Source organism: Strix uralensis, chromosome 22 (genome assembly GCF_047716275.1).
Source record: "Strix uralensis isolate ZFMK-TIS-50842 chromosome 22, bStrUra1, whole genome shotgun sequence".
Classification (NCBI taxonomy): domain Eukaryota; kingdom Metazoa; phylum Chordata; class Aves; order Strigiformes; family Strigidae; genus Strix; species Strix uralensis.
The window spans coordinates 7,676,605-7,789,607 of NC_133993.1; the positions used below are offsets into that span (position 1 = coordinate 7,676,605).

The following is a 113,003-nucleotide window of genomic DNA, read 5'->3' on the forward strand; positions in this document are numbered from 1 at the left end:
CAAAGAGTCAGGCTTAGCAAAAGAAGTCCTGTGAGTGTTCAGCGTGACGTGAGTCATGTAACCAGCTCCGTAGCTTTCAGTGAAAGACCTTCCATGAGTTACTGGTGCCTTAGGCAGTTCCCTGGGGTCCTTCCCTCTTGGTCCCCAGAGGGAGACATCCTCCTGGGATAGCTTTATCTCCCTGGAAGAAAAATTATTGACTGGGGTAAACAAACAGCATAATTAGTGTGAATTAAAGTAATTTGAAAAATGTCTTATTAATCATCCAAAGGCTTGTAAGCAGCACAGGAAAATATGTTTTTAATTATAAGCATGATTTATTTAAAGTTGATGGACTCCCCTTTAAATTTAAACTCCTGAATGGGAGAAAATGAAGGCTAGTAATTTATTTGTTTCTTCTTTCAAGGCTACGTCCCAGTTGCCTGCCTGGTTTTGACTTGGGCTTCATGCAAAAACTTGCAGCCCTGTGAGCCTGCAGCCATTGAAGTGGATCTTTGCCTTTCTTAATGCTCTCCATTCTGCTGGAGTATTTAAGCAATCACTCAACATGAACCATGCTGGGCAGACATGCTTTTGTTTCCAGTCCTGTTGGTGGTGTTCAGAAAGCAACAAGTTAATGGCCTTGAATTGAGCCAGGCCTCCTACAGACAGATACTGTCTGAGCTTCCTTCATTAATCTCCACCAGCTCCCGTTCCCTCTGAAGCTGCTGCTCTCCTGCAACTCCAGGCCTTGCCTCCCACACAGCTCTGCTCAGGTACCTTGGTCCTGACTTGCAGCAGCTTCTGCCATTCCCACCTTGGGCCTGCTGAGCAGGCTGGGTTGCACAACGGCTTTCTAGCATGTTCAAAGGAAATCTCCAAATTGACTTTTACAATATTGAAAAGCCAGGTTAAGTACCTTTATTTTTTGCTTTTTTTTCTCTTCCTTTTTTAGCACTGTAACATTAGCTTTAAAGCCATTCTGAATGTGTCTGCTCTGGTTTTGTTCCCAGCATTCCAGTCTTGTGGTCTGTGGCTTACAGGCAATGCCAACGTAGCTTGTTGAACCTCCCAAGCAGAAGAGTTGATTTCATAGCTCTTCAGAGGCACTGCCCCTGCAATTCTGGAGCCAGACATTGTTAAACTTCGGGAAGTCTGGTCCCGGCTTTTGCCAGAGGATGGTGGATTTCCTTGGAGGTTCATAGATTGTTTTGGCTGGAAGGGAACTTTATCATCACCTATTCTGACCCTTTCAATAACCCTTTCATGTAGGGATTATGCCATCAAGCCTGTGACTTGGGCTGAGCCAGAACTAATCCTTCAGAAAGGCTTTCAATCCAGCTGTGATGCTGAGGGCTCCAGAGAATGCAAATAACCCTTTGCCTCCCCAGGTACATCGTTTGTCTCGTGGCATCCTGGTTTCACAGACGGCTAGAAACTGGGAGGCAGGAAGGGAACGGGGGAGGGAAAGAGAGCAAGAGGCTGGGGAGTATTTTGAATACCATCACTTCAAAAATAAATAAATTGTAAATTCCACTGAAAATTGGAGCTTCCTCAGGATCTTCCTGACAGCACAGGAAAGTGAGAAACAGCAGTCATGTGTAGTGATTTTTATTGTTCCAACAGTAATCATCAAATGCTTCTGACCGGAAGCGTGTGAGACCAGAGAAATTGTCTTCTCTCCCAAATACTTCAGCTCCACCATTTCTAATTCTGTAGTTAGCTGCAGAGCTCCAGGATAAATGGGACCTGATTATTTTCAATAAAACAGAGGTGTGAGCAGAAGGAACCTCCGTGTATGCATGCCAGCGGCTTTTGGCACTGCATCACAACTAAAGCTGAAAGAGCTTCCTTTTGTTGTTGGCATTGGGATGAGTCCCGGCTGGTCCCCAGTTGGATTCCCTACGGGAATCAGAGACACAAACTGTTTTTCCTGAGCACAAATGTAAGATGCAGAGGTTTCAGTGCTTAGAAGCGAGGGCATGGATGAGGATGAGGCTGCAGGGATCAAGTTATTAAGGGATTTGGGGAGCATCCTTCCATCTCTGTAAAGACAGATGGAGGGAAACCAAGTCACGCAGTCTTCTTTGTTCTCCTGATCAGTCAATTGGATCCGATTTGTCAATCAGAGCTGTGCCACCACTTTTGGTTTGGTGCCGTGTTGGGGAAAATTAGTCCAGAAGAGAAGACACATGATCAGGATCACTTTGCTATTGTAGCTATTCATCTGCCTTGACAGGGGTGTGTGCTTGGCAGACATAATTTTGTACAGTGTCCATAGAATTCTGATTCTAGCAGTGTTGTCTTATATTTTTTCAGGGCAAAATAGAAATTACTAGAAAAGCGAGCAGGAGGGAGAAATTTTTTGGAGGACTCTCCTGCGAAGCAAGGTGCTCTAGAGAGAAAGGAATTGCCAGCTCTGTGCTTAATCAGCAAAGCCCTGGAGTTTGTGCTTAGCTCTTGCTGAAGGCAGTAAGTTCCTGTGCACAAGTGCCTTGCTGAATGGGAGCTTGTATTGCTGAGAAAGTGGGACACAGTGCAGGAAATTACCTGTGTAGGCAACAGTGAGTGCTAATCTGGACTAAATAGGATACAGCTACCTTTGTTACGGAGAGAACAAGCTAGACCTGGCAGCGTGGCTGGAACACAGGCAGGGAGAAGCAAGAGCAACTTAGCTATGTGTGCTTCCGTCCAAAGGCTGTGTGGTATGGCAGGAGGTGTCATGCCAGTGAAGGCTTTTACTCTTGAAAATACTGTCTTTGACCCAGAGTTGGATGAGTGGGAGCTGGCTGTGGTTGGGAAGCATTGATGGCAAAGATCACTAGCAAGTCTAACGTGTCAGCACCTGCCTGGAGCTCCCAGCCTGTTGGTCCATGGCTGTCTCCAGGAAGGAAGAACATCCCGGTGAGGTTTGGGCCCTGCTGCTCTAAACTGTGCTCCCTGGTATTGACTAACCCCAAAGAGCCTTCCCTGCAAGCATCAACGCAGCGTGTGAACAGCAACTTGATTTGGGGGTGGAGTGTGAGTGCGGCTGCTGTATTCAGGTGGTTTTAATGTCCAAAGGACCCATGGAGCTCTTGCATTTTCATGTTATTTGGGGCTTGGGCAGTTCTGGGGGATTGCGGCCGATCCTTTGGCCTATGAAAGTTTCTTTCAGCTCATGTGAAGTGGGAAGTTGCTGTTTGCAGTCCCAGGGGCAGGCTCACACCTCAGTGGTGTGCATGGGGAACACCGGGGGATCTGCTCTACAGCTGTACGGGGAGAGGTACCCTGACACCCTTCTCCAGGGGCACTGGATGTGGCCTCCCTCTTTTAGAGAGAAAATTGGCTGATCTCCCCTCACACTACTTCTTCGTCCATGGGACCCCCATCGTCTGGGGGGCACCGCCTAGGCAGGTACACTGTGCTGCAGCCACACATTTTTTTTCCACATTCACTGCCAAGGGTGGATGTGAAGAGGTCGATCAAGGTTGCATGGAAAACTAAATCTGGCTTTTCCTCAACTTCAAGTGACTTCTTCCCTACTGAGACAAGCCTCGTTATGAAGGTTGGTATGTATTTACAGACATTCACACAGAGGCTGAATATACTTACAGAAATATGCATGCAGTTACTCTAGCTTTACAATAGGATGTTGATTTAATTTTCCTCTTACACAAATCTCAAGCAGTTTGTTTAATTGAGGCTTTCAAAAGCCCTGTAAGGTAGGGTGTTATTATGCCCGGTTTATGCAGGAGGAAGAGAAGCAGGGGGCAAATCCTGCCGAGAATAATACCCTCTCGTATTCCAGGAGGCTGGTAGTGAGTGAGGACAGGGAAGGACTTGCTGGCACAAAAAGGAGAATCACATCGTTTCAGGTGCATGCAGAAGAAAAACCAGTAGATTTTGCTGGTACCGTGTGCTTTGGGGAGAGCGGACGCAGTCGCAGAGATGTTCCTTTCCTGCCCGTGAGTTTTGGTTCCCCTCGGCTGGGCCATGGCGGTTGTGCAGGCCCAGGTGCCCGCGCGCGGCCGGCTGCCTCCTCCAGCGGGGATCGGGGCACTGCGCGCTCCGAGGCTGCGCTTGGCTTTATGCGTGTGTGGAGGTTGAGGAACCTGGATGCTTTCCTACTGGGTTTGGGTATCAAAGCCTCCCTAATGGGATACCTGAAGGTGTAGACAGAGGGAGGGGCAGGAACAACCCCCGAGATAAACTCCATTGTGTGGGAGGGTGGAGGCTCTCCGAATGGCCTCAGGAAGGAGTCAGGCGATGGCATGTTATCTTTGAGTAGCTGAGTTACCAACTTTCTCCCTGTCTAATGGAAATGAGGAAAGACCCTTTTAATGTTCCTAGGGAGGGAAAGGCTGTGCTACGAGCCCTAAACTTACTAGATGCGCAAGAATCCACACAAGGGTGAGACGTTTGAATGCCCCAAGTCTAGAAAAATCTTCATTTGCAACTCCTGCCTCGTTAGGGTGCAGCAGAATCTGCTCTGCAGACCAGGGTTGGCCTCTTCTGGATGTGATGCCTGGAGGTGAGATTATCCCTCAGCGCTAAAACCTTAAGAGACCTGCTGAGTGCTGAACTCTTGTTGGAGGGGGGGTCTCAATGGCTGTAAAATTTTTGGATTTGAGATCACTGATGGCAGCTTTTACGTTTTAAAAGCTCAGGCTGTTTGATGCTTTTCTCAAGTCCCCAGCTCCCAGTGTCGTGCTATCACTGAGGAATCTCAGCTCTCTTCTTTGTGTATGTGTTACGTTATGTCAATACATTTCTAGACCTTGTGGCAGTACAGAAATGCTAGGAAAAATGCAGTCAGAGTATTTCACAAGCCTGGAAAGCAGAGGCAAAGGAAAGTCACCAAAAACACATTAAAAAGATCAGAAGCTTGACTTCTGATATTTTATCTTTTCAAAATTCAAGACAGAAGGAACTTGTTACATGCTATGTTAAAACATCTATAAAATCTTACCAAATTTTGGTCAAATCTAACGTGGGTTAACAGTGTGACGTGAAGGCAGGGGTTTGCCCTGCTTTTGCTAAACATGCTGTGCTGGCTGGAGGGGAGCTCTCGGAGACTGCTCAAGTCGAATTCAGTGACAAAGAAAATGGCTGCGGCAGCTGAGTAGTTCTTCAAAACATGATACAAGCACAACGTGCCAAGGATATTGCTGACATCCAAGGAGACCAATGCACGAAGATGAGAGCTGCCACGGGGGATGTAATAGGAAGCATTAACACTGGCTGATGGCAGACCTGGAGAGCAGGATGCTGTACAGGAGGAATCTGGCAGAGATGATGGTGTAGGAGGGCTGGCTTTGCCCCCATGAATGAGATAATATTTGGTCAGCCATGTATGTACTGCGTCGCTCCTAACCATCCAGGCACCAGCTCTCAAACCAGCTCCTCTAAAAGGACCAGAGCTCAGGGGCTCTTACGAAGTTAATGAGAAAGGGGGAAAACAGAATAGTTTTCATGTGTCACTCAAGTGTGGGCTGGAAGGAGGAGTTTTCCTGCATGAGAATTCTTGGAGATGCAAATATTCTCTTCTCTTGCTGGGCCAGAAAATCAAATACATTGACACTGTTCACAAACTGAAATACTATGGAGAGAATGAAGTTGAGATTGACAGAATTTTGGTTTCCTAACCTTAAGCATTCTTTTAGTTATGATGCTTTATAGGCTTTTAGAAGTAGCATTTTAAAAGTTGGCATTAGAATTTTTAATTGCATTAAAAATTTTCCTGTACAAAATTATTAAATATTTACATATTCCAGCCACTTTGAATTGGAAAACCTTTCCCTGTAAAAACAGAAAGTCACAAACTGACCTTTTCTTGCCAGAAGCACATTCTAATAACTTGGCTTTTCTTGTTCAGAAAACAGAATTAAAAAAAATGAAACAGTCCACCACTTCTCTGCTGAGTCCAAACCTGGGGGATTATTAGCTCCCGCAGGGGATAACGCCATAACAAAGAGTCCACGTGTGCTGTGTTTTATCACTGATAAATCTATTTTTACCTTAGAGCCCATTGCAGTTCCAGGGAACCCAGTCTGGGACGCACTGACACAGCACGGTAAGAAGTGTCGTACCAGACTGGGATGGACGGTGCATCCCTGCTCAAAACAGTGCCCTGATGGAGTGTAGGAGGAAAAACCTCTGAGATGGCTGATTTACAGGCTCTGTCTGCACCGGGAAATCTATCCAGTAACTTAACTTCCTACTGAGACTATCTGACGAACTTTTCTGAAATCCCCTTGTACCTACCTGGCACTCCGCTGGTGGCAAGCGGTACCCTTAAAGGCTGCTCCAAAATTTCTGCTTACGGCCAGAAATACAGTTGCAACTTGTTGATTCCTTCCCCCGCTGCACCAAAGAAAGATAAGCTGCCGTGTCCTTCCTGTGTGAGCTGCTATTTTGGCATCTTGGAAAGGAAACTGCAGCTGAAAGTGTTGCTCTGAGCTGCTCTTTGGATGACGAAGGCGGAGAGGATGGTAGTTGAGTTTGCAGCAGAGGAGTAGGGAAGGATGCGACTGTATGGCTAGCCAAGGCTAAGAGGAAAGGGTTTGTGAGCACTCGCAGCTTGCTGAAAATCCAGGAGCAGACCTGAGCCAGCGGAGCCCTTGGGCAGCAAGCCTTGGGCTGTCTTCCCAAAGCTCCCCCAAAACATACTGAAGGGGGCATGCTTGAAGGGGACGTCCTCCATCCCTGAAATCCCAAGTGAGAAGAGAAACCCCAACCATTTTGCCAAGCGTAGAGGAACGTGGGGCAAGTCAAGAGGAGGATGGTGCAACCTCAGCTTATCAGGTTCGTTATCAGAAGTCACCACCCGCTGCTCCAGCCTGAACCTGGCAGAGCCCAACTGCAGCCCCTGGAGAAGCCCATAACTCAGCGGTGCATCGCGGGATGTCTTTTAGAAAACATCCGTGTCTGCAGTAAATTCTCCAGGAGGCTGATACCTCCCTGGGCATCTGGTCCCGGCAGAGGAAAGAGGAGCAGGGTCGTTGATCTGTCTGACTTCAGTGAAAATGATAGTGAGCAAAATGCCATTAGGCGATGACAGATGACACTGGTCAGAGAGTGGAATAGGCTGCCCAGGGAGGGGGTGGAGTCCCCATCCCTGGGTGTGTTTAAGGGTCGTTTAGATGAGCTGTGGGGGGATGTGGGGTAGGGGAGAACTTTGTAGAGTCGGGCTGAGGGTTGGACTCGATGATCCCAAGGGGCTTTTCCAACCTGGATGATTCTGTGATTCGGTGACACCCCCATGCTCTTTTCTAGTAGCCTACGTGAAAAGGTCGATGGCGATGTGGTCCCTGGCAACGCGTGGAAGAGGAGGAAGGGCTTCAGCAAGCTCCCTCCAAACAGCACGGGAAAAATTAAATCAAAGTGACCCCCATCACACCTAAAACACAAAGGTGGGGGGATGGTGCCATCGATTCAGTGTTACGGCATCTGATTCCTGTTGGGTGATCAGAGAGGGTGAACTGCTCCCTTTAAAGGTGGAGGCGTTTCTGGGGGGGGGTGTCCAGGGGAGCCAAGGGGTACTGGAAGTCGGTCCCTTTATTGGGTGTAACAGCTCCCAGATCTTCTCCTCCCTCCACCCAAAATCAAACAGAAACACAGAAATGAAATTTGTACCTCCTCGAACAATGTTAACTGCAAATGGTCCTAATTAGCGCTCCCCTAAATGGCTGTGATTAGTTTACCAGCTGATGGAATATTTACTCTAGAAGTTTTTTTCCTTTTTAAAAAAAACCCAAACCCAACACAACACATACATGAAAAGCTATTGATTTATTTATTTAACAAATTCCTGTCGCTGGTCGTGCTGAAAATGTGACTCACGGAGCAGGAGCTGAAACTGGAGTGGCTCTTCTACTGAAAAAAAAAAAAAACAAAAAAACAGATTAAAGCACAGGAAACACAGCTTGCGAGAACAGGCAGGCGCTTCGAAAGCCATTTGCAACACCAAGTTAAATAACGCCAGGCTCGAAGTACGACAAATTAACAATTTTAAAAATAATACAACTTCCCCCCATCGCCTTGTGAGAGCGGTTTTTCCGCGATGCTCCGCCAGCTCTTCTCCACAACATCGCTTTTGCCAAACTGGTAGGTTCCAGTTCAGTCATAAATTGCTCGATGTCGGACGTGCAATAAAACGGAGGTGACGGATGTCCCTCGGTTTTCCCTGCCCCGAATCCTTTACAGAGCTCCGGGAACCTCCGCTCCCATCGCTAATCCACGCCTGCCTCCCCTTGGACAGGCCTGGCCACTTCCTTTCCCAACAAACCTCTTTTTTTTTTTTTCCCCCCCTCTCTCCCTTGCTTGTTTGCTTTTCAGAAAGCTGATTCAGCCTTAAAGCCGAGCGGGTTGCAACGCCCGGCAGCGGCGTTTCGCATTCTGCCCCCGCCGCTGGGAGAAAGGCGAATAAACTGCGATGTAATCGCTCATTTGCCAACAGGACGAGCCCTTATTTTTATTATTTTAAATTTGGGGGGGCTTTTTTTGTGTCGCGGCAGCCTGGCCTTGGACAGGCGAGGGCAGACGGTGGTTAACGGGGAGCTGCCGGGGCGCCCGGGGTTCCGTTTCACACGCGATATCCATATTTGATCAGCCCCGAACGAGGGGACGAGCAGGGCTGGGCCCCTTCCTGGGGGGGTCCCCAGGGTGACGGGGTGGGCAGGGGTGGGGTGATGGTGCATCGGGGGGTGCTGGGGTGCCCTCGCCCCCTCCCTTGCCTGGGGGGATGAGGGTGGTTTTGGGAGCGAGGTTGCTCTTGGCTGTGGAAGATGGAGACTGGGAGAGGGGGTGAAGAACCGGGGCGGGGGGGTGTGCTTGGACACCCCCCCCTCTCTGGGGACACCCCGGGGGGGGCAGGTCAGCCTCTGCTCCCCTGAGGGGGAAATGCCCCCAGGCCTGCCCTGACCCCCCCACCTTGTGCTTGCAGCCCCTGACCCCCCAAGGCTGGCCCTGACCCCACCTTGTCCCTGCTGCCCCCTGCGACACCCCCCAGGCCTGCCCTGACCCCCAGGGCCCACTGACCCCCCCTTGTACCTGCTGCCCCCCCCCACCCCGGCCCCTCCCTCCGAGCGGGCCACGCCCCTCCCTAAGCCCCGCCCCCTCTGACCTGCCCCCCCCCCCCCCCCCCTTCTGCCCCCCCCGCGCTGACCTGCCCTCCCCGCCCCTCCCCCGCCCTCTCGCCGCCGTGCAAATCTCGCGAGACGCCGCGCGCTTTCACTAGTGTGTGTGTGCACCAATCGAGCCGGGCCGGGCCGGGCCCAGCGCCGCGGGGAGGGGGCGAGCACCGGCCCCGGCACCTGCCCGCGCCCCGCCGCGCCCCACATCCCCACCCCCCCCACCCCCCCCGGCAAGCGGAGGGGTCCCCGCAGCCCCGTGCCCCCCCCTCCCCGCCCCCCCCCTCCACCTGCCCGGGCGCCGCCGCCCGCCGAACCCTCCCTCGGGCCTTTGTCCCGCCGCGAGGCCTTGCGGTTGCCGCCGGCCTGCGCGCACCCCGGCCGCGCGAGGTTTCTTACGCGAGGCCGGGGATCCGCGGCCTATCCATCCCTTCTCACTCCCCCACACCCGCCCCGTCTCCTTCCCCGCCCCGGAGCCGGCGAGGGGCGAGCCCCCACCTTCCCCCCCCACTCCCCCCCCCCCCCCCCCGCTGCCGCCGCCCCCCTCCCCTCCGCCCTTCTCCCCCGCGTGGAGCCCGGGTGCCCGCAGCGGCGGCGGCGCCTGGCTCACGAGAGGCCGCGGAGCCGCCCCTGGCCTCCCCCTCCCGCCCGTGCCGCCGCTGCCGCCGCCGCAGCAGGTTCCCTCCCTCCCTCCTCCTCCTCCTCCTGCTCCTGCCCCCGGCGGCGGCGGGATCCGAGCGGTGCCCGGGGAGCGCTCGGCCCGGGCAGGAGGGGAGAGGAGCGGCGGGGCGGCGGCAGAGCAGCAGCGGCGGCAGCGCCAGGTGAGAGAGCCCGGGGGCGGCGGGGGAAGCGCGGGGACCCCCCCTCGCCTCCCCTCCCCGGCGCCGGGCTCGAGGCCGCCCTGGGGGCGGTGGGGCCGGGGCGGGGGCGGGCGGGGTTGGGGAGCGGGCGAGGGGAAGAGGGGGGGAGCCGGGCAGCGACCCCGGGCCGCGGTGGAGGCGGGGGGCGGAGGCTGGTGAAGACTCCCCGCCGCTGGCTGCGGCCGGGCCGGGGTCACGGCGGAAGGGCCCGAGGCCTGTGCCCCGAGGCGGCGGGAGCGAGGCCTGGGCCGCGGGTACCCGCCTCGCCGGGGCACGGCGCAGGCCCCGCGGGCGCGCGGCCCGGCCCGGCGGGCGGGGGGTAAGAGCGGAGGGGAGGGGGGTGGGGGGGGTCGGCCCGGCCCGAGGGAGCGCGGAGGCCCCGGGCCGGCGGGGGAGGTGAAGGGGTGGGTACGGCCTGTGAATCCCCGGCCTGGGAGTTGAGGCGGTGCTGCCTGGGGTGCCGGGGAGGAGGAGGAGGAGGCAGGCCGAGGCGGTGCAGCAGTTGGCAGCGGGGCAAGGCTGCTCACTCACCGGCTTATTTTCAAACGCGTGCCTCTGTTTCCCGAGTGGGGAGGGAGGATGGGAGAGAGGTGCTGAAAATCACCCCGCAAAGGAGTCGGGGAGGGCAGGGAGGGAGTGCCATCCCCTGCTGGGAGGGATGGAGGGGGGGGCCGGGGCAGTCCCCAGGCCCCGGCAGGGAGCTCGGCCCTGCGGTGGGGTGGCGGGGGGAGAGGCTCGGGAACTTGTGGCAGTGCCTTCCCCAGGCCAGCATCCCGGCGTGGGGATGCGATTCCCTGCCGGATGGTCGCCCTGTGCCCCGTAATGGGGGAGAGACCTGCGAGGACTTTAACATCTTTGCGTTCATGGCTCCTCTGTCATTTTCCTCGGTGCACAGATTTCCTGTTTTCAAAACTAGGCTGATAGCTTTGTCGGGGTTTTAAAGCCCATGGTAGAAATGGGGTTCTCTAATAACCACATTTAGTATCCCATTAGTTTTCGAGGCTTGTCACTGATTTGGGAGAGCAGTTGTGAATGCCCCCGGATGGATTCACTTTGCCCCCTGTAACTTAGATCTGCAGCGTTTGGAGGAAATGGCAGGGACAAAATGGACAGTTAATAAAAGGAACAATTGTATACTGCCTATTCTAGAGGGCACTTGCTGCCCTTCAAGAACTTTCCTCATCGCATATGCTCTTTATACAGCAAATCTTTATCTTCTGTGTCTCTTTTTTTTTTTTTTTCCCCTACCTTAGTCCAGAAAATGAAACTGGAACAGACATTTCTGGAAATGAACTTGATTGGTGCAGTTGGGAAGATGTGATTCACAGTTATAATGAACATTGAAATTTGTCCCATTTTTTTCACAGTTCGGTATTCAAATTGTGTATTTCCTGATTTTTAACCTGTTTACACAACTATGCTGAGGTTTGGGGGGTTTTTTTAACCCTTCAAATAATGGCATCTGTTGTGTTAGATTGCCAAGAGGTACCCCAGGTACATCCAATTTATTGAAGCAACTGTTACACTAGAGGTATTTGATGCTTTACTTTATGAAGTAAAAGGTTTAAACGAGCGTCATTTTCTTCTTATAGTCCCTTTCTGTGCTTGGAAGAACCAAAGCTGTTGTCAGTGAAATCTGGAGTTCGGGGAGATCTAGTATTTCCAGGATTGGCCAAAAATAAATTATGGGGTAAAGAATGTTGCTTTTTTTTCTAGTAGTCATGCAGCACGGATGAAAAGCTCTGAAGGTTTTAGTCATAACACTCTGGTCCCATGTTTTCCTTTTAATAAAGCATCCAGTGGGAGAATGTGACATAATTGGTTTCTTGGATTTAGAGATCTTGAAATGGCTGGCACAACAGATAGAAGAGGAAACTCTCCAGCAGGGTTGTGGTTTAAATACAGTAATATGGTGGCAAAGTCATGTTATTACTGCATGGTAATCTTGCATTTCTCTTGCAAGAAGATGCTTTCTACATGGTTATGCTGCCAAACAGGCACTTTTGAGTCTCGTCAGTGGCACGGAATATTAAATCTCTCTCCTCTTCTTGCATTGCATAATCTGAGTGTTGTTCTCCCATAGCAGCAGAAATGATGGAAGAATTGCATAGCCTGGACCCACGAAGGCAGGAACTACTGGAGGCCAGGTTCACTGGAGTCGGGGTTGCTAAGGTGAGTACAAGTACCTTTGGTAACAGGCATGACTGCTTATCCATCCTGCACTGCACTGTTTTTTTTTAATTTCTACATTGATAATTTTGCTTTGCTAGCAAAATGTTTTGTATCAGTAGTTGTGTTTTGACCGCTAATTTGCCTGAAGTATGATTAAGAGGAATGAAAATGGGATCTCTATGAGCAGATGTTTTGCTATACAGAAGATTTTGGGTTCTAATTAAGTTCTTAGGAGTTGCTTCATCTTAAGGCAGCTTGTACACCCCAAAAAAACCCATGACAGCTTTGTCTTTGGAAGTGGGAAATCTCATCTGTCTCTTCCTTTTTTTCCAAGAATGCATTTGAGAACTGAATTTGGCCACTTGTTAGATTCAGTTTCAAGTTTAATGTTTTTGATAGCTTGTAACCAGACAATCTATTCAGTAATTTGTTCAGTTCTTTGTGGGTGCAGTGTGCTAAAATTGTGTACTCAGTTGCATAGGACACACAGAAAAAGTATGTGAAGGTAAGCTCTCCTATATCTGTGATCCACAACCTGCTAGTAAAATCCCATCTTTGTCCTCACGTACAACTTCCTAACTGTTCGGTAGCTGCCTTTCTTGAGTAAGGCACTTTAATAATGTTGTGTGGTTGCTTGATATGCTAGCATTAAGCTGTTAGTTCTCTAGATGTTGTTGGTAGTGTTAATTGATAGTCTCTCTGAGCAATGAAATGGTGACAGAACTCATCTTAAACTAGGTCAGTCAGAAGCAGTTTACTTTTGAGGAGAGGATACTGAGTTTTGGACAACACCAAGGTAGATGGTAAAACAACATATCATTGCTAGGTAATTTTCAGAAACCTGGAATTATTTTGAGAAGAAACTTTGTAGATGCTGTATTTCTTAGAAAAATTCAAAGCAAATCAGAACTTGGAAAAAGGATTTTGTTTGAGTTCATACTTTTCTTTCTGATCTGTACTTCAGTCGGGACTCAAACAAGGTTGACTCTAGGAAGGAAGCATGAGCAAGTAAAATGTTCAACTGTCAGGTAGTGTAATAAGGAAGATTAACACTAGAAGTTGTTAGGGGGTAACAATTTTGGTTATTGAAGTAAGAGTGTGGGGTTTTTTTTTGATCTTTTCCTCCACTCTCAAGACTTTTTTTTATTCTTAAGGCTTTTATTAGCATAAAAGTTCAGGGTACATAATGTATTTATGATCTTGAAAGACTTGTTTTATACAATGTTACATTTTTATGTACTTTTTCATCTCTTTCTTACCTCTTCCCCCCATGTATGTCACTTCAACATCTTTAGCTGTACCAGTATAGATAAAGCCAAATAACTTTCTAGAATAGCTAAGACATAGAAGCATAGATGCTGTCGTTGCTTTAAAACAGTGCCAAGATACTCAGTGCTCACAAAGAATGTTAGGAACTATTCCTTTTAAAGGAATAACCTTTAAAAGATACAGGAAAGCAAGTCTTAATTATGTTTTCAATATGTTTGGAGCAGAAAATACATGCCCTTTCTCTGTATGGGTGAATATTGAAAATCGTTTTTGTTTCTAAAGCATATCCAAGTAAAAAAGCCTCATTTCTTGGAGACTTCGCTTTGAGCAAAGCTGTTCTGTTACTGAGTTTTATTTTTACCTGTTGTTATGCAGTGTAGTGTTTTACTTTGTACTAGTCAGTGAACTGTTAAAGTGCATTACACTTATTTCAAACAATATATATTTATTTACTTGCATACTTGCTAATTTGCAATAGATCAGCCAACCATTGATATGAATTAGCATGACTCTACTATGTTGCAGCAAATCTTGGTTGCAATATTAATCTCAGATACTACATTCCCTCCCAGGTTGGTGCTTCAAATTCCCTCCCTACCCCCCCAAGTCTCCGTCCGTCATGCTCCGCACTGGCATTGGTAGGTCATTGTCTTAAAGGGAATATATTGGGAAAGCTGTGATACAATTTGTATGATTCAACTAAGATTTTTAGCTCTCTCCAATTAAATGTTTAAGGAAAGCTACGTAGAGTAAGTTAGTGCCATCTAGTGGGACCGGGACTGGCACATCCTCCTGGGATAGAAGGTATTCTGTTGCTGTTTATTGCATAAAAGGAAGAAATGTCATCTTAGATGCTCTCTGATTGGGTGAAGGCAGCAGGCAGTTGTAACTGAGCTTCCTGCCTTCCCCTGACTGGGTGTATCACTTAGTGTGTTTGGTTAGGTTTCTTTAATGTTTAAAAATACAGGGTATATTTTGGACCTGCATAAAACTAATGCACCAGTTTACAGCCTGAATACAACTGCAGCTTTAAAGCCCACTTTCCCTCCGTGTTTGCAAGTAAAGAACAACTATATGTGTTTCTCAGAAATGAATGAGACTAAGCTGATCTAGAATAAATTTTTCGGCTGGAAACTAGAAAAAGGCTTCTAGCCGTCAGAGTCATGGGATTTTGGAAGAGCTTTCCAGTAACAGTAGTAGAGGACAGAAATCCTAAACTGTTTTGGAAACAGCTGTGTGCTGTCACCTCCTGTGGTAGCTGAAGGCACAACCCAATGACCGAGGTCATTTGCAGTCCCAAATGCCTCAAAATTCTGTTGCAAGTCTGTGATGAATTATCTCACTTAGCTGGAGAATGTATTTCTCTAGAAGCTCAGAGTTAATACATGGAACCAAATCTCTGAGCAAGGAATGTTTCTAGGCAACTGTTATACTCATGTGGTTCATCCAGGTCACTAGATAGTTTCAAAAAGCCAGTGATGCTTTAGATGTCTGTTCTTGCCATATGGTAAAGTGCCATTCTTCCCCAAATTCACAAAGCAAGTCCTTGAATTAACACATGACTATCTGACACCTACCGGTATTCCTGCTTAGTTAGCTCCTGTTTATGTTTACTTACTAGGGGAAATCTAAGCGCATTCACTTGAGGCATCATTCTGACTAGTCATCTCAGACATCTTCCTTGGGTCAGTAGGTACAGAAGACAAAAAGTAGTTTGTGTCTCGAGATAACATTGTTTAATTTTGTCTGTTCTCATCTTCTGCCTCCCTTCCCCCTGTCTGGGTGCTGCCTTTAAGATATCAGGTGGGTTAACTCACTCCAAAGGATCTGTGTAATTTCCACAGACTTTTCCTGGATAAGAATTTGAATAGCTAATTGTGATGGGTGAATCTGTATTTGCACACAGCTTGTCTCAGGCTTAACCGAGGTGGATCATCACAGCAGCACCCGTATCTTCCACAAGTTTGGTCTTTAAAAGATCTTCAAACTAAGCTGTGTGCACCACTTTATTATAGCTAAACTAAAAAGACTGAAGTACTTCCAGAGAGAGTAACCTTCTCTGTTGTGCTGTAGGAATCTTGTAGATCCAGATGACTGTGGTAGAATTGAAGAAGTATTGGTCTTTGTGGCAGCTAGTGCTCCCTTTTCTCCCTCTTTGAGGTATTGTAAAGATGGGAATGAAAATCACCTGAAGAGTGTCACTTATGCTACAGAACATCTGCCTCCAAAAAGAGAATTGCTTCTAAAAACCAGCAGTGTTTACTTGTATTATTTTGGTTTTTACCCTCTAGCAGTCTTGATCAGTTCAGTAACTACCAGTTGTGTGGTCTGCTTAGCAAGATTTTTAGCAGCAAAGTTACCAAGTTGAGAATTCATGTCTGAGAATAATCATGTCTTCCTCGGAGGGAAGTGATGCTGCATAGTGATGGTCCTTAACAGGTGTCACATGCCACTGCAAGAACTAGTTAATATGAGTTTTGAAACTTAGAATTGAATTTATCAGCTACCACAGAATGTGCCAGATACTTGAAAATTGTTTGGATGCTTCCGTGTGCAACGTTGCTTATTTCAAATGTGTTGTCTGGCTACTAGAGCCTAGAAATAGTTGTCGGATCTCAAATCTGTTTCTGCCTCTGAACTGAGGGTTAGGGTGAATTGCGTGACCTTTCTGTCCACTTTGCCATCAGTAAAATAAAAACACTATTTTTTGAACCCGAGAGAACCCTCAAGGAATAATGGAAGCCAAGCAAATCCTGTTGCAAATCTGCTTACCCATCTGATACAGTGGAGGTTACCTGTGAACATCTGATAGTAGATTAACTTCTCATGGCAGAAAAACCTAGGTGATTCGGGGATGTCATTATTGGCTAAAATACCAAGCTTTTCTAAAAGCCCAATTAAGAAGCAGGCTGTAATTCTCATACTTACGTGCTGCTTGAAATAAGAATATGTTAATTAAACCTGTTTTATACAGTAGCACTGGGCCAGAGTAAGTGGTAAACCATTCAACCATTTCACTTTGGTGTAAGCCTGTGTGGAGTCAGCACTAACTTTTAGTGGAACTAAGGATTGACTTTTTCCCTTTGAAATCTCTTGATTTGCTACAGAATTTAGAAGAACTAGGGTTACCTTGCCTTGAGGTAATGAAGCATGTCTCTCCACCATTTAGTTAGCAGGAGAATTTTGCAATGCATGTTGCTGTAAGTCCACTCTGGTTAGGCAGCTCGAATTCCTAGAGCTGTCTTTCAATATGAGGAGTTGGAGAGCACAAAATGGAGACTGCCCAACGTAAGAGTTGTGGACAGGCCTGAGGGATCATTTTGGGGAGCTTGGAGATGCTGAGGAAATGCACAAGTCATGTGACGTGGTAGATAGGCTTGAAGAGGAGATAGGTAAAGGCGCTCTGAGTCAGGCCAGCTTTGTTATGGAAGATCCGGTGGGAGCTATTATCAGGCTAAGTTGCTTCTATTGAAATTTCAGCCATTGTGTCTCATTTGTGGCCTTTGCAGGGCTCTTGCAAAGGGAGAAATGACTAACCAGCTTGTGTGAGTGGACAGATTTTAAATTCTTGCCTCTGAGTAGGAGTTTTGAAAGCGCCTGCTACTGTTGCATCCACTTCTCAACATGGAGGTTTTGTTGTGCATAGGTAGGTCAGGGACTTAGAAGCAGCAGTTGATAGGTGAATCACAAGGGAAAAGAGCATGCCAGCTTATCTCAGAAAGAAATTCCTTGCGGAGGAGGAAGTGTGTGCTGTTCTTGTGCTTGTCATTTGGGTAAACACTATAGAAACTATTAGCTTATTTCAGATGACCCACGTATTTTGATTTTTTGCTGAGCCCCATCATCGATTCTCTTGACAGGGTACAGTGGATGAGTGGGCTGTAAGTGATATCGGAGAGGTGCAGTATTATCCCAAAGTAGTCTGTGCTAGAAAAGCCAGATGCCAGTGCAGATGACTTCTTCAGGAACAAAATTTATAAGCTCTTCCTGTGTAAACTATTGCATGCTTATTATTCCCTACTGCTACTTCCGCAGCAATATTTTGATGTTAGTGTTCTTTGCCATTGCTTGCTTGTTTTTTTCCAAAATTCAGGTTTGTTCCTTTAATTCCTTTTGTGTCATGACCACTTACAATGGTATGCTAAATTAAGTACTGAACACTTATCCAATGTCAGAGTTAAATATAAACAGTCAGGAATGATAAAACATAAATTTGAAGGGGTTTTTTATACACATGCTGGCTGCTGGATGAGGGGGGAGATGCTCAGATGTATAGTTTCTCATACCCATTGTTTAAACCTGTTGCTATAAGCAGTTGATAACATGAGGTCATGTGTGAAACTGGGTATCTAGCTGGATGATCAGGAAAACTTGCTTTTTCTTTCTCTTGCATAACTATGTGAGAAGAGGTGCAGCTGAGGACTAGGCCATGTTCCTTAAACATCCTAGGTATTGCATCTTTATTGCTTGAGTACAGCATGTTCTAATGAACAGTTTGTGTTTCCATGGCCGGAATACCTCAAAACAAGACTTTTTTGCCAACTTTGACATGAACAAGATGCATCAGCTCCTTGCCTGTAGGATAGGCCTTATACTTTAGTGTAAGAGAAGTGTCAGTGGAAGGCCCTCCAGAAGATCATCGAGGGAAAGGAAAGCTCATGCAGTGGAAATGGGTCAAAATTTGCCTGCAAAGAATTAATTCCGCAATTTTTCGCAGTTATCAATACACGACTGTGAACCTGCTGGATACTCATAGACATCTGACAAGCCGTTCTTTTCAGGTTCCATAACTAAGTAGTTAGTTCCTTTCCGCCCTTTCTAGTACTGCATTGAGTTCAATTTTACGATTTTGTCAGTGTAGCTTCTAGAGGAAATTTTAAAGTAAAGGGAAAATAGGGTTTTTCTGCTCTTCAAGAGTCTGTGATCAGAACTGAACTGCTCTTTTGTTGATGCAAAAATGGGTTTGATTCCAACTGCTAGAGCTGTAAATTTCCCACGCAGAATAGTCAGTACAGGTAGTTGTGGTACTAGAAATAAGAAAAACATTGTGGATTTTGTGTTAGATGTTTTTCCAGCTGCTTGCATTCCGGAACGTCACATTCAGTTGCAAACTGAGTGGATTTTTTGTACTGGAGAGGATAAATTTATTTCTAAAAAAAAATATCTTGGGATCATTTCTAACTATGGATGGCCTCATCAGTTTATTTCTCCAGGTGACCCTAGAGTACAGGTCTGCTGCTGAAACACTGGCCCTTCCTAAGCCACTGGCATACCCTTTCAACCACAGTGTTCCTGAAAAGCTCAAATGTGGCATTTTGGGAGCAGCTGTCCCTGTCATTTGCTGTCCATGTGCAAAATGGAGGCATCGAGATTTAAGCAAATGTGGAAACAACTTTCACTTTCATCTTTATTATGAGAGAACTCCAGCCTGTCCATCTGAGATCAGCAAATACTAATTTGTTGAGATGCTCCTGCACCTACTAAAGCTTTCACGCTTGCACAGAAGGCTAATGTTTTGGATGTGCTGATAGAGTTTGAGTCAGGAGAGGAAGTGAAGGATTTTAGAGGACAGCATTGGTGCAGTTTATAAACAAGCTTTTTATACGGATGAAAAGATTAACTTTCTGTTGTCAATTGTTGTAAGATACATTTTTTTTATCAATGAGGCCTTCAGGTGAGTGTAGCTAAGGTTAGTGTTGGCACTTCTGTTAAGTCCTGTTGGCCAGGGAATAAATCACTGAAATAACCAAGAGTTGTACCTGTGAGATATGTGAACCATCACGTTAGGTGGTGGAGCTTCTTTGTTTAAAAAGCAACTAAATTTTAAGCTTTTGTATTGCTGAAGGGATGAGGTAAAATACCTTTCTGGTCTTGAGCTATTTGTGTGATGAGTTGAAGAGGTAATGGTATGGCTTAAAGAGTATAAATGTGCAATTTTTCTTAAAAGTAATTTGCTTTTAAAAGGGAATGCTAAATGTGTAGTTTCCTGAGCTGTTCAAGTGTTTGGCTGGGGTTTTTTTTGTTGAAGCAACTAAGCATGTCCTTTTGGGAGAAACAAAGTTGGTAGTTAATATTCACAGTATAATACAGAAAGTAAACAAAACTTTTACTTTCTGTGGATGTCTGCTTGGAAATGAGGGTTAGTAATAGCCAGTTTGCGTCACAGGTTTAATGTGATGGTCGTGTTTGTCTCATAAATGGGGAAGGGAGAACTGCTCTCCTCAAAAATAATCTACTGTGAGATTTCTGTGTGATGTTAAGGCTTCTCCCCCACCCCTCCCATAAGTCTTCTGCTCAACTGTATAATGAGAAGTGGCTTTGCCTTGAGGAAAGATTGATTGGTGGGAAGTGGTTACTGCAAAAATAAGAATGCTAAAATAGAATGAATCTTTGGGAAAAGATGCTCACAAGTTATTAATGGAGAGGTGGCTTTATCATGTCATTCTTCCTGTTAATACATTCCATCAGTAATTGTGAATCTTGTTTTTATATCTTTGTCAAATTCGTCTAGATTTCTTAAGTTAGATCTGTAGGAGGATACTTTTGTGTCAGAGCACTAGGCTAAAACACAGTGACTTTGCATGATTCACTTTTCCTTTTAAAACCAGTTTTGATAATAGATTTTAAAAAATAATTTTGAAAACTGCTTGGATACCTAAAAATGCAGATGTGTATCCAGTAGACCCTGCAAAGGTGCAGGCAGACTCTTTTAGGTACTTGGATACTATTTCAGTAAATCTATTCCAGCCTCTTGAATTTGTGCATTAGCCTGGTAGGAGCAACTGCTCTGTTGGCAGGTCAGCCATGGGTCCATAAAGTAGCCTGGTGGGAGAGATTGTCTTATGGGTGCCAGTTGTACTGCCATTAGCACAACTTCTACTTGTTCACTTTCTTAGTGTTTAAAAAAAGCATAAAAATTACGCATGTAAAGAAAAATCAGTGGTACTGCCAGCATCTGGTAACAGTAATAGCTGCCTTGCCAGATGGAAGATGCCTCTGAATTCTTAGCCCAGGGTCAAGCAGATGCTTGCCTGAAGAGCTGAGCTTGGAACTACTGCTACTCAAGAAATCAGAAGTTTTGTTTCTCAAACCAGTTGTCTTAGACTTTTATGTATGCTGCCTTGGCTGTTTTGTGGATGTGGTCAAATACAGCAGTTGGGATATAAATTGATGCAGAAATATCATTGCAAAGGCTGGATCAGTATACTGAGAAAAGACTGTCCAACTGGCAGTCCAACTTCCATCTCGCTCCAAACAACTTCTGAAGTTTTTTAATGCCCCATCATACATCCAGGTATTTGACCCGTGTTGCTGCTGTATCCTCGTGACTTAGAGCAGCGTAGTTAGCCCAGAGATGCAATGTTTGATAGGACGTATCTGCCTTGTATGGAAGTTGTTTCTAACAGTCTTTGCTTGTTTTTCACTAGGGTCCATTAAATAGTGAGTCTTCCAACCAGAGCTTGTGCAGCGTGGGTTCTCTGAGTGATAAAGAATTGGAGGTAAGCAGGCACAAATCCTCATGGTAATCGGGTTTAAGGTGGACATGACTAAACTCAAAACACAGAAGGAATTGTGTGAGAGTGAGCAACTGTGTTCTTTGTTCGGGGTGTGAAGGGGACTAGTGGAAGTATTTAGTCTGGATCTTAAGCCTACAATCTTTGGACCATGCTGTGAAACAGTCCTGCTTGAAACTTCCCACCATAGCAGGCAGTTTTTACCCAACCCCAGAAACACAGCATTCGTAAAGCTCAGCTTATGAAATTTTCAGCTGCATTGTGATTTGTTTGCTGGTTTTGGATGCAGTTTTGGCCAAACTGAAAGTCAAAGAGCATTAACAGAAAAGTTTGCCTTACCTGTCAAATATGTGAATTTGCAGAAGTCTGTATGAAGCGGAGCATTTTATGAATCGCTCTGTGGAAGTGTGGAGAGGTGAAAATTGATGCTTTGTCCCTGTTTAATCTCTCTGCTTTAGGATTAACCATTTCAAAACACTTGCTAGAACAGCAAAATGAATTGTAGAGTTACATTTTTACTTTAAAATTTCAGATCAATAAAATAAAATCTCAAATTTAAATGCATTTTCTTATGCGTTTAAAGAACTTTCCATGTGGTTATCAGGTAAGTTTTGGGTCATATTTCCCTGTGTTATATGGCAGTACTGATATGAGGTGTCTGGTGAAGCTAAGTCTTTCAAGAACGCAGTGTCTTAAACGCCATACAAGTAAGTATAGTTAATAGTGGAAAACTGAGTATTCATTCTTATTTTACTTGGGGGTTTTTATGAAGTTCTGTGGAGTGATTTAAATTGACCAAGGTGACATAATCAAATCTAGCATTCCTTGGTAGATTTTCAGTCTGTACCAGATAATGTTGTGTGGTAATTTTTGTTATGTAAGTACTTGAATGGAAAAACAACTTAAACTGCATCTCATTAATATGCTTGCAGTTCCATGGAGGCTGTAATGGAGCCTGTGGTGTTACAGTCACGCCAACGCTGTTCATGAGTTGCGCTTCACTACGCAGTGAGGAGGCTATGTCACTGACTTTTACACATACAGGAGCTGGTACAGCAAGTCTCGAGATAGTTGTGGAGTTTTCAGTCCCCTCATTCTAACAAGTACTTTGCAGACACAATAGCCACCTTTGTCTTAACATCCCCTCCGTCCTCTCACCAAAACAATAACGTGTCGGTGACTGCCCAGCTGGTAACATGGGACTGTAGATGTCCAGCATCCACTGGGGACACAGCCAGGTTTAGATTCTGGCTGTGTCAGCTTTATCCTTTTTATCCTATTAAAGGAGGTAGATTGATTTCTGTGCTTACTGTGTGCAAGTCTTTGGCAGAGATCTTTAAACAGGGTACTTTGGACTTTGGTTTCCAAAGAGCATGCAACTTAGGTTTACCACAAACTTTCTGGCCATGGCTTTCCCTTCCCCAGACTTGTGTTTTGCACGCTGTGGTTTTCTTCCTGCCCCCAGGCTATAGTTTAGTGGTGATTGTAAAGCATATAGCTCGGAAATTATTTGGGACCCTTTGGGATAAGAGATGTTTTTAAAATGACGTGGGTGATGGAAATGACAAGGTATCTTTCATTCCAGCAACCTCAGTAAGCTGCTTCTAGTGTAGCGCTTCCTAATGTTTTCAGCAGGTTTGGCCACAGAGGTGACCCTGGTGACAGGGGAAGCACCATGCCAGGGTCTTCTCCACCCTGTGTGTCTAGGTTCGCCAGCCTTGGACAGACAGATGGGCCTGACACTTCTGGAGGCTTCAAGCCTTCCACTTGTGCTCTGTATTGTGCCTGTGCAGAAATATACTGCTGTCCACTGATGAGCTGCCCCTCAGGTCTCTGGTTGCTCACTGAAATGGCAGATGCAATCAGGCCTTGACTTTACTGAGAGACATGTCCAGATGAATTTCTGCATCTGTGGCAGCTTTCTCCTGGCTGCCATCTTGGGGAGCTCTGCCTTGTTTGGTGTGAGGTTGCAGTTGTGTGCCAGTGGGCAGGATAGTTCTTGTAGCCATCTGCAAAGGGCTTTGGGAAGAAGCATTAGCTGCCGGCAAGGTGAATGGTCCTGGTAGACTGTGAGTGGCCACTGGACTGCAAATTTATATGCCTGTACTCAAACCTCTTGTCGTTGCTCCTCTTGTACCAGTACTGTGATCACTGTGAGATGGTTTACACAGGTTTTTATAAGTGTTTGAACTTGTTCTGCTAACCATGTGAGGTAACTGGGCAGTTGAGGCTGGCTTGCTGCAGCTGAAATAGAAAAAATTAACCTAATTCCTAACCACGTTCTCTCCCTTCTGCAGTACATATATCCGAAGGTAGCAGCTATTTGAGAGCAGTTGTTTCTTTAAGTACCAGCAGTAGAAACAAATGTACCAGAGAAGTGAAATGGCCACTGGGGATACGGAACAGATTATTGTGTTTTGGCATTTTCTTTAAATCTTGGAATAACTGCAGAAATGTTAATTTTGAAGTATTGTTTAACAGACTCCTGAGAAAAAACAGAATGACCAGCGGAATAGAAAAAGGAAAGCAGAAGCATATGAGACCAGTCAAGGTAATTCATTCTCCTGACCCTGCTGCGGGATTTCTGAATGGTTGGTAATTTGTGCACGTTTTGCACAGTCAGTGTCCTAGGAAACTAATGGTTCTTCTCAAGGGTGTGTCAGGCAGCTTGTTATAAACTACTCCATGATGGTGTAGTTCTCTTCTGGGAGCCTAGTTATCCTCATTGGCAGAAAAATACTCATCTTCAGCTTATTCATACAAACTATTGCATTTTTATGGGACAGAATGCCCACAGGCTTAATATGGCTTCTCTAAAGTGTTGTTTTGGTCCCACGTCACTACATATACAGCAGCCAGACTTGAAAATACAGGCTGTACTCTCTTCCTTGCGTTTTTGAGACGTATGCCTGCCTTGTTAGAGTAAGTTCTCACCATAACAAATAGAGAACAAACTGTGCTCAAGTATAAAGCAGGCAGTACTGTCTCAGAGTACTAAGAAAGACCCAGCGTGTTCAAGTCCAAGTTCAGATTTTCTAGCAAATGGGCTTAGGGGCAGGTTTCTATTTCTTTTAGTCTTCAACAAGAAAGTAACGAGGACTGTGTTGACAGAACTGCTTTGATAATATAATAAGAAAAAAGGGCTAAGTTTTTTAATGAGCTGGTATTAAACCACCACTAATTGTGTCTTTAACTCTTATAGGAGTGCTTGAGTGATCTGATATGCAGTCATTTACCTGAAGGCAGAGAAGTAAAAGTACCCTTTGCTCTGTCCTTGAAGGAAATTTTGGAGAATCTATGCAACATTCAATGACATTTAGTGTTTTCTAAGTACTTTAGCAAGTGCAAATGCTGTTTGATTGGATTTGACATGTTTGGAATTGAGAGTTAATTGAATTGTCAACTGTAAACCCTCCCAACACAGCACAAGAGCTGTAACCCTGGGGCAGTCTCTTGTTGCGCAGAAGCTTTTGTTGTGATAGGTGTCGCACCTTTCTACAGGGAAAGGAGTGTCAAAATAGGAGTAGTTTTTCAGAGTGGCGTCATGACTTCTGGACTTAAAAATATCAACTCTTATTTTCATCCTTTGTTTTCCTTTTTAGGAAAAGGCACTCCTAGAGGACATAAAATTAGCGATTATTTTGAGGTAAGCATCTGCAGAGAAATCTGCGTGAATTCACACTTTGCAAAATCTGTAGATGGAAGTCTGTGATGTGACTTCCGTTACAGGATCCATCACGTTAAATAATAGCTCGGGGTCATTGATTGATGATGTTAATCTGATATGCTCAAATCTGATTAGGTAGAGGATATGAGGTTTTTGGAAGTTGTTTTTTAAATTAACATTTCTTTGCACAGTTGATAAAGCAATTTTTGAAGAGAGCAGCCACATAAGTGTACGTTGGAGGGTATCTCCTAGTGTGCAAACCTATTTTGTCACAGGTCCGGTGCTGCAAAGGAACCTACCTGCCAAGTCCTGCTGATTTGAGTAGGAAGTTGTTTACAAGGTTCCCTCTTTAGAAAAGCTTGCCATGGGAGGCTGGCACCACAGGGGAGATGGAGACCCCTCCCCAAAACAATGATGGACATTGTAAAAATCAGTATTCTTTTTACTGCATAGTCTCTGAATTTTTTTCTAGGTCTGCACAGTCCAGAGCTCTAGGTTTTCTCTTAACATTTGTTCTCTATTTTACTGAATTAACTTAGAGTCAGAAATTAAATGCTTATTAGCACTTTTTTCCTGGCTAAAGTTTTTTCTAAGTGTGGTACACTGTGTGGTGCAGGAACATAGGAATCTCTCTACCGATTAGACCAGTTGCCCAGCTGCTTACCTGTCCTGTCTTTAACAGTGACTGACACAGATGCCTCAGTGGAGGTGCACATTTCTTACTGCTTCTGTGGTGCACAGTGAGACACACCTCCTCACAGGGAATAGCCTTTTTAATTCTATCCAGTAAATAACTGATGTGTATCCAAGTGTGCGGGTTTATATCTTTTTGTGTTAAAATGAAAAATGTACTCAGTGCACATGTGAATGTTTGCCTGAAGTACTTCCTTTTGCTGTTGTTTTTGAAAACAGTGCATGAAAATTTAAGGTTTTTGTCTTAGATCATCATCAGTTTGTTTAAATGAGTCCCTTCTTCTGTCTCGGTTAAACTTGTGGAGTTACTGATGATCAGCTCTGTTCCTTTGGCCAGTTTGCTGGGGGAAGTGGCCCAGGAACCAGTCCCGGTAGAAGTGTGCCGCCCGTCGCCAGATCATCACCGCAGCATTCCTTATCCAACCCCTTGCCGGTAAGTGTTCTCCCTGGGACAGAGCTGGTGGGTTGGCATTGATTAGGTTGGTGGCCGTGCTTCAGACAGGTAATAAAACGTTCTGAACAGGAAAGAAGTGTCTCTCGGTGAGTGATTTGGCTTATTCCCTATTCAGTTCTCTAAATCTGAAACTGGGTTCTTACAGCAGAGCCAGGTGTCTAGGACCCTGTAACAGTGGCTCGTCCAGTTGTAACTGATGTGAATATCTGAGCTAAAAGCAAGCAAAATGAATGTTTTTAGCGAGCTGTGTGATTACAGATAGATCATTGTCCTGAAAAGGTAGAACTGACGTATTAGTTATCTTGTATTCCATTGCAGCTCATGAACTTCTCCATCGAGTTGGGAGTATGTTGTATGTTTGTATAGCACTAGTACAGTGATATTCCCATCTTGATTGGACCTTTTGGGTATACTGAAAACCGTGCATACCATAATTATATTGGGAAGGTTTTTCACTTCTCTTTACGTCCATGTAGCTTGTAAGGAGCGTTAGCAGAAGCTTACAAAGAAATGCATATACATGCACATTTGTTGCTATTTTTTTGTTATGTAGTTCCATCTTGCTGTCGCAGCGTTTCTGCAAGATCTGAATGTGAAGAAACAACCAGTATTTTTAAGCCATTTTAGCACAGAGCAGCTAAAGAAATTTCTTTCAACTAGCAAAGCAATATTCGGAGGCTCTGGTGTCTGATCTGTAGTTTTGACCGTTGCCTGAGCCCCTCTTTAAAACTTTTCAGCATTTGTTGAGTGTCACAGAAGTATGGAGCATTGTGGGAAGGGTTAATATTCCCAAAACGAAATGCAGAGTCTTTACCGATTACATTATTCTGCGGAGACCTTTGCAGAGTTCATGAATGTGTACTGAACTCAATCCCAACACTGAATGCTCTGCTCAGAATTCAATATGCGCTGCTAGATTTCGGAAGTTTTGTAATGCTGCTTTAAGGGAGAGCTTCACATACGCCTCTAGATATTTTTATGTTTCTAAAAATTAAAATATATCTTGTTAATTGAATGACTCTTCTTCCTATCTCATATTAATTCATTAATACATCTCTTTAAAGAGAAGTTAATGAAAGAAATACCATCTCTGAATGTTGCAGATGTGTGAGGTATTAGGGACCGTTCTTTATTCCAGCAGATGAGATACCCTGCAGGTGTTTATAATGTGACAAGTGGATTCTTCCTTTGGTTTTCTTCTTCTACACTTGTATGTATCGAGTTGGTAAAAGTTTGAACAGAGTATTTTTCATGTGGTGAGCACTGATGTTACAGTTAGTTCCAGCTAGGCCAGTTTGTGTCTGTCCTTATGCAGGTGCTCTTGGTGTTTCTTCTGTTCTTTATTCCTGCAGCTAAACCTGTAATGTTTGCTTGTTCGCAACAAACTATTATGTGCATTTGCAAGATCTGTCAATATCGATGGTGATGGTTTGAGCTAAGCCCCCAAAAATGGGGGGATGAGTGAAAATTGGAGAAGATTGAGTATCTTGCCCATTACAGATGTCAGTATGGTCTAGGAAGAGAGAAGAGTGTTAAAATGTCTCTCACAATGAGACAAACCTCCTCCAAATCTGTGAGTTAATCTATGCTGTACTGGAAGTTTTCTGCAATCAGAACTTGTGGAGGAATTGTAATGGCTTCAGGATGTTACTTCTTGTCTTCAAATCTCTTGACTGCTTTGAATTGCCTTGCTTCTCCTTTGATCAGAAGAATGAGCTGCAGGTCTTCAGATTCTTGTGAGGTCGCTCTCACATACAAGCATTCTTTTGGGGAAGAAAGCACACTCTTGACATTTGTAATGTTAGCCAGAAAATATGCTTCAGGTTGCCATTTAGGTTTTTAAGAAAAACTGAAGCCTGAGACTGTTTACTGCCTATGTGACATGTGCCTGGCCCAGAGTTACAGCTTGGAAGGACTTAGGTGACTATTACCCAGACTGCCAAGTTTTAGCAGTGATGAGCTGACTTTTAAAGCAAGGGCAATGAGATTCTGAGAGCTGTAATCAATGTAGCTCAGATGATTCTTGTTCTTATTGAACCTGGTTCCTGTATCACAGTTGGAAAATGAGTCTACTGCAGGAGAAAGGAGCTGGCCTTTAAGAGATGTAATGCGTCTTTAAAAGATTTTGGAAATGCATTAGTACTTTGCTTATCTTGCAGGAGATTGGTCCCAGCTGTAATGACAGAAATGAGCTTGCAGTGACATCTGGGTCCTAGACATGGTTAGGTTGCTGACATTTAGCAGTTCTGACTCAATTTACTTCACCAGAATAATGAATGAATTGTGACATTGGCTGTTTTAAAATGATTCCTTAAAAAACGTCAAGTAGTATAATTTTGAATGCACTGACCAAAATTGCAATGCATTAAGATTTTTGGATCTACAACCTATTTTGCAAAGGAAGGGGGTGTGTTAACTGACAAGGAATTCTGTCCTGTGTGTTCATTTGTTACTTTAATTGTTAACTTCATCTACTTTTTGATGTCTGCCATTGGAACAATCACCCCAGGAGTCCTGTTTGAGTTATCAGATCCTCACCACGCTGCCTGCCCATTCCTGAGCTGCTGCTTCGCTGACAACAGTTTTGGCAGAGTCAGAGAATTGCTTTAAAAAAAAAAAAAGTTCATTGTATTTTTTTTGACTGTGTTACAGCGGCGAGTGGAGCAGCCGCTGTATGGGGTAGACGGCAGCACAGCAAAGGAACCGCAGGAGGAACACTCTGCTCTGCCAACGCTGATGTCGGTGATGCTGGCGAAGCAGCGGCTAGAGAATGAGCAGCTGGCACAGAGGGGAGGTGGCCTCTGTTTTACTTTTGTCTCGGTGAGCAGCTCCGAAAAGATTTGAATCCTAAGGGATGTTTCTAGTTAAGGGATGGGGAATTTGAAGCTTTTCTGCTCAAAGACAGTGGTTCAAGTGCAGCCTGGTTTATTGATGACCAAGTCTACCATCTTCTGGTAAGTTCATCTTCCTTGTGAAGAGTTCTAGGTCCCAGGCTCTGCTTGTTTATTCAGATGACGTGAGTTTTAAGTTAACGACTCAAAACCTTATGTAGATCAAAATAATAGCGTCCGAGAGGCTAATCTGATAGATGCGAAAAAGCAAAAGAATGAAGTATAGTCTTGCTGTGAGAAGTGTTTGTTTTGGCCTTGCTTAATCTCAGCTGACATGAATTATATTAAGCTTTTAAAAGCTTTGTCTTTTAGCAGGTTGGGCCAGGCTTCTTGAAAGAAACTGACTCTCTTGTTTTACTGACCTAAATCTCTAGAGCATTCTTAAACCTTAATGTGAAAGTATGGTACCCAGGCCATGCTGCGCCTCCCACGTAAAGATAAGTGTGTCTGCATGGGCATGAGTAATCATGCTGAGGAGTATATAACAATACACTAACTTTCTTTTTACAGGCCCAGCAAGGCAGCCCATCTTCTACCGGATCAGGGAACACTGAGCATTCCTGCACTTCCCAAAAACAGATTTCCATCCAGCACAAACAGTCACAGGTATAGCTCACTAGATGATACATCTCTTGGATGCGAGATTGAAGCTTGATGCAGCTTGTCTTCCACGCCAGAGGGTGCCACTTGTAGTAGACATAATGTTTCCAGTGAAAAGAGCCAGTAGCCCCAACTCAGTCTGTAACCACTGATTGAAGTGAATCACTCTGAACTTTGTTCCTTATCCTGTAAAGGATGCTTTCAGTTGCTGCTCCTGGAGTTTGCTCAGTCTGTTACTGAGGCTTTTCTGTGTCAGCACTGTGGGCAGTTCTTCAGCTCTGTGCGAATGTGCTCGGGAGAGGAACACCTGTTTCAGTTCTGTTGTGTCCTGAATGTTCTTCCTCTCTCTGTAAGTGAAGACGTGACGGAAACCTGAGTGATAGTTGTGAATGCCTCTATTCAAGCGCTGGGTCATGGGTGCATCCACACTGTTACAGTACAAATATCCACAGTCTAGCTGAAAGTTCTTTGACCTCTGCAGAGTACACCCACGGAATAGTTTGTCCTGTCAAGGTGGAACATGATGTGTTCCTGACAGTGCTTCTCAGCAACTTCCCTGGCCTGGAGTCAAGAAGAGGAGTATCTCTTTTGACTGTACTGCTGTGGTTTTGGTGCCTTCTAAATTGTTAAGATTCTTCTTGTGGCTTTATGGCAAGATGTACTTTTAGCTGTGTCATCATCTTCCGTTGCTTATAAGGATGTTCAGCTTTATCTGCAATGCACCTTGCTTCTTTCTTCTCCAAGCCCGCTTTTAATCTTTTGATTTTCATCTCTGATTTCTCTGTGACTGATGCTTCCCTTGAGTGATTTTTAAACAATCAGTTTTGTGTCAATCATTTTTCTCACATCAGTCTGTGTCAGATTATTTTATTGCTGGGGGAAGCTCATTCTCCATTTCCCCAGCAGGTGGTACAAGTTCTTTGTACATGAAGGACAGCAATTCTACCTCTGGAGATACGTACTGGCTTAAATCTCTGAGCTCTTTTGCATCACTAGGGTCACATTTGTTGTCGTATCATTAAAATGCTGATCTGTGAAGATCCCTGTTTCTTGCTAGTGCATGGAGAGTTCTTGTGTGAGAATGATGCCATAACTCAAGAACCTGCCAGAGATAACCTTTCAATCTTTGCTGTCCCAACACCCATGCTTAAAATAGTGGTCCCACCTGGAGTGAGCAAGATGTTTTTATTCTCTCCTGTGCTCAACATACCAACAAGGTCCATCTTCTTTGAAAAGGGTTGTCAGAGCATGCTTTCTGCCATTGCTTAGCTTCATGATGTTCTCCAGAGGTTTAGATGTAGCATACACTTAAGGCAAAGAATCCAGGAAGCTGCTTGGCTGCGTAATGAGGACATGTATACATTCTTGTTTTTGCCTTCCAAACCTGCTTGGAGTTGATAGGGTTAAAAAAAAACCTTCAGTGATTTCAAGTTTGAATCATTTCTGGCAATGACAAAAGCAAGACAGCATGAGCATGATTTTCTTAGCATTTTCAGTCAGTGCTTGGGCCCTCCAAGCGCTCTGAGGCAAGGTGAGTTGTGATGAAGTCGCATGTAAGAGCATGCATCCTGAAACATGACTTCATCTGACACAGCGCGAGCATGTCTGTGCGTCTGGCAAAATGACATAACAGTCACTAAAGAAGCTTTCTGCTGCTTGGCTGAGTGGCTGCAGCCTAGGTTTTCAACAGCCAGCCTTCTCGTTGCCTTCAGTGACAAAAACTTTTGTTGCACGTGCTTCCTGCAGGCTGTCAGGAAGCACAAACCAAGTGGAGGCAGGAGTGAGGTGACCTGCCCAGGCCTCCTCTTTGTCTTTTGGGATTTAGGCTCATCTTGCTTGATGTGCAGTGCTGGCAGGTGTTCTTTTTGATCTTTCCCATACTGAGCATATGTAGAGAAGCAACAGTCAGCCAAGTTTGTCTCTTACTTCATGGTGTTAGCTTCCAGGCAAGCCTGAAATTTGGAGAACAGTTATATAACAACTCCACAGGTAAGTCTTTGCTAACTCTTCTCAGAACCAGGGTAGTTGCTTGCTAGCCATAAATGTGAAATCTGTGTATGCAGTCATGGAGAGAGACTCCCTTGTGTTGACTTGGGTATTTTAGATGTTGTGTTCATGCGCATACTGACTTCCCCTTCCCCATCCATTAATGACAGTGCTGAGATGAAAATATTCCTACTGCTAGAGAATATAGTATATGTCTTTTGCCTTCTGTTCCTGGGTATAACTCTTATTTCACTGGTGAAGGTGTTTGAGATGTGCTGCGCCCCATAAAACTTTTCAAATAGGTTTCACTCAAGAACCAGAAAGCACCTGTTCCTAGTGGGCACTAATACATCAGTTTGTCAGAAACGAAGGCTTGTGCCTAATACTCCTGCTGTCAATCTGTTGTATTATTTTAAAATGAAGACCTGTGTTTTCTGTCAAGACCACCTTAGAACCCACAGGTGTTGTCTTTTGTCTATCAGGTGATTGTCTGTGCCCATGAAAGATCTCATAAATTTGATACTCCAGCTGAGGGTTGAGATTTGGTGGTTTTCTTCTTAAGCCTTTTTCCTGTACAAGCTATGTTTCACTGCAGGAAGGGACAGTGAATGTCAGAGATCACCGAGGAGTGGGCAGAACTCAATTATAAAAACAAAATTTTCAGAACACACAGGGTATTGTAGCCCTCTATGTGTTACCAGCTTGTGTTCTCCAGAGCAGCTTTGTGCTAGCTGACTGAACCTCCTATGCTGGAGGAGCCCACCATGCAATAAGAAAATGAAGAATGGAGAAAGTTCTTCCCCCGGCTGCTAGAATGCAAGGGATCAGTTCCTTCTTAAGCCTAACTTTTCAGATCAGCGGGGGTTACACTGTGATGTTACGTGCTGACTATCTGAAATATCATCTGTTTTTCTTAAATGTGGTTTATGGTGATTTTTCCCTACAGTCTGACCTCACAATGGAAAAAATATCTGCACTAGAAAACAGTAAGAATTCTGACTTGGAGAAGAAGGAGGGGAGGATAGATGACTTATTAAGAGTAAGTATTTAAAGTGGGACAACCCTTGTAAAAGCTATTTAAAGATACCTAGAATGCATGTGCCAGCTAGGCTGCAGAGCAGGATTTTGTATACCGTTTCTAGAACCAACACTCGTAAGGTAAAACAAATCCGGTTATCCCTTACTTGCAAGATAATTGTCTGGCTTGTAGGTACTCTGTTTGGGCCTGCTGGAATCCACAAGCAGTGTAGCAGTGACTGTGGCTCTACAGTGCAGAGCCGTCGTAGCTCAGGTGTTTGTGTCCTCAGCAGTGTTGTTGGCCTTTCTTTGATCTGTTGCACGCTTGTGTATTTTGCTAGCTAACCTAAGATGTTTCTTTGCAGAATTATTCCCCTCTTCTAAGTACTGAGGAGCTGACTCTGCTTTTTGTTTAGCAGCATGTTCAGTAGCCTCTCAGTAGACAGGGCAGTTGTATTCTGAAATGCTCGTTCATGAGAGTCGGTGACACATATAGAGATGAGGAGAACATCTTTTGGTCAAACAAAAAGGATAAAGCTTCTCTTAACTCATTAGTATTCTTCAGTAAAAGATAAATACGTTTAAATCAAGGACCTTGTCTTAATGGAGGAGTTCTAATTGACTTAGCTTTCATCAGCTGGAGAGGCGAGGCATCTCTTGTGAAGTGTTGAAAAGGATTAGAAAACATTAAAGGGAGAAGAGGGAAGGCTCTCTGTGTTTGTGTGTGTTTGGTCTCAGCACCTAAAAATGCTAAGACGGGCTTGTAGAGACATACACAGCGGCACATGTGGGTTTGTGGAAAACAATCCATGAGCAGGAAATAGATTTTCTTTTTTCTTTAACTGTTCACTGTTTAATCGGAAGCCAGGCTATTGGTTGGAAGGGGGATGGTTAAGTTTAACTTTTTATCAATGAAAACGGTCGCACATAAAATACTGCTGTACGCTGTGGTGGTGTTAAAAACAGCAGCTGTTGCTGGGAGCAGTCTGTATGGCAGGGCTGATGGATAGTAACTCGAACAAGAATTTAATTGAAAGTGCAGAGGGAGTTACCCCATCCTTTTCCTCTGCCAGTATTGTGGCTAAAGAGGGAGGATAGTCCAGGGATGACTAAGCTGTTTTGAGACTTGGTAGCTGTGGCAAGGTCTTAAATGTTCAAAAAAAAAAAAAAAAAGCCTTGTGCTTGTGTTTCTTTGTACCTTAGTTCCTTACATGTAAACCAGGATAACAGCACTTCCCTGTTCTAGAGGGGTATTAAGATTTGAGTGGGTTAAGAATTGAAGAGCTTGGCTTAGATGTTTTGCTAAGAGGAACCTGGTCGGGTGTTTTTTCTTTTTTTTTTTTTTTTTTTTATCCTGCTGGTTTGCTTACTTTAATCTGATCCTTAGAGCTACCTGGAGAACCTTCTTCCTAGGCAATGCTTAGTTTGGCTCTTTGAATGGTTTAAAGTTAAAGGCTTTTCTTCTCTGTTCGCTTTTAGGCCAACTGCGATTTGAGACGGCAGATAGATGAACAGCAAAAGATGCTGGAGAAGTACAAGGAGCGGTTGAATAGATGTGTAACGATGAGCAAGAAGCTTCTTATAGAAAAGGTGAGCAGGGAACTTTCCACATCTCTGCAGTCACAGTTCATGTCCTTGAAAACTTCTCTGTCATTTTTTGAGCAGTGAAAACCTGTTCCTGTTGCTTTAGTGGTAAAAGACAACAGGAATTCTGTCTTGAATTATTTCCCTGCAAATAGGAACGTAATCCTAAGACTGAAATGGTTCAGAATGTTTTGGTTTCTTTGGTACTTTTCACAGTCCCAAAGTGTGTGATCTCCCTTGCTTAAGTGGAATAGCCTGGGCTCTAAATGCAGCAGGCATTACTTGATTTGGAAACTCGTACGCCTGAAAAGCAACATTGTCCAGCTATGGCAATGCAAGAGCAGCACCCCATTGTGCCCTGAAATTGCCAGATATGCTCTGTGACATGGGCAAGTGATTCAGACCTTTCCTTCTTTCACGTGGCAAAGTTGGAGGTTGTTGCTTTGTGTAATGCTCAAAACAGCACATTAAAGACACTGGGGAAAGTGCCAGGCTGCTGTTTACCAGCGTCCAACTTGCTTCAGTGTTGACAGATTTCCTGATGGTCAAACAATGTGGGGGTCTGATTGCTCTTTCACCTGTTGGCCAATTCCATCTATTGTTTGTGGGCACTGGATGGGCAAAACTACCAGGGTGCTGGCCAGTACATGCAGTCTGTTTGAGCTGACTTTGTCACAGAGCTGATTGTTCTTGGCTGAATGGGACTCCCCTTTCTGGGAGGATTTGTAACTCTGGGCTAGGCATTAGGCAGACCTGGCATTTGGATAGGTGGTGTGTAGCTCCAGGGAGGAGCTTTGCTGGTTCATCTTTAATCCTAACTGACTGAAACTTTGCTGCTCTCATCTCAGGCCTTGGAAGTTTCCTCTTACTTAACGGAAACACCCTGTGACAGACACCACCACCAGTTTTTATGCATGTTGGTGACCTAACTGAGATTGTGTCACTTCTGGAAGTGGTGCAAGTCTAGAACTGAGCTGGCTGATCACTGTTATCTTAGTCTTAACAGTAATTCAGGGTGCATTTTCTTCCTTTGTCTCCTGTTTGAGTGAATAAGGGCCTGATCAGAGCCATGTCTGGGGTCAAGCTCAGCTACTGATACAAAGGGAAAGTTCTAATCCTACTGCTAGACTGATTTCAACTGATGATAGAATGGGTGACCTGCCCAAGCAGTAATGGGGGAGGAAAGGTGAGGCTGAAATGGCAGAAAGGAGGCAAACAAACGCCCGTCAGACCAGAGTGAAGCACCAGTAATAATGTGATCAGTGGTTTTCAGCTGGGTTTCAGATCGGCAGTACTGAAACAATGGAAAGTGGTAAGAATTGGTAGTGATTTAAAACACAGCACAGCTCGTAGCTGCTAATTTATGGTTTATATTTTTACATGTGTTTTATTTTGCTTTCAGTCAAAACAGGAGAAGATGGCATGCAGAGATAAGAGCATGCAGGATCGATTGAGGCTAGGTCACTTCACTACGGTGCGGCACGGGGCGTCTTTCACCGAGCAGTGGACAGATGGCTACGCCTTCCAGAACCTCATCAAGTGAGGACAGAGTTGTCTTTAAGTTCAGAGGCAGAGACTGAAAAACTGAGCAGTTGTGTGTGATGTCTTGCATGTCAAAATGTGAGAATGGTGCGACTGATGCATGAAAGGATCAGTCAGGAACTCAGCTGCTGACAATGGGGAACGTTTTTGCATTGAAGTGAGAAATATGTTTCCACTTAAACCTCCGGAGACTTGAACTGGAATCAAATCGTTTGAGTTGGCCTCTGGGTTGGAAAGCAGTAGGCTGCCCAGTTGGATATTCTGAGTGCACCTACCTGGCTGCGCAGTGCTCAGAGTGGAGGGCTGGACCAAGTCCTCACGTGTATCATGAGTCAGTCAATTGGATTTGCATACCTGCATATTTTAGTCAAGGAAGGTTAATTAGCTGCTTTTTTTTTTTTTAAAGTAGAAAGTAGAGAAGCTTAAAAGAGAAATCCATACTATTTAACTTTTTTTTGCCTCCTGGTAACAGTGATCAAAGGGGCTGCAGAAACCTGGAAATGAAGATCAGAGACCCTTTTATGCAGCATGTTAATGGAAATATCCAGTCAATTCCCACCTGGCCTAGACCTTTAAGTAGGACTTGGCAAATTAATTGCATTAGAGAGAGCTGTGTGTGATCCTTTAAAATCATATCACTTCTCTGTAGTCTTGATAGGGAGGTGCAGCTCTTGTTAGGCACAGATTAAGAACTTTATAATTCTTCCTTAGTTTGTGCTGTAAGACATGGAAGAAATACTTATGGAATATTTACCTGCAGTCTTAGTCTTATAAGTGAATTAAGTATGTAAATGCTCATTTAGCCTTGAAATTTCAAGAGTGCTTTTTATCACTGTAAAGTGTTTTAAGATAGTCTTTTTATCTCGGAGGAGAGACTGTTTTCTTAGTGACATTGGGAATGGTGTTGGTTATATTTCAGGGAACTAAGGATAGTTTAAGTGTACCATTGAAGTATAAAGATTCTTTCTCAGACAGTGCCAGACTTCAGGAATAGTTTTAACAGGGAAGTCTGATATTTAGAACAGAGCCTTCTAGGAAATAGTGTGTGGAAAGTTAGAGACTTACCATGGATCCCTGAGTTTTCCATGAGGTTAGCAGCTCCTTGGTTTTGGATATCCTCTGCATGAATAAAACCTTTCACTTACTGAAAGGTTTCTGTGGGCCAGGAAAAGAATCCCCTTTTATGTAAAAATACCTTTAAAAATCTGAGTCATAATGTTTGGCACATCCCCCTTTTCTGTACAAAAATATTTTGTTACTAATCTTACAAGTACAACTGATTTGAAATTCATTGCTCCAATCTGTTAAGAACAGATGCTGAAGACAACCACGTACATACCATTAGTTATCTGCTTCATGCTTTTTCTACTCTCTTCTTTCCAGGCAACAGGAAAGGATAAATTCCCAGCGGGAAGAAATAGAAAGACAACGAAAAATGTTAGCAAAACGGAAGCCACCTGCAATGGGACAGACCCCTCCTGCAAGCAATGAGCAGAAGCAGCGCAAGAACAAGACCAATGGAGCAGAAAATGAAACGTAGGTTACGTGGCCTTCTTGGTGCATTGCAAAGCTGCATGCTTTGATTAGAGCACAAAATATCTACTGGGAAATGGAATCTTGCCCTTGCCTCTAGGCTTCACTCCATGCACAAATGAGTATTGTGGAATTAGCCTGGCATTCAGCAACATCTGGCTGCAGTTCTAAATAGTTTTCATTGGAGTAAAACAAGGATCATTGCTGAGTCCAGACTTTGTATGAGCTTAACTCTTTTTGAATGCAGTAACTTTTTCAGTATTCCCGTTGCATCAGGTTTGAAAAGTGGTGTCTTAGTGTTGCAACTTCAGAATGATTTTGGTATCACTTGTGTGATATGTGGTGCTTTTTTTTTAAGGAAAAAAAATTACACACATTTAGAAACCTTTATTTCCATGTACTTTCTGGTGAGGCTTTTCAAACAAATAATTTGGTATACCGAAGAAAAAAGATGCTCTCTATAAAGACAGTGCATTAAGCATTGACCTGTATCTCCAAAGCAGTCCTTCACAGATGGCTGAGTCAGGGAGATGGAAAGGTAGTTGAAGTGATACTCTTTCTTTTTACAGAAGATTTTTTTTTTTTCCTAACTCTTTTGAAGTTACTGATGCTTCAAGAGTCCTGATGCTGTTAGAGAGGAAAGCTGTGTCTCACAAGAAATTTAGAACATTATTTTTTGGGGAGTTTTTGTGAGTTGGAAATACATTAAGTCAGAGACGTTCCCCAACCTTCTACCAGTTTCCTTTACAGGCTTCATTTTATTGCTGTTGGCTAATACCATAACTCTCAGTGACACTTTTCTTTTTGCACTACTACATCTACTGGGCATGGCTTGACCTCAGAGTTCCTGGATCCTTGTGAATTCTTGGTCTTGACCTTTAAAAGTGCATGTGAAGCAAAAGCTCCCACCGCCTTTTGCAGTCACAGCAGAGATGGCACACTCTGGGTGAATTGTGATATTCAGGGTGCTCTCAGCAACCAGGGCTGTGCCCCCAGATAGGATGCTGGTGCCTGCAGATCAGGTGTATTGTATTGGAGGGCACCATGTGCTTTCTGCAAATAAATAGCTTGAATAGAGACATTTGCCCTTGTTCTGGCCAAGTGAGCTTAAGAAGAACTAATGTCTGTGATATCTAGTGAGCTTCTGCCTGTGTTGTGAGCCTGCCTTGAGGTAATCTGGCTTTACCTGGGTTTGCTAGTAAGGCTTTTTGTGCTACCAGGTCTTTTTCTCTGTGTTTCTTGCTGGTTTGTCATTCTTCACTGATATATTTCAGGGTTTTATCTTTGTGGTTTAGAAGAGCTTCTTGTGGCATTCTTGATAAAAACTGCTTGCCAGTGTATGGATGTGGTTCATGTGGAGTGTTTTAGCTTATGAAAACATTGTTTTTGCAAGTCAGCTGAAGCAGGTGTACTGACTGACTGTTTGCTTAATCATTAGTTATCCTGTAAATGCATTTGTTGGATCGCTGTGTGTCAGGTACAGAATTTTATGGTTTTTTTGCAGGGAGGTTTTTTTCCTTGTGGAATTCTTACAGAGGCTGTCTTTAAGCAAGTTGAATATAAATGTTTCTGAAAGTTGAATGAGGAGCAGACAGCCAAATTCCTTCATTTAGTTTTTGGTTCCTCTTTGGTTCATGGCTGTTGCTGTGTCCTAAAAAGGAGAGGAAGGTCCCATGATGCGAACTTAAACATGTGTTCTCCTGAAACTAGTTTCTAGCCTGTGAATGACAGAAAGATTTTCATTCAGGAAGATTAATCTGCTGAGGCTTTTTGAGGTTTGTAAGGGCAGCTTGGGCAGCCTTAGAGTCTTCAGCTGCACTAGAAGTAGTATATTTCAAGCATGCATCTGTGAAACAGAGCAGTGTTTGTGTTAGAGCCCCCTTGATTTTTGTAATGCTTGCTGCTAACAGGCAGCTATTTTGGGCAGCCTTAGCCTGGTGGTACTCATTACATTTCTTGCTTAACGAGTAGACTGTTGGTGTTCAGCCCTGTATTTCATTTGTGCACACGAATATGTAGAAAGCTTGTTGCTGCTTTATTCAATTGTCTTTTTATTCCTTATACAGAAACACCAGCCAAAAACCTAAATTTTAGGGACAGTCTTTTATATTAGCTGAATCTTAATAAAATTCAGGCTGTCAGGGGGAGGGCGGGGGATGTGTGAATTAACATGCTTTTATATGGAATGAGACAACATGTAAACATCTATCGTACTAGCTGTGCTTTGTATGTATCTTTAATTTGTAATAAGCAGTTCCTTATGGTTGAGATTCTTTCAAAGGGAACTTCGCATGTGAGTTTTGCATTAAATTTATCAACTAACAACTGCTTTAGCACTTATTTCAGCTATGTGGACCCTCTGTGTTACCAACAGTGAAGAGGAATTGGGGCATTTCAAGATGAGCACTTAATCAGCTAAATACTACCTCCTCTCAAGTTACTGTACAGTGAGCCAAGGTCCCACAGCCTGGTGCAGACACAGGACTCGCTCCCCTGTTGAAACTAATTGTGGTATTGATGCTGTGGAGACCTCATACACCACCCTTTGTACTAAGTACTGTGCAGAGCATAACTGCTGCGACAGGAATCCTCCTGGGATACGCGTTGAACTCAATTTAGGTTCAAAAAAGATATGTATATGCTGTCACGTGCATATCTTATTTACAAAGTAAACAGATGCAGTTGATAGGGCTTCGCAGCTTTATGTTCACATGTGTGATGCTGTGAGAAAATTAATACAGTGGTTCATTTTTCTAACCTTAAAGATCTCAGCACATCATTACATTTTGCAAGTGATGGGATCTGTCACTATTTTAGTGTTTTGCCTCCATTCTACATGGCACACTTTAGCTATAAAAACATCAAAAACATTATGAAACTTTTTTTTGACCAGCCACCTAGGATGGAAACTCTGTACATCGTTTACCATCAGGAAAATGGGGATTATTCCACTTACCCCATTGCTTCTCCTAACTACACAGGAGGTCAGAGATATGGTCAGGTGAAGTAACTTTCCCAAGGTTTCCCTGGAAGCCACTTCAAAGAGCCTGAAACAGGAAAAAGTTCTGAATCCAGGTCGTTGCTCTGTTTGGTTCTGTGGCCAGGTGTACTGCTAGTCCCGGAGTGAATAGCAGGGTTGAATTATCCAGCTTTTATGACAAAGAAAAATTTGAAAATGAGTCAGTAAAGAAAACTTTAAACTTAAAAATAAGATATAGAATACTTGTGCTTCAGTGTTCTGCATTTAGTTTATAGTTTAGCTTTCTTTGTTAAAAGTCAGTCACTAGCCTAAATAGGTGTTACGAGGGACTTGGATTTGAAATTAATATGTGCTTTATCAAGGCTTAAGCTTTTGGTCTCCTTTAGATTGATTATTTTAAAAAAATAGATTACAGAGTTTACCTACAATATTTTCTGCCAACTGTTGACATACTTTGCGTAGTTGTCACTTCCAGTGGCGATGTGTATTCTGCAGACTGTTCACTTCATCACAGGCACTGAAACCTAACACACTGGATCTGTCTCTTCTCCGCAGGTTAACGTTAGCAGAGTACCATGAACAGGAAGAAATCTTCAAACTCCGACTAGGTCATCTTAAAAAGGTAAGAACTAACTGAAGAAAAGGCTTTTAGGTGGGCTTTTGAGTAGAGATCACTACTGTTTGTTTGATAATTGAGAGGTTTTTTTGTTGCTTGAAAGGGATGGCCAGGATTTTGTAATAATTTTTTTCCAGGGCAGTGGTATTCAGGAAGGATGTTCTTTGCTTCAGTAGATAGATTTCTGTGTCCTTACAGTTATGATTTCATGCAGGGAGCTCCACTGTTTTGATGCATCTTATTCTGTCACTGTGACCTGCCTAGTGCTGGGCTCTGTATGTGTCTGATATGTGGGAACATGAAGGAATGGACCAAGGGAAGAAAATGACAAGAAGAAAAACTGCAGCCATCATTGACTTTCCCATTTCTTTGCAATATTGAGTAACCAGCATTATCAGTAACAGTCCAATAAAATCTCTTGGGCTTTTGGAAACTAGTACTGCTTAGGTAGTTGTAATGCACATGTGTTTCCAAGTACATTGGCTTCAGTAGGAACTGTACCTGCAAGTGAGGTGATATTTAGATAAGCTGTTGGTTACCTTTAAGGTGATTGCAATAACCTATAAATAAGTTTGCTGGGACACTTCAACAGATGAAGTACTGAAAAAAAAAATAGATGTCTTCTGCCATTTCCTGGTTAGCTGTGATCCCTGCTAAGGCCAAAGAGTTTTCTTTCCCCTATGAAACAAAGAGGAAGCGTGCAAACGCGTTGCTGGAGTCCCCCTTCTTTTCTCAGGTGGTGCCTGAGCTCTACACTTAGTTTTTTCCTGTAACCTTGACAGACAAGTTAAATGCAAAGCCTCATTAATGCTCCTGTACTCCTTGTTATTTTCAGTGGCAAGGGAAAGTGAATGCACACATGGAATCCGCTGGCACTCTGCCCATTGTGTTTTATTGACCTGGGAGCAAAGATAAGTGATATGGGCAGGAGTATGCTAAAGGCATGCTTGCCCTACAGGTTCCACATTGCTAGAGTGGATTAATTGCGGGTCCATCTATGCTGGCATGTAGTGTGCCACCCTGGAACAGAGGAATCCATGTGGAAATGGACCTTAATGGAAAATGAAGTAATGTTCTGGGATCGTGGCATTGTCTGAAGCTGTGCTTATCCTTCTCCACTTTTGGAAACTGGCTCATTCTTTATGCCTAAAAATAGAACAAGTTGAGAAGGGAAGGAACAGAGTCACAAGACAAATGGGTAACTATGTCCCTTGAGTCATATATACCAAATAGTACTGCTGAAGGCGCACGTTTTAATTGAGGTTTGCAACGCTGTCCACAGTGATGTGAATTCTGGTGTCGTGGCTGAGGGTACTAGAACTTCCAACTCTACAAACAGTGTATCAGAACTTCCACATGGCACTAAATTACACTTTGACCTGTTTACCACTAATAGGGCCCAATGTTGTCCTTTGACATTCTCCATCCTCTCCAGGTGCTGCCCCATCCCCATGTGGCATCATGGTACCCCTGTTCCTTACTTCTGAGGGCTGTCCTCTTTCTCTTGTCCCAGCAGAGGCTGAGTTCCCACAAAAACAGCTGCATAGCACTTAATCAGGGAAGGAGCAGGATCAGAGCAACAACGCTTCTCAATTACAGAAAATGTTAAAAACAAGAAGGCATAAAGATATGTCTGCTCCTGTCTGTGTGTAGGTGTAAGTGAAACTGCCCAGTCAGTTTTCATTCCTGTCACCTTCCACATGACTCTTAGTTGACTATGACCATCTCTAATCTCCCAAACAAGCTATTTTCCAGCTGTGAAGAAGTTACTGGTATTACATTTGTGTTGCTGCAGATCAGGTGAAAATTCTAACTGCGTTATCTTAAGTGTTGTGTTTTCCTTTTGGTTTTCCCTTGTGCAGGAAGAAGCAGAGATCCAGGCAGAGTTGGAACGGCTAGAGAGGGTTAGAAATCTACATATCAGGGAATTGAAAAGGATACACAATGAAGATAATTCACAGTAAGCACGTGGGATTCAGGGACAAGAATGTATAACAAATTTTCATTTGTCCCCTTCATAATGGGAAATGCTTCATCTTTTTTAAATTGGTGTTACAACTTAAGATGTCACTTGACTGTGGGGATGGCACAGTGGTATAACTTGAAGTTCATGCAAGACAAAGGCTTCCAAGTGCATCGAAGGGTACCATTATATAGTGTTTCATCAGTGCAAAGTGATCAAACAGTATCAAACCTATCAGTCATTAACACAGTTCTAATATTTTTCTGTCTTAATGTAAAAATGTTGTTTCTAAGCTGTGTAGTAGCTGTAATTTATTGTGCAGTAGATTGCATTATTGCTGTCAGTGTTCTTAAACTGTGTCTTTCTTGCCAGATTTAAAGACCATCCAACGCTAAATGATAGGTATTTGTTGCTACATCTTCTGGGTAGAGGCGGCTTCAGTGAAGTATATAAGGTAAATTTGAAGTGGCAGTCTGTGGTGTAATCTGAATCTGCAGTGAAATATTGCAGTAAGCAGAATTTTTACACTTGTTTTCTCAATGGTGTGTGTGGTTCTGGAGGGAAGAAGGGAGGACAAAGCACATGTTGCATCTGGCTTGCATTAGACAGCAGGCTTGAGCTTTTTAGGTTCTGCCCTTGTCCTCAGAGGTCAGGTTTCCTGCAAATGTATGTTTCAAGAAAATGTTGCACCAAGTCTGCAAGTTTTGTCACGATGGAGAAGCAAACGGCTTGTTTCTTCAAGTGCTACACACAAATACCTCAAGTAGCGAAGTTTTGTTGAGCATGGCATAGCAAGTCTGAACCTCACTGTAAATAAGAGAAAATGGCTCCAGTAATAAGAGCAAAGCCTTCATTTCCTGGGGGTAGAAGGCTTTTTTCTTGTGTCTTCATTTTACACTCTGGGCGTATGTGTGTGTAGTCTTGGGACTTCCTTGGAACTGAGGATTACTTGTGTGTCAGCACTCCTGCGTGGCCAAGACCTGTGATACTTTGGTGCTTGCTATTTGGCTATTACGCCTAAAGCCTTTCCAGTTCTAAACACTCCCCATCTGTACCTAGTAGTTCTTAATTCATGTTGAATTTGGCTAGAATGAAAATAACTATGTCAACGCAAATATTGGAAACTTCACAGTGATTTATTATTTTGATGCAGTACAACAATAGATATCTAAACCGGGGGGCTGGACTGCTCAGGTAGTGAAAAAAGAGAGTGATCTGCATGTAAGTACTCTGAATTGCTCTTTGGAGGCTTTCTAAGTAGAAAGCCTTGGCTCCACAGGTGAAAGCAAGAGGGTATGTATGCTTCATACCTGAGTGAGTTTGAGTTGTAACTATGTTATTAAAACAAAGAAATGTGTAGCCCTTCTTCTCCAGGGTCTTGGCCAGTCTGTTAAGCATTAGGAGTTAAGTATACGACTTTAGAGATGGACACAGTTTATCCTTGTCTGCTTACAATAAGATTTTGCCCCTCCTATAAGTTACTAGCTGTTGCTGCTTTCAGACAAGGTAAAAGATTTCTGTGTTTCTCCAAGAGCGCAATTGCAGTCCATTCTTTAAAGACTGCCTAAACAGCAAGAAACTGGAGGGAAAAATACAGCAAAGATTTATGCAGTTCTGCCATTGAATTCTTCAGCTTCTAAATAAGCTGAAACATTATGCTCCAGGACGGAGAGCTGAGCTACCCATGTGAAACAACGTATTGAGAATCCTCTGTTTGTTTTGGGGTTTTTTTAACTGAGTGTAGAAGACGAGTTAGGTGGCTTGGAGGAATAACAACAGGGTCTTTCCCCATGTGATTAACTGTCTATATTTTGGTAATGTGGCCTTTCTGATCCCACTGTAGCTCTGGTGGTAAAATGTCAGAATAAATGCGGCGCTAGTTAGAGCCCATGAGAAGGTCAGATCAAAGCGCAGAATATTCAATTGTTTTCAGAGTTGCTTGGTTTCATTAGTGAAACTAATTACATCAAAATGCGGGTTTGCTCTTCACTCAGTATGTTGTAATGCTTATTTCCTGGGTGGGGATATTGGTTTGTTAGAGCTTGTCTGCTTTTGCAGTATTAACTTGAAGTTGTGATTCCTACTGATTTTCAGCTCTTCTCTCTGCAGGCATTTGATTTAACAGAACAGAGATATGTAGCTGTGAAAATACACCAGTTAAATAAAAACTGGAGAGATGAGAAGAAAGAAAACTATCACAAGTAAGTAAGGCTGTAAAACAGACAGCCGTGTTTCCAAACTCCTCCTGTATTTAGTTATCCAGTGTCTGCGAACAGGCTGCCGTGTTTTTCCTGTGTTTTGCCACATTTCAAAAGCCACTTTCTGTCCCAGTAGCTACTTGTAAAAGTTAAGGTCAGATTAGAAATGTTTTAAACCTGTGCATGCAGCGCACACACACATGGTTTTGTGTAAGCACTAGGGCCCAAGGTTTTGAGGCACCAGTAGTGCTCTGTGAAGAAGACGTTAAAGTGGCTTCTCCTCTCTGAAATGTCTAAACTCTGCTTTTGTGGGAAAAAGTTGGTCATGCCCATCTTCCAGGTACACACCTGCATTTTGCTCCCTGAAAGCCTTCCCCTTCTCTTTGTTTCCTAGAATACTTAATCCTGTCACAGATGATTAGGACTGTAAGTATGTCATGGCCTAGAAGGGAGGTATAGGAAGCTTTCTGGTGTTGGTAACACTTGCTCCCTAATGCCATGGTTTAGATAAACTCTGCAGAATGGCAGCCAAGCCTTCTCGACAGAGCTTCAAAGGTAAAGCTGTGATCTTAATTCCCCAACAGGTCACTGGGACAAACTAAGCTGAATGTGCAGCCTAGAAGTTGGGCTGTTGAGCATCATGGAATTTTTCTAGAACTTGCTGATTTTGGTATTCAGCTATCTTGGATCCCCTAACGATTTATTTTATGAGGTTATTCTGTTTTGGCAAGCAGTACCATTAATCAAGATTAGTTATTTTGTAGTATTGCCAGCATTGGAGATGCACTCAGATTCTGTGGTTCTCAAGAACTGTTCTGCACAGTTCCTCATTTGCTTGCCTTTCCTTAAGCTGTCTGATTAATGTGCATGGGTTTGATTGAAGTTGGACTGCTGTGTGGTATGTCTGGGTTCGCTATCTGCAGAACTTAGAATTAAGTCACTCGTATGACTAATGCTCAGACTTTCCTATTTTCAGACATGCGTGTAGAGAGTACAGAATTCACAAAGAACTGGATCATCCTCGAATAGTTAAGCTATATGACTACTTTTCGCTGGATACTGACTCGTAAGTTATGTTGCTGTGTCCTTTTGACTTGGTTTGACCCATTCACTACAGACCAAGCATTTGTTCTCTTAAAACTTTACAGGAGAGTCCAGAGAATGCCCATACCAATGTTACAGACTGTACTGCAGAGATACCTGAGGCGGTTTCAACATATGTTGGTTTTCTAGAGATGCCACCTCACAAACCAGTATGCTGTATTATGTCAAATGTGGTGTTTTACTAGTAAATCCTACTCTTTGTTGGCCTGGGCAAATGCCCCAGCTGATACAGCTTTCTGCTTCTGGATCTACTTAATGGGGGATCTCTGACCTTTGTACTGTTGAGCGTTGAGGTCTGTGCTCCTGGAAGCTTATTTTTAGAAAGGGATTAATAGGCTGGAGAACTCTTAATTTAATATATTGACCAAATAGGTGAGTCTTACAGACAAGCAATAACAAAGTGTTCTGATTTCTATCAGGTGCCTTAATTACAACAACTACTGTTTTGCCTTCAGGTTTTGTACAGTGTTAGAATACTGTGAGGGAAATGATCTGGACTTCTACCTGAAACAGCACAAGTTAATGTCGGAGAAAGAGGCGCGATCCATTATCATGCAGATTGTGAATGCTTTAAAGTACTTAAATGAAATCAAACCTCCCATCATACACTATGACCTTAAACCAGGTATGCTGTGCTGCTAGCTGACTGCTTAAGGATGCTAACTAAAGGTAATGGGTTGTAAGTAACATGGGGAAGTTTACTTTGGTCAGACAGCGAAAAGGAGACAGGGCTGTCTGGGAAAACTAACTTGCAACAAGAAAAAAACTTAAATGTGTAGAACATGCTGAGAAAAGGGTATTGTCTCTCAGAATTGCAACATAAAACAAGGAAGTGACATTCCAGAAAAAGTAGCCTCCTTGTTCAGAATGAGCCCTTGAACCACCAAGTGTCTGTTTGGTTTCTTAATGTCCTGCTTGTATTCTGCTGTTGAGAGCTTCTGTTATTGCTTCATAAAGGTTCCCATAATTACTGGTGTGTTTCATGTTCCCATTCTTCTGGCTTATTCTTTCTGTAATCATCTGCCTGAAAATTTGATGGCAGAAGCTAACTTGGAAGTGTTTGGTTTTTCACATCATGTGGCAGCTCACAAAGCTGAGGATACACAGTCAAACTGCTCAGGTCTGCCTTTGAATTCAGTAGCATCTGCCATGTAGAAGGTCCTCTCCAAATGTTGTTGCAGATCTCCCTTTACCACTGGGCAGAGTCACGAGGGGAAAAAATGGAAGTGCTTTCTTTTGGGGTGATGCCTCTTGGATACATAGCTTTTTTCTTTTCCTAGTCCAGTAAACTTGAGCCATCTCTTTGGGCAGTTCTCCCTGGCTTGTCTCCCTGTACTGGTGGCACTTCATCAGCATTGTGTAACTGGTATGTGATGTGGTTTATTGCATCAGCACGAGGAATCTGTACGGGAGGTGGTGCTGTTGCACTAGTTCTAGTGACCCTGTTTCTTCCCCCAGCTGCCGACTGTTCTCATGTTGTCTGAGCATGTTGCAGAGCTCTGCCTACAGTTGTCTAAAGCTCTGATTCATCCACTGCCATCACGCACGATTCTGCTGCTTTATTGTAGGCTTTGAGAAAAACAGTGATGATCTGACTTCTTGATCGTTGATGGATTTGTAAAAGATTCTTGCCTAAGCAGTAATTGTCCTTTTTGAGCTTAGAAAGCCACTGGGGAGCACTGCCAGGAAGGAGAGAGTTTCTGGCTTGTTGAGAGGCCAGGGCAAGTCAGGACTTCTGGGCAGAATGAGTCATAACTGTGTATGTGTACTTCCCTGCTTAATCCTCCTTTTTGACCTGCCCTTCCAACGGGACCTTTGGGAGGGGTCAAAACAGCATGGGCATCAAGCTCGTTTGGCTCAGAGGGCTCAGAATCTGGAGGCTCCGAGTAACGTCGGGCCACTGGGTCATTCAAGGAGGGGCAGATCAGTTCTAGCACTTGGTGGGAGCTGAGTTGCCTCTGGAGCTCAGGGTATTGAGTGTTAAAACATCTGCTGCAGCTCATTGTGTAGGTTCCTTGACCTCTCGTGCAGAGTGCCAGAGTTCAGTGCAATTTTATTCTTGTTTTTTCCTGCTAGATATGTATCTTAAGGGACTGTTTCTTTCCTCTGTCTAGGTAACATTCTTCTAGTCAATGGTACTGCATGTGGAGAGATAAAAATCACAGATTTTGGACTTTCCAAAATCATGGATGATGACAGCTACAACTCTGTTGATGGCATGGAACTGACATCGCAGGGGGCTGGTACTTACTGGTAAGCGTTGCCTGGGGCACTTGCAAGTTACAGATCAAGAACAGTTTATAAACAGCTTTGGATTTATGTCAGCTTTGTCTGTGACAGCTTGAGACACTGGAGGTTTGAGACCCCGGAAACTGCTCTTGTTGTCACAGAGCTCCTTTTGAGGCTGGCAGCTTTTTACTTTTCAGTGGGTTAACGTTTATACATTTTAAAACCATCTCTTATCCAAAGGGCCTGGTGAAAAACTGCATATGCTACATGCTGCTGAGATAGCAAGCTCTGGAGTGGAGCTTGGCTGCTATTTCACAGTCCATAATGACACTGTCTAACAGTTTGAGCAAGGAGGAGGAGAATACCATGCCTGTTTGGAAATACAGGTACATCAGGGAGATGGAAAGCATATTCCACTGGAAGGAGGAGGTGAAAATCCAGAGTTAGCTCTTACAAAAGATCTAAATCTCATAGTGCTGTGTATAGCCAGAGCTTCGCTTTCAAGTGTCACGTGAAAGATGTTTTCAGCAATACTTTATCCTGAGTGCCAAGTGGTGTCACTGCATCACCCGTGGCTGAGAGCAAGACCTACAGTGAGCGCCACTGAATGTGGTTCTTAGATATTACCCAAGCTGCAGACTGTCACTATGGGCAACAGTAGTACAGGAACATTTGTTAAGGCGTTCTGTATTGTACAGTTCTGTTCCTAAAAATGAAACTAACTGTAGTTTGAGCAAGGCTGAGTGTCTCTAGCTAGGACGTGGCATCTGGGGTTGTATTTCTAGAAATACATATTTTGGCTGTGTGTTTCTATTGTGGAATTGTTGGCCGAGCCCTTTTAACAACAAATAGCAGTTCTGAAGATAAAAGAAAATGGGGTTATTTTATGTGCTCTGGTGAAAAGAAACTGACTGTGCTGACTGTCTCAGACCACGAGTTTCTGGAGAGCCCTTGGGATCACTGTTCCCAGGAGGGGTTATGCATTGGTGATCTTGGCCCAGAGATGCACAGGAATGAAATTGGGTCCCTCAAGTACCAAGCCAATATCTGATCACAGAAGCTTGTTCCTTCCTTTCTAAAGAAAATTGAAAGTATTTGGAGATGCTGCTCATAACCTGTTGTCACTTCCTTCTAATCAGGTATTTGCCGCCAGAATGTTTTGTGGTTGGGAAAGAACCTCCAAAGATTTCAAATAAAGTTGATGTCTGGTCAGTGGGAGTCATCTTCTATCAGTGTCTCTATGGCAGAAAGGTAAGAAGGCATTTAGCTCCTTCCTTAGTGGCTATTCCCAAACCTTTTGGGAGGCAGCTCTGGCTTCTGCTTCCTCCTCCTCCCCAGGCTTAGAAGGTCCTTCCTCCTTGTCTCCTTGCCATCAGTTCCAAGGCAGAGTCCATGCTAATGAAGTGGGGAGAATTTACTAGGTTGTGTTGTGCTCTACGTGGCACTTCCTTCAGAAGCAATTTTCTGCAGAACATCTCCTTCCACCAGGCACGTTCCCACTGAGGCCATTATGAGCAGGACAGGGGTATCGTTCAGAGCCAGACACCCGAGGTTCTTGGCCTGGTGTTGTTTTGTGCTTTCAGTGCACTAAGTCTTTGTCGATCGAGCCTGATACTGCTTGATGGCTGCAATTGTATTAGAAAAAAAAGTAGGTACAAAGACCCCCTCTAGAAGTTTTTTGGGATGGCTTTTGGAAGGGAGGAGTCTGGATCAGGAAAAGATCATTTGTCCTGAGAGCAGGTAATTTGTTTTATGACAACAGAAGAAATAGGTTGGAGAAGGAAAAAGGATTCCATCAACTCTTGTTTTCACAAGTCCTTGGTAACCAAGTGTTGTGAAAGGCTGGGCTGACAAACACCCTGCGTTGCTTAGTGTTGTCAGTCAGACAACTGGTGGAACCAGCCCAGCGAAGATTGAGGTGGGTGAATCTCCTGTCAGCTTCAATAGATGAAGGCCCTCTTGCACATGCTGAAGCTGACCTATGAGATCTGGAAGCAGGTGGAGATCCCTCCTGTCTGAGCCGGAAACACCCCAGACATGTTCCAGCTTGATCCCTTTTGTTCAGTTTAAGCACAGGAGCAATGTGTCCTGCTCATCTGGCTGGAATGTGCAGCACCTTCACAGCATTTATGGGCTTCTTGCCTGGAAAAAGTGATAATAAACAGTAGTGTTACGGGGGTTTTTTTAAGGCCTGTCGCCAACCTTTAACAACTGTCCCTTTAACAACTGTCTTCTGTTTCTTGGTAGCCCTTCGGTCACAACCAGTCACAACAAGATATTCTGCAAGAGAACACAATTCTGAAAGCTACCGAGGTGCAGTTCCCTCCAAAGCCAGTAGTCACGCCAGAAGCAAAGGTTAGTGTTGCTGCAGCGAGTGGTCGTACTGTGTATGTCAGCCATCAGCATGGGCACTTCCATCCTCTTGGTTTCCCTAAAACCAGCAGTTGTGTGTTTAACACTTGCCTCCTGCAGAGTGGTCAGTGGCTTTGCGTTGTAGTTGTCAGGCTGAGGATTGAACAGTGCAGTGTGTGCCTCTGCCCGTGCTTTCTCCTGACAAAAGATGAGCTTTTTTTTGGGCCCCTCCCTCCAAAAAGGCCATTGAATGACTCGAGCGTGTCCAGAGAAGGGCAGCGGAGCTGGTGCAGGGTCTGGAGCACAGGTCTGACGGGGAACGGCTGAGGGAACTGGGGGGGTTTAGTCTGGAGAAGAGGAGGCTGAGGGGAGACCTCCTGGCCCTCTGCAACTCCCTGAAAGGAGGGTGCAGAGAGGGGGGATGAGTCTCTTGAGCCAAGGAACCAGCACCAGGACAAGAGGGAATGGCCTCAAGCTGCGCCAGGGCAGGGTCAGACTGGCTCTTAGGAAGGATTTCTTTGCAGAAGGGGTTGTTGGGCGTTGGAATGGGCTGCCCAGGGCAGGGGGGGAGTCCCCATCCCTGGAGGGGTTGAAGAGTCGGGTTGACCCAGCGCTGAGGGATCTGGTGGAGTTGGGAACGGTCAGGGTGAGGTTCATGGTGGGGCTGGAGGAGCTTCAAGGGCTTTTCCAACCGAGATGATTCTGTGATTCAGGCTGTCTCTGTGCTCACTGGGGAAGGAATCTCAGCGTTGGGGTTGTCAGATTGGCCCCACTCCCAAAGAGTTATCAGTCAAAGAAAGCTTCCTGTTTCTGTCCGTCTACTAATTCTTGTTTTGCCGTTGGGGTGTCTGCAGGCATTTATCAGACGCTGTTTGGCCTACCGAAAGGAGGATCGGATAGATGTCCAGCAGCTGGCCTGTGACCCATACTTGCTGCCTCACATCCGCAAATCTGTATCCACAAGCAGCCCAGCTGGAGCTGCGATTGCATCAACCTCTGGATCATCCAATAACAGCTCTTCAAACTGAGACAGAGTAATAGGCCAAAAACTGCTTGAGAAACCGGCAAAAAGACTTTCAGAAACAGCTTTGGAATAGAGGAATCCGGAAGGGTCTCAAGAAGCCTGTACCAGGTGCTTTTTTTCTCTTGCTTTTTTCCATCCATAGAGCATGACAACATCAACTCTCATCAAGAAAACCTTCGTCATCTAGGCCAAGCCATGTGGATAGGAGATGGCTTGAGGTTTATCCAGTAAATGACCACAAAAGGGTGGCTGCTCTGAGCAAGGAGGGGAAACTCAAGAAAATACAAAAAGACATGGTTCCATGTACTGTGAACTTCTGAACATGCAGCCTTGGGGAATCCAGGACGCCGTGTGTGCTTCATATGAAGAATGTGGACTTTGGAAAAAGACTGGGCTAGTCCAGTGTTGATATTTAAACATTGTTCTTTTTCTTTTAATAAAGTTTAGGTAACATCTCCTGAAAAGCTCGAAGCACCAAGGTTCAGCTGGGGATGGTATATGACTCTTTGCCCTTTGGAGGGGAAAAAAGTTGATCCTGCCTGTTCATGGCACTAGAGTTAGTGTTTTACCCCTAATTAATTTCAGTTTTTTAAAAATAACAATTTTTTGGAAGAAAACAGTTTTCTGGTCTCAAAGTGAAACCCATATTAGCAGGTTCATGGCAGTGTCCATTCTGCGGATGGTGCAGCTTTTCTGCTCCTTTGGGGTGGCCTCTTAACGAATAATTCACCTTCTCAGGAGGGCGGTGAAGCCCAAAGGAGAACAGGCCTGCGTAGATCTCCTGTGATCAGAGCGGATCACAGCTCAGACTGCCACAAGGTTTTCAGCTGCTGCTTCATAGCTCTCACAACGGTTGCACCTTTTTAATTTATTTGAAGTGCTGTTCTTTTTGAAAACACCCCCTGGCATGTTCACGACATGCTCTCTGCTCTCGTGAGTGTGATACCTGTTGACCATTGAAAAGGCAGGCAGCGAACGGGGAAGAATCAGAGCACAGCTCAGTTGATCCCGGGTGTGATCTGTGCTCGTGCAGTACTGTACATACCTTGTTCACGTTATAAAAATCTGAAGCTGAAGACTTGTCTGCTCTTCTCAGGTGACTTGGCAGCAAAGCTTCCTCTCTCCCTTAACACTTCTCTTTTAAAACTTGCTGACGTTCCTAACTTGTTCCTAACTTGCTGCCATCGCTGCATCTGCCCTCAAATGAGAGGGAATGAGATAGTGTTCTTGAAGGGAGCAAACACCCTGATCATGCTCTTTGTCTCCCTTCTGTAATCTGCCTGGAGGGACCTTACGCCTTCAGCTGGAGTCTGCCTGCTGTGAAACGCAAGCCTCTTGTCCCCACTCTGCCCCCTTGTCCCCCCACATCGAAGGAAAACTGAAAACACACACAAAAAGCACAGCACTTGAACATGTGGCAGCCAGGTTGGAGCGCTCCTAACATGTGGCAGGAGTTCAGAGCCAGAAATATTTAAAGATGCAGTGTTCAAGAGCAAGGTTTGTCTCGGGAGGGAGCCGAGCGGTGCACTACTGCAATTCAGGGTGGTGTTTAAAAAACAAGTTGCCCTGTGCGCACTTCCTAAGCCAATACCAGACCACTGTGGTGTGGACTGTCCTCTCCGTGGCACCTCCAGGATTGTACCCGCCGCGCCGGCAGCGCGGGGGCCCTTTGGGGTGCCCGGCACCCCAATGGCATTCTCGGGGCAAGCGATGTTCTCCGTCACGCACTTTCAGAGACAACTACCACTTGTCTGCCTTACTGTAAGCCATCGTCTGCAAATACGCTTAAACCTGATCAGGAACATTAAGTTAACTGAAAAATGGAGGATTCTGTTGAAATTAAGCAATGGACCTGGAAAGTGGAGAACTCTGCTGCTTTGATTTTTATTACTATTTTTGTAGTGACTCTTGGGCTTTTAATTGGATGTATTCACATGCAGCTGTATTAAGGTGGTCTCTAAACTGCAGTGTTCTAAACAAAGAAAAGAAATACTGCATCTTTAAATCCTCAGCCATAATTTCTTAGCTCTTGCTATCCTTGCTGCTCTATTCCAGAAGTTAACTGTTTAGCAAGCAGCGCTTCACCATGTCCCTTCAGCCTCTTGTCAGGCAAAATCAGGGTTGATGCTTCATCCCGTTTGCTGAAGCTGATGATTTGGTGTCTGTCCACATCAGGGAGAATTCTAAAAGGGTTTTTTCTATCCCAGCCCCGTTGTTTCTTGGACATACAGTGTGTGCTATCTCTGTGGGTGTGATTAGTTTTGTGTCAGATGCATTTATTCCTGCTGTGCGACACCCATCCAGGGGCCTGGGGACAGCGTTGGCCTTTCCTGGGGCTGACAGCAGTGAAGAACCCTGGTAGAATTCTGGCTGCGACCCCTTCCTTGTTAATATGGGTTTCACTTCCAATAACAGACCCTATTGCCACACTGTTCATTTACTTAAAGAAAGTGTATGAAGAATTTGTAACTTAAAACCAGGCCAGACTGTTTTGGCTCTACCCAACAGATGAGACATGGATATTAAAATAAGTTTTAAGAAACTGATTTGCTTGGCTCTTACTGTTTTGCTCTTCATAGCGTTGGCACGAGCTCTCTTGCAGTGGCTGCGCGGAGGTGACACGGGACAAGATGAGGAAGGATAGAGGAAGGCTGCATTCAACAGCTCAGAGCAGTGAGATCCCTGCGTCGGAGGGGGGAATCGCTGAAAATTACCAAGTCTTATTTAATTACTGGCATTGATGTTCTGGAGCATCGAGACAGACATCCAAGGTGGGTTTGTCCCTCGTTTCCAGTAGAGTAGCAACTGCCTTTAGAAGCTATGTATGTTCAGGGCATAAAACCCACCTTTTTTGTGTCTGTTGATGAAAATTTGTGTTGAACTCCCGTGCCCTGGCTGACTGCACCGAGAGGCGGTGGCTGCAACCCGCCGGCCCCTCCCCAGCCCACGGGCACCCGAGGCTCCGGTCGCAGTCACCCAGAATAACCATTCTGAGTAATGAGGAGAAACGCAGCTCCTTTAATTTTTTTATGGCTGTCTTGTCAGCTTTAAAAAAACATACAATAGAAAATGAAAAGGACCTTGGCAGCTGAAGATGTCAAGTCTGCTTATATCTGGACTATTAACGAGAAGGTCAGTTCCTGTGCCCAGCACCTCTGCAGGCATCTCCCAGCCTCTGTGCGGGGCATCCCTGCGCCTCCCCCCTGCGAAGCGGGGCAGTACCTGCCCCCCAGAGCCTGGTTCCTGCGGGGGAAGAGTTGCTGGGGATCAGGATTTTGCCACCAACCTGACGTCACCCTCGCTGCACTTGAAGTTAAAGTCAGCTTTCAGCTGAGCGCGAGTGAAACCGAACACCGAGAGCAGCTCAGCTCCCTCCCCGCTGCTGCAATTGATTATTTTTTGGCACCCCGTGCCAGTTTGGATGATGCGACGCAGATTTGGGCAGGGGGAGACGGCGGCGGGGCTTTGGCGGCCAATGCCCCAGCGTCCTGTGGTGGTGGCCAGGCCTCGGGGCCAGATAGCCACTCCGCCTGCGTGGCGAGCCCGGGAGCGGGGACGGACGCGGGATCCCACGCTCAGCTTGATGCCAGCGGGAACGCGACTGACTGAGGGGCTGCCTCGCTGGATGCTTCGCCTCCTATGTTAGCGGTTAGGAGTCACGCTATGAAATGAGCTGCTTTCTGCCAAATGGGCCAGTCCCAGTTTATTTTGTGACCTGGCAAACCCTCGATGTGAGGTTTGCTACCGCTGCCAGTGTCTCCCTGGGGTTTGCTGCTGGAGGATGTTATTTTCCGGGTGCTATGCGAGCAGCTTTGACTTAAACCTCCCTACTCCCATCGCGGGGGGCAGAGGAGATTTGGAGCACGTGGAAGCAGGACCCAGCACAGACCTGACCCCCACCCTGCACTGAGAAACCTTTTCTACCCACTGCCAATGAATCTGCACCCAGACCCTGAATTTCCACGGTCTCTGCTTCGCCCTCGGGAGCAGCCGGGTGCCCCACGGCCATCGCCCTGGGTGGGGGTGAGAGGCCAAGCAAACGCGGAGCCGCTCGGCCTCCCCTCGCCGCGTTCACACCCAGAAACAGGCGTCTTGGCCACAAGGACGCTATTGTCTGTGCCGGGCGGGGGAGCGGGAGCCGGGACCGGGGCTGAGACACGCTCTCATTTTATGCATTAACTGCACGGGGGCGCGAAGGCCGGGAAAAGCCGCTGGCGCGTGCTGTCTGGTGAGGAGCTGCTCCCGCTGCCAGCGCCACACGCTCCTCCGTGCTCCTCTTCATCTCAGCCCTGCATCTTGCCGTGGGACGGGTTGCTGCAGTCTCTCTTCTCCCCCCATCCTTTGGCTGCAGCTCGGTGTTTCTATTGCCCTGTTGCTCCTTGTTTCCAAACGCCTGCCGGCTGCTGGGTTGGTGCAGGGGAGGTTCAGTGCTTCGAGCTGATCTGGTAAAGCCTGAAACTAGAGGGCAGCCACCATCTGCCCCACCAGTGCGGGCAGGACCTCACCAGCCCCCAGGCAGCCCTGGCCGGGAGCTGCTCTCCTCTCCGCTGTTACTTGGGCTGCAGGGAGGGGGCAGAGGGGTGCAGTGGTCCAGCTGGAGCTAAAAAGGCACTGATGGAGCTCGAAATGTGGGGGTGCTGTGGGGAGCAGCAGCATGAAGAGGGGGAGACTCTGCCTCACGTGCAGGCCAGATCTCCTATCCCCACTCCAGCAACCACAGGGAACGCAGGCAGTGGGTTTATGAGGTGCTTGGCTCTGGTTTGCGTTCACGGGAAGAAAAAAAGCAGAGCTTTGCTCAGCCCTGTCCTCTCTTGACCGAAGCCACCGGCTGTGCGGGAGCCACGAGCACACAGTGTCGGCAACCTCCTTGCTCTTGCCCTGGCTCAGCTCTGCGTCGAGATCAGGGCTCAAAACCTGCTTTGTTCAGCATTGGCTCATCCCAGCTCCTGCTAATCCTGAAAATCCACCCGATTGCACCCAAACCCAGGAGACCGGCTGGGATTGATGCCAAAACCCCTCCAGGCTAAAGGGACTGGTGAGGGACAGAGGTGGAAGGGGACATGCCCGTGGTTGTGAGGTAAGACAGTGGCAGAGGTGGAAACAAAGCACCTGGGGCTGACTGTGTAGCCACTGGACCACACTGCTCCTGCTGGAAAGGGCCGCGGTACAGGGTGGGATCTCTGCTTCCCCATCCCATCCCTGCTTCCAGCAGGAGGAAGATGCCGTTCGGGATGTGCTGTCTTCCGCCGCTCTCCAGCTGCCTTCCCTCCCTGCTCTGCAACCCAGCTCTGCTAATTTGCTCTTGAGTCATGCAGAGAAAGTGTTTTTCTAAAAGGCGAATTTCTTGCAAATGGCTGGAATTCCTCCCTGCCCCTTTCCAGGAGCCCTGGGGAGGCTGGGGAGGAAGGAGAGGCAGCGGGCTCAGAGGGCAGCTCTGCTCCCCAGGCAGCCCCCAGCCTCATCTCGCCCCCGCGGCGGAAGGGCAGGGATCTCGGCGCTGGCCCTCCCAGGGCTGGAGCGCCCTGAAATTCCTCGTGGCAGCTTTGAGTGAGCACATCTGGTTTTAATAAATTATTTGCAGCTTGAACTTGCCTGACTTTTGAGGGCTGCAGAAGAGAGAACAGCAAAGAGCTCAGAGAGCTGCAGCACAGGGCACCCACAAAGGGACCCCCCTTTGCAGTGCTGGGAGTCAGCAGAGTTGGGGAGGGGGTCGAGGGGTGTGTGGGGCTGACCAAGCCCCTGGAGGGACCCCAGCAGCTGGCAAAGCCCCATCTGCTCCTTGCAAGAGCCGTGGGGACAGTCGGTTTAGAGGCAGGGAAACGGCCCTTCTTTTTGGCCAGGATCCTTCTACCCCCAGCTGGGGGTTGAGCAAAGCTGGGGATGATCTTAAAAATTGTGTTTCTGGACTGAGGTGAAGAGCAAGGGCAGCGAACTGCAGTGTGGGCAAGGGTGCCTCCCCGACACCCCCCTGCTCGGTGGACCCCCGGCCATCAGCACTGAGACCCCTCTCTGGGCGCTGAACCCATCAGTGCTTGGGAAAACCAAACCCTCAGCATCGCCCAGTGCTGACCCCCGCACGCTGCCCCCAGGCTCGTCCTGGGAGAGAAGAGTGCAAATGCAAACTGGTGTCAAGCCCCACATCCCAGCAAGGGGGCTGCCAACTGCCCCCCACTACCCACAGCGCTGAGCCTGGCAGCAGCTTCGGGGGGGAAACCCTCTCCATCGCTGGGACGGGGCTGTCCTGGCCATCCCCTGCCTGTCTCCGACGCAGGGAGAGCGACGTGGCCTTCCCCTGCTGCCGGCGCGGGGGAGAGAGGAGCCAGCAGACGCCAAGACGGCCTCTTCCCTAAGCAGTGACCTCAGCACAGCGGCGCCTGCCAGGTGGGTGTTGATCTTGGCCCGGCCAGTCCCGTTCGGGGGCCAGGATGAGGCCGGGGCGGCGCGGACGGAGGGCTGAGCTCGCGGCGGAGCCTGGCAGGTGCTGCCCGTCCCCGGCTGCGTTTGCCACACCGAAGCGAAGCCTGTGGCACTGGCAGCCCCTTGGCAGCCGCTGCCCGCAGGCAGGGCTTTGCTCTCCAGCGCAGCTCTCCTGGAGCTCCCAGTCCTGCAGAGAACCATGGGATGGGGGAAACACCCTTGGAAGAGCACGATCCAGCAGGACATGCAGCTTCCCTGGTCGTATAACATGCCCCCATGTCCTCCCTGAGCTCTAAAATAGAAGCTTTGGACCTGCCAGTCCTCAGAGGTGGCTGATGGGTCGGTACAGATCCTTCCTTCCGAGCATCTGCCCTCAAGCCTGGTGCTACAGACTCTGCTCTCCTGGTCCACAGGTCCCCACATCCCGTCCTCTAATACCTCTGGCACAAGCAAACACCAAATGTGCCCTGTCTCAGCCCCAAACTCAGTAACTCACACAGTGCCTTGCTGCCATCGAGCACCCCAGCTTCCAATCTCAGTTTTTCTTTCCCACCCCGAATGGCTGCAGCCCACGACTCATTGGTGACACTTATTTTCCAACCTGTGGGGAGTTGAGCATCCTGACTCACCCGTTTTCTGCCAGTGCTCCTGACCAGGGCAGACCTCCAGCCAAACGGTGGGGATCCATCTTGGGAAATGTTTTCCAAATCCTTCTGCAGGGTGACTTTCACTCCAGCCAGTGCTGTTTCACCCTGTCCCATCCCAGCCCCCCCACTGTGACCCCTCCCCATATGGTAAGTTGCTTTGGCCAGAAAACAGCATTTATTTTTCCAGCTGGGGGACAGATACAGATGCTCCAACTGCGGGAATCAGCCACAGACACTGAATGTCCCAAGTGCTGGGTGAGCCCGTCGTTCCCATCCGTTGCCCGGTGCCAGGAGCTCTCCCGCGAGCGTGGCCGGCGGCGCAGTCGGCCGTTCCCCTGCACGCGGCTGCGTCCTCTCGTCTGGCAGCAACTCGTTAGGGCCGGAGAGGTCAGACAGCTTGGAAATGTCCCAGGGGAAGGGAAAAATGCATTTCCTCCCGATGCACTCCATGAGTAGCAACTCATCTGGTATTAAACCGGATTAGGGGGAGAGTAGGTGAGGAGCTGTTGGTCCACACTGGAAGAATTAATTATTAGGAAGTGCTAATTACCTTCTTATCACGGTGTAGCGGCCTCCAAGACATGGGATGAACCAGGCCAGGATGTGACGATGCTCTGTAGGATCTGAAGCCTCTCAGCTCTGCTGCGTCCCCTCCTCTGGATGGGATTCGTCTCCCGGGAAAGGGATGTCAGATCTGTTGGGGATGGAGGGCAGGTTCCCCTCGTGGGACCTCGCAGCTCCGTCACGTCCAGCCACTGGCTCCTCAGTCGGTGCCATCCCCCAGGAGCGGTCTCCAAAGTTTAGGGATGGGAGTGAGGATCCGGGCAATTCCCTCCTCCCCTCCGGGCTGTCGCGCTCGCTCCCCGTGGGCAGCCCCCGGCGCGCGTCCAGCCGTGGAGGGCGAGCGCGGCTGTTCTCCCAGAGCTGCCTCAATTAAAAAATAATCCCTGGCTTAAAGAAACCCAACAGCCTAGATGCTGATGTGCTTAATTGGGCCCCCCCCAGAGGGTTTGCATCCCCAAAGCCTGTCCTGGCACTGGTCTGCAGGTCCTTCCTGCCTTGCTGGGAAACAACACATTCATTTATTTTCACAAGAATGGCTAAACAACACGTGGCTGGCTTACACACATCCCCGGTGTCACGCCGTCCCAGGGCCAGATCCTGCTCCCTGCTCGAGGGAGCGCTGCCATGGTCTTGGCCTGATGAAAAGCATCATCTCGCCTGAATTTTGTGTGGCAGAGTCTGCGTGTCGAGGTCTGAGGTGCCTCCCCCTGTGCTGCCCAAATCCCTGGAGAGCTCGAGGAGAAGGAGAGGGCTCCCACGTCCTCAGGGCTGCTCCCAGGAGAATGGCACGACGGGCATCACCCTTTCCACACCGGTGCAACCACATCTTTGCACCGTGCTGCGTTGCCACACCACAGGCAATGCCGAGACAGAAGTTGGACCCTTTCAGCTGTCGGGGAAAGGGTGAGTTTGCTGCTTTTCAGATGTGTCTGAGCACAACCCTCGAGTGCAGGGGGCACATAGTGGGCACCAGCCTGTGCCGGTCCCCCGGGGCTTCCCAGTAAAATCCTGAGCAAAAAAATCTCAATGTACCCAACCTGGGTCCCACCACACTTCCAGATGTTTCCACTTCCCCACTCACAGCTGTCTTGATCACTCCAGAAATGGAGGAGAACCAGCTCTCCAGTGGCTGGGCAGGGCAGTGCCCAGCTGAGCGGTACCTGACTGCCCGATGGGGATTTTCTCCTCCCAGGTTTCAGGGATTTGGGGCTTTTATTTGGTTCAAACATTTGGTGCAATGTTGAATCTTTTCCAGGTGCCTCAGGGTGACCCGTTACTTCCAGCCAGACCTCCAGGAAGGTGTGAGCAGCTGTGCTGGTTTGGTGCTGATGGTTTTTAAGGTGTGAATGGTGTTTAGCACCAAAGAAACCCCCTGAGCAGGAATCTGCGGCGCCCATGCGGCTCCTGTTGCAGCGGGCCTCCTCGCACAGAAACGCACAGCCCGGCAGCTGTACCAAGCCAGAAAAATGCTGATTTCCAACATTTTCCACATACACTGCCTTCTTTGGGTGGCTTTCAGGGGGCTGGATTGAAGGGATAAAACAAAAGTTTAAAATTTATTTAAAAGTGTTTAAAAGCCTTTTATATTCAGCTCTTGGATATGGGATGGGTCTACACTGGACACTGTGGGATGATCTTTGCCCCACGCTCCTCAGCGGAGCACCGGGAAGCTGGAGCACCACACCAGCACCCCCATGGCTGGAGGGACGAGGCTGCTCCCCGAGCGGGGTGTGTGGAGGGTGCAATGAGCTGTGTCCGACCTCAGCATCCCCCATCCTCAGGTGGGACGGGAGCTGCCCCGCTCTGTGCCGCGGGGATGGATGGATGGATGGATGGATGGATGGATGGATGGATGGATGGATGGATGGATGGATGGCGGAGGATCCCCCTGGGTTGGCTCGGCAATGCTGTACTTGGGGTGGAATAAACACCCCCCCAAGCACCCAGAGGTGCAACCAAAAATGCGTGGCAGCAGCCTCTGGCTCCTCTCGCCGCCGAGACGGGCTCCCAGGCCGAGGTCCTGGGCGGGGGCAGGCGCTTGCTTGTGGCACAGCGAGACCCGGCGTGGGGCTGGCGGCACCGGGGGCATCTCCCACGCACCCTCGGCCTCGCCCCGGGGGCACCGCGGTGCAGGGGGACGCTGCGCGGCCCCTGCGCGGGGGGGGAGCGAGCCCTCCCCGGGGTTTGCAGGGGTGCACTGGCCGGGCTGTGTTATCCCGCCAGCCTCCTGCTTCGCCCCCAAACCCCCCCAACGCCCCCCCCCCCCCCGCACCGCCGAGCCCCGGTGCTGTCCCGCAGCAGCCCGGGGAGCCCCCCCGAGCCCGGGGCGCGGCCGCCCCCTCGGCGGAGCCCCCGGCCGGCCCCAGCCCCCGCCTCCCCGCTCCCCCCGCCGCGTTTTTGGGCTGGGCCCACCGGCGCGGGCAGCGCAGCTCCCGCTGACGCAGTGTCTGAGGCCGGCGCACACGCTTCGGTTTTGTTTTTTTTTTTTTTAATTTTATTTTTTTAAAACTTTTTTTTTCTCCCCCCTTCTCCCCTCCCTCTCTCTTTTCGGTGTCCCTCCTCCTCCGCCGTCGTCTCCCTCCCTCCCTCCCCGCCCGCCCCTCCGCCGTCCCCCGGCCCCGGCGAGGGAGCATCGCGGCGCGGAGCGGCGCGGAGCGGGGCAGCGCCGGGCATGGGGCGCAGCTCGGCGGGACCGCGGCCCCTCCGCGCCCCCCTCTGCTGCCTCCTCGGCCTCCAGCTGGTGCTCGGCGCTGCGCACCCAGGTGGGACCGCGGCTCCCTCCTCCTTACCGGACCCCCCCTTCTTCCGACACCCCCCCTCCCTTCCGCGAGTTCATTATTATTGGGGGGAGGGGGGGGGGCGAGGAGCGAAACCAGCGTGGGGAGGGATGGGGGAGCCCCCCCGGACGGGCTCGGCGCCCCCAGCCCGGCTCCGCGGGGCGCTGCCTGGGAAGGGGGTGGGGGGGGCCCGCTTCGCTCCGGCGCGGTTCACATCGCTCCGGTTTATTTTCTCCCGGAATGTTTTATTTGCTTTTATCGTGGTTTGTTTTACTTCATCCTCCTTCGGTCGCGGTTCGTTCCGCCGCGTTTTGTTTTCTCGAGTTTCGCCGTGTCGTGTTTTCTCCCCGTTCCGCTGCGTTTTCGCTCGCTTTTATTATTTTTAGTTTAACTCCCCGCGCCGTGCGGCCACGCAGCGTCTGGCGAGCCCGGCGGAAACGCTTCCGCGGCTGCGGGGGGGGCCCAGGGCGGCTCCGGGGGAGGGCCGGGGGCGGCCGACGGCCCGCAGCGCCCCGTAGCCCCGCTCCGGCCTTTTGTCTCCCCGGGGAGGGCACTTCGCGGAGGGGGAGGTCGGGAAGGGGCCGAAGTGTTTTGTTGGAGGTTTCTTTCCTCTCCCATCCTGACCCCCGCCCCCCTCCCGGCATGTTAATCCTTTAGAAAAGTGCCCCGCGGGATCGGGGCCCGAGCGGGTATTTGCAGATTTCCTTTTTTTTTTTTTTTTAGCTTCTCACAATAAAGGCAACGGGTTGTATTTTTTTCTTTTTTTAAACCGTCTAAAGACACCATGTGCCAGACGCCTGAGGCTCCTCGGGACGGCCCCTGGAATTGCCATTTGAGACACTTTTTACCCCAGGATAGTCTTGCACAGAAGCGAGGAACGGCTTTTGTTGCTTCCTTGGATTAATTTGGCCCTACTGAGAAAACTTTTTTTTTTTTTAAAAAAGAGCAAAACTGGAAATTTTTGCCTGAACAATAACAACCTTAAACCCTTGGCCTATTTTATTAGAGTACGTTCAGCAAATCCAAAGCAGATTTGGAAATGGCAGCTCGGGAGGGCACAGCTCCCCTCCTCCCCCCTTGCCCCCTGCTTTCCCCTCGCCCCCCGGCCCAGCAGCCGCCGGGGGCTGAGCATCGCGTGGGACACACGGGGGGTTGCTGTGGCTTTGTGAGGCGATGCTGTTGGGCCACGATCCCGCGCCACGCGAGGGACCCGGCCCGGGATCAGAGGCGCAGGGCCAGGAGAATCTGTCTGAGAGATGGAGAAAGGAGGAGGCGATGGGGAAGGAGACCCCTGTACCCCGGAGTAGGTCCAGGGGAGCAGGGCCAGGGTTTGCTGCTGGCTGGAGACATCTCAGCTGAACCCCCAACTTTCTGCAGCTGGATTCCTGCTAAACTTCCCCATAATTGACTTGAAGGCCGTGATTTCCTCCTTCTGTGGGTTTTAAGTGGGTTACTTGGTTTCAGCAGAGCTTAGCTACCTATAAGGACCAATTCTGGCTGTTTCGCCCTAAAAAATGTCGGTGGGATCCAGGTCTGGCGAGCCCGAGGACAGAGGCACCTCTGTCCCGGCGGTTCGTGGCGGCGTGGTGGGAGCGCGGTGGCGGCCGACCCCGCGCCGGGGCAGGGCGAGGAACAAGGCGGCTTTCAGCTGCCTCCGGCCTGTGCCGCTGGCGCTGGGCGTCCTGCTGGCGGGTGGGGTGCAAGCACCCTCAATTCTTACCCGCCCCCACCCGCCATCCCCGCTTTTCCGCTGCTCTCCCCAGCACCAGGCCTGGCTCGGACCCGGTGGGTGACGGGCGCAGGGGATGGCGCAGCGGAGGTGCCGCATCCGAGGCCCCCCAGCAGCAGGCTGGGTTTGCAACTCGGAAAGGATCCCCGCTGGGATTCGGGGATCGGGCTGGGTTAGGCCCAAAAATCCTTTTTTTTTTTTTTTGTGAGGACGCTGTCGGCGGGGGCCGTGGGGGCTGGCCCGGCAGACAGCGTTGCTTTCCCCAGGGAGCTGTCGCTTCCTCGAGGGGTTCATGCCAAATCCTCGCCTCCGGGACAGCCGGGAAGCCGGAGCGGGGCTTTTAGCAGGAGGTTTGTGGCTCCTCGGTGGGATATCGCCACTGGTTGCCCCGTCTCTGCAGCCGGTCTTGGGGGAAACTGAGGCAGCAGCTCCCATCTTGCCGTGGCTGCCAGTGGGACGAGGTCCCCGTGTCACCGCGGGGACATGGCGCTGCTGGGGCTTTGGATCAGCTGTGGCCAGTGCCCCGTGCGGGACCCACGGGCGGGGGCTGCCCCGTTGGCTTTGTGGCCAGGGGAGGGGGTGAAAGGGACCCGGGGAAGAATTTACAGCCTGTAAAACAAACAGAGCAGCCTCTGCGTGAAGCTCCCTCCACCCCGTTTTCCTCTTTGCAATGGAAAGAATAGCTTGGTGCATGGCAAACGCAGCTCCAAGGAATTATAACTTGATCTTTGGATTATTTGGGAGCGGGAAAGGGGAACGAAGGTGTCGGTTTTGCTGCCAAGAGCACAGCGGCTCTGTGACTGGCTGGGCGCAGGGCACAGCCGGGGCCTCGCTGCCCCGGGCACGCTCGCAGCCTCAGCTGCTCACACCAGAATTACAAGAAGAAAAAGCAAAAGAGATTGAGCCTTCCAGGCAAAACTGTCCCCCCCAAAAGTCACCCAGAGTGGCATGGTGGCCCCAGGAGGTTTCCCACGGGAAGGTGCCGCCTTGGCACTCAAGACACTTTCAGGTGTGAGGTCTGGGTGATGGTTAAAGCCACGTTGCTGGTTTCTCTCTTCATCTTTATTTCTGGCTGGATTTTGTACCTTTCCCTGCAGGGCAGAGGCACGCTCCTGCCTTCCCTCTTAAATATTTTCCAGGGAAACTTATTGCCCCAGAATCAAAGCAAATGGCTGCTGAGGGGCTATAATTGCTGTCTGCTAAACCATCTTTTCCAGCTGATAAATCCATAGTGGGAGACTCTGGCTCCGGTGCCTCAGTGGGTGCTCGGAGAAGGGCAGCGAGGGGCTGTTGCCCACGTCGGCGGCTCTGCCGGAGGTGCCGGTGCCGCTCCCCGGTGCATCGCACCCCGCTTGGCTCCATCGAGCGCGGCCGATGCTCGGGTGGGAGCAGGAGCGTCTGCGTCGGCCGCCCTCACTGCCCGCTCGAGCCTGTCCCGACCCGGCTGTTTTCCTCAAAAGGTTGTTGAAGCAATTTGTAAAATTTCGTTCTTCACGTGCGGCTGAGAAGCAGGATTTTAATTAATTTGAACTGTGCTGAGACTGCGGAGCATCGACATTTTTCTCATTCTTAAGATTGCTCAGAGCCCAAAAGAGACCCACACAGATGCTCTTTTTCTTAAAGGACCCATCTTTAATTAATTAAGGATTAGAAAATGATTAGTGGATTGACTTGCAAATTCTTGGGAGTACTCTTTAGCCCCGGAGCGAAGGTTTGGCTGTTTGTGGGGGTCACAGATGCCCCTTTCATCCCTGTCCTGGCGAGAGCTCAGTCCTGCGCTGCACTTCATGCTATCACAACCAGGACATAAATGGGATTTTCAGTGTAAAACAGGGCGTTTGCAGGATGGTGCTGAGACTGGGAATGGGGAGATCGAGCCCTTCCCTTCCCTCTGCCTGAATCCAGACACAGCGACTTCGGGCTCTGCAGGAAACAACCCCGATTACCCCAGTCTTGCCCTTGAGCATGGCAAGGGCATGAGGCAAGCAAAGAGCACCTGGTGAGAAAAGCTTCATAATAAACATAATTTTAATTGAAAAAAAAAAAACAAAAAACAAGCTGTGGGACACCAGGGGGTCATCCTTGCTTATGTAAATGTGCTTGGTTTTGGTGAAATGGGGGATACCCCGTCCTGAGACACCCACAGCACCACTCAGGCTGTTAATACAATGGTGCTGGAGAAACACGGGAGGAGAAATCTCTGGATCTTTTTTCTTTTCTTTCTTTTGGGGAGTTTCCTTAGTAGTTTTGAAAAATTTGGTAGTTTTCAGCCAACTGTACTGGAACCATGTCAGTGGGGACACATGTCGGGACTGTCCCACGTGTCACATCATGTCCCTGGACGTGGCCATGAATTTTCTGGCTGGGGGGTCTGCGTTGCTGGTGGGCGATGCTTCAGGGCGAGCAAATTGGGGGTGGCCAGATGAGCTGGGGCCAGAGTGGTTCCCCCCAGGCCGTGGCCGAGGCTGCCACTGCCAGGATTTTGTGGCTGGGTGAGAGCACAAACGTGGGACGGGACACTGATGGCGAGCCTGGCCACCGTGTCCTGGGAGGGATCCTCTGCCCCTCCCCGCTGTGCTCTCGGTGGGTCCATCACACTCCTCCATCCCGGCTGGAGCCCCGTGGATGGATGGTGCTGCCTTCCTCTCCCTGCGCTCCCAGGGAGTCCGCAAACCCGGGATTTCCGCCTCCAGATGCATGCAGCCGCTGCAGGGCTGGAGCCTGGAGAGGGTCTGGGGGAAATTTGGGGAAAATTTACATCCTTCCACCCTTTGCTGGGTGCCAGAGGGCGGATCCTGGGGCTCCTGACTCCCTTGTCCCCTGCCACGGCTGTGGGCGAGTCACTTGAGCTGCCCAAGGCCAAGCATCCCCATGGAATGCATTGATTTGTCCGTGTCCCAGGCAGGGTGCGGGGAGAATGGACTTTTTAATGTCTGCAGAGAGGCTGAAACGCGGTATGTGGACCCAATCCAAAATCTTTACGAGGCAGCAGAGAGTAAGCAGGGTGGTAGGTAGCCTTCATGGTCGCGGCCAAGTAAGGAGCTTGTCTCATACAGCTCCCACCGTGTAAACAGCAGCTTCTCTCTGTGCCGCTGGCAGAGCCGGGAGGAGTCTCTGGGCTCCAAGTGCAGGTCCTGCTGCTTCATACCCTCAACCAGGCCATCAGGAGCGTTGCTTTCGTCCTTGTTACGAGATCTGCTCCTTATTCCCTGAGGTTTATTTTTAAAAAGCAAAGCAACAACCACCCTCTTTTACTCTGGTGCTTGGCTTGGAGCACCCAGAACTGCTTCTGGCTGAGTCAGAGGCTCATGACGTGCCCTAGGACTGCTGATACTGTCTGCATTTCCTTCCCTTTTATCTTGTTTTTAATCTAAAGTTCCTCTTTAAGGGGTTGCGTAGAGTTTATCGATGCCCAGAAGCAGCTCGGGATGAGGGGAGGTAGAGCAGCGATGCCCTCCCCACGGGCTGGGGCTGCTCTCGTGGTCAGTGGCAGCAGGGATGCTCCAGCTCTGCTGTTGGGTACCACAGCAGCTTTTCTTATCACTGCTTCCTCTTCCCAGCCCTTGGAGGGACACGCAGGCTGCTTCCCGGGCCAAAAATTGCTGCTTTTCATGGCAATGGCCATGCTTTTGCTCTTCTCCACACCAAGACCTTGGGGATGGCATCAGCCACGCCTGGACTGGCTGCTGGGGACGCGGATGCCAGCGGTGGTAACGCCGGGCTTTGCTGGGAACTTCTTTCCAGGAAGGGGGTGTTGCTCTAAAGGAGTATTTCATCCAATAACATGGAATTTAAGATGGAGCTGGGGGCTTTTCTGTGCCCCTGCAGCATCCCTCAGCAGAGGTGGCCGGGCACAGTGCTGGGGTGCACTCCCAAACGTCGCCAGAGGGTGAAATTTTGGGATCTTCCCCCCCACCCCGAGCCTGGTGCTTCCCCACCTTTATTGTGAATGAGCTGCCACTTCCCGCAGCTTTTCCTCCAACGCTGTGGGAAGGGTTTCGGAGCCGCTGCTTGCTCTTGGGCAGCAATAATGGGCTGAAAAGCCTGTGGTTTGGAGCAGGTGGCTTGGGGCTGCCGTGCCCTGTTCTCCAGTGGGCGAGAGCACATGAAACTGGGAGGTTCAGGGTTGAACGGAGGTTTCTTTATGCACCATGTGAGTGAAGAGTAGGTTTCTCGCTGAAGGATGTTATGGGTCAGACTTTTGCACGGGCTCCCAAATCCAAACAAAGGCGTTCGTTGGCAGCCTTGCTTTCCTTGCGCAGGGATCTGCAGCCCCTGAGGAGCTCCTGGGTCTGAGAGCCCTGATGGAGCCCAGTTTGCTGCCATGGCTGGGGCATCACGCTGGGCTTGGAGGATTTGCTGCCTTTGCCAGGTGGTTTGGAGCAAACCACCTCTACAGCCGTGTCTGCAGCACAGAAACCTTAGAGGAGGGGATCATCCCTGTTGCTCTGTGCATGCTCAGTCTTCCGCACAAGCGGGCTTGGAGCCGGGTTTTTCAGGACACCCCTAATAAAGGGTGATCCCGAGCGAGAGCACCGGGCGGGGAGCACCTTCACCAGGGCAGCTGCAGGACGGGGCTGAGCCCCAGAGCTGCGTGAAGGGCTCTGCCATCCCATGGGTGCCACGATGAGCCTCGCAGGGGAGCTGAGGGGGTGGCAGGGGATGCGGCCCAGAGCTGGAGCAGCACTGCCATGCTGGGGCCAGTGTTCACTTCTGGCTGCGGTCGGGTGGAATTGTGGCCAGAGCCCTGGAGCTGCTCCAGCCTGGAATAACAGGGACTGGGGTCCAGCTGTAGCTTCAGTCCTCTCCTAAATTTGCTTTTGCATTGGTTGTGGGGGGTGGGAGGGTGACAGATGCAATGGAGCAGGGGTGCTCTGGGTGCCAAAGTACTTTCTGTGCCTGCCACCACCAACAGCCACCTCTGTCCCCTGGAGCCTCCCCGTCCGCACTGGCCTCTCATCCAGTGCTGCCCACGTTCCCCAAAATTGTAGGTTGCGAAGCTTTCCTTATTTGCTGTGGGGTCATAAAGCCATTGTGGGAAGGGTTGAGCTGAGTTCCCTTCAGTTCAGACACTGCTGGCTAAAAACTTGTGCTTTTTAATTGAAAAAAAAAAAGAGAACCTGAAACTAGGCACAGGGTGTCTAAACTCCCTTGAGGGCTGCCCCAAAGGATCGCAGCTTCTCCATCTCTGCAGCCTTCAGCTGCCAGTGCCAAGGCTGATTTCTCCCACTGTGCTGGAGCACGAGCACCCTGGTATTTGCGCCGTGGGAGAGGAGAGTGTTTTGGTGGGCAGAGCTGGTCACTCGCAGCCCCAGCCCCCCACCGTCCCCACCATCACGCTGCCTCGTAGCACTGGCTGGTTTCCACGCTCATACCAGTAAGCCAGAGGCAGCACCTGCGTGGTTGGGACCAGACAGCATCCTTGCTGAAAGTGGGGGGTTTTGGTTTGCTTTCACAGTTCCTCTGTAGGGGAGGAGGAGGAGAAGGGCCAGGACCAGGGGGTTCTAATTGACAAGCAGCTGAACATGAGCCAGCAGTGTGCCCAGGTGGCCAAGAAAGCCAACGGCATCCTGGCTTGTATTATAAATAGTGTGACCAGCAGAAGTAGGGAGGTGATAGTCCCCCTGTGCTCTGCACTGGTGAGGCCACACCTGGAGTGTTGTGTCCAGTTTTGGGCACCTCAATACGAGAGAGATCTCAAGGGGCTGGAGCGAGTGCAGAGGAGGACAACGAGGCTGGGGAAGGGCCTGGAGAATAAATCCTGTGAGGAGAGATTGAAGGAGCTGGGACTGTTCAGTGTGAGGAGGAGAAGGCTGAGGGGAGACCTCATCACTCTACAGCTCCCTGAAAGGACGTTGTGGAGAGGTTGGTGCTGGTCTCTTCTCCCAGGTGATTAGTGACAGAACGAGAGGGAACGGCTTTAAACTGCAACAGGGGAGGTTCAGACTGGACATGAGGAACAAATGTTTCCCAGAAAGAGTGGTCAGAGAGTGGAATAGGCTGCCCAGGGAGGGGGTGGAGTCCCCACCCCTGGGTGTGTTTAAGGGTCGTTTGGATGAGCTGTTGGGGGATGTGGGGTAGGGGAGAACTTTGTAGAGTCGGGCTGAGGGTTGGACTTGATGATCCCAAGGGTCTTTTCCAACCTGGATGATTCTGTGATTCTGCATGATGGAGCAGAGCTGCTCTGAGCTGGCCCTGCTCAAAAGATAGAGAATGTAGGATGCAGGAGGGAGAGGCACGGGTGTGAAGGCAGCTCCTCTTTGGGGCAGGGAGGAGGATCTGCCGGTGTTTGCCGTGGTTGCGGTTCCATAGCCGGAGGGCAGTTGGGAAGCTCTGCTGGTGTGGTTTTGAGTCCTCGAGTGGGTGTAACAACCCGAGGAGCATTTCTGAAAGGAGTTGCCCATAGCTGTGCCATGGCTGCGGAGGGCAGTGCAGCAGAGGGGGCCCTGGAAGGGATGGGGACATTCCCAGTCCCACTGGGATGCTCCTCTAGAGCTGCCTCCTGCGAGGGCTCTGTGGGATACCAGGCTGGGAGAAGGGATTCATCGATACAAACCGTCCCCATCCCGCCCAACTTTGCATCCATCCCGCTCATCAGCAGCTGGGTGGGAGCAGGGAGAGTTTGCTCAGGCGCTTGGTTTTGGTGCTGAGCATCGTTGGTGGAGCTGGAGCCGGCTGCAGCCAGGCTGGTGCTCAGCGGCACGGTGCCTGCAGCCACGTTTTGGAGGTTTTGCTGCAAGCGTCAGCTGGGAGATGGTCGGGAAGAGCCCGGATTCAGCAGGAGCAAGGGGCACGGCACAAAGAAGGACTGGCACTCTGCTGGGGAGCTGTTTGCTCTGTAGATGTTGAAGCCCATTGGGCTCAGCCATGCCAGGGAGGCAGGGGTCAGGGAGGCTGAAAACTCCTTTCAGTGCACCAGGGGTCTGTCCAAGCACCGCTGCCAATGTCATGGACACCAACGGGGGTCAAGTCAGCCCCAAATTCCCTATAAGTGAAAGAAAAGTGTATTTTGGGTGAAGAACAGCATGTGCTTTTGCTGGCATGTGTTGAGCTCGTGCTGGTTGTCCCCCCTGGCTCCTGCCTCCCTGGGAGCAGCTCCCTGCCGTCGCTGCACAGCGGGTTTTGCAAGGGGAGAAGATGGAAGCACTGGGGGGTGCGAGGGCTGGGCCAGTGCTAAAGCTTTCCCGTTCCTGCAGGGCTCAGCAGGGATCAGGGGGGACACACTGGGTGCTCTCTTCTGCCTGCTTCGAGCAAAGGGGCCGTGGGCTGAGCTGCCAGCAGTGCATGGGGGCAGACCAAAACCCTTAGCCTATAATTTCCTACCTCCAGCTCTTCTCTTTTTAGAGTAAAATGATATTTTGTGCTTTTCCGGCCCCGGAGCTGCCCCATCCAGTCTGGACAGCTTCCTCTGAGCACCGTGCTGCTGCGTGGCTGCCGTGGAGCATTGCCCTTGCATGATACTGCACGGCCCCGACGTGGTGCTGAGCACTCTGACACCAACTCCCAGGGCTGCCTCCAGGGCTTTTCCAACGTGCTCTTAATTTTTTCATGCAAAGCTGGGTTAGCAGATAAGCAGAAAGGGTGTCCCATTGCTGACCCCTGCTGCCAACAGCCGCAGTGGTGCTCATGGTAGAGCAGATTTTTCTATTCCTCGTATCACAGGGCTGGCGTTTGGCTCCTTGCAAAGCACTGTGGCATCAGCCAGTGACCCAGGGAGGCCTCATCCTGCCCGAGCACTGGTACTTGGGTCAAGCAGGTCGTGACACTGATGCTGCATCACCCCAGAGGTGCTTAAAGACCCCCTCATGTCCCTGGTGCCGGAGGTGGGTTGCACCACCCACCCTGTGTGTGGGAAGGGGAGAGCGACGGGCTGGGTGATGCCATGGGTGGTGCTGGCACGGTGAGATGGGTGTTTGGGAGCGGGACGAGCTGCTCTCCTGATGTCCAGGTCAGGGTCAAGCCAGCTCCAGTTGGTGACACACCAGCACCAGTTTAAGGGACCTGAGCTTCAGCCAGCCAAAATCAGCTCCATCTGAATTTTTGCTTATTTTCTTCCTTGCTATGATTTGAAAAATATTTTCTGAGAAATTAAATGTTTCTTCCAGTCGTTGCCTTTTTCCATTGCACGTGCGCAGAGTCTGCTCCTCGACTGCCATGCAAATGGGCTTCACTTTTGTTTATTTGACGTCTTCACTGATGTCATCTCAACTGGGGAACGGGCCCTTTACATCAGTTCTTTCTGGAGCCGGGTCGATGCTGAAGCTCTGAAATGGAATGGGGGTGTCTTTTTTCCTCCCATTTCTTTTTTCCTTTCAGGGACAAGTTGGGAAAGTTCACTGAGCCAAGATGTTTGTTGCTCGAATGTGCTGGAGCTGCCTGTAACAACATAGCTGGGGCAGGGTGAGGTTGTGGGGGAATAGGAAATGAAAACCTTTTCAGCCCAAAAAATTCATACAATGGCAAAAAACCAAAGCAAACCAAAGCTAAATATAGCGGGGCCCGTGAGTTCGCTTTGACTTCTGGTGAATGCTTGTGGTGGAAAAAAAACGGGTCGCTTTTAAAACAAACAAACAAAAAAAGACAAAAGTTGTTTTGTTGATGTGCAGCTTTAGGCAGCTTTTTGCTGGGGCCTTGGGGCAAGCGTGGAGCCCCGGCGGTGGCTTTTTAGCTTAGAAACATTCATTTGAAGAAATAAAGTATCTTTTAAAAATGACACGTCAGCTGGAGCAACGTGTCCCAGTGTAACATCCTGGGTTTACTGGTTTATACAGGGTTTGAGATGGATTCACGTGCTGGGGTGGCCTGTGGTGATGCTGGGGGTCCGGGAATTGCCCTGGGGATGCAGGGTTGGGCCATCGCAGCGGGCAGGGCCGTGGGACGTGCGTGGTTGAGCTCAGCCTTCCTCCCTTCCTCAGCTGCACTAGCGCTTTATCTGCTGGCAGCGATCTCCCTCGCTCTGCTCCCGCCTCCCGACGCCTGGGTTGGGATTTCGGAGGGTCCTGACGCGACGATGTTTCATATTTGCTGGGGCCGTGCCCGCGGGAGCCGCGGCTGCGCGCAGGCGTTTTCCATCACGCCCTGTTCATGCGCTGGGAGACCTTCCCCCGAAGTTCTTGTTTGCTCTGCAGTTTTTTTTTTCACAGGTCCCCAAATACACATAAAAATGATGGATGTACTCTCCCTGCTCTGTTTTTCTCCGCCCGGAGCAGATGGCCGGTGCCGAAGCCCTTGGCATGGGTCCGGCGCCTCGTTGCGATGCCTCGGGGTGCTGCGGCTGGGCGCTGCCAGTGGGAACTCAATTTTAAATGGTGCTGATGGTGCTGTTAGAGCTGGCGAGCTCTTTGCACCAGCTCCGCTGCCCAAAAGCTGCCTGCTGGTGCTTCACGGGGATGCCACAAGGCTTCAGCCAGCTCCGGGTGCAAACACCCGTCTGTATCACCCTGCCTGGAGCCCATCACCACGAGGACGGGCATCGGGGCAAACCCCGGGGTTATTTCTGCACCCCAAGACTTAATGTGCATAGAAGGGGAGACAGGATGCTCTGGCAAGGCTGGGGGAAATGCTTGCTAGGGTGCCGAATCCTCAGTGATGCTTTAACCCTTTCTGCCTGTTTTTTACCCAGACTCCAAAGTCTTCCTCATCTACAACACGGGCGCGCAGGGCTGCCTGGAGACGAAGGACTCGCTGGTGAGACTTGCCAAGGGCTGCAACGCCAGTGCCCCGGCCCAGCAGTGGAAATGGGTCTCACGAAATCGCCTCTTCAACGTGGGGTCCATGCAGTGCCTGGGGGTGTCGTGGCACGGGGCCAATGCCACGGCGGGGCTGCACCCCTTGGCCACCTACGAGTGCGACCGCGAGTCCGTCAACATGCGCTGGAGCTGCCGTGGCCTCGGGGAGCAGCTCTCCCAGCATCTCGGCGCCCGCCCGGGCAATTCCTCCCTGGACAGGGGTGACCAGGCGCGTGGCTCGCAGTGGAGGACGTACGGCACTGAGGAGGATCTGTGCTCCGTGCCGTACTCTGGTAAAGCCTCGTTCGGCATTAGTATTATCCCATAACACAAACCAGCCCCAAATGCGAGCTGAGGCCGTGGTGCTGCAGCAATCGGGTCCTGTCTGGGGAGCTCGGTCCCATCTTGCTGCAAAACCAGGCAGGATCTGGGTGATGGGGAGCATCCACGCCACCCGCTAGCCCCCATGTGGGGCCAACCCGCACCGCTCACCCCAGACCTCCCTTAACTGCACCCGTAGACACAGCCTCAAGCAAGGCCTCCTCTTTTCCTGTAGAGATTTACACCATCCAAGGCAACTCGCACGGGAAGCCGTGCACCATCCCCTTCAAGTATGACAACCAGTGGTTTCACGAGTGCACCAGCACGGGTCGGGAGGACGGCCATCTCTGGTGTGCCACCACCCAGGACTATGGCAAGGACGAGCGATGGGGCTTCTGCCCCATAAAGAGTAAGTAGGGGGGACACTTCCCACGGGGAAAAGGAGAAATGCCTTGTCCATCCCTCCCAGGGCCTTTCCTGCCTTGTCCCTCCTCCCACGAGCAGCCTGCAGTGCCAGAGCAGCCCCGCTGGCTTCTCTCTTTCTGGCTTTTCTGGGTTATTGGGGGCTTTTGTAGCTGCGGATGGGGCTGCGTTGGGTGCTCACCCTGCTCATCCCCACAGGCAATGACTGTGAGACCTTTTGGGACAAGGACCACCTCACCAACAGCTGCTACCAGTTCAACTTCCAGTCGACGCTGTCGTGGCGGGAGGCCTGGAATAGCTGCGAGCAGCAAGGGGCCAACCTGCTCAGCATCACCGAGATCCACGAGCAGACCTACATCAATGGTGAGACGATGGCAGCCTGGCTGTGCCCCTGTCCCCCTCATGTGGGGCAGAGCTGGTGGCACCACGGCTGGTGCTCTGCGTGCCCCAGGAGGTTGCTTTGGGGATGGTGACAGCCTGGGTGTTGAGCTGGGGCTGGGGGGACTGATCCTGCCACTCTGGCTGCATCGGTCCCAGGGCTGCTGACGGGGTACAGCTCCACACTCTGGATTGGGCTCAACGACCTGGACATCAACGGAGGCTGGCAGTGGTCGGACAACTCACCCCTCAAGTACCTCAACTGGGAGAGTGGTGAGACAGGGGGATCACAGTGGTGATGGGGGGGTCGGGAAACAATCTGTGACCATCGGAGATGGCCCCATGGCAGGGCAGGTGGCCTGGGCTACTGTGGGGTGTCCCCTTGCTGCCTGGGGATAGAGAGCCCATGGGGTTGCGGAGCAGCCTGGGACATGCATGGAGCTGGAGTGGGGACACACGGTGCTGGAGGGGGGGTTGTCCCTCTGCAAGCCCTTAGCAGCCCTGCGGATAACCTGGGTTGAGCTTCCTTGTTTGGAGGGTCATGGCATCCTAGCTCGGTGCTGGAGTGTGGCTGAGGAGTGCTCCCCAACTGTGGACTCCCATCTTTAACCCTGGGGTGCTCAGGGGACAGCAGGACCCACTGCGAGGGCTGCTCTGGTCATTCCCAGTGCCGTCCCCCAGCGGCACTTGTGGGGACAGTGGCACCCCAGGAGGAGGTTTGGGGACAGGCGGGAGCAGTTTAGGTCTGGTACTGTGCCCCCCCCGATTGCCATCCGACATTTCTAGGTAAAATAGTGATGCTTCAGGTCCCTGTGCGTTGAGGCACAATAAATAATCCTGGGCATGCAGGGTCGTGTTTTTATTGTACAAAATAAGAAAATAAATAGGTCTTTACTGGTGTTGGAGCAGGGAGAGCTGCACCCTGCCGGCCCCTGCCCTCGCGTGGTGCCCTGCCTGCGTGGGCAGCGTTGGTGGCTCTGCTCCAGCACCTCAGCAGCATGTCCCCCCTCACCCCACTTTCCAGACCAGCCTGACAACCCCAGCGAAGAGAACTGCGGGGTGATCCGCACCGAGTCATCTGGGGGGTGGCAGAACCGTGACTGTGGCATCGCCCTCCCCTACGTCTGCAAGAAGAAGCCCAATGCCACCGCCGACCCCTTCCTGACGGGTGAGCGGGGGGGTCAGCAGCCCCGTATCCTGGCTGGGTGTGCTCCCATCCCGGCATGGTCCAGAGCAGCCCGTGGAGATGCCCGTGGCGTCCCCAGCTTGCCGGTGTCCTGGCTGTGCAGAGCAGTGGTTTTGCTCCCCAGGGTTACCTAGATTTGGAAAAGGTCCTCCCCAAGGCGCATCCCCCAAGAAGCGCTGGGTGCAGTTACAGGTTGGGTGGTGGTGGGGAAATCAAGAGGAGCGGGAGGTCCCCCGTGGTCCCCAGGGGACAGGGTGCCCTCAGCTCTGCTCTGCTATTGCTCCTCCGCAAACAAAAGGGATTATTTTTGTCCCTGGAGCTGTAAAGCCACTGCTGCCTGCACCTTGCTATTGCATGTTAAGTTTTGGCCATAGCCTTCCCACCGCCACTTTGGCTTGGTCTCCTGAGCACTCTGTGGGACTGTGGTTCCCTCCCCATGGTCCCCTCCCTCTCAAGGAGGGGGTTGGAGAGTGGGACAGGAGCCCTCAGGCTGCCTCGTGTCCTGCCAGACTCGTGGTCGGAGGTGAAGGTGGACTGTGAGCCCAGCTGGCAGCCCTTCCAGTCCAACTGCTACCGTCTGGTGGGAGAGAAGAAGAGCTGGCAGGAGGCAAAGAAGACCTGTCTGCGGAGCGGGGGGGACCTGGTCAGCATCCACACCCTCTCCGAGCTGGAGTTCGTCACCAAGCAGATCAAGCAAGGTAAGGGGGAGCCCGCTGTGTCAGCAGCACCCATCCTGTGCGATTTTGGGGTCCATGGGAAGGTCAATTCTGTGTGATGGAGCCTGAAAAACTGAATTAATTTGTGGCTGTGAAGGGAATGGAGACCCCAGGCCGGGAGGGGATGTGTTGCTTGGAGGAGCCTGTGCCCTGGGTGCATCCTCCATCCAGCAAATGCAAAAGCTGTTCCTGGGAGCCTGCAGCTGGGAATGGCACTAGTCTCAGTTGGTTAAGGTAGAAAAAGATGGGAGAAAAAAAGTCCTGCTGGGCTTGCTGGAGGAGGCTGCACCTCTTCCTGCTAAATCTGCCCAGGACATGAACATTCCCCGCAGCCGGTCAAGTGAAGGGGGAACGCCTGCCTACAGCATCCCAGGTTTCTCTTTCCAGTTCTGGCTTCACCCAGGTGTAACTGGGTCGAAGTTTTGCACATTGGGATGTGTTGGAGCTGTGATGGTACTTGGGAATTTTCAGGGGGAGCACCTGTGCCACCATCCTCCAGACCTCGCCTGTGCCACCCCCTCGTTGGGGTCACCCTCAGCTCGGGTTTTGCTGTTCCCGTATGAGTGCAGCCTCTCTGGCCCAGTTCCATACTCCCGCGAGCCCACAGCCTGACTCTGCTCCACAGGGGAAGGGCCTGGCAGCAAAATCTGCTGTGGGGACATGGCCCAGGCTTCAGCGGGGACCGGGGAGGGGCTGGGGGCTGAAGGACGTTAATGCTGAGGGAGGCAGGAGCTGTAGGAGGGTGGAGGAAGGAGGGGGACATGCCAGCACCCCCAGGCTGGGAGTGGGATGGGATGGGATGGGATGGGATGGGATGGGATGGGATGGGATGGGATGGGATGGGATGGGATGGGATGGGATGGGATGGGATGGGATGGGGGGTGGTTGAAAACCATTAGCTCACGGACCTGAGCCTGCGGGTCCAGACTTCTACCATTCTGCTGCTGCCAGCACTTCTCTGAAAACGGCTGGCAAATATCGCTGTGTTCCTCCCTCTGTGGGTCTGTCCTTGTGGGCAGGAGCTGCTCTGCCCTGCCCTGCCCTGCCCACTCCTGTTTTCTGGCACCACGGGGGTTAGAGGCTGAGCCCTGCCATGGGGTTTCAGCCGGTGCTTTGCACGGTCCCATCATGGGGGCTCCTGTCACGGGGTGGGTTTCTGCAAGGTTTCAGCCAGGCAGAGAGAGTTTCACCCCCCAACCCTCCTGTCTCGGCAGACGTGGAGGAGCTCTGGATTGGCCTAAATGACCTCAAGCTGCAGATGAACTTCGAGTGGTCGGATGGGACGCCCGTGAGGTTCACGTACTGGCACCCCTTCGAGCCCAACAACTTCCGTGACAGCCTGGAAGATTGCGTGACCATCTGGGGACCGGTGAGAGCCCGCGGCGGGGGGCTCATCCTGCACCTCCACAGCGAGCACTGCAGCATCCTCATGGCCGGGGAGGGGGTGCCTCCGGGAGCATCTCCAGCTGGGGCTCAACCTGGCTCATCCCAGCTGTTGGGATGGGAGGGATCCAGCACAGCATCCTTGGGGATTTGATGTAGGGAAGGACAGTCCGTGGACCCAAGGTGGGGATGGATGGGCTGGGAGATTTCCCCAGGCTGTTGGAATAGGCTCAATCCTGCTCTTCTCCCCACTGTGCAGGAAGGGAGGTGGAATGACAGCCCGTGCAACCAGACCCTGCCCTCCATCTGCAAAAAACCCGGTCGGGTGAGCCAGGAGAAGGAGGAGGATGACCACGGGTGCCGAAAGGTGAGGGGAGACCTGGGGCGGGAGGTGGCTCTGACAGCTCCATGGCTCTGCCTGATGCTCAGCCCTTCAGGGTCGTGGGGAGCCTCTCTCCAAAAACCATTTCAGGGAGCTCCGATGAGCAGCACCCAGAGCTGTGGGTTGGTGCCTGGAGGCTGCTGGTGTGACAGAGCATCCTGGGGCTGCTGAGCCCCTCACTTCCATGGTTGCATGAGGCCACGGGAAGAAACTGGGACAAAATGCATGTCTCCATGGTCCAAGATCCTCCCCCTTGGGCTGGCTTGGTTGCCAACAAGGACATTCTTTTTTTTTTTTTTTTTTCCCCCCCTTGCCTCTCTCTGTGCCAAAACCTGGCAGCAAAGCTGCTCCACGTGGGAGCCCGGCGGGGCAGAGGCAGCTGCCGGCCCTGTGCCTCGGCGCGATGGCTGGCTGCCTTCTCTGGGCAGGATACGGGTGTGCCGGGGACACGGCCACCAAACTGGCGGGTTCTCACCCAGACCACGCTCTGCCTCAGTTTCCCCGGCTGTTGAGCAGGGCTGAGGCCGCCCCGTTCCCACGCTTGCTGGGAAGTCGCTTTTGTGCCTCTTTGCAAAGTCTTCGGGCGGCGAGGAGCCTGGCATCGCCGCCGCTCTTGAACATCTCCCAGCGTTTCAAAGCAAGCCAGCGCGTGCTCGCACTCGGACTAGCAAGCAGCCCCTCTGGGCCAGCTCCCAGAGGTGCTGCCGGGCTCCTCCCAGGTCTTTACCCCATCGCAGCAGCTAGGCTCAGGGGGAGCGCGGCATCCAGGCGAGCTGGCACGCCAGGCCGGAGTCAGGGGGCTGCCAGCCAGAGCCAGAGGAGCCCCAGTGTCGGCAGGCGGTGAGGACAAGGCCCTCGGTGGCAATGTGCCACTGCCACCCTGTCCGCTTGTCCCCGCAGCAATCCTGAGGACTAATAGGGTATCCCCATGTGAATTTAACTCCCTCCTGCCTCTCCAGCCACAGCCTTACCCTGGCCCTGGGTGCTCAGCAGAGACACACTCGCTGGGAAACAAACTGAGAGTGATAAATGAACCGAGGAAAGAGCTTTTCCCATCCTTCCTCCCCCTCCTCGTCCTCAGTGGGGCCACTTGCTACCCAGATGCAGAGACTGATACTGAGGTGGCAGCATCTCACTCCAAGGATCAGCCCTGGTCCTCTCCGTCCACCGTGCTGGTTTTCCTTGGTGGCTTTGCTGCTTTTTCTCCCTCTTTCCAAACCCCCTTTATTTGTGGAACAGCCTTAAAGGAAGCAATGGGGGATGGAGGTTTGGACAATGGGAAAGGCAGAGCCGGAGAGGGATGCAGGGGCACACCGGGATCGGGGAGCTGGAGGCAGCAGTTGGGGTTGATGGTCCCATCCTGGTCCCTTTTGGGATGACAGGAGGTTGCTGTGGTGCTCAGTGCGTGGGAGAGCACCCATGTGATTTTAGTGATGCTGAGGCCCAGGGCTGGTTGGGGACCCCTCTGGGGACATCAGGACCCCTCTGGGGACATCGGGGAGCTGCACTGTCCCATGCCGGGCCCCTTTTCATGCTGTTCCCAGCAGGACCCAGCTGGTGGGCCCATACCTGGGTTTGCTAACTTTGCGGAAAGGCTGCAGGAGGTGGAATGTGGGAAAAAAAATGGAATTTGGGGTCATTTTCTTCTTGATCTCCCAAAGCTGCCCTCCTGCTTGCCTCCCCACCATGCTGATGATGTTGCAGATGACATGTGTACCTCACCAGCATTCCAGTGCCTGGGGGACCCAGGGGTAAAACCCCGGTGATGCTTCCTACCGTGCCAGGGGCTCCCTGAGCCTGGGGCCCCTTTCCTCCCCAGCTGAGCCCCTTCACCCTTCCAACCCCGGCTTCATGTGTGTGTCCCCTCTCAGGGGTGAGCCCCCCTGTCACTCCCCGCGTGGCCACCAGCCCTGGGGCTGCCCCACTCCCTGCTCTGGCAGAAAACAGGAGCTATTGTGTCTCTGGCCCTGGAGTGGCTCCAACATCAACAAGGCGGGGGATTAAAGCAAGCTGCGGTGGGACTAGCTCTGGATTTGGCCCCGCGGCATATAGAGGAGGATTGTGTTCCCCTCCCCACGCCTCGGCCAGGGATGGACGTTGGCAGGAAGAGCCATTTCCCTGGCTTTGAAGCTGCCTGTGTGTTTGTTTTCATTGCAGCCATGTCCTCTGGGGCTGGGGGCTTGTTAGAGCTCAGAGCTGAGCGGGGTCAAGCCGGGGCAGCCGGGGGCAGGAGACCTCCCAGGAGAAGGCAGAGGTGGTGGCAGGGGACGTGGGATGTTGCTTTCGCTGCCCTGGCTTTGCTCCTGTCCTTCTGGGGAGGGCTGGGGTGAGCAGTGGCGAATGTCCCCCTTGTCACCCGTCCCCAGGGCTGGAAGTGGCACAGCCCCTCCTGCTTCTGGCTGGGGGAGGACCGCGTCCCCTACAGTGATGCCCGTAAGATGTGTTCTGACTACGGCTCCACGCTGGTCACCATCACCAACAGGTGAGTCCCACGCCGGCGCTGCTGGGTTTACCCCAAAACGAGCCCCCCGAGGCGGGGTGTGACCCCACAAGGGCCAGAGCATTGCGGGCTGCTTGGCCCCTCAGCTCGCAGCATCCCCCACTCTCGCCGCCCCTCAGGTTCGAGCAGGCGTATGTCAGCAGCCTCATCTACAGCTGGGACGGGGAGTATTTTTGGACAGCGCTGCAGGACATCAATGAGACGGGCGCTTTCCGCTGGCTGAGCGGCGATGAGGTTATGTACACCCACTGGAACCGCGACCAGCCCGGTAAGAGGGCAGCCGCGGGCGGGATGGGGATGTCCCCTCCGTGCAGGGTGGGTGCTGGCTCTGCCGCCCGGCACGGTCCGACCCTAAGGCTGGCATCCTCCCCGCTCCCGTGAGCGCTCCAGGTTACAACAAGGGTGGCTGCGTGGCCCTGGCCACCGGCAGCTCCATGGGGCTGTGGGAGGTGAAGAACTGCAGCACCTTCAAGGCCAAGTACATCTGCCGGCAGAACCTGGGCACCCCGGTGAACCCTGAGCTGCCCGGTCCCTACCCCACGCCCAGCCTCACCGCCGCCTGCCCCCCGGGATGGAGCTCCGACTCCAAGCTCCGTCACTGCTACAAGGTAAGGGGTGCTTGGGGGCTTTCCCTGGCCATTGTGGGGGTGCATGTGCCTCCCCACCGGTGCAGGGAGGGTGGAGGAGCGTGTTTGGTGCTTGCAGAGGGCAGCCCCGACCCCACGAGCCGAGTTCAGGCAGAGTGGTGACTGTGCCCTGAGCTGCTGCTGCCTGCGGGGTGGGGACGATGCTCTGTGCCTCTCCCAGTGCTGAGCCCCCTCCGCTGCCGGATTCTCCTTCCCCAGGTGTTCAGCTTTGAAAAACTGCAAGAGAAGAAGACGTGGATCGCGGCGCAGGAGTTTTGCCGGGAGCTGGGGGCCCAGCTGCTCAGCCTGGGCAGCTATGAGGAGGAGCACTTCGTCGCCAACACCCTCAACAAGATTTTTGGGTGAGAGGCCGGCTGTGCCAGCGTGTGTCCTGCTGCCCGAGTGTGCTTGGCACGAGCCTGCACCCCTCCCCGTGCTCTGGCACATGTGGGTGGGTGGACGGGGCACGGACGTGGCTCTCTGAGCACGAACTTGTGCGCAGAAGATGTGTTGGTTGGTGTGGCTACACCGAAGAGGAGATGCGGGAGAAGTGCAGGAAATCCGGTGTAATTTGGGGACGGAGTTTGGGCTCTAAACTCTTTCAGCCCTGAGCCAGCGCGCCGGTTATCCGAGCTCTGATGTTGGGTGTTGTGGGGGCAGCAGGCTTTGAAAACAAACAAAAATGGCCAGATTATAAATATGTATATAAATACAAAACCCTCTGTTTTGGAGGGGGGTTGTGGTCTCACCCTTCCCCCTGGTTCCCCGCAGGGAGTCGGAGCCAGACCTCCACGAGCAGCACTGGTTCTGGATCGGCCTGAACCGGCGGGACCCCGCGGGGGACAGGAGCTGGAGGTGGAGCGACGGGCTGGGGGTGAGTCCAGAGCGGGGAGTTTGGCAAGGTGACCCTGCTTGGCATGTACGGTGCAGGTGGGGCAGATCCAGCGCTGGTGGAAATGCCCAACACCGCCCATCTCTCTCAACCCCCAGTTTTTCTACCGCAACTTTGACCGCAGTAACTACGATGACGATGACATCCGGACCTGCGCGGTGCTGGACCTGGCCTCCCTGCAGTGGATGCCGATGCAGTGCGAAGCCCAGCTGGACTGGATCTGCAAACTGCCCAAAGGTACCCAGCAAAGACACCCCCAAACCCTTCAGCTCCAAATAACCTGGCCACACCTTGATTCCTGGCTTCAGTTTTGGGCCCCTCACTCCCAAAAGGCCATTGAATGACTCGAGCGTGTCCAGAGAAGGGCAACGGAGCTGGTGCAGGGTCTGGAGCACAGGTCTGATGGGGAGCGGCTGAGGGAACTGGGGGGGTTTAGTCTGGAGAAGAGGAGGCTGAGGGGAGACCTCCTGGCCCTCTGCAACTCCCTGAAAGGAGGGTGCAGAGAGGGGGGATGAGTCTCTTGAGCCAAGGAACCAGCACCAGGACAAGAGGGAATGGCCTCAAGCTGCGCCAGGGCAGGGTCAGACTGGCTCTTAGGAAGGATTTCTTTGCAGAAGGGGCTGTTGGGCGTTGGAATGGGCTGCCCAGGGCAGGGGGGGAGTCCCCATCCCTGGAGGGGTTGAAGAGTCGGGTTGAGCCAGCGCTGAGGGATCTGGTGGAGTTGGGAACGGTCAGGGTGAGGTTCATGGTTGGACTGGAGGAGCTTCAAGGGCTTTTCCAACCGAGATGATTCTGTGATTCTGGCAGAGGATGGGCTGTGGGATGGTGGAGCGGGTGCAGGGGGACCCTCTGTCACCTCCCTTCCAAAGGTTGCACTTTTATGGGAGGATGAGTCCTAATTCAGGGGCTGGGAGAGGTGGGAGAGGTGCTGTCTGGGGGGATTTGGGAGGGCATCTTGCCCTGGGAGCCCACCAGCCTTTTGCAGGCAAGCATCAGCGGGAGCATCCCAGCCCTGCGTCCCGCTGACAGCCTCTCCTTGCCCTTTCACCAGGTGCCGATGTGAAGGAGCCGGAGATCACAACCCAGGGTGCGTTGGCCGTGGCCGCGTGTCCGTTTGGCGCAGACCGTTCTCCCCGGGCACCTGCCACCCCATCACCTGCACGAGCAGCGCTGTCCCCGCGGGACGTCCTGCAGTGTTACCCGGGGGAGGAGGGATCCTGCGTAGGGCTGTAGGAGGGAGGGGAGCCCAGGCACACACAATGTGCCTCTGGGGCTGCCGGCAGGGACCAGGCAGGATCAGGCCCCTCAGCTGCAGGAGAGGGGCAAAATCAAAGCAGCCCAACCCACGGGGGACTGAGGGGCAGGGTGGCGGGGGGGTGGCACAGCCACAATGTGACACCAGTCCCTGCCTGCAGGCAGCAAAGAGTGGGTGAAGTACCAGGAGGCTGAGTACAAGTTCTTCGAGCACCACTCGACGTGGGTGCAGGCGCAGCGCATCTGCAGCTGGTTCCAGGCGGAGCTGGCGTCGGTGCACGGCGAGGCCGAGCTGCGCTTCCTGGGCCAGAACCTGAAGAAGGTACCAGGGGGACGGGGACTCCCTGGGTGTCGATGGGCTGCGCTGCCTCCCCGGGCTGCTCCCTCTCTGGCTTCTTTCATCCTTTACCAGAGGGACATTATCTGGGGACAGCCGGGCTCTGCTGGGGTCATGATGGGTCTTGTGGGGTGGTGGCAGGTCCCGGTGCCTGGGTGCGTGTTTGGGACTCAGCAGGGTGATGCTTTTTGCCCCGGGGCAATCTGCAGGGGGGTTGCCTGGTCCCCGTGCCCAGGATGGTGGCAGTTGTCCCCAAGGACATGCTGACATGTCCTCTCTGGGCTTGCAGTTCTCCAGGGGCCAGGAGCAGCACTGGTGGATCGGGCTGCACACCTACGAGAACGACGGGAGGTTCAAGTAAGTCAGAGATGGAGCCACCACAGCCCTGCGTGTCCCCGTGCCACCGTCCCCAGCTCTCAGAGCACTGTGGCTCAGTGCCTGCGTCTCGGGGGATCTCATTCTGGTGAAGGATCTGAAGCACATGTCGTATGAGGAGTGGCTGAGGGAACTGGGGTTGTTTAGTTTGGAGAAGAGGAGACTGAGGAGAGAACTCATGGCCCTCTACAACTCCCTGAAAGGAGGGTGCAGAGAGGGGGGGATGAGTCTCTTTAACCAAGTAATGAGCGACAAGACAAGAGGTAATGGCCTCAAGTTGCTCCAGGGAAGGTTTAGACTGGCTCTTAGGAAGTATTTCTTTACAGAACAGGTTGTTGGGCATTGGAATGGGCTGCTCAGGGAGGTGGTGGAGTCCCCATCCCTGGAGGGGTTGAAGAGGCGGGTTGACCCAGCGCTGAGGGATCTGGTGCAGTTGGGATCTCTCAGTGCTGGGTTAACGGTTGGACTAGATGATCTTCAAGGTTCTTTCCAACCTAGATGATTCTGTGATTCTATGATTCTATCCTGGAGTGCTGGGATGGAAGTTCCTCACCCAGCAGTGGACAGTGGGTGGGGCATGGTCCCAGTAAGGGTGTGCAACTGGTCCCATTCACCAGTCACTGCTCAGCCTCCTGCTCCTGCCGGTGCCTTTCCCAGGTGGTCCGATGGGTCCCTCCTCAACTTTGTCTCCTGGGCACCGGGCAAGCCCCGGCCCATCAACAAGGACAAGAAGTGCGTGTACATGACGGCGAGCAGAGGTGAGGGGCGGGATCCGGTCGTGCTGGGGCTCGGGAGGGGCTGGGGCCACAGGCTGAGCGGAGACACCCCTACCCCAGCGCGGCGGGGGGGGTCATGCCTGGCCTGTCCCTCCCTGCAGAGGACTGGGGGGACCAGAAGTGCATGACGGCGCTGCCCTACATCTGCAAGCGGAGCAACGGGACGGCCGCGAAGCCTTCCCTCCCACCGCTGCCCGCTCCGGCGAGCGGGGGCTGTCCCCGTGGCTGGTTTCCCTTCCTCAGCAAGGTATGGAGAGGGGACGGCCACCCCCTGGCCTTCCACCAGCCCTGCTGAGGTGGGGAGGGGGGGCTGGGAAATGGCAGGGTGGGGAGGGATGCGCACACGTCTTTTGGGGGAAATGTGGTGGGGTGAGTGCACAGGGATGCTGGGCGAGGTGGGGGGGGGGTGGATGCAGGAGGTGGTGAGGGCACGTGCACATGGATGCTGGGAGACTGTGCATGGCTACAGGCTTGGGGAGGGGTGGCTGGAGCTGTCTGGAAGAAAAGGATCTGGGGGTTCTAATTGACAAGCAGCTGAACATGAGCCGGCAGTGTGCGCAGGTGGCCAAGAAAGCCAACGGCATCCTGGCTTGTATTATAAATAGTGTGACCAGCAGAAGTAGGGAGGTGACAGTCCCCCTGTGCTCTGCACTGGTGAGGCCACACCTGGAGTGTTGTGTCCAGTTTTGGGCACCTCAATACGAGAGAGATCTCGAGGGGCTGGAGCGAGTGCAGAGGAGGGCAACGAGGCTGGGGAAGGGCCTGGAGAATAAATCCTGTGAGGAGCGATTGAAGGAGCTGGGACTGTTCAGTGTGAGGAGGAGAAGGCTGAGGGGAGACCTCATCACTCTACAGCTCCCTGAAAGGACGTTGTAGAGAGGTTGGTGCTGGTCTCTTCTCCCAGGTGATTAGTGACAGAACGAGAGGGAACGGCTTTAAACTGCAACAGGGGAGGTTCAGACTGGACATGAGGAACAAATGTTTCCCAGAAAGAGTGGTCAGAGAGTGGAATAGGCTGCCCAGGCAGGGGGTGGAGTCCCCATCCCTGGGTGTGTTTAAGGGTCGTTTGGATGAGCTGTTGGGGGATGTGGGGTAGGGGAGAACTTTGTAGAGTCGGGCTGAGGGTTGGACTCGATGATCCCAAGGGTCTTTTCCAACCTGGATGATTCTGGGATTCTGAGATGGGTGGACTGTGGGGTGGGGGTGCAGGAGGGGTTGGGGGGCCGGCAGGCATGAGGGTGCAAAGGGGAGAAGGACCGTTGAGGCAGAATGGGGCTGCAGAGGGTGGGTGAGGGGGTGACTACACCCCCTGACCCGCCCTGTGCCCCCACCTGTGCAGTGTTTCAGCTTCAACGGCCACGACAAAGCCGAGATAGTGAAGTGGCCAGAGGCGAAGCAGGCGTGCGAGAGCCAGGGCGCTGTCCTGGCCACCATCGCCAGCCCCCTGGAGCAGGGTAGGTCCCCCCGGCCCCCACCGGCCCCGCTGGCTGGGGACCTGCCAGGGCTGGTCCTAAGCGCCGCACTCCTTGCTTGCAGCTTTCATCACGTCCATGCTGCCCAACATCTCCTTCGACCTCTGGATCGGCCTCCACGATGCCCAGCGGGAGTTCCAGTGGGTGGAGGGCGAGCCGCTGCGGCACGTGAGCTGGGCGCCTGGCGAGCCCTCGGGCTGCAGTGCCTCCAGCCCCCGCGACAAGCCGGTGGGTGAGACCCCCCCAGAGCATCCCCCATCCCCTGTGAAGGTCTCAGCCCTGTGTCCCACCATAAGGGTGGGAGTTTTTAGCGTGCCAGGGTGGCTCTCCAAGGGCAGAGCAGGATCCGGCTGTGCAGGGTGGGGGTCCCTGGCATGGGGGGGTGTCCATGGGGGTGGGCTGGCAACGCTGACCTTGCGGCTTGGCTGTGCAGACCAACTGCGTGGTGGTGTGGCACGGCTCACCCCCCCACTTCACGGGGCGCTGGGATGACCGGAGCTGCCTGGAGGAGAAGCACGGCTACATCTGCCAACGGAGCATAGGTAGGGGGGGGATGAGGGGGACAGCCCCAGCTTGCTGGGGACCTGCCACCACCCCCCCAGTGCCCCATGCTGCGGTGGGGCTGTGGCTGGGGAGCTGGGGGCAATGGGCTCAGCTTGGGGGGAGCTTGGGGTGCTGGAGGAGCTTGGGGAGACAGGCTTGACTCAGGGAGGGGGACCAGCCGTTTGTGGGGCAACCCCAAACCTGTGCACGCCAGCCTGGCTCGGTGTGTCCTGTGGGGATGGGCATTCTGACAGGTGGGGGTGGCAGTGGGGTGTCACTGCTCGTCATCTCTGGGGACATGGCCTCTGCGCTCTCCCAGGGATACCCCGGCTTGTGGGGGGGATGGATGAGGGGGTGACCACCTCTGGAAGCGGGAGCATCCTCTGTGCCCTCTGACCGTGTCTCTTTGCTCCCCCAGACCCGTCCCTGAGCCCCGCGCGGACGCCGTACCCCCCCTCGCCCACCGGCACCCTCTTTTACCACAACAGCACTTACCGCATCCTGCAGAAACCCCTCAGGTGGCACGAGGCGCTGCTGCTCTGTGAGACCCTCAACGCCACCCTGGCCACCATCCCTGACCCCTACAGCCAGGCTTTCCTCACCCAGGCCGTCAGCAGCCTGCAGGCTCCGCTCTGGATCGGGTTGGCCAACGACGAGGTGAGGAAAGGGGGCAGGCACCTGGGGCGGGGGTCCCCAGGGGGTCACGGCAGCACCCCCCCAGCTTCTCCTCCCGTTGGTTCTCCAGGGAGGCCGGAGCTACTCATGGCTGACGGAGGAGAACCTCTTCTACGCCAACTGGCAGGACGGGGAGCCCCAGCAGGTCGCCGGCTGCTCCTACATGGACGCGGACGGGACCTGGCGCACGGCCGGCTGTGACACCAAGCTGCAGGGGGGCATCTGCCAGCTCCGAGCAGGTGCTGCCCCAGGGAGGGGGGCGGCACAGGGGCTTGGTGCAGGGTGGACCAGGTGGGGAGCAACCAAGGGTTGGAGGTGGCCTCCCACCAGGGACCTTCTGGAGCTCTGTGCGCATGCTTGTGGGGCTGGGTGCCCCAACGTGCTGTGGGACCCTGACACCGTGTGCCCCTCCACCCACCCCCAATGCACCATGTGCCCCCCCCAGGTGCCCCCCGCACGCACAAGTGGAGCTACAGTGGCAGCTGTCCCAAATCACTGGAGGACTCGTCCTGGATCCCCTTCCGGGACCACTGCTACACCTTCCACATGGAGATCACCCTGGGGCAGAAGGACGCCATGAGGAGGTGCCAGAAAGGTACGGGGGGGGCTGTGGTGACAAAGAGGGGTGATGTGCCCTGGGAAATGGAAGAGGGTGGGGTCCCCAGGATGCCTGTGGGTGCAGCAGAGCACCCTTGAATGGGACCCCTGTCCCTGCACCCCTGTCCAGCCTTGGTCAGGCATCATCTCCATGCTGTTACATCTTGGAGTTCCCCAGCTACCACATGGTTCACGGGTGGTTCCTCAGCTTTGTTCTCTTGGGCACTGCTGCTCCCGAGCTCCCTCCTCTGAGCTCTGGGCTCTTCCCTGACACTTTCCTCTGCAGTTGGCGGCACGGTGTTGTCCATCCAGGACGAGATGGAGAACGTCTTCGTGTGGGAACATCTCCAGGCGTACGAGGGCCCGTCCAAGGGTGCTTGGCTGGGCATGACCTTCAACCCCAAAGGTACGAGGAAGGAGTGAGGTTTCAGATATTCCCCCTGGCACTGCCATGAATTCCCACCAGGTCTGTGGTGAGCAGAGGAAGCCCTTGGTGGTGGCACCAGTGTGGGGGGCTCATGCCATGGTGTGACCAGGATCCCCAGTGCCTCAGGCCGTGCTGGATGTGCCATCTGTGTCCTCCTCTGGCTTGGTGGGGTGGGAGTGGTGGCTTTGAAGCCCAGAGCCTCCTCCAAGGTTCAGGAAGGTGGTCTGCAGGCCCTGGTTCCTCTCTATCACACCTCCCTGTGCTTTCTGAACTGGGGAAAAGATGGGGCGTCCCCTTCAGCCTCCCCAGACCTAATTCTTCCATTTCCCAGGAGGCACCTTGGTTTGGCATGACAACACTGCCGTGAACTACTCCAACTGGGGCCAGCACGACACGGGGCCCAGCATGCTCAGCCAGAACAGCTGCTACTGGATCCAGAGCAGCAACGGCGTCTGGCGCCTGGGCTCCTGCACCAACGTCACCATGGGGGTCATCTGCAAGATCCCCCGAGGTAGGGGCCCCCTGTCCTGCCCGAGGCTCCTGGGCTGATGTGGGGTGAGCTGGGGGTCTGGACAGGGTGCTGCAGAGCAGAGCTGCGTCATGCTGGCAGCATCAGCCACACATTTTGGGCAATTCAAGTGTTAGAGGGGTTGTAGGGGCCAGTGCTGGGGTCTGTAGGTACCGACTGGGCTCAGTGGTGGGCTGTGCATGTCTCAGTGGCTGGGTCAGCACCCTGGGGCAGGATGAGGCTGGGGGGGCCGTGGTGGAGCAGAACCAGAGGACCCCACAGCTGAGCATCTCCCAGTGTCCGTGCGGTGTGGCGCTGGGAGCAGCAGAGGATGTGGGGCTGGTGGTGCTGGTGCTGGGAAGAGGGGAGGGAGCGGTGGCTGCGCACTCATCTCTCTGTATTGCCGTTGCAGTGGAGGAGAGCAGCTTTTCCAGGGCAGGTGAGTGGCACTGTCAGCCTGGGCACAGTACCAGGACCAGGAACTGGTGCTGGGAGGCCGTGCTGCAGCCCAGCTTGTATTAATAAGCAAAGAAATGGTGTTTGCGGGTGGGAAATCCCATTTCCAGATGGCTTTGGCCCTGGGTTGGGCCTCCCCAGCAGCAGGAGCCACCCCTCCATGGAGGAGTGTGTCCGGCCAGCCCCTTGCTGGGCTCTCCTGCCCTTGCCGGCGCTGCCGGGCCAGGCTGGGGGATGGCCACCACATCTGCCGGTGGGATCCCAGAGATCCAGCCCAGGCAGCTGCCAGATGTTCACACATATCAGGAGTGACCCAGAGGGGCTGCCCAGCCCCAGGAGCTCTGCCATGGGCAGGATGTCCCCAACAGACCAGAGCAGGCTCCGGTCCTGTCCTGCCCCAGAGCCCCCCGTCTGCTGGAGACCCACCAGCCAAAGCCCGTCTTGCAGGGTGATGGTGGAGGATGGCGGGCTGCCTTTCACTGGCCTTTTCTGCTCCCTGCAGCTCTGCCAGAGAACACGACGGCCATCGCGGTGGTGGTGCTGTCGACGCTGGCGCTGTGCGCCATGCTGGGCATCGCCGTCTACCTGTACAAGCGTCGGCGGAGCGCGGAGCGGGGCGCCTTCGAGAGCGCCCGCTACAGCCGCACCACCTCCAACCCCAGCGAATCCGCCGAGAAGAACATCCTGGTGTCGGACATGGAGATGAACGAGCAGCAAGACTAACGGCAGGGGGGACGCTGGGGACGGGGACCTGGGGAGGGGGGAGGATGGAGAGCATCACACACACTATCCCCACGGCGCGCGGGGCAGGGGCGGCAGCGGGACCGTTGTAGCAGGGCAGGGAGAGGGGCTGGGGTCGGGGTTGGGGTCCGGCCAGGCGGGTGAGCAGGGGGAGCTGGGGTCCCTCCTGCTCCGGGGGTCGTTGCCACCACCTCCAGGCTTGTCCCCAGCTGCCAGGAGTTTGCCTGCAGCAGCCGTGGAGGCAGTTTCAGGGCTAAAATGTTTCGAGGAAAGTTGCCCCCCCAGTTCAAGAGCTTTTCGGCGGCGTGAACAGGCTCCGAGACACCTTCCCCTTGGGAGAAGGCAAGTGTGGGTGTTCAGGGCCCTGCGGCGGGCTCGTTCCCCCCAGGAACCAAGCTGGTGTCCGAGAAGACATCCTCCTGGGCAAGAGGTCTCTAAAGCCCGATCTACCTCCCCTCCGTGCCCAGCGGCGAGGGCCCTGCCAGCCCCCCATTCCCTCCACCGTGCTGCTCCTCTCCCCCTCCTCGGCCTCGTCCCCCACCTCCAGCAGAAAGCAGCGGAGACGCCGTCGCAGCAATCTGAGCGTGGACCCCTCCCCGGCATCAGCGATGGGATCCCCTCTCCTCCCCGGCACATCCCTCGGGCTGCGGCTGCGCCCCCCAGGCTGGCAGCCAGAGCCTGCCCCGTTTTCTGTTTCCTTTGGTGTGTGTGTCCCCCCAAATAACTGCACGGGGTAGCACCGGAGCAAACGGCTGGCCAGGCCCCTCTCCGGTGGGAGCACCCTCGGCACCCCAGGCTCCGCGGGAGGAGCTGGGTGCCGTGGCACAAGGCGCTGCCGGGGAGCGGGGCCACCCTCTGTCCCTTGCCAGGCAGGGACGGTGCGGGGCTGGGGTCACTTGCTGCTGGCTGCCTTGTCCAGGCCAGAAGGACGAGCGTCAGGGCTGTAGGGTGGGAGCGATTTGGAAGCTTTGGTGGTTATCTTGAAAGTTGGGTGGTTTGGTTTTTTTTTTTTTTTAAGGAAACGATAGCTTTTTTGCTATACTGTATTGAGTGCGTGCTGAATATATACGTTCTTTCACACAGCTGGCTGGGGTGTTTGTGGTTGCCTGTTTTATGTAGAGGAGGAGGAGGAGGAGGAAGGCGATGCAGGGCTAAGCCCCTGCCTGGCTTTTGAGCTGTGCAGAAGGAGCGGGGGTGCCCCGGGGCTGAGCCATCCTCTTCCCTCAGCTTCCTCCAGCAGCATCCCCGGTGCCAGGGTCAGGACAGAGGATGCCTGGAGACAGCCAGAGACATTCGGGCCCCGAGGGGGTTTCCCTGCTGGGAATGGGACCCAAAGAGCCCCTTAGACCTCTGAAGTGGGGCGGCACAGCCCCTACAAGAGACGTTGCATTTAGCCCTCTGCCTCCGAGGCTCGAGTTTTTTTTTTTTTTTGTTGTGACAACAATGGGAACTAGCTAATTTTTGTTACTCTCCTTTTTGACACCTGTGTGGATTTTAAAATCTGTTAATTCACTTAAGCTGGACATTAAGTGTTTAAGAAACTGTTGGGGGGTGGGATGGGGGAACAAGGGATCATTGGGGTTTTGTTTACTTTTTGGCAATGTCCAAAAGCCGCCACAACGTTTCAGGGCGAGCAAGAATCTGGAGTGCACGGAGCTGCCCCGGCTCCATTTCTCTCTCTTGGCTTTCTCTGCATTTATTTTCTGAGGTCCTTTCTGGTTTGGAGCTGTTGGTTTTGTCCATGAGCCCGTGGCTTCCTGGCATGGATGATGGATCCTGAAAAGCCAAGCGTGAATTCCTTCTGGATGCGCTGGCATCCCTGCTGCAGGGATGCTTGGAATAGCAGGGGGGATGCTGGGCTGGAAGCTGTGCTGCTGGTGGGGACGGAGGTCTGGGATTAACTCCTGGATGAGCAGAGCTGTTCGGATGTCCTAAAAACGAAGGTTGAGGTCAGGATTGGTGGGAAGGAGTGGGCGAGGAGTGGTGCTGAGGTCGAGGGGTGCAGCTGGGCAGGGTTGGGGCTCGGTTAGAGAAGTGCATGAGACCCTGGGCAGGGTGGGCGCGGGGAAGCGCTGGGGGTACAGCTGGGACGGTGGTGAGTTACTGCTGCCAGAGGAGAGCTCGTGCCAGGAGAGGCTCGGCGTGCCGGGGGTCAGGAAGGAGGTCCTGTCGGCATGCAGGAGGCATCGCGCCTGGCTTTCACACAGCCCTACCTGGGAACACCTTGTAAAAGTTTCTTTTTCTTTTTTTTTTTCTCCTTGATTTGTTCTCTTTCCTCCTTCTCCTTTGCTTTCCAGAAAAGAAATCTGTACAGTCTAGGGGAAATTCTGTATGAGAAGAGTTTTGTCAGCTGTTGGCAGTGATCAGGATTACCGGAAAAACACATATATGGTTAAGTGGTATCTCCTATCGCCATTAGAATAATGTGAAGAATTGCTTAAAAGGACCCTGTCAATTATATATATATATATATAAAATATATATATATAGTTTTGCATTTTTTTACTCTCTGTGGTTTGTAAGATCCTTTTAGAAGCTTGGAAATAAAATTTCCTTCCCCACCTATTTTCTCCCTTTTTTTTTTCTTTCCTTTTAATTGGGAAAAACAAAAGTTGTCTTTCCCTGTGTCCCTAACTAGTAGCTAATTACACCTACCTGTCTCTAGCGAAGGAGGCTCAAAGGCCGCCCAGGTGGGGGGGGGTGTTGTATTAATTCCTGGCATTGCTTGGCCGTGTGTCCCGTGGGTATGGTGGCTCTCCACCGCTGGTTGTGCGGAAGAATCAGCTGGAGGGAGAAGATGAAGGAGAATGGACAACATTTACTTGTGGACGACTCCCAAGTTTGAGGAAGATGTCAGATTGAGCGGGGACCTTGGAAACGCACTGAAATTTCTGTTTCTCACCAAGGGTGGGGAGGTGGGGCTGTAGTCCAGCTGAACCTGCTCCATCCTGTAGCTTGTGTGGGAGCGGTGAACAGCGGACGTGACCGCAGCAGCACCAGCGGCGCTGGCCGGGCTGCAGCATCCCTGGGCGCTGCTGGAGGAAGGCTGCAGGGCTGAGCTGTCCCGGAGCTGTCACACAAGAGCACTTCTCCTGAAGCAGCGAGATCGGCAGCGTCCCGCTGGCCCCCAGCACGGGCATCGCGGCGGGGGCAGCCGCCGGCAGCGTTTCCGCACACGAGGCTTCCCCCTGCTCGCTCCACGTTCAATCAGGGTGCTGATTTCTCACCTGCTTCAGGGCTTCCCCATCCCTTTGGTAGCCTGGGGCTACACGCTGATGTGGTTGGGAGAGAAGAGATTTCGAAGAGGTTTCACTCAGGTTTGCTGGGGCCATTCAGTTTTGCCTTTCATTTGGCGAAGGGTCTTGTGTCCAGTTTTGGGCACCTCAATACGAGAGAGATCTCGAGGGGCTGGAGCGAGTGCAGAGGAGGGCAACGAAGCTGGGGAAGGGCCTGGAGAATAAATCCTGTGAGGAGAGATTGAAGGAGCTGGGACTGTTCAGTGTGAGGAGGAGAAGGCTGAGGGGAGACCTCATCACTCTACAGCTCCCTGAAAGGACGTTGTAGAGAGGTTGGTGCTGGTCTCTTCTCACAGGTAATTAGTGACAGAACAAGAGGGAACGGCTTTAAACTGCAACAGGGGAGGTTCAGACTGGACATGAGGAACAAATGTTTCGCAGAAAGAGTGGTCAGAGAGTGGAATAGGCTGCCCAGGGAGGGGGTGGAGTCCCCATCCCTGGGTGTGTTTAAGGGTCGTTTAGATGAGCTGTGGGGGGATGTGGGGTAGGGGAGAACTTTGTAGAGTCGGGCTGAGGGTTGGACTCGATGATCCCAAGGGTCTTTTCCAACCTGAATGATTCTGTGATTCTGTGATAAGAGCACAGAGCGGGTGCTTGGAGCAGAAGCTGTAAGGATGCCTTTGGAGGAACAGATGATTTTTCTTTTCATTTTGTTTTTCACCTGAGAGGTGAGAGGAGCCCGCGGGGGGGCAGCAAGGGCTGCTCCATTTAATTGCAGGCAGCAGTGGAAATAATGCTGAGCAACACTGCAGCGGGGGAAAGGACACTCCAGTCATCCTCATTCTGGAGCTTAAACACTCTGAGTGACCTGACCTGAATTCAGGTATGCAGTTTCTCTTCAAAGGACGCCCAGTAAAACTTGCATTGCTGATTTTAAACAGTGAAGCACAGAATGCGCTTTTTTTTTTTTTTTAATTTAAGATAAATGCAGCCTTTGGAGAGAATAGCATCCAAAGGCCCTTTCTCACATAAATGAAAAGTCTCCGCCTTTTATCAGCTCTTCTAAACTTGAATTGAGCACACACATTTTAAGGGAGTCAGAAAATTCCATGAGGTCTGGTTCAGGCTGGGTTCATCTGGAAAAGGATAGGAAATAGCCTTGTTATTTTAATCCCCTTTAATTTCCCTACTGACTACTTAGGAATCAGACAGAGGGAAGGCAACATCTCCGAGGCAGGCAACTGGAACACTAAAATTAGCCATTGGCAGGGGTGCTTCTTGCCAGCCCCGGGACTAGTAAGGGTTTTGAAGAGGAACGTCGGTTTTATTTTCAGAAGGAATTTACAGCATGTCCAAGAAGTGCAGCACACCACACCTAGACTCCAAGGTGGGCTTCATCTGATAAATCTGAGTCAACCTGGGCTGCTGGCATAGCCTTAGGCTCCCGTCGTCATCAGCGCCGATGCACTCACTGGGTGCTAGTAGGTCTAAACTGGGTGGGATGAATGGTGATGTGGAGCGCCCTGTTCTCTTGAGCTGCAGCGTCTGCATCATACCTGATGTTAGGTGAGCAGAATCCTGCTCTAAGAGGCTAATTCCCTTGATTTTGCCTGCACCAACAGGTAAAAGCAGACTTAAGCTGCTTAGGACTTGCTTATCATCTGCACTGAATGCTTCAGCCCTGCCCTGAGATGGTCCCAGTGTCCCCAGCATGTGGAAGTTACACTCGCCGGTCCGGGCAGCGCAGAGGCCGTTGTGCCACGCTTGGTTCTGCTGGGGACACGCCAGCTGTTTTGTCTACGAGCTCTAGCACACGAAGGGTGAGGAGCCAGCTGGGCTGAGCCTGCTCTTTACCACTCGGATCCCACACAGCAGCGTCTGCAAAAGTGAGAATTCAGTGTTAAACATTCAGGGAAAAGAAAACACTCCGTGGCTATAGCGAGTGCAGAGGAGGGCAACGAGGCTGGGGAAGGGCCTGGAGAATAAATCCTGTGAGGAGAGATTGAAGGAGCTGGGACTGTTCAGTGTGAGGAGGAGAAGGCTGAGGGGAGACCTCATCACTCTACAGCTCCCTGAAAGGACGTTGTAGAGAGGTTGGTGCTGGTCCCTTCTCCCAGGTGATTAGTGACAGAACAAGAGGGAACGGCTTTAAACTGCAACAGGGGAGGTTCAGAGTGGACATGAGGAAAAAATGTTTCCCAGAAAGAGTGGTCAGAGAGTGGAATAGGCTGCCCAGGCAGGGGGTGGAGTCCCCACCCCTGGGTGTGTTTAAGGGTCGTTTGGATGAGCTGTGGGGGGATGTGGGGTAGGGGAGAACTTTGTAGAGTCGGGCTGAGGGTTGGACTCGATGATCCCAAGGGTCTTTTCCAACCTGGATGATTCTGGGATTCTATAGTGTATCAAAGATCAGGGCTCCTCAGAGCCGCAGACGTGTATGGACTGTGACCAGTGGACGCTGCCTTTTTGAAGCAAATTGCAGCTGGCAGCTGTTTTCATTTCACCCCATGGTAAAAACCGCTACTCTGAAAAGAACCAGTTTGTGCAAAATGAATAACCACAACATCTTTGTTTCCTCATTCCCAGAATCCAGGCGTAAGGCTGACTCAGAAGTTATTAATCTTTGCTGGATAAAGAAGGAATGCAAAGTTCTGTGAATACAGTGTCTGCTTAGTAAGTAATTTTGTTCAGGAATAATCACAAATATGTTAGGTATTCTTCACTTGGGATGGTTATTGGTCATATTATCATGTATAGGTCATGTTTAATAAGTACTTTTTAACTCACACAGTTGGTCCTTACAAACTATGTACTAACTTGGAGACTAGTGAGCACAACCACACATGTGGATCAGGTTTCCAGTGACAGACAATAACCAGCACAGTGTTAGCAAGCAGCATAGGGGATATCAAGTACCTTAAAACTTGCAAAATTATACCCTCTCATCACACACAGTAAAAAGAATTATAATTTATTAAGTAATATATTTCAAGTTTATGTGGAATTGAGAAGTTAGGAAATGTGTTAATCAGACAAGAATTCAGAAGGTTCATGTGCAAATCTGAGCGTAGCTTAAAAGAATCGATACAGCAAATTTGTACTGATCAATCCAATTTTTTGCTGAGATATACAAATATTCCAGGCTTCTTGCTGTACAGTGCAGTGAATATTCAGGCTCCTTCGATCTTCACTTCCAAATAGCAGTATTTTCTAGTAGCTTTGCACGGATTCATCTCAGTGTCTTTGTATGTCAGCATATGAGTCAAGATCTGAGTAACTGTTTTTCCTCTAAAACAAAGGAAAACCTCTTTGTTGAGGCCATGCTAGCTTTAAAGAAAAAGAATATTAAATACAAGAACTTTACCGAACGTTCATCCCACTCAAGCCGAAGGCAGTGCACTCGACAGTTTGTTAGCATGTGTGTTCAATCAACATGTAAAAGTGTGCTTTGGACCTTTGGCTGTAAACTGTGTGCAGGATCACGTCACTTTATAAGCTCAGGCTCTAATCAGAAGAAACCTCAGAAGCAAAGAATGTCAGTATTATATGTGACTCAAAACACACAGTAAAGGAACCACAGGCATCTCCATGGCTTGTGATTTTAAAGGTTAAAGGAGGTCAGTTAAAAACCCAACTTACTAGCCAACTGTTTCCAATTAGGTGAGGCCACTTTAGGATATAATCAATAGAAATGCCATGTTGACTTCACTACTCCTTACCTTGACCTGTGGTCTTTTAAAGTAATTAGCAGTCAGTGTTTGGACTTTTAAAGACATCAGTAGGACTACAAAAAGGACTGTGTGACATAAACACACTTGTTTTGGCTTTAATTAAAGTAGGAGAAAAGTAGGGGTATAAAAAAACAATGAGAAGGGTACTCCATACAAAGGCTTCTTGGTGGAATTCCAACCTCAGAAGAGTTTTATCTGTTTTTCTGAGAGTCAAGGATCTGTAAATGAAGAAAGAAGGGTGTTTTAGAGTACCCTTTTGCATGGACAAGAAAAATACTAACTGAACAAGATGAAATGTCATTGCTTTCTCTTAAGCTTGGAAGTAGAGAACCATCACTGAATAATTACTTTGATTGCCAATTATCTGCACTGCCAGCCTGCTGTTCTGCTCTCAGAGGCACCTGTGCAGTCCCTTCTGAACTCAGTTTTGCTGCCCATCTGAGGATACAACAGCTTCCCCAACACTGAAAAGATATTTGTTAATTGACACAGGCTTCAGATTTATGCGGTTTGAATTACTGCGGTACTGAGGCACAGTGAGACAGAAAGTGTGGTCTCCTCATTGCACGTAAACATCTTCTAAACACTGTGGAAATCACTTGAGCGCCCAGTGCCTCAGCATCTTCTTTCCTAAAATGGGAATTTTGTAATTCTTACAGTACTGTTGTTAAGTTTTAATATGTGGAAAACCTTTTCAAGTCACTGTTTGCAAATCATGCAAAAACTGCAGAGTCCTCCTTTCTTAGGTTACCTTGGTTAGTATTTACAATTCAGCTGAAAATGCAGTTTTCTTTTGGATGGGCTTGTCAAATCTATAGCATTTGAATTGTTATTTAACTCTTAAATATTGTACAAGAAGTAAATGGAGTCTGTTCAATAAGATAACTAGCAGATGTATTTCTTCTGGGGAATGAACTGCTGGCACAGCGGCTGTCTGGGGGATAATGTGAAGTGTAGGAAGCGTGCAGGAAGGTCTCTTTAGAAGTGACACTATCACTAGTTAATTAAAATGTCTGATTGAAAGCATGATTTTATATTCTAAGGAGTGTGTCAGCATAAGCAAGTAAATGGCTGTTTCTCAGGGCTTGAGCCTATTCAGCTCTGAGCTTGGGCTCTCCTGGCAAGCGAAGGCGATGGGCCAGGAGGGCAAAAGGCAACTCCTGCTGGGATGGAGAATTTCTCAGTGCTGGAGAACGGGCCGGGCAGAGCCTGGGAAAACCTCAGCTGTAATTAGCCGAGCAGTTACTAGGTGTCACTGTAGCCCCGGCTGGCAGAGCTGGAAGAACCCTCCTTTGGCAAAACCCAGTGGAAGTGGAAGCGAGTCCAACAAAGAAACGCGACTCCTCCAGCTGAAAGAGGTTTGCTATGAGAATATTAGCTGTGTTATAAACATAGGATCCGAATCCTTCCTCTGGAATTAAATAACGCATTTAGCATTGTTCCCAGGCATTACAAGTCTTTTAAATCCTGTTTGTACGTGGTATTTTTTCTTATAACTGGCATGTTGGAATTCAGAGGAACCTTTCTTTAGCAGCAGCAGCTCCTCGGTAAACGGATCTGCAAGACAGCAAATACCTGTCACTCATTGGTAAAATGTCTATTTAAAATATGTATTCTCTTTTTTCTGATCACTAATCCTGGACAATTAATTGTAATAGGACCTAGAAAGTGAAGAAAAAGTGGCTGGCTTGGCCAAAGAAGGCAATTTCACATCTCCGGAGAATATTAACGTGCTAAGGTTAATAAATGATTTACCAGAGAAAGTTTCCTTACTCTTTTATTTCTGTTTTATTTCTACCTTTGAGAGAAATACAAGTCCTTCCTATTGGCTGAGGGACGAGAGTCCCTGTTCCATAATGCAATTCAGCAAGCTTTTACATCAGAAACAGGGAGTTAATCTCTTTTTAGCCAATAATCATTGTCTACACAACTTATCTAAATATGAAGTTTGCTTTGTTTAAATACCCATTACAAAATCAGAGTTGGGACAAAGAAAAATATCTTTGGAATAGAAAATGGATAAAATATCTCTGTACTGAATAGTTTAACTTTGAGTTCAAAGTCAAGGTTGTGGCTAGAAACTTTGGAGGCCATAGCTGTACAATGACATGGCAAAGGACAAATGTAAACTCTGAGGTATGGGAACTGGATGATCCCTGACTTACCAGGTGATAGCAAGTAAGTATCAATAAGCAAATAAGTTCGAATAAGTATCTTAACTACCTTTTAAGATTGTTCTATTCTTCTCATTAATTCATTAAAACCCCCCATTGTTCACAGAAGGTATTCCAGGGTAAATGTTACTATGAACTTTGAAGTACTGTAGCACTGAAGACGACTTTATTTATCATGACTAATGGTCATGTTGGGGAAGAAGCTGCAAGGTGACACGGAGTTTGAAAGGGTGGGAGAAGAGGGCACAGACTGAAACTTTTTGTTGAAGAACAAAGACTGTTTCAGACTGCTGAAGACATATTTTTTTAATCAGTAGTACTAGCACCTCTTTAAAATTCCTGTCTGGAATGTTTCACTAAGGTAAGAAAAATTAAAATTGGGGATTTTTTTTTTTTTTTTTTTTTAGCGGGTTAGTAGAAGTCCCAACTTCCTTCTGATATCCTTCTGAGCTCAGCAGGGGCAGCCACCTAAAAACCCAATGGCTTAATATGGTTCCAGCTCTTGGACCCTGAAAGAGCAGAAACAAATGCAGGAGGCTTTCTCAGAGGACGAGGCTTCACTTGCTGTTTGTTCAGACACTGAACCTAGTGTGGAAAACAGCTTCGGGCTCCTCCTCGATATTTGATGTAGACATGCTCTTCGACATCACAGGGACCAGCTGCGTGAGTAAGCACTGTTTTCTAACCCACAGAATCCAAGATTATTTTGCAAGTAAAAGGAAAGCATTTTCTTACAGTTTGTGATTACATCTTAAAAAATAATCCAGTTCATTGCCCTGTTTTACATATGTCAATGTCTTGCTGTTAGCATTTCTCTTTTTCAACTGGATGGGTATGTAGAATTTCCTGATCAGCTCAAAGGAAAGAAAACACAGTGACTTTGTTAAAACAAAATTGGATGAAAACAAAAGCCTTATTAAATGAATAAAGTCTTTAACAAGATGCCAGCCTTCTTTTTAGATGTTCCAGAAAAAGCTCATAAATGCTGGTAAAGGCAATTTAACATCTTATTGAATCAAATAATCAGGGGGAGTGCTAGCACACCAAACGCGTAACAAATCGAGTTTTACTGCAATGGACTTTTAAAGAATTAAAGGACTAAAGCCCAACAGCTAGAACTTGTACTCTGTGGGGTTTTTCTTTTTTCTTTTCATTGCTCATTGTTTTTGTGGGGAACTTCAATTAAATATCTTTACTGTACACTTGATATCATATAAATTTTCCTAATTTCTGAAACTTGCATTTCCTGAATTTTTTCTTCCCACTTTTTGATGTTTAATGTGTCTCTTTTATATCTAAGTCCCTCTTGCCAATTCATGAGATTTTGCATATTTAATGAGAACAATTAAACAAGAATTTTGTAGAAGTGAGTTTTAAGCTCCAAAGCTTACTTTCATTTTCCTCCGCTTTAGGCTGTCTTCAGCACTAGGAGACAGGCAACCAAGATTAATAAAGCTTTCCCATTTTAACACTGATTAGACATACGATTTAATATAGGAAAAGCAAATTTTTTTAAAAAAAATGAAAGCATGGAAATGCTTAAAAACAGGACAAGTGAGGAAATTAATACTTAAGATACAGTAAAGCTTTGGATTACTCTCAGTATCAAAATGACTTGTAAACAGACGTGACTGGTTTGCTATTAGCTTTTACTCATCTCTATTTTACTTTATTTTTTAAAAGACTTGTTGCATTTAAGCAGCTAGTCCTAAAATAAGATAATCTAAGGTTGTATCTTACTTTTTATGATTTCTGATCTTTTTTTAAGTTGCTGGCTTCTAAAATGAAATATATACATGGGGAAAAAACCCAGAGATTTATATGGACTTAATCATGATTTTGTGCTATTAACACTCAAACTTTCAGAGGTATGACTGAACTCAGACCTAGGAGTAGTGCATTCTTCTGAGATATGTGTGGGAGAGAGCTTGGCGTCTGGGCGTGGTATTTTTCATTTCCAAGTCCAATCCAAACTGAGACTTTGAAAGAGGAAAGATGCATGAACAGGGCATCTTACTGATGCAACCTGTGTGGTTGTTTCAGCTAAAGATCTTTTGCGTCTTCATCACAGGATGGCACCCGGAGTATGGGAAAGCCTCTGTCATCCCTTTGAACTTAGAGTGACACTGGGGGGGCGGACAGGATTTTTTTTCAAAGCCCAAAGGTCTCATATAGCCGGAGGCTCATGTGTTTCACTTGTTGTTCCCCATCTAAACCGTATTAACATGGACCTGCGTGGGAGGGAAGGTTAAACAATGCAAGCAGCCCAACAGGAGAAGAGCATTGATGGTAAACGTTTGAAAAAATAGGATCAAACACTCATTAATTGTCCATCACTGACACAGCACGTTCTACCTCTGTGCCACCTTTGGGGGACTGCTCATTTATTTTTCCTGCTATGATCTATTTACATCAAGTGGGCTGACTCAGCTATCAAAAAGCACATATACTTCAAAAATGAATGTACATGAATCTGTATCAAAATATTTGAATGACTAACTAATGAATGACTGTGAAAAGCTTCACTGAACTACTCCCGTGGGTCTCTGTTTTAATTTAGTATTCTCTCTGAAGTGTTTGTTGAAAGTGGTTTCTCTTTCATGTTTGCCTGTTGCTGATAGACTTCTTTATGAGAGTTTTTAACAAGGCCATCTGTAACCTCTGACTGTTGCAGCATTGGATCATTTGACACTAAAGCTGAACTTCAGTCCATGAAAGTTTTAGGAAAATGATGGCAAATAAAAGTTTTCAGCATTTTGTACTATTTATCCTGCTCGCAGTAAGTGTCCCACAACAGATGAGCTTGGCTTAAGTTACAGGAGAAGGAGTTAGACTAATTTAGAGCACATTTGACCATGTAATGCTGGGCCATTAACAGATAATTGAGGTTGCTCAGAAACCAGACTCATTCTAGCTGTAATTCTGTCGCTACTGCACCATGCCAGAGACCTACCCACAAGAGCAGATTCCGTACCTATTTCTCTCACTTGTTACATCATTTGGTAACTCGAACTGAACCCAAATTTTTAGAAGTTGAAATTTTTGTCTGTGGGTTTGCCAGTGATTTTAGGGGCCACTCTTTGATTCCACTTTTACAGTAACCAGCATGAACCACTTTGCGTGTGATCCGTCCGCTCCACTTCATGTCTGCAGCAGAGGTATTTATATATTATGTAGTCGTGCCTTTAAAAAGACAAGAGTCTACAGCAAGGCTCATGTGACCAGTTGAAGTCATCTTTTGCAAGGTAAGATGAACTGTATCTAGAGTAGAACAGAATATTTCTGTATCTTAGACTTGCTTTTTTCTCTACACAAACTATAACAAAATTGCGGCCACCTGACGATGACTTTGTATTGGGGTTGTCTAAAATGAACAGAGATCAATCCCCCTTCTTTTGCCCAATTTTTGGAAGTGTTGAATTCTTTGCTGACTTCAGCTAGCACCGTGGCTGCATTCAGCTTTCTGAATGGCAAATGGAAAGTTTTAAAAATTATTTATTATAATAAATAGTCAAAACGAGAGAGATAGCTTGTGGAAATGCCAAGTCCTGATGCGCCACAGATAGGTGGTTTATGTGCTACATCTGAAAGTATTATTTTACTTCTTGTTTTCTCATCTGGACTGACGGTTTGTCAGGAGAAAACTGTGAGGTTGCTTGGTTCTTTGGGGTTTTTTGAGTTATTTTGTCTTGTCTTGTTTTTAATGATGTTCAGCCATAACTAAGCCAGAAATACCCACTAATTGTAAGGGCAAACATATCATAACAACAACAATAAAAGAAAAAGAATTATTCTTATCACTATGTCAGTATTATTTTAGACTGGATATTTCAACATGGCAAGACTAGAAAGGAATCACAAGAATCCAGCATCTCATAGCCTGGGTTCTAATTAAAATCCCTCCCAACCTCCAGACAGTCAGGACTGAAAAAAATCACTATTCCTGCAGTTTCAAGACGACTGATGAAAGACTTCAGACAAACCACAAGCAGCCACTGGATCAGTTGATGTGACCTTTTTTTTAGATCAGCTCAACTACAGTCATAACGCTCCAGTGAAAAGATGTTCTATGAATTTAAAAACATCAAAAATGTCATTCCAGAGAGCTTTGCAAGGTACAGAACACAGCCCCAGTTTCATGTAGAGTTTGCCTGACAATTAACTGGAAAGTTTCATCTGCAGCTTTGCAATTCATAACAAGCTAAGACAAGGGAAATATGGTTTAATTTGACATGTCCATACTGTTGACCCACTGATTTGGTCACAAATGACAGCACAAGTGTATTCTAACTCTTCCTGTCTGCATGGCTGAAATGAGTGGAATAATGAAGTATCTCTCAAGATGATGGAAATAGTATTTACCTACAGCCAAGAAAATCTTTCACCTGGGTTGAGCTGCTTACTGTAAGAAAGAATACTGGCAAAAAAGCCTCATCAAAGCCCTCATTTTCTCCCTTAGCTTAATTAAGATTCCCTAATGCATCGCTGCCAAACTATTGAAAGGAGTTGGTGACTAATTAACATCAACCAGAGAATCTGGTAGGGATATGTCTGTACTCATTTAAATTAGCATTGTCAAAAATGTCATTATAGTTGTCATTCCTGGTGCACTTTCCAGGCATATAATCCCATACAATTCCAAAAGTGACTTGGGATCTCTTCTAAAAATTTTTTTTAATGCAATGACTGGTGAGCTGGGTGAGCACAAGTGACTTTTTTTAGGCTGCCAAAACCACGGTGAAGGTCATTTAAATAACTAGAAGACAACAAGGAAATGAACTACCTTGCATTAGGATGTTGAGAAAGATATGAGGATCAGGTGTGATTACAGTCTACACCCGTAAGGAAGCTGCACAACAGAAGTTTACCGGCTGTTTTTTGAAAAGGAAGGTCTGCCTGGAAATATTTTGTTGGTTCTATGTGGATTGAAGAGCTTGACAACAAAAGAGGAATGGTAAACTGCTGTAACTCTCAGAAAAAAGCAGTGAGGATAGGCCATAGGTGACTGGAAACATTGCTGCTTTTCTTACCCCTTTTTCTGGTAACCAGGCTGTGGTTCAGTCTCATGAGTTTTGCAGATCTCTGTTTGTAAAGGTGATGCAATCCAAGATAGAGACCCAATTCTGTATTTTCCCTTTTGGTGACTACCTTGTGCTAAACTACACAAAAATGCTAGAACCAACCAGTCTTAGGCAACGTTGTAGTAGTGATAACCTGTCTAGTAGCAACCTGTCTAGTGGCTGGAATAGGCTGTATAGCTATTTATCCCTGTGTTTAATTGACCTCTCTTATATTACTCGACTAAAGAGCCCTGTGGGTAGGTGCTAAGCAGGTGAGTGAGAGCAGCGCAGTGCAGCCTGGCCAGCCCGAGCAGCAGCTGGCACGTTCCAGCACGTTGTTGGAAAGCACGGCCAAAATGGGGCACTGCTGTTGTGGTGACAGTTATGGATGCATATGCATGTTCTTGTCACAGATCAGCATGTAAGGCATGATTTTGCATTCTATGTCTAGTACTGTAATGGGATTGAGACTCAAGAAAGAGGCTAGGACGGAGGGAGTGACCAGAATAACTTACTTAAGGTGTCACTGTTCCTGTCCACATCTGAGAGGCCTTCAGAAAGAAGGAATCACAGAATCATCTCGGCTGGAAAAGCCCTTGAAGCTCCTCCAGCCCCACCATGAACCTCACCCTGACCGTTCCCAACTCCACCAGATCCCTCAGCGCTGGGTCAACCCGACTCTTCAACCCCTCCAGGGATGGGGACTGCCCCCCTGCCCTGGGCAGCCCATTCCAACGCCCAACAACCCCTTCTGCAAAGAAATCCTTCCTAAGAGCCAGTCTGACCCTGCCCTGGCGCAGCTTGAGGCCATTCCCTCTTGGCCTGGCGCTGGTTCCTTGGCTCAAGAGACTCATCCCCCCTCTCTGCACCCTCCTTTCAGGGAGTTGTAGAGGGCCATGAGGTCTCCCCTCAGCCTCCTCTTCTCCAGACTAAACCCCCCCAGTTCCCTCAGCCGCTCCCCATCAGACCTGTGCTCCAGACCCTGCACCAGCTCCGTTGCCCTTCTCTGGACACGCTCAAGTAATTCAATGTTGCATATGAGCCATATTCAGCCAAAAAGGCTGCGGATTGAGTATCTGATTTACTGAATGCAGCTCACCTACGAACTCTGGATTATTTGCACGATTAACGCCCTATGTGATAACAACCTTTCTCACTAGCAGTGCTCACAGCTGTGGCCTATTGTGAGGATTCAGCATCCTCAGAAGGGAGGAAGAATGCTGAGGGAGTTCTCTTAGTTGGAGTCCTGGCCTGCAAAAACACAGGGCTGCCAGTTTGACTGAGATAATATCCTGTTAAAAAGGGAAGAATGAAGGTTTTGAACACAGGTAACTAAAAGATCAACATTTAATCTGGCCTCAGGTATGAAATGGAGCATGGGATGTAACCCTGTATGAATAAAATACCTGTCCAGAATGGAAATTGGCAAATCCCAGCGGAGAAATGGGTCTATTCCAGTGAATATTAGTAAAGATTGGTATAGTTTACCAGGAAGCAATCAGATGTGAAGTACTGAGTTGACATGAGCAATGGCAAATACCAAGCAACAATTAAAAGGAAAAAAAGATGGTGCAATTAAGACTACAGATGTACTAACCAGAACTGGGGGGGGGGGTGCGTGTGTGTGTGGTTTTTGGGAGGAGGTGGCCGCTTTCTTTTTTAATCTAGATCAACTACAATGTAGATAATAAACCTTAATATGAAAAACAAGGAGTGATTTTTCTGCATTCCTAGATGGAAGGTCTCTAAGGAAAATCCTGGCATGGTGGGGAACCAGGTGCAGCACTAGATGGTGTTAAGCTTTCCTAAAACAGATCATGAAACAGGGATGAACGGCCTCTAAAAGTGACAATTCTCAGTGAGACACAGCAAGAGATCTTGACCACCTGTAGGTACTGAAGATTTCATGGCACTTGCAACTGTCATAAAATATAATGCAGCATCCTGGCTTCATTCCACTGGGGGGAATTGATTTTGCCTCCCCAAATTTCCACTCTATGGTTCTAATTGAATACTTTTTTTTTTTTAAAGTAGTGAATCTAATCAACCCTCAGGACAAAAACACTTATTTTGTCTCGCTCTTGACAAACAAGTGTTTTGTTTGCATTTTGCCTCTGTAATTAAAGTGCCAGCTGCCAACAGTGAAACGAACTATAGAAATTAATAATTACTTCCCCTGTAAATACACTGTACAATATCGCTGGCGTGGAAGAGTAGCCCTCATTCCAAGTCAGAGATGGCTGTATTCCACTGATTAGAGACAAAAAATTATGTGTATATGTAAGAGCATTTGTAGGGGAGGAGAGGGAGAACAGCAGAGAGGAGGGGAAGGATTTTTGTACGTGTGCACTTACAGAACGCACATGCTGGTTGCTGAATGTAAATCCGAGCTCGATAGAAGCTGCCTTAAGGCTACTAATAGTGTTTCAGAGAAGTACCATCATATTTTTAAAAATTATAAGTAGGAAGAGACAGAGCAAGCCTGTGAATGGAAGCAGCATCACCCTTAACCTTGAATTCATCCTACTCCACAGGACTTTGATCAAAACACCTTTTTTTTTTTTTTTTTTTTGGTTTAGGTGGTTTTGGGGGGGTGGTGGTGTGTCCCTCTCATGGGTGAGGTATTCTGGTACACTTGGGTAAGGCTGTAACTGGGTTAGTGAATTCTTTGTGCTACAGTATGTTTATAAATGCTCCTCAAGTCACTGTTTTAACTGTTGCATCTTTCTCCACACTTTCCCCCCAAATTTCCGTATTCCTTTCGGACATCTCAAGCCATCATGTTCTTCTCCTTTAGGCTTTCAATGAGTGTCTGCCAATCAGCCTAAGTAAAAGTCTTCCTGTTCATATGTATTTTATAGCATAGTGGCAAATCAATCATCTAGAAAATACTTCGCTGGTGAACACTTCTATCAAAGCATTCTGGGAAATAATTTACTTTTTTTAAGAGTGAGTAAGGCCTGAAGGCATGCAGATGGGGAAATCTACACTGTTTACTGCAAATAATTTGAAAAAGATGCTTTTACCAGATTGTGTATCTTCTCCTAGTTGATAGGAAAGGCACTGGCACATTGAATTATTTATTTATATGACTAGAAATGCTGAAAAGGGCACCTAACCATATGTTTTAGAAGCTTCTGGCATCGCTAGGAAACATCACAAATAACACCCTAAAAGTACAGCCGTATAATATGATATAAAACACCTCAAGAAAGAAACACAACTTATAATCTTAATTACTCTAAATACTCTAGCAATTATTCACTCTTGCAATTCATCCCACTTTTAAAATGCCTGGGGGGGGGGAAATAAGCTTTGCAGTTTCTCCTTGTGTGGAATGTGTAAGCACTGAATTACCAAGCCAGACTCCAATACAGGCCCCAGTTCAAATTCTGTAGAGTTCTCTAAAAGCTTCAAAACTGCACTCTGTGTGTGTGATTCACATGCAAGGCTTGTTACCTGACTGCTGGTACTGGAAAGGCTGTGTAGAAGTGGGGATTGAAACTCCTACCAGGGACTCTGAGGGAAGCCAAGACATTTGCAAGACTTCTGGAGAAGCCAACTTCTATTGCAATTCTCTAAAAGGCCTTGTTGTAACATCTTATTGACTAACGTCAAATTATGATTGCATAGAGAGGTCCTGTCCATGACTTGAACTCCCTAGGGTCATGGAAACTTGTCAGTAACAATGAAGTAATAGAATTTGTGCATTAAAATTTAAGAGTAGTGTTTTGAAATCTTCGCAAGAAGGTTTTCTTTGGTTGCTGAGCATGTTGATCTTTCCTCAGTACTAGCATCACCTTACAATGAAATCAATACACCTGGCTTTGGTAACATTAATTTCTCAGAAAACAGGGTATTCTTGGCTATAATTAAAAAAGGAGGCTCTTAGCATCAGTATTTTGGTCCCTCATTCCTGTGTTTCTTTCTTTCAAACTCCACGTTCATTTAAAAAAAAGAAAAAAAACCTAACAGGAAGGTGTTGCTTAGTTTGCTAAATTCTGCATCTTACATAATGCTGTGAAGGACAAACAATGAAATCCTTGGCTGCTCTCCCTGAATCTGCTTCTCTCCTGCAATGTGGTATCTCCATAACAAACAAGACTTTTTCCATTGCGATGCTTAATTACAGGTTTTCCCTATGCAAAGCCTCCAGATATTGGGCAGTTCTGTGAAATGCTCTGGGATTATACAATCCGGGCCTAGGATGAATAAAGTCTCTTTGCATTTCTTGAAATCTGCATAAGTAAGCATATCTCTTTCTCACAGTTTAGCAGGTTTCAGTTGATGTTGACATTTCACTGCACATTGAAATATTGCAAGGCAGCAATATCAAAATAGGATTATGGACTCTTATCTGAAGAGAGGCAGTTTCTTACCCACAACTGTTGGTGATTTCTGTAATGTGCATTCACATTAAAATTGTTCACATCAATTATCAGGTTCTGCTTGCAAAGCTCACAGGTCTTCACAGCCTCCAGATCTGCCCCTGCAATAAGGCAAAAAATTAAGTCTTTAACCTTAAACTACATCACGCCTGTTATAAAATTGGAATGAGGAAATTTTTTATTTTAAAGCCGTCTTCTACGAATTGCTATCCTTATTGGAATTCTCCTGAATCATTTGAAACCATGGCATTTTTTATTCTAAACACATGTAATAGTAGGGATAATTGGAAGAGTCTTCTGTTAAATTCTGCGTGGTATATGACTGTGCTGGATTTTTTTATGCTATTAAATGACAAAATCTGTAGCTTTTATGGAACAAAACTGCAGGGATCATGAGCCACACTGATGTAAAATGCAATAATGGACTCCATACATAAACCTCCATCTAAGGCCTTGTCAGTACCAACAAAGCCAAAGAATTGCCTGGAATTGTTTACTGGCATCTTTCTCTCATTATTTTTAAGACAACAGTGAATTTCGTTGGAGTGCCATAAAATAAATAGTTACACCCCTACCTCATAAACTGATTATCTTTTCCCATTTTCTTCTAAAGGAAGATGTGGAATCAAAACTTCTAAAGAGGAAAAAGCCCTGCTTTCCATGTGCACAGATGGCCTGCTTAAAAAAAAAACAACCCAAAACCAGAAAAACAAACAAAGAAGCTCTCCCCACACACTTCACTAACCAGAAGCAAAAGTTCTGCGTGTTAAGATTGATATCTTAACATGCTTTTTGGGACAAGGTTCCACTTAATTCTTTCATTGCTTACCACACCACCACCTCTTCTCTTGTTCTGGCTCCCAAAGTACCTAAGGAACTCTCTCTGAACAGGATCATGTCCCGGTACGCTGTCAACTAGCATTGAGGGGAAACTTAAATTATTCTATGAGGACAGGATTTGGGGAAGGTTTGGGAAATGTGACTCACTTCCCTAAGCTGGGGGCAAGCCAGGAATTTCAATGAACAAAGCCTGGCAGGGAACCAAGTACGCAGGATTTCACTGATATATCATCTGCCTTTTAAGACTGAGGAAACAAAGCTGGCATAAGCTATTATCTTCCTGCGTACAGGACTGGCGTTTTACACAATCTGCACTAGGTTAGGGCGTGTCTATATATCATATACCTACTTATATGCTTTCTGGAGGTTAATTCTCTGGTTATTATCTGATGGTGGGGTTTTTTAATTTGTATTTTTAAGTGCCTACTTACAAGGCATAAATTGAAAATTATACAACTCAGGGACTTCAGAAGCCATAGTACACCTAAGGGCTTAACAAACACTGTAGGATGCATTTTTAAAAAAATAGAAAAAACCCAAAACTTGTGTTGTGATTACCTTCAATCTCTTGATAAAGATAGGGTCCATATTGTGAAAATCAACTTATAATCTAAACTTACAGTGCTATAACATCACTGATAATCTTCCTTCAGAATGAAACTAGAAATGGCACAGCAAGAACAGTGCTTAGGGAAAAAAAAAGCATGCTGACAGAACTGAGGGTGAAATCAAAGAATAATCAACAGAACGGTTCTCTAGCTGGCATTCACCTTCCTGAATGCTAAAATTCATCCTGCTCATATTCCTTCTCCCCTCTCCCTCTGAATTCTTCCAACACTTCACACATTTCATCTCATTTTATGTTTTTTGTCATTCAAACATTTCTCTTACCTATTAGTCTTACATGTGCAGTTTATGATCCCTGCAAAATTTGATATTTGCCTGATACAACTAATTGCTGCAGGTTGGCTCATTAAATCTTTCAGCACTTAATATCAAAGATCTTGTTTTAATCTAAACCAAGCACTAGAAAATTATGGGTTTGGTTATCTGCTCACTACATACCAGTAGCCTCATCAAAGACATTAATATCTACTGTTATTTCACTGAGAATGCTTGTGCTACAGAAAAATACTAGCACGGTGATCAAGCTGTGAGTTAAATGTGTCCTTTGAGTAAATTCAAAGTTTCATCTTGTTCAACTCCATTAGTATAGGGGAATTAGTTGAGAGGTAAATCTGGCAGAAGCATCTCAACAGAATGTTTTATTTCTTGTGGGTCTCTTTCTCTCACCTGACTTTATTTTAGCTTTGAGCCATTTTTTTTAGACCTTCTTGATGAACAAACTTCAGGCTTCCCACACAGCCACATGGCTCTAGCAGTGGATTTGTAGGAGAACCTCCAGCAATCTGACAGATATGACACTGATGTCCTTCCTCTTCCGAGTCTTCTGCCAGGAGATTATTAAGACGTAAGAGAAGAAATCAGACTGCTCTTGGCACAGTCTTCAGCTGAATAATGGACAGTATCTTTGCACTAATGTTGTAGGATTTGGAGAGATTTTACTAAGGACCTCTATCACATGATGGTGACCTGAAAGTATAATATCCAACAGTTTAGAGTTAATATGTACCTTAAAGCTGATAAATGTTCAAAGGCAAAACCTTATAGTCTCTAAATCCCTTTTATGCTTTTGTGTAATCCAAATCTGATGATTTGTTGCTGAGAATTATACAGCCACCGTTCTTTGAGAAGAACGAGGGTTCGGCTGCTGCCTATCAAACATCACAGGACGTATCTGCTGACTATTTTCCCTTCTCAGCTGTGTTGGCATTGCATGTTTTGAATATTTGCCCTGAGTGGCTTTCTTTCTAGAAACATTTCCAGATTTGTAGGTGAAGTTCATTTCTTGGTGAAGAGTGATATTTTAACTAAACTGGAAAAAAAAAAAAGCTATGTTAAAAAATATTTTAATAGCTTTGTATTTATGACCAAAGGATGAAAACTTACGAACTATTTACTGATTATGATCTGGTGCTTTCTGCATGAAATCTGATGAGCAGATTGGGTTCCTATTTAATAAATAGAACACTAAACAACAAAAATATTGAGCCTGGTATTGGACTCTAACTAACTATTACTGTAAAAGTAAAAATATGAAAATGAAAAAGCAGTTTGTGACTCTATCACTTCACACATTCAAACCTTAACCACATGGAGCTACATCTCCACCCGTAGCTTTGCTTACTAATACCCCTAGGTGCTACATATATAACACATCAGAAAACCAGACTCTTCAAGTTAACATCACCAGCAGAATGTTGGGGGGGGGTGGTGTTTCTCCCTTTTTCCATCCCCTTCCAGCCATGGTTTGGTTTGCCTAAATGTTTTGTTTTGAGAAAGAAGGAAAAGGCTTTTGTTTGAAAGCTGGAATAACAGGAGACCTGCTTATCTGTAGAGCTTTCAGTTTCTTTCTAGTCTGCCCTTTGGTAATTTTTTCTCCCATTTTCTGGCATGTGTCCCCCTAAATATCTTGGACAGAACAGTTACCATTACTAACTCCAACTGATGTCATCAGGAGACTGAGGAAACTCAAGAGAAGGGAGACTTCCTGTTGGTATAGCAGGAAAGGTGAATATTACAACCTTTCAGTGCAAAATAGGAAAAGCCTCTAGATGTTCCTTCCATCTAAATTGTTACCTCCACACAGTGTGTCACCCTGAGTTCTGAATTTCCTTAACTTTTGAAGAGAAAGTTTCATTCTGGAACTTCTGTCTAGCTGTCTGCCATGTCCCCTGGGATAGCTGACAAACTCTGAAATACAGACAGTTGGTTTATTTGCAGTGAAGCTGAGAACAGAAACGTTTTTCCTGATAGCATCTCTGAATGTAATTGCTTAAGCAGTTTCTTGAGACAGAGCAAGCAGCTTGTTGATTACAATGAGCAGCAGGGAAACCTATTGCTCCTTCATTCTGCCTTTATTTGAAAGTCTCTGCAGTCAAAGAAATTACTGTATTTAGACCACAGATAGAAAATAGGACAAGCAAACAATTAAAAATAACTTTGACGACCAAAGCTGTGTCTCTTAACTTGAACTTCTGATTACGGCTGGAATACATAAAGAAGCTGAGCTTAAAGGACTCAGTGCTGGTTAAATGGGATCTGTCCCAAAGGGAAGCCTTATAAAGGAATGAAAGGGCAAGTTCTATGACCATGCTATTAGACATGTATACCAGTGCCCAAAGAGCACCCTTGTGGGTTGTGGTGGACTCTATCACATTGAGGAATCTATTTTTTGCCTCCAAATCTGTAACAATAAAACCCACAAATCTCTCTCATGTCTCTGTCCAAGAGAGCTTGGTTAAAGCTTCAGTGACATTTATTAATGTCCAGGAACAAAGCAATCG

General features: G+C 49.2%; 2 protein-coding genes and 3 long non-coding RNA genes across 11 annotated transcripts; 3 read left to right on the top strand and 2 right to left on the bottom strand.

Annotated features, from left to right (window-relative positions):
• Window positions 1-7,733: 7,733 nt before the first annotated feature.
• On the bottom strand, window positions 7,734-10,612 carry LOC141953730 (uncharacterized). Its single transcript, XR_012631982.1, has 2 exons — window positions 10,484-10,612; window positions 7,734-7,836 (listed from the first exon to the last, which is right to left on the bottom strand). It is a non-coding gene; the product is annotated as an uncharacterized LOC141953730 (long non-coding RNA).
• On the top strand, window positions 9,633-53,886 carry TLK2 (tousled like kinase 2). 7 transcript variants are annotated; one of them, XM_074892514.1, is made up of 23 exons: window positions 9,633-9,913; window positions 12,036-12,124; window positions 13,966-14,031; window positions 20,821-20,892; window positions 23,389-23,458; window positions 24,510-24,553; window positions 25,605-25,700; window positions 28,374-28,541; window positions 29,123-29,218; window positions 32,145-32,237; window positions 33,695-33,805; window positions 35,202-35,338; window positions 36,725-36,877; window positions 40,410-40,476; window positions 42,333-42,430; window positions 42,806-42,887; window positions 44,543-44,634; window positions 45,608-45,697; window positions 46,191-46,360; window positions 47,850-47,988; window positions 49,104-49,215; window positions 50,212-50,319; window positions 51,171-53,886. In XM_074892514.1, exons 2-23 carry the CDS (start codon window positions 12,044-12,046, stop codon window positions 51,342-51,344), a joined length of 2,319 nt encoding a protein of 772 aa, XP_074748615.1. In that variant the 5' UTR covers window positions 9,633-9,913; window positions 12,036-12,043; the 3' UTR covers window positions 51,345-53,886. The 7 variants fall into 7 exon arrangements, with proteins under 7 accessions (XP_074748615.1, XP_074748616.1, XP_074748620.1 ...); XM_074892515.1 differs by having other exon boundaries at window positions 12,039-12,124; XM_074892516.1 differs by lacking the exon at window positions 9,633-9,913 and adding an exon at window positions 10,102-10,271.
• A 4,674-nt stretch (window positions 53,887-58,560) lies between these two features.
• Window positions 58,561-59,223, bottom strand: LOC141953656 (uncharacterized). The gene is made up of 2 exons (XR_012631948.1): window positions 58,955-59,223; window positions 58,561-58,868 (listed from the first exon to the last, which is right to left on the bottom strand). It is a non-coding gene; the product is annotated as an uncharacterized LOC141953656 (long non-coding RNA).
• Window positions 59,224-59,525: 302 nt separating this feature from the next.
• On the top strand, window positions 59,526-60,515 carry LOC141953638 (uncharacterized). The gene is made up of 2 exons (XR_012631941.1): window positions 59,526-59,871; window positions 60,224-60,515. It is a non-coding gene; the product is annotated as an uncharacterized LOC141953638 (long non-coding RNA).
• A 519-nt stretch (window positions 60,516-61,034) lies between these two features.
• On the top strand, window positions 61,035-92,735 carry MRC2 (mannose receptor C-type 2). The gene is made up of 30 exons (XM_074891917.1): window positions 61,035-61,730; window positions 73,097-73,495; window positions 73,759-73,932; window positions 74,145-74,309; window positions 74,484-74,597; window positions 75,349-75,492; window positions 76,020-76,208; window positions 77,441-77,595; window positions 77,869-77,976; window positions 80,358-80,473; window positions 80,611-80,759; window positions 80,882-81,099; window positions 81,337-81,479; window positions 81,889-81,991; window positions 82,108-82,246; window positions 83,061-83,096; window positions 83,425-83,585; window positions 83,890-83,957; window positions 84,633-84,733; window positions 84,853-84,998; window positions 86,091-86,205; window positions 86,288-86,451; window positions 86,657-86,765; window positions 87,185-87,423; window positions 87,512-87,680; window positions 87,887-88,036; window positions 88,325-88,444; window positions 88,797-88,976; window positions 89,386-89,412; window positions 89,932-92,735. Exons 1-30 carry the CDS (start codon window positions 61,640-61,642, stop codon window positions 90,150-90,152), a joined length of 4,413 nt encoding a protein of 1,470 aa, XP_074748018.1. The 5' UTR covers window positions 61,035-61,639; the 3' UTR covers window positions 90,153-92,735.
• Window positions 92,736-113,003: the final 20,268 nt, after the last annotated feature.

What these genes read in the sequence shown, in the direction of transcription:
- TLK2 (XM_074892514.1), top strand. Translation starts at nt 12,044, where the DNA reads ATGATGGAAGAATTGCATAGCCTGGACCCACGAAGGCAGGAACTACTG. An exon ending in CCTTATCCAACCCCTTGCCG is followed by an intron (nt 25,701 to 28,373) that starts GTAAGTGTTCTC and finishes ACTGTGTTACAG; the next exon opens with CGGCGAGTGGAGCAGCCGCT. An exon ending in TCTGTTTTACTTTTGTCTCG is followed by an intron (nt 28,542 to 29,122) that starts GTGAGCAGCTCC and finishes TTCTTTTTACAG; the next exon opens with GCCCAGCAAGGCAGCCCATC.
- MRC2 (XM_074891917.1), top strand. Translation starts at nt 61,640, where the DNA reads ATGGGGCGCAGCTCGGCGGGACCGCGGCCCCTCCGCGCCCCCCTCTGC. An exon ending in CTGGAACCGCGACCAGCCCG is followed by an intron (nt 80,760 to 80,881) that starts GTAAGAGGGCAG and finishes TGAGCGCTCCAG; the next exon opens with GTTACAACAAGGGTGGCTGC. An exon ending in TCGGGTTGGCCAACGACGAG is followed by an intron (nt 87,424 to 87,511) that starts GTGAGGAAAGGG and finishes TTGGTTCTCCAG; the next exon opens with GGAGGCCGGAGCTACTCATG.